The 132749-nt window shown below is 41.2% G+C and overlaps 4 protein-coding genes across 14 annotated transcripts in view; 1 reads left to right on the top strand and 3 right to left on the bottom strand.

Moving 5' to 3' along the window:
- Nucleotides 1-14772: 14772 nt before the first annotated feature.
- CASP3 (caspase 3) lies at nucleotides 14773-46003 on the bottom strand (the record flags this gene model as incomplete). Of its 3 annotated transcripts, none has more annotated exons than XM_079909415.1 (7): nucleotides 45940-46003; nucleotides 34555-34622; nucleotides 32666-32790; nucleotides 29069-29197; nucleotides 28448-28623; nucleotides 27991-28111; nucleotides 14773-15089 (listed from the first exon to the last, which is right to left on the bottom strand). In XM_079909415.1, the coding sequence occupies exons 2-7, from the start codon at nucleotides 34605-34607 to the stop codon at nucleotides 14773-14775; spliced, it is 921 nt and encodes a 306-aa protein (XP_079765541.1). In that variant the 5' UTR covers nucleotides 34608-34622; nucleotides 45940-46003. The 3 variants fall into 3 exon arrangements, with proteins under 3 accessions (XP_079765541.1, XP_079765542.1, XP_079765543.1); XM_079909416.1 differs by lacking the exon at nucleotides 14773-15089 and adding an exon at nucleotides 23688-26320; XM_079909417.1 differs by lacking the exons at nucleotides 14773-15089; nucleotides 27991-28111; nucleotides 45940-46003 and adding an exon at nucleotides 26127-26320 and having other exon boundaries at nucleotides 34555-34617.
- Nucleotides 46004-51063: 5060 nt separating this feature from the next.
- On the top strand, nucleotides 51064-108394 carry PRIMPOL (primase and DNA directed polymerase). Of its 5 annotated transcripts, XM_079908995.1 has the most exons (14): nucleotides 51064-52089; nucleotides 54000-54097; nucleotides 54988-55117; nucleotides 61187-61334; nucleotides 65644-65931; nucleotides 74182-74344; nucleotides 76121-76206; nucleotides 77596-77670; nucleotides 78206-78295; nucleotides 78371-78479; nucleotides 82585-82667; nucleotides 82747-82793; nucleotides 85305-85386; nucleotides 108247-108394. In XM_079908995.1, the coding sequence occupies exons 1-14, from the start codon at nucleotides 51910-51912 to the stop codon at nucleotides 108387-108389; spliced, it is 1722 nt and encodes a 573-aa protein (XP_079765121.1). In that variant the 5' UTR covers nucleotides 51064-51909; the 3' UTR covers nucleotides 108390-108394. The 5 variants fall into 5 exon arrangements, with proteins under 5 accessions (XP_079765121.1, XP_079765120.1, XP_079765119.1 ...); XM_079908994.1 differs by lacking the exon at nucleotides 108247-108394 and having other exon boundaries at nucleotides 78209-78295; nucleotides 85305-85578; XM_079908993.1 differs by lacking the exon at nucleotides 108247-108394 and having other exon boundaries at nucleotides 85305-85578.
- On the bottom strand, nucleotides 86155-116501 carry CENPU (centromere protein U). Of its 2 annotated transcripts, none has more exons than XM_079908998.1 (13): nucleotides 115748-116501; nucleotides 112872-112920; nucleotides 110927-111044; nucleotides 106454-106559; nucleotides 102398-102458; nucleotides 101708-101941; nucleotides 98179-98245; nucleotides 96921-97029; nucleotides 94529-94607; nucleotides 94256-94303; nucleotides 93171-93232; nucleotides 90981-91137; nucleotides 86155-86296 (listed from the first exon to the last, which is right to left on the bottom strand). In XM_079908998.1, exons 1-13 carry the CDS (start codon nucleotides 115777-115779, stop codon nucleotides 86183-86185), a joined length of 1236 nt encoding a protein of 411 aa, XP_079765124.1. In that variant the 5' UTR covers nucleotides 115780-116501; the 3' UTR covers nucleotides 86155-86182. The 2 variants fall into 2 exon arrangements, with proteins under 2 accessions (XP_079765124.1, XP_079765125.1); XM_079908999.1 differs by having other exon boundaries at nucleotides 101771-101941.
- Nucleotides 116502-128651: 12150 nt separating this feature from the next.
- ACSL1 (acyl-CoA synthetase long chain family member 1) overlaps nucleotides 128652-132749 on the bottom strand; it is a 277457-nt gene continuing 273359 nt past the window's right edge. For all 4 annotated transcript variants that reach the window (XM_079909245.1, XM_079909247.1, XM_079909246.1 and 1 more), the window contains 4 exons: nucleotides 132181-132324; nucleotides 131001-131102; nucleotides 130821-130892; nucleotides 128652-130444 (listed from right to left, as the gene is read on the bottom strand). In XM_079909245.1, coding sequence (XP_079765371.1) covers nucleotides 130304-130444; nucleotides 130821-130892; nucleotides 131001-131102; nucleotides 132181-132324 — 459 coding nt within the window. In that variant the 3' untranslated portion in view covers nucleotides 128652-130303. The remainder of the gene's footprint in view (nucleotides 130445-130820; nucleotides 130893-131000; nucleotides 131103-132180; nucleotides 132325-132749) is intronic.

The raw sequence follows: 132749 nt of genomic DNA, 5'->3' as shown, positions 1-132749 counted from the left end.
CAGGAAACAGACATTTACAGACATGAGAATAGACAATTACCCATCATTAGAAACAATGCCACAATAACCTAGGTTTTGTCCTCCTCTTCAGAAATTAGAATAGCATCCACATGATTATGAATAAACACCTTTTATGTACAAGCACTGGAAAATCACATTTTAACCTTCAACACAAGACCATGGAAAGATGTTTTAAATATTCCAAGTATTATTCAGCAAACATTTATTGAAATGAGCCATGAGCCTGGCACTGTTCTAGGCTCTTGGGATAAAAAGGTGAATAATACAGAGCCTTTGACTAAAAGAACTCACAGTTCTTGCCCTGGAATGAACAATCAACAAATCATTACACAGTGTGATGTGCACGATAATAGGCAGTATAATGATATTTTTCATATTTTCCATCTAAACAATAGCAGTTCAACAAAATGAAAATGGAGGAGTACAGGGATACTCTCTTCCCTCTCCTAATATCTGAAACAAACCTTCCATATCTGCCGCTCCAGGCTCCTCTTTTAAGATGCAAACACCCAAGAAGGCTGATGTCCTTGTCAAAGCCTGAAGTAAGCCTGAGGTCACAAGATGCAACATTCAACAGATAATTTTCCCCATCTTCCATAAACTTTTAAATGTAGTCTTTGAAGACAAAACAAAACAAAAAACCACCACCAAAAAAAAAAAAACAAAAAACCCACTTGCCTACTAGTCACATTTTAAAAAACACCTATTCACTTTACCACTTTATTATTTTTCCAATATCAGTGTAGTAGCAACAAATTGTCTTTTTACAATAATATTATTAACAGCATCAAACACGAGAGATATCAGAGAAGAAAAACTAACTTGCTAGATATAGGATTGCCAGAACAAAACAATGGAAAGGGAAAACTTTTAAAACAGGCCAAATTACAAATTAAATAGAAAATAGTTGGAAGTGTGGTAATGAAGCAAACAGAAAAAACTTAGCAAGCAGTATTGGGAAAAGAAAATAGTGTCCAGAGCTCTGGGTGTCTTTGTCATCAAAATGGAAGATGGAAAAGAGGCAATATGCATTGATCCAACTGTGTTAACAAATTTCAGTAAAAAGCAAATTGAGGGACTTCCCTGGTGGCGCAGCTGTTAAGAAACCGCCAGCCAATTCAGGGGACATGGGTTCGAGCCCTGGTCTGGGAGGATCCCACATGCCCAGGAACAAATAAGCCTGTGTGCCACAACTACTGAGCCTGCGTATAGAGCCCACGTGCCTAGAGCCCAAGCTCTGCAACAGGAGAAGCGACCGCAATGAGAAGCCCGCGCACCTCAACGAAGAGTAGCCCCACTCGCCGCAACTAGAGAAAGCCCACGTGCAGCAACAAAGACCCAATGCAGACATAAATAAATAATTTTTTTAAGTAAAAAAAAAAAAGTAAATTGAAATATATTCATCCTCAGTAGGTAAACAAAAGGAATAATGCTTTAGATTTGGGCAAATTTGGTTAAAAAGATGGAAGCAATTTTGAACCATTTAAAAAGAAAGAATCAGGCCAAAATTTAGGATTAATTTAATTGGGATTTAATTAGTAATTTAGGGGGAAATGTTACCTAAACAAGTGATAACCAAGGAATGACAGACACATTCTAAAATATCAAAAGCTAACAATGTCTTCATGTCGGTGTCTCTGAGAAAGGACTAAAAATGATAGTTTTCACTTTTAAAGAAGGTTGAATGAAGTTGGATCACAGAATCTACCTCCCTCAATACCTAATGATATAAATCACCCCAAAAGAAACAGCATAATTGCCTTGGAGTAACCAACATGGAAAAGGGTATAATGCCAGGCTATAAACTTCAGAAGGAGATGTTGGTTAATGATAGAGAAAAAAATTTTTGACAAGGCTCTGCCAGGTATCAAACCTACTCTCATCAACAAAATGAGTCCAGAGCCATTGGACAGCACAGGTGCAGAGTCTAGGACCACAAAACCATAAGGACTTCCAAGAATGTTCACTGTTGTCTCAAAATGAAAAAAAAAAAAAAAAGAAATGAAAATTAATAAAAATTTCATTGCTGTATTATTAAAATCCCTTCAGATATTTTTATAGGAAAATTATATGTAATGTGAAATATGTGATCCTTTTAACATGTTTGATACAGTAAAGAACAAGAGTGTCTCTAAAATCGAAGACCTGCCATAATTTCTAAGAGGCCCTGCTACTATTTTCTGTATTGAGAAGAAGGGAACTGAGGGAATAGCTTTTTCTAGTCATGGAGTGAAAAAAAATTGTTCTAAAGGTCAGCATTGACTTCACTTTTGCTTCAGTTATTTTTTTCTGTTAAATTCAAACAAAATATGACAACTCAAAAAATTTTTTTTAAATCTTGCTGGATAGACTCCACAGGAGAGTGTAAATGACAGAAAATTAAAAACTTAAGAACAGTGACTAGAAATTACTCAACCTGAAAAACAGAGAGAAAATATTTTTGGGGAAAAAAAAAATGAACAGAGCCTCAGGGACCTGTGGAACAATAGCAAAAGTTATACTACTTGTGTCATTGGAGTCCCAGAAGGAGAGAGAAAGAATGGGGAACTGAAAAAAACATTTGAAGAAATAATGACTGAAAGATGTAAACCTGTTGATTCACAGAACTGAATGAAATCCAAATCAAAGAAATCCATGCCAAGACACATTGTAATCAAACATCTGAAAACCAAAGACAAAGAAAAAAATCTAAATGCAATCAGAGAAAAATGACACATTTCCTATAGGGGAACGGCAATTCAAATAACAGCAGATTACTCATCTGAAACCATGAACCATGGAGGTTGGCAGGAAGTGGCACAACATTTTTCAAGTAATAAAAGAAAGGAATAGGTGATGTGAATTCTGTGTCCAGAGAAACCATCCTCAGGAAGGAAAAAGAAATAGACATCCTCAGATGAAAGAAAACTAAGACAATGTGTCACCAGCAGACGTACCCTTAAAGAATGGTGAAAGGCAGTTCTCCAGATAGAAAATGATAACAGAAGAAGGCCTGGGATTTCAGAAAGAAAGAAAAGGGGCTTCCCTGGTGGTGCAGTGGTTAACAATCCGCCTGCCAATGCAGGGGACGCGGGTTCAAGCCCTGGTCCGGGAAGATCCCACATGCCACGGAGCAACTAAGCCCGTGCGCCACAACTACTGAGCCTGTGTGCCACAGCTACTGAAGCCCACACTCCTAGAGCCTGTGCTCTGCAACAAGAGAAGCCACCGCAGTCAGAAGCCGGCACACTGCAATGAAGAGTAGCCCCTGCTCACCGCAACTAAAGAAAGCCCGTGCACAGCAACAAAGACCCAACACAGCCATAAATAAATTAATTAATTAAAATTTATTTAAAAAAAAAAAGAAAGAAAAAAAACAGCAAGGGAATGGGTAAAAATATGGGTAAATATAGTAAGCTATCCTTCTCATGAGTTTCTGAAATCATATTTGATGGTTGAAGCAAAAATTAAAACAGCATCTATTTGGTGCTCAATATATGTAAAAGAAACACTTAAAAGAATTATGTTCTAAAAGTAGGGGGTTAAAAGGACCTAAATGGAAGTAAGTTTTCAATACTTCACTTGCAGTTAAACATCAAAATCAATAGATTGTGATGTCATGTATGTATCTTGTAATACCTAGAGCAACCACAAAGAAAGGTATACAAAGCAATATGCTCAAAAAAAGTGCAAATCAAACAAGATGGAATCCTGAAAAAAGAGACCAGGCACCCCACAAAAAAACAAGAAAAGAGAAATAGGAAACAAACAGAAAACAAATAATAAAGTAGCAGACTTCAGCTCCAACATTTCAATAATTGCTTTAAAGGGAAACGGTCTACACATACTAATTAAAGGGCAGAGATTAGTAGAATAGATTTTTTTAAAAATTAACTAATTTATTTATTTAGTTTTGGCTGCGCTGGGTCTTCGTCGATGCGCGAGGGCTTTCTCCAGTTGCGGTGAGCGGGGGCCGTTCCTCATCACGGTGCGCGGGCCTCTCACTGTCGCGGCCTCTCCCGTTGCGGAGCACAGGCTCCGGACGCGCAGGCTCAGTAGTTGTGGCTCACAGGCCCAGTTGCTCCACGGCATGTGGGATCCTCCCAGACCAGGGCACGAATCCGTGTCCCCCGCATTGGCAGGCAGATTCCCAACCACTGCGCCACCAGGGAAGCCCCAGAATAGATTTTTAAAAAGAAAAGAAAGTGTAATCCAACTATGTGCTGTCTACAAGAAACTCACTTCAAACACAATGACATAGGTAATTTGAAAGTAAAAGGATAAAAACAGATTTGTCAAGCTAACATGAAAAATAGTGAAAGCAAGAGTAGTGGTATATTGATAACAGAAAAAAATTAAATGGACTTCCCTGGTGGTGCAGTGGTTAAGAACCCACCTGCAGGGGACACGGGTTCGAGCCCTGGTCTGGGAAGATCCCACATGCCACGGAGCAACTAAGCCTGTGCACCACAACCACTGAGCCTGTGCTCTAGAGCCCGCAGGCCACAACTACTGAGCCCACGAGCCACAACTACTGAAGCCCGCGTGCCTAGAGCCCGTGCTCCGCAACAAGAGAAGCCACCACAATGAGAAGCCTGCGCACCGCAACGAAGACTAGCCCCCACTTGCCGCAACGAGAGAAAAGCCCGCGCACAGCAATGAGGACCCAACGCAGCCAAAAATAAATAAATAAAATAAATTTATTAAAAAAAAAATTTAAAGAGGGTTATTATATAATGATTTTTAAAAATCCACCAAGAAGACATAGAAACACTAAATGTGTATGTACCAAACAATAGAGCTTTAAAATTCAATTAAGTGTAAAACTTTTAATCAAAATTAGCATTATAGTGTTACCATTTATTCAGAATTACTTTAGTCTATCCACCCTTCCATCATCTATCTTTCAGTCTTCCTGTTTATCCGTCTATGAGCCCAGAGGGTGAACGGCATGTATTTTCCTCTATTAACGATGGTGGTTTGTAGGCTGTGGGGTTGGGAATGGCTCTTTACCATCTTCTTCATCCTTGCTATGATCGTTGATTTTTTATTAGATGAGCACTTTTTAGAAAAGTAAAGTCATAGAAATAAGCAACTAAATTAAAGTAAAATAATATATAAATTAATTTGTTCAGTGTTTAAACTTTTTATTGGCACTCTGTTAGATTCAAATTAGATTTTGGAATAGTATCTCACAGAAGGCAGATGTGCTCAACTTATGTTAACTCTGCCTTTGCCTGTGGTTTAATTTAAGCAATTTGCTTTTGTAAAGGGACACAGATCCAACCTATTTTAAATATATGTAAATGCTTATTTATTTAATTAAAATGAGATAGTGTCAAGTACTCATTTGAATAACGCAGAGCATCTTGATCTGTGTTCTGGGGGACCGTGTGTTATATGTGTGTGGAGATTACTGATGCTCTCAGCCATCAGGGAGACCTCAGTTTGGCCTGGGGCCCTGGGCATTTATCTTAGGCCACAAGCATTGTTGTCCGTTAACCCCTATCTGCTATAGAAATGTTATTTTCTGTGCGTGCTATGATTTAAAAAAAAGGAGCTGGGAGATTTATCACACCCTAATGCATAAGTCATGTTGGTCAATGAAGGTGAAGCTTCTTCTGAATTAACAAGAAACCTCACTAATATTTATGCCAATTTAAATATAATTAAACAGAGCAACTGATTATTAAGTAAAACAACTCATTTGAATTGCAGAATTGTAAGGTTGTAGGTTACATTTCACAGATCATAGCAATAATCTAAGTCTATCATTAAGACAAGAGCCAAGAACATCCAAGACATTATTAAAGAGGAAAGAGAAGAAATTTACCCTGCCCAACATCCGAACTTTTATGAAGCTACAGCAATTAAGACAGTGTGGTATTTCTACAAAGATAAACAAACTGACCAATGAAACTGGCCCATGAAGGAGAATACAGAACTCCCAAACAGTCCTCACATATTTAATCTTTGATATAAGATGTAGATGGCATGGCAGATCAGCAAGGAAAGGAGGGATTTTTCAATAAGCACAACTAGAAAAAAATAGTTACTGGTATAGGGAAAAAATGAAATTATAGTCCTAACTCCCTCCATATACAAAAATTAATTCCAGAGGATCATTCTTTTTTTTTTTTAAACATCTTCATTGGAGTATAACTGCTTACAATGTTGTGTTAGTTGCTGCTGTATAACAAAGTGAATCAGCCATATGTATACATATATTCCCATATCTCCTCCCTCTTGTGTCTCCCTCCCAATCCTACCCCTTTAGGTGGACACAAAGCACTGAGCTGACTCCCTGTGCTATGCGGCTGCTTCCCACTAGCTATCTATTTTACATTTGATAGTGTATATATGTCCATGCCACTCTTTCACTTCATCCCAGCTTGCCCTTCCCCCTCCCCGTGTCCTCAAGTCCATTCTCTACGTCTGTGTCTTTATTCCTGTCCTGCCCCTAGCTTCTTCAGAACCTTTTTTTTGTTTTTTTTTAGATTCCATATATATGTGTTAGCATACGGTATTCGTTTTTCTCTTTCTGACTTACTTCACTCTGTGTGACAGTCTCTAGGTCCATCCACAGAGGATCATTCTTAAATGTCAGAAGCAAAATGTTAAAATGTTTAGTAGAAAGTAGAAGCAAGTGAGATGCAAAAATGCACTTAACTATTAAAGGAGATTAAAATTTTGGACTATAGCAAAATTAAGAAATTCTTTCATCAAACGGTGAAAAGAGAAACTATAAAATGGAAAAAGATATTTGCAGCACATAAAACCTACAAAGCATTAACATGTCAGCACAGTTTAAGGAGCTCTTACAAATTAATGAAAAACAACAATAGAAAATTGGCAAAAGACATTAATAGGAGTTTCACAGAGAGGAAACATCCAGCCAATAAACACATAAAAAATTGCTCAATCTCAGTAATTAGGAAAATGAACAATGAGACGTTTTGCGTCTATTCTATTGGCAAATATTAAGAAGTTTGACAATACCAAATATGGAGAGATTGTGGATCAAATATGAAGAGAAAGCTATTTATTATTTGGTCAGAGTTTAAATTAGAACCACCACTTTGGAAAACAATTTGGATTATCTCATGAAGTTGAGCATTCTCATACTTTATGACAGAAAAATTCCTCTAAGTATAAGCTGTAGGAAAACTTGCCCATGTGTACTGGAAGACAAAAAAAAAACAACAAAAAAAACCCCTCACATAGTGCCATTCATAATAGCAAAAATCTGGAAATAAACCAAATGTTCATTCATAAGAGAATGGGTAAATTAACGGGAGAATGGATATAAGTTATACATTTAAAAAAGAAAAACAACCAAGCAATATGTTGCTTAAGCAATCATATATATGCGATAAAACATTTTTTTGAAAGCCCAGGAATCATAAGCATAAATTCAGGGCAGTGGTTACCCCTGGGCTGGAGGGTATGAAGCAAGGAGAAGAACAGGGGTAGAGCAGATGTTAGTAGATGTTAGGCCAGAGTTCTTGTTCTTGGGTTGTGTGGTGGGTTCACAGGTGATCACTGGTTTATTCAAATGCACTCAAATATATTTACATAGAGGCCCAGGAACAGTCAAGGATGACCTAGGAACCAAGATGTGCCATGAACCAAGGATTATGATGAATCCATTTTGTGTACTTTAAGTCATTTTAAAAACAGAGAAAAGTAAACCAACAGAAAAGGATTTTTAACAAATGGAATATTGGGCTTCTTGTCATTTTCTTATTCTACAATTCTTCATTACCTCTTTAGCAATGTTTTATTTTAAATTTGATTCCTTGTAAGATTTCTTACCTTTGGTTCTTCAGATTTCTTTTCCAACTCTATTCTTAAATATATAGTGTTCACTATTTGTTAGTATCCAGGTGAGAAAATTCAGAATATGTACTTTTATTTTTAAAATTATTTATTTATTTATTTGGCTGTGCCGGGTCTTAGTTGCAGCATGCGGGATCTTTTAGTTGCGGCATGCGGGATCTTTAACTGCAGCATGTGAACTCTAAGCTGCAGCTTGTGGGATCTAGTTCCCTGACCAGGGATCAAACCCGCTGCATTGGGAGTGCAGAGTCTTAGCCACTGGGCCACCAGGGAAGTCCCCAGAATATGTGCTTTTAAAGGTTCAGTTCCTGCAACATGTTCTAAGTATTCATGTTTCATGTAAACTATTATTTCCTTTCCAATTGTAACTGTCATCTAGAACACAGTGGCACTATACTTACTCTACAAGTGTTTGGGTGGATTTTTAAAGTAGCCTAAGGTAGGATTAAATGCTAGTTTCTAACAATACAGATTCATCAATGGCCTAGCACACCAATCTTCAGTTGCTAATTATCTCTGTTTTTTTCCACTGAGTTGAAAAGGGAAAGTACAAACTCTGTGAAGTTAGACTAGTTGTGTTACCCATAACATTTGGAGGGCTTTGTTCTTTCAGCCTTTTGCTGTTCAACTGTCACACGCAGCATCTTAGGTGAAAAGGTCCTCTTGTATGGGGATTTTCCCATAGTGCCTTGTGATGCATGAGCGCAGACCCTGCCTTTAGAAGCATTTAAGTATTTTGTATATCAGTGTGACAATTAAAGGAACAAATTATTATTGTATGTTTAGTTCCTGAAGATAAGACCACAGTGACAGTAATGAGGTCAAGACATGGTATCCAGAGAGGGTGAGACTTGGTCTTTAAGAGTGAATTCCCTTTACCTCTCTGCCATGATTCATTGACCAGAAAGTTTAGATGGAGCAATGCAGCAAATAACAAATATCCTGGTGTGTAATCACTATCGTGTGCTGCTGATACATGTGATGGTCACTAGACCTGTCTTCCTGTTGACAACAGGTAGGTTGAAGAAAATGTCTCCTTGGGGATTTTCTTGAGTCTTTAAATTGTATCAGAATGAACTTACTTAGAGTTCAGGAAGCTTGGAACACAGGTTGAATTTTAGTCTTTGGCAGGTCTAGGTTAGAGTAACGGGCCTGTCCTTTGTCCTTGTAGCCTCAGGTCACCCTTGGGAAAACACCATGATGCCACTACTGATTTTGAACTTGATGGAGAGTGGGTTGCTAACCCCTGTGTCTAGGGAGAAAAAGAGACATTAATGCCAAGAGTTATGAAATGAGTGGGACTGACATCTGCTTATTATGGGAGGTAGGGGTTTAAGATATAAGAACTTAGGATTTGACAGCCATATTCGTTCGTGGGGCTTGATAAAACCCTGTCCAGTGACCTTTAGGCAATGTGAAAACTGATTAACCCAAATGTGAAACCAGTGTTACCTCACGATCATCCAGAACAATTGGTAGAGCTCTCTTACTTGTGAATGAAATATCACACCTCAGAGGTATTGTTATAATCCAACACAGCACCATTCAGCTCACGTCTATTCTTCCAGAAGTGCCTGAAATACCCCAAATCCTACAAATTAACATTTCATATGGCGAGAGTGCCTGTCTTTTTTAAGCTATAGATTTCATATTTATAAGCGCTACAGGCAGGGCCAGTTTTGGGGGGTTTTTAAAATTTATTTACTTTTGGTTGCGTTGGGGCTTCATTGTTGCACAGGGGCTTTCTCTAGTTGCGACGAGCGGGGGCTACTCTTCGTTGCGGTGCATGGGCTACTCTTCGTTGTGGTGTGCGGGCTTCTCATTGCAGTGGCTTCTCTTGTTTCGGAGCCCGGGCTCTAGGTGCACGGGCTTCATTAGTTGTGACACGCGGGCTCAGTAGTTGTGGCTCACGGGCTCTAGAGTGCAGGCTCAGTAGTTGTGGCGCACAGGCTTAGTTGCTCCGTGGCATGTGGGATCTTCCCGGACCAGGGCTCGAACCCGTGTCCTCTGCCTTGGCAGGCAGATTCTTAACCACTGCGCCACCAGGGAAGTCCAGGGCCAGTTTTTTTGTTTTTTGGTTTTTTTTTTTGGCGGTACGCGGGCCTGTCAATGTTGTGGCCTCTCCCATTGCGGAGCCCAGGCTCCGGACGCGCAGGCTCAGCGGCCATGGGTCACGGGCCCAGCCGCTCCGTGGCATGTGGGATCTTCCCGGACCGGGGCACAAACCCATGTTCCCTGCATCGGCAGGCTGACTCTCAACCACTGCGCCACCAGGGAAGCCCCAGGGCCAGTTTTAACACAGATCATAGCAAGTTTATTTTTCAAAATGCAATTTTGATATTTTACTATTCCTGTTGGGTAGTGGAGGCATTGTTGATGTATAGGGCTTTACAAAATGTTTACACCATCCCATAAAAATCCCACTCGCTCTTAATGGACAAGGTGTTTCAAATGTTGGAATACAGTCTTTTAAAACTTGCTGAATAAGTATTTGAATGTGAGCTGCTTCTACCCATCCTGAAAAGATACTAGAGCATATATCTATAAGGATAACGTTTTATTTACTGGAGCATATATCTATAAGGATAACATTTTATTTGAATAGATCGTCTGAATAATTACAAATATCCTTCCAGGAGAAGGATGAGCTACCTTCTTTGTCTTTAAGGTTTTTCTCTTACTGTAAGCTTGAAAAATAGGGCAGTTCTGACAGTCCTGGTGAGCTCCACCGGCAAAACTGTAGAGCATGTTACTCACATCTAATTATTCACAGAACCCCTTCTTTGTTCCTGTGTGCCAAGCTGTGAGTTAAATTAGTGGGAGATGGAAGTAATTTTTTGGCAGTACCAAGTGGCCATCGAGGGAGTGCCAAAGATAATTTGGGAACAAAGTCACCCTAACAGATTCCTAAGTATTTTCCCCCACTGAATTTAGTGTTGTCAGAGGAGACTGGTCATTTTTTTAATTCCAGGGTCCAATCTGGGGACAAGGAATAGCAATGACTTGTGTTAGCGACCTAGCAATTTAATCGTCACAGAGGTGGTCATAGAAGGGCCATTTGGACATCTCACCTCCTGCGCAAGTGAGACACCCTTATGGTTTTATAACCATCATTACCTCAAAGCATAGCCAGTGCCATTGAAAATGTTAACACGTTTTTTTTTTTAAGAGGAAACAGTACTCACTTGAGGAAGAAGAGGTTCTGCTGCCTGGGTGCCCTTGGTGTTCAGCTCAGTGTGGAGCGAGGTCGTTTCCTGTCATGTTGGCTTGAGTGGGCTGGTTATTGTCTAAAAGTTTTCTGTCTTCCTAGGCTGCCCCTTTCTTTGGAAGCTTTTTTTTTTTTTTTTTGGTTTGCACCCACTGCCCTTTCTGTGTTGCCAGCTTCTCTGTTATTCAATCTAGGATGCATGAGACAATAAGAAAACTCAGGGAACTCACTGCCACATCACTCCCTGGGTTCTGAGGTCACTTCCCCGTCTCCCTCCTCCTCTCTCCTTTCAGAGTTTTCTATATTTGCTTTATAACATCCAGGCTTTCTAGCAGAAGGAATAAGAAGAGTGAATTGACTCCATCTTGGTCTCTCCAGTATCTTTGTATCAGTTAAATAGGAATTCCATTGGAATTGAGACACACAGCATAAATTTCAGAGGTCTCTAGGGATGCACAGAGTGCGCTTCATCAGAGTTTTCTCCAGTAGAAACCCTGCACCTGGGTCATTTTTTAAAAATCAACTTTTGGGAATTCCCTGGTGGTCCAGTGGTTAGGACTCCTCGCTTTCACTGCTGAAGGAGCAGGTTTGATCCCTGGTCGGGGAACTAAGATCCCACGAGCCGCATGGCGCAGCCAAAAAAAAAAAAAATCAACTTTTGGTTGGTTTAATATTTAATATTTAATAATGAATATTTTATATACAATTGAATGCACTTAAGACTGCACTTTGATGTGTTTTGACAAATATATACACCCATGTAGGCATCACCACCATCAAGATATCGAATATTCTCGTTACCTCCTAAAATCTTCCTTCTGCCCCTTTGCAGTTTCTAGAGTCCTAATCTCTTCCCCAGGCAAGTAGTAATATGATTTTTCTCACTGAGAGCTTGGTTTTTTGCCTGTTCTCATCCCTTATTTAAGTGGAATCTTATAGTATGTACTCTTGTCTGGCTTCTTTCACTCAGCAAGATGCCTCTAAGATTCAACCATGTTGTGTATATTGGTAGTTTGTTACTTTTTACTGGTGATGACTATTCCATGGTACAACTATACCTCAGTTTGTGTATCCATTCACCTCTTGATGGACATTTGTGTTGTTTCCATTTTGGGCCCTTATGAATAAAGGTGCTATGAACATTCACGTACCAGTCTTTTGGTGGACATGCATCTCTCTTTCTCTTGAATAAACAGCTAGAAGTGGAACGAGCGGCTCATATAATAAGTGGATATTTAACTTCTAAGAAAGTGCCAAGCTGATTTCACAAGTGGCTGTCCAAGTTTGCATTACCAGCGGCGGGGTATGAGAATCTCATTACTTCACATCACATCCTTGCTCTGGCCGGGGTCCCTGCCTCCAACACCGATGAGGATCCCTCCAGGCCAGTATGGTTTCGGTGCAACGCTCAGCCGACGGCACTTCTTGGTAAAGCTAGTCCGTGCCCACTCCCCACGGCCCCCCATCTTAGCTCTTTAAATTCTCTGCACTGGAGTGCTGGGTTAGGACAGACTCTGGGATCTTCTCTTGTACAGACCCAGAACCACTCTTCCCATTTGACTTTTGACCCCGACAGGTCTTCCTCAGATCTAACCCCACATTTTTTTCAGCACAGGGGAATGCTTTCTTTTTTTTTTTTAAACATCATCTTTATTGGAGTAGAATTGCTTTACAGTGGTGTGTTAGTTTCTGCTTTATAACAAAGTGAATCAGCTATACGTATACATATGTCCCCATTATCTCCTCCCTCTTGCGTCTCCTTCCTACCCTCCCTATCCCACCCGGGGAATCCTTCTTTAGGGGAAAACTAATACTGCCAGGTGTTGTTAAGAAGCTCAGCCTGAAAGAGATGTAAAAATCTTTTGGAGGGGTACTAGAGACTGGTAAACCAATCAGGTTTCAGTGATCTGGATAGGAGGTAATGAACAAGATAACTTTGTAGCTGTTTTAATCCCAATAGACCTGGAGCCTATTAATATTAATACAAAATTTCTTTCATTGAAAATGAGGGAAAAAAGACTTTATGCAAAAGAAATATTCCTCAATTAATTCCAATAATTCAGTTTCAATTAATTTTAAAAGAACTTTTACCATCTCTTTCTCTTTATAGTGGTAGTCATCAGGACATTAAATTTTATTTGGAAAATCCCTCAACCCACCCCACACTGGCTAGTATTTTTTCCATTTTCTGGTGGTCACCTTCTCATTAGACCACCTACTAGGAATCCTACTCAATGATACGTCCCTCCTTAAACAGCAGGGACATTTTGGTCATGACATCACTGCAAGAGGCCCAGAGAAGGGGGCCAGGTGAATTTAGTCCTGTATGGGCCTTAGTTTCCCCATATTTAGATTGAGAGTATTTTAAAAAGTAGATCTCAGGCCACGTGACCTGAATTCTTGTGAATGTACATTACAGCCTCAAGAAGTCTGCAGAACAGGATGGAAGGTGTCTGAGATGGTAAGAGATGCTTCCTCCAGGGCAAAACATTTCCTAAAAGGACAATTTTCTTTCAGGGTGTGGTATCCGGACTTTTTTTGCTGTAATTCTGTAGAATACGTTAATCTAGCAAGAAGAAAAACCACCTGGTGAACTTCCAGCTGAATCAAAGCTGATTCATAAAGTGTCTACCAAGTGTTACCTCCGTGCTCAGCCCTCAGCCCTCACTTGGAGCTGGGCATGACCAGGCAGGCACAGTGGGTGGAATTCTCAGATGCCCCCCCAATTCCTGCCTGCTGGTGTCCATGCCCTGTATGATTCTCACCCCTTGAGTGCAGGCAAGACCTGGGAATATGGTAGGATTTCACTCCTGTCATAGGTTAGGTTACGTGGCAGAAGTGAAGGGATTTTGCAGATGTAACTGTCTCCAACTGGTTGCCTGTGAGTAATCAAAAGGGAGATGATCCTGGCTGAGCCTGACCTGAGCAAGTGAACACCTCAAAAGGGAGCCTGGGCCTTCTCTGGAGGGAGGAGATATTTGAAGTGAGAAATCCTCCTGCTGGCCTAAAATCAAACAGCATGTCATGAACCGCCTGTAAAGGGGCCCTCGAGGCGAGGACCCGAGGGTGGCTCGTAGTTGCTGTGGGTGATGTCCGGCTGACAGTCAGCCAGAAAACAGCCATAAGGAACTGAGTTCTACCAATAACTTTAATGAGTCTGGAAATGGTTTCTTCCTGAGTCAAACCTCCAGATGAGAACACAGCCCACGGGCACCTTGATTTCAGCTTGGTTGGCCCCTGACCTGAGGACCTAGCTCCACTGTGCCTGGACTCCAGACCACAAAACCTGTGCGAGAATAAACGTGTTGTTTTAAGATGCTGAGTGTGTGGTAAATGGTTTTGCATCGGTAGAAGATGAAAGCAGCAGGGACCAATCCGTATTCACATTCTTGCAGCTTTCTGCAGAAGCTGCTTGCACCTTGAATTCACAGCACTAGCACAGCCGCCTTGCACGTACATACGTGCAGTGAATCCAACCTATTATGAGCTCTAGGAATCTGAGGGAAGCCATGGATGATCCCTTAGGAAATACATGAGCCTTGATGTAGGAGAGAACTGATTGCTTGTGAAGTCCTAAGCTGTGTGCTATATATGCATCCTCTCTAACCTTCCCAACCACACTGCAAGGATGATGTTATGGTTATAATTATTTTATGAATAAGAAAACTGAGGTTCACGGGGGTGAACGAAAATGCCCAAGGTCATGTAGTAAACGAGCAGAGACATCAGGCTTTGTGACTGGACCTTGCTGATCCCAAAGCCAGGGAACTTTCAATTTCACAATGGCTCCTTCCTGTTTCTGACCTCCACTTTGTTTTTGAGTTCCTAAAAGCCACATCATCATTCGGCTTCCCAGTTGCCCAACTCTGTGGCATGCTCACGCAGTCACTCCTTGCTTGGAGCGATGCCTGGAGCCCAGACTCTCCTTGTTGGTCTTCTTGCTCATGTATGTTTGCTGCTACCCACACACAACACCATGGACAGGTGCTCCCGACTTCATTCCGCCAGCTATAGGAGCTGCTGCTGCTTTGCTTTCTGGATCCTAAGGTGACAGATGGGTGAAAGAAGAATGGAGTTGGATAGAAAATCGAAAAGGAAAGCAAAAAAGAAAATTATGGTGTGTTAAATGCATTGCCAAGAGACTTTGAAATTTTTTAGTTAAGAAAACCAGTGTATACATCACAGGATAGGGGTCTGCCCATTTTCAACCAAATTTGACTCCAACTCTGTAGTGTGCCAGCTCTATCCTGAAGCTTGTTTACCCTCCTTTAAGGTGGCTTCTTTAAGTGATGCACTGAAGTATAGTTGTGGGTCATCTTGAGGGCAGGTTCTGGAAAAGTGAGTCTCTGCCATTTGTTCACATTGTTCATAACGATCTGAGATCTTGCATTCTTCTGCTCTCTCCTCCAGCTACTCCCCCCGACCCCCACCAAGAAAAGATCCTTTCTGATCGTCTATCACTTTGACCAACTCTCCATACACATGCTGATGCAGTATCTCACAAGGACAAAGCTCTGAGGATCAGGTGTAAGGTGTTTTCCCAATCTGTTTTACAGACACACGCTCCCTTCTAGATTCCAGGTGCATGCTTTGGCTTGTGTTTTCATTCGGTGTCCTTTAAAGAAGTGAGTAATCGGGAGATTGTAGAAAGAGCAACGACTTGGGAAGCAGAAATGCCTGGATTCATGTTCAGGCACTACCAACCACAGGCTGTGTGACCTTAGGCCAGTTGTTTAACCTCTGAGCTTTCAATTACAAAATTTCAACTTCAGTTAGCAAATTGAGATGATAATGCTACTTCCTAAGATTATTGTGAGAATTAAGGGAGATACTGTTTGTGAAGAGCTTGGCATAGAGAAATTGCATAAGGGTAGCTACTGTCATAAGCACATGTGGCAAAATCTGCATCCTCACTTCCTTTCACCCTGTCACAACTTCCTGTTCCCGCACTGTCGATTTGGCTGTGAGACGCAAGGCCTTCATGGCCCCAAGGAGACTTGTCGCATTAAGTTCTTGTGTTTTGATGTTTACCAGCTGAAGGCCAGGTGTGACAGACAGAGAAGGCTGATCTGCCTCTTCCCTCTCCGTCCTCCCCGCCACCAGGTGAAACTCCTCCGAGCTGGGGAAGGGAGGAGACCTGGTGAGGAGAGAGCCGGGGTGAGTCCATGCTGAGGGCCTCACAGAAGGAGCCCTGCTGTGCAGCCCCTTAGATTTGGGGTTCTGCAACTTAGAACAGACTGGCACCCCATTTCCTGCTTGGATCCCTGAAGGAGAAGCTCCCGCCGCGCCCGCCCCATCATGGTAGGTGTAGAATAAGGCATAAGCGGTAGAAAGGGCTTAAGTAGGTGGGCTGGGGGCAGCCTCCCAGACACCCTGCTTGTCCCACCAGGGCTCAGGAAACAGCTCAATAACCTTCCTCTGTGCTCTGAGATGCAGCTGACTTTGATGGGTGAAGGGCAGCAGAAGAATATGCCGCCCTGAAAATACCTCTTTGGCATAGGATTCGTTTGAGAAACTACAGACACAGGAGAAGCTCTGAAAACAAAGGAGAAGTTACTCTTTTGCAAGAGAAATGTGCATTTACAAAGGAAATTTCCACTTGTAGGGTTCTCTCCCTCTCCATACCAGGAAGGGAAGGAAAACCCTTAATCACAAGGGACCTATCAACGGAGGAGGTACAGACTGAAATCTGTGTGACAAACCTTACCCTTGTTTACCTTGCTCTTCCTGGCAACCGTCCCCATAACTGAGCTCCCCTCTCTTTTCTTTCTTTTGTCTTTAGTGAAGAGGTTATTCAAGCCAGTGGTTTAGGTCATGTTGGGGAGTTACTCGGTTTTGCTGGGTGTCTCCCATGTACACACAGGTTCATAAACTTCTGTTCGTTTATTGTCTTGTGAATCTGTCTTTTATTACAGGGACCACAGCCAAGAACTCAGAAGGGTAGAGGGAAAATTATTTTTCCTCCCCAACAAGGGCCTTGTGACTGGGGATGAGAGGACGCAGAGTGGCCGCGGAGTACATCGTGAGAGCAGAAACCCCACGGGAATGCAGGTGTCCTGATGGATGCCAGAGAGGTGGGGAGGGGGAGAGGACAGTCAAACAGAATGACGTTAATCTCAGCAGGACCCACGGGGCACCTGTGACACTGGAAAACCAGATACCTCCAACCTCCTCCTCCCTGCGTGTCATGATGCTTCACAAACTCCCAGGCAGGGAGTGAGCCCCAAGTTGGATGGTTTAACTCTGAGTGGATTGGGTTTGCCCTAAACCGATGAGTTCTCCACTACCAAGCAGAACTGAGGTTCAAGTAACTTGACATATTAACAGAGTGATAAAGACAGTTCGCGTATCCAGTGACCCCACCCATGTCACAGATCTAAGCCTAAATCAGCCTGATTTTACCAGAAACTCCTGCCAAGGAAGCCTGACATACACCACTCACAATCCTCCAACTCAGCTTTAGCTAGTTTACTTTACCCTAGAAAACAGGACCTGCTAGTTTTGTAAGGAAATCCCCACCCTCCTACCCAGTCGTGCTGTTTCCACGTGGCCTCTTCTCTCTGTAAACCTCCTTCTTGCCCAAAATCCCTCCTGAAGTGGGTTCCACTGCTTGTGAGACGCTGTGCTCCCCAAATCCTTGAATAAGGGACTTCAAACTCATTACTAACTCGTTTTCGTTTTGTCATTAAATGAGAAAGTTGTGAGGGGAAACAGAATATGCCACCCCAAAGTAGCCACTTGGACATGTGGATGTTTTGGCCTGAAGGCAATGAAGACCCAGCAGTCTCTGGAAAAGCTTTTTGCCTCTCCCTTAACTGCCTAAAGGAACTTAGATAAAGGAATTTAGATAAAGGGCTTGTTGCCCTTTATCTAAGGGCAAAAGAGCTATTACTAGAGAGAACTTTTATATCAGAAAGACTTATCTGCAAGGCAAGGCAAACATTTGTTTACCAGACATTTTTTTCTTCTCCTCTTCCTGTGATTTGTCTTCCTGCCCTTTGAAGCCCAGACCCCTACCCCCTTCTTCTTGGCTCAAGAAGGATGGTATGTAAGCCTCACTTAGAATAGAAGGGGCACAAAGTTGAGAGCTCTAAGTACAGATAAGTCAAGAAAGTAGTTTCCCTAGTTCTACTGGCATTTCCAACAACAGCAAACTGATGGATACGTAGAATAACCTGCCATGGTTCTCTAGAGCTTTAATCTGTCAAGACAACTTTTCCATCGTTATCTTTTTAAAAATTCTCACGTCACTACTACTGGAAGGAAGATATTATTGCCCCCATTTTAGAGAAAGAGAAACTGGAGTTCAGACTGGGGAAGAGGCAGCTAGCGAGCGGATTCCAGAGCTGGTACTACCCAAACTACACGAAACCAACCCAGTGGAGGAAGTGGGCACGTGGGAGGTGAAGCAGGGCGGGGGGGAATTCTGAGCTGAAATGAACTGTGACTGTATTTAGTGAAAAACATTTCTTAGTCATAGTTTACCTATAAGCTTCACATGCTGAAAAAAATGGGTTGCCCAACAAACATAAGACCTTCAAAGACAGTGCAGGTGTCAACTAGGAATTTCCCAGAATTTACTTGATGTGATTCAAAATTATGCTCCCGTCCAACAAAGCAAGTTGCTATCAGTGCAGTGGTTTGAAGGGACTTTTACATCAGGGCTTGAACACAGAGCAGATGCCCTTAAGGCTCATAGATAAACTTTCCCAATAAGCTTCCATCGGTGACTTGATGGCTTTCAAGAAGAAAACTGGAAAGAGAATCCCTAACACTTTTAGTGGTTAACTTTAAGGATGTGAATGTATTATAGTGGCTCTGAGTCTAGCCTATCTTTTTTATGTTTTCCTTGGGTAAACCAAACCACTGTTTTGGTTCAACTATTTCAACATATTAATTCTGCTCTATGCTTGAGGGCATGTGAGGAGATGAGAGAACCCAGGGGGTAAATCAGGTTCTAATTTTGTCCCATTTTGTACTTACATGAGAAATTCAAATGAAATATAAAGGATATTTGATTGCTTTGAATATCAGAGAGATATACCCAAAAAGTTCATATTAAATTTCTCACAGTAAAGGTTTTTTGAAAAAAATTTGTTTAGAAGGTACCAAGGGTACCTTCAACAGGGATTAACTGAAACGAAAATAGGCAAATGGAATCTGTCCTTAATGGACAGACTTTTAATATTTAGATCATTTAATTTTGTATCAGCCTGGGTTGGGTCAAGGGTGTGATGATAAATCAGACCAGAGCTGATACACACAAGACAAATCTGATTTGTTTGCAGTGCAAGGTCCCAAGCTCACAGCTGGGGACAGAGCCACGAGGAGGGCGAGCAGGAGATGGGGAGAGCAGGGTGAGGCGTGGGTGCAGAACAAGATTTTGGTACCCAGACTGCCCCCATCACTTACCCCCGCAGGAGTTCAACCCGTTCTCACAGATTTACAAATAATTGAAACTCTCAACAGACACCACTTGCACATTTTATTGCTCAGTCTCTTACGTCAGAATTTGCATCAGCAACAGTAGCTCTGGAAGCAAATGTTCAAAACAGAGACCCAGCAGCATTGGCTGGAAACAGGCAACTACGATTTCTACCTGGTGCTTTTGTCTATTTTATGTTCCAGTTACAAACTGGAAACAAAAATATATATATTTTAAAGTTTTGAGCAGAATTATTGGTTATGTTTTCTAAGCTTTAAAAATGAGCAGGGACCTTGGAAAATGTGAGATTATGTCCCTCCTTATTTTGGGAGTGAGGAGGAAATGAAGGAGGTGGGAGTTAAAATGCCCTTTCTTTTATGAATGGTGATAACAGGTGGTAGTTTTAAACAGTGTTAATTGGCAGAAACAGAAGGTGGATTTTTAAAAGTCCCCTAAAAGCAAAGGTTTATAAACAAAACTACATTTTATCACATTATCTTATACTATACTCCTGCACATGGAAGCTCATTTCAGCAAATCAGTGCCCATAGGGAGGAGGACACATCCAGCATTCTCACCCCTTAGTTCCATGACCTCAGTTCCAAAATGGTCTTTCATACTACTTCACTCTTCAACTTAATCAGTCACATCTTTTTCATGATTGAATTTGCCCCACCTCCCATCCATTCTCTGACTACAATCTGCAATCCTTTTAGTCTTATTGTTCCACTGCTTGTACGATGAGGGTTCTTCAAATTCATCAGGACCATCAGGCCACAGACCACTCTTCTTATTCCCTAAAATTACCCGCTTCTGTGTTCAGTGCCCCGTCTCTCCAGCTTAGCTCCATGGTCCATCAGTTGAGTAGTAACTCATTTTGCAGTCTCCTGAAGTCCGTGGCTCCTCTTTTTTTTTAATAAATGTGGGAAAATACCCAAAGTTGGATGAAGCCAACACATACCAAGCAGCTGAATTATCCTAGATAAAACCCCACAACAGGGCAGGCTGGTACCACTGTGATTCACCATCGCTGGTTTCAACTGGGTCCTAAACGCTGCCCAGCGATCTCACTAAACTTCTCCCGTCAACTCACTCTCCAGCTCTTGACAATGGTTTCAAAGCTTCCTTATTCTTCTAACCCTTTGAACAGTTAACTTTGAGCACAGTCATTGTCTTCTACTTCTTAAAAAATAGAGTGTTATAACCTCCTGCTACAAAACTTACAAGCCTAGCTTTATTCACATCCAGCTTCTCATATTTCCTCCCGTTAAAAACAAACCAAAAAAAAACCCCCACCTCCTCTCTGCATCCCCACAATTAGCTCAGATTTAACCCTCTCTCATTGCTTAGGAACCCTACACTGTCAGTTACTTTTCCCTCCAGTATTTTCAGTCTTTTTCCGGACTGGATTCTCGCCATCAGCATTTAAACATGCTCAAATCTCTCACACAACACAACATTTCAACTCATTTCCCCCTCTAGCTACTTCTTCCCGCCAACCCCGCCCTTCCTTCGAAGGCAATTTCTCAAGTTTTCTGTACTTTTAATTTCCGTTTCCTCACTTGGCACTCATATAGCAGTCCTCTCTAAGCTGGCTTCTGCCTCAATATTTGCACAGAATCCCCTTTGTCAAGATCACCTATAACCTCCTGTCACAAATCCAATGCATATTTCAAATGTTCATTTTCTCTGAATTTTCAGTAGTTTGCCCCAGCAGGCCACATCCTTGGGAAGCAGTTTCTTCCCTTGGCTTTCTCACCCTATACTCTCGTTTCCCCACCTTCAGCCCTGGCCATCCTTTTCGGTCTCCTTTCCTGGGTCCCTAGATGTTGGAGCCTCTTCCCGCTGCACTAGTACTCTGGCCCTAGGTGGGATCTGTAGGTATAGCATCCTCAAGGCCCCACTCTGCAGCATCTCCCTGTTAGCCTCACCTGCTCTCCTTCTGCTGACTCCCCTCCACCCACAGTGGCCTCCTCAATGCTCCTTAAACCTGCCAGGCAGAAATGAGTCTTTGGAAATATTTCAGTAAAATCAGTGAATTAGCTTTCAATACATTGGCCAAACATGCTTCCCTCTTGGGAAACTGTATATGAGGCTGCTAGGTCCCTGAGCTGACATTTAAGTCACCTAAAACCAAAGCATAAGGTGTAGATCAGACCTTGGCCTCTTAGCTCAAACATGCTACTTAATAGCTTTTGCACCAACTTTAAATCTGGAAAAACATTTTCTTGAAAGGGAGATGCTTGCTTTTTCTGAACATCCCTAAGCATTTCAGTTCCTCAGTTCTTTCAGTTATCAACGTAGCAGACGGTAGAGATTCTGTGCACAAAAATTCTTTGATGGATATTTCCTGGTCTGCCTCATCATGTGATAATTTATTACAATCATATTGCAAAGGATAAGGATGGAACAACTAGAGAGTGAATTAAGAAACGAATAGTCTAGTTTGCTCCTTGAGCTATAAAAAGCTGATGCTGAGTATTACTTTAGGCTCAAGTTCTAATATCAAGCGTGTTACGATTTCTCAGCTAATACCTACAGAGGTTGAAGCAAAGAAGAAAATAAACAAGCTAAACAAAATCCTGCAACATGGCTATGGACAGCCATGGCATCCCTCCCAGCCCTACCCCCGTATGGAACCATGTTCTCATTCCTGAAAGTTTTGTGCCATCCCCATCCCCCCTTGATTTGATTCCATTTTTGAAGCCAGGTAATAATACATTGACACGGTTCCAAAAAGTCAAAACGATATAGAAAAGTCAACACAAAAGAAATTTCACTTCCATCCCTGTTCCCATCCACCATTTACATTTGTATTAGTGCCCTTTATCCTCCTGGTGTTGCTTTACGCATATTCTTATGCTCTCCCCGCCCCCTAGACCTTTTTTACACAAATTACAGCATACTGTCTATGGCGTTCTGTGTTTCGTCCTTTCCCACCTGATCATACATGCTGGAGACCTTTATCAGTTCAAGAGGGTCCTCCTCGTTCTGTTTTACAGCAAGTCGTGTTCCACTGTGTGGATGCATCAGTGTATCTAACCTATCGTTTTTACAGCTGGGTTGCTGTATTAAAACAATGCTGAGGTGAATCATTGCGTATATACTTTTGTACATGTACGGGTGTATGGGCAGTTTGAGCTCCAAGACCTGAGATTGCTACTTCAAGAGTAACTAATTGGATAGGTATTGCCGGATTCTCCTCCACACGCGGTTGTGCGGTCCCACCAACGGGGGATACATTTCCCTACAGCTCAGCCAACAGAATGTTGTCAAATGAGGTCTTTTGTCCGTCTGCTAGATGACAGATGATACCTTAGTTTAATCTGAATTTCTCTTGTGATGATTAAGATTTTCATCTGAGGTGTAAGGGACATTTGGTGTTTTTCTATGACCTGTCTGTTCAGGGCCCTTAGTCCATTTTTCTATTGGGTTCTTGGCCTTTGTATTTTTCTTTTTAATATTGAGACTTCTTTATTTAGCAGAGATTAGAATGGGCTCTACTATCAACGTACTACAGAACTATAGCTTTAAAAGAGTCTTAAGGGAGTTATTCATGTCACCCTCTACTCCTTGGAAACAGGAATCCCCTAGTCCCAATTAGAGAATTTTATTAGTTTTCTGACTTAAAAGTAATGTACATTCACTATAGAAATACTGGAAGAAATGTAAACCACTCATGTTTGCACTTTCTCATATTTCTTTTCTAGGTACATAAAACACAAAGGGGACTTCTTCCCCTGTCACAGCTCCTCTCCCAGAGCTGACCATCTGGGGACATCACAGGTTTTTTTCCAACCCTCCCCCGCCCCCAGTTCTTCCCCCCACCCTCTATTCACCCTACTAAAAATTTATGGGTTGAAGTGATTCATTTCAGCAATATCCTTTATACTCTGCTACTCCCCATTCCTCCAAGCAAGGAAACAAACAAAAATATGGTCATATTTAGGGGCTGTGATCTCTGCAAACTTCGTATCCTTCCTGGCATCATGGTAACTTTAGAAATGGTCTTCTGAGAGGGACCTGGGAGAAAAGGAAGGCTGCTTATCCTATTCGGTAATTTGCCACCATCTCAAAGTATTTGATTAAAGGGTCCTGTTGCATCTTCTCTGGCCCTTCCAAATCAAGCACTTGGTTAAAAATATTTTAATTTCAGTGAGTAGCACCTCAGAAACAACAACAAACACTTGAATGTGATGGTAATTTTAAGTTAAAATTTATATTTGGAAATAAAAATTCATAATAACAAATTTTTAATAAAATTGTCACATAGGGGTTTCCCTGGTGGCGCAGTGGTTGAGAGTCTGCCTGCCGATGCAGGGGACGCAGGTTCGTGCCCCGGTCCGGGAGGATCCCACATGCCGCGGAGCGGCTGGGCCCGTGAGCCATGGCTGCTGAGCCTGCGTGTCCGGAGCCTGTGCCCCGCAACGGGAGAGGCCACAACACTGAGAGGCCCGCGTACCGCCAAAAAAAAAAAAAAAAAAAAAAAAAAATTGTCACACAGGAACACACTTTAAGATACTTCATTGACTTCGAAAAAATTACAGATATAGCCAAAACAAATAGCTTTCATTTATAAACGTGAGTTCCTTTCTTTCAGCAAAAGAAGGCTCACAGGAAATGTCAGACGGAAAAGCAGCGGGATACAGCGATGCAGGGACGGCTCAACATCTCCTGAGCTAGGAGGCTCCTAGCCTGCTGTCCCCGGCTCGGGCCGTGCTGCTTCTCCTCTCTGGCCTTCAGTTTCCCTGGGCACCAAAGGAGGGAAGACTGAATGACTGCTAACGTCCTGCATGCCATGGTCCTTTCATTTCAGAGAACCGTATATGATCACAACAGTATCATTCTCCTTTGATTATAAATGTCAACAAAATACAACTTAACATGCTCAAAAATTTTACTACAAAGAGTGCTATGATTTTTCCCATCCTTGGCAAAGGATGGTTGAGGGCCCATATTATTGGGCCACACTCACCGCTTATATTGGAAAATGAGGAAATGCTAATGAAATTGCTTTTATGGGCTGACATTCATGGATGGCAGAAAGGGACATTCCAGAAGGAGTCCAGGATTTGCTCTTCGGGAGTACTTCAGCTCCCAAAGCTTGGTGGCCAAGTGCACAAGTGGCCACACCCAAGTCTGCGTGCCGTCTGTCATGGTCACTGAGCACTTGTTATCGTTGAAGGGGAATGAGAGACCTCAGGATTTTCTCCCAACAACACTCCGAGCGTCTTGTAAATCATATTCATATTCATACACTTAAGCATTAATTTACATACTTAATTTCTGACAGGCTGACAACTGCAGCCCTTCTCCCCCTCGGTGTAAAGTGAGAAGTGAATTGTTATTCAGTGTATCCAGTACAGTGGTAATGGTGCTAGCTGTATTTTATATAATGTGCTATCTGCAGAAAGGCAGATAAGAATTTAACATCCAATTAAAAGCTGTCATTGAAAAAATTGAAAAAAAAAGTGCTACAACTTTTATTATGACTCTCACCATCTTTTGAAAATTTCCATTTCAGAAGTTTGATTTGGTTCACTTTCTTAGAGCTTCTTGCCTTGGGAGCATCCTCCACGTACACCTCCATGTACATGAAGAAACTAGCCAGCATTCCTTTTCCTGAAGCCGTAGTCTATGGCTCTGCCTTCATGACATAGGCTGCGCTGTGTCCCTGTTCAGGCTGAAGCCATCTTCTAATTAAAAGTGCCCAGCTGATTGATTTACTGTTTCTTCCTCACTGTGTATTCTGTAAGTTGTATTTTAGTATGTTCCTATAGAATTTCTTCAATTCATGCTGCTATCAGTGTGATCAAAGTTTGAGGTTTTGCATAAGAGCCCTTCAGATACTCTGTGGGAATGCAAGGCCCAGCAGCTGGTGGGAAGAGTTGCATTTCAGCACCTTATAGTCCTAACTCTGTCTCCCTCTATTAATGTTGCATTTAACCTGAGAGAGTCAACTTAGTTTTCCTGCATATTCTCAAGTAAAACATTTAGTTCCTTTTTCAATACTAAACATGATTTTTTCTTTTTTTTTTAAACAACAAGGACATGCTCGGGACAGACATCACAACACCATATGCTCAGATGGGTGATGTAAAAATACTATTGTCTTGTCTCCAAATACTAATTCTAAGATCAAGGTCTTCAAGCATTTGACCATGCACATAGACCACCAAGTTCGAGGATACATTATTCCACATCATCATGTCTATAGTTTGACAAAAACCAGAACATGTTCTCTGAAACAAGAGCATTGTCAATATCACTGAAACACATTACAGCAATGTTTAAATTCTTCCATAATTCCTTGAAAATTTGTAGCATAGCATAATCACTAAAACTTGCTAATTATGAGAGCTGTTAATTTACAATCATTTCCTCTCATAATGACTGTACCATTATCCATTTTTATTTATTCTTAATTAAATTCAATTTCAACTACCTGATTGTGTTTGAGGTAGCTTCATAGTAGTTTTATTGCTATGAAAGTGACACATTTCCATGTATCACCTGGGGGATTAGATTAGATTTAAATGAGAGAGGAAAATATAGTTTATCAGTCACACCGTTTCCTCACTTGGCATACAGATTAAAAAAAAAAATCATCCATTTCTTCAGTGATTAAAAATACAGTTCTTTCGTGAGCATAGACACAATACAAGGAATCTGTTTCTTTGCATGAAAAGTAGAATCATTGGAAAAGGACTCGAATTCTATTGCTACCTTTCGGTTAACCCGAGTGAGAATATGCATAAGCTCAAGCTTGTGAGCGTACTGTTTCAGCATTGCACAAAGTGACTGGATGAACCAGGATCCGTCCTTTGAATTTCGCCAGGAATAGTAACCTACAAGGCAAAATGTAACCAAAATATCATGGATATCCAATGTTAGCTGATTTAATAAATTACAACATAATCATGAAGGTAAAAACAAGCATAAACATCCATAGGTATTATTAGCCATAAAAATAAATAAATAAATGAATGAATGACACCTTTGATTCCAGGGGAAAACAAAACAAAAACCAAATGGGTGCTTTATGTATACCTCTGCTTCGACAAGGAAAAGAGTTGTGGACTAACTTCACCACTGAGTTACTGAGAATTTTACTTCCTGGGCTTCCCTTCCAATAGGGAAGAAAAGGGTAACGTGCAGAAGATGCAAAAGCAAAGAAATGAAAAGTATCATTATAAGTAGCATCGTGTTGCAATCAGATTATTGGCTTATCCAAGAAATAACCTGCTTACATATGCACACATATTTGAGTGTCCTAAATTTGTCTACAGGGCATCTGAATAGAGTATAATAAACACATTATAGTATATTCAAAAGTCCAAAAAGGGGAAATAGTGTATTTATTGTTCTTTTCCCAGATTAACTATTGGATCCATTCCTTTTTTTCAGCTGTGCCGCACGGCTTGTGGGACCTTAGTTCCCCGACCAGGGATCGAACCCAGGCCCGTGGCAGTGAAAGCAATGAGTCCTAACCACTGGACTGCTGGGGAATTCCCTGGAGCCATTGCTTTTAATTTGAAAGTACTTTATCTGGAAAGATGCCTGGAGGTTAAAAGAAGTCACATTGACTATATTTAAAAATGTAATACTGTTTAAAAATACATTTGCCCTATATTTCCAAACTTTGTGACACCCTTAGTTGTATAAGTAAACAGTTGTATGATCAATAAATATTTATTTATATGATGACACGTATAATACAACCACAAAAAAGTGGAGGTTGATAACCTATTCATAAATCATTTTTAACTCTATTTTCCCTCATTCCATTTCTACCTGCGCATATGCTATTCAGGCTTATCCTTTCAATTTCCTATCTTCCAAAGAATTCCTGGAAAACACAGTTCTCTCCTATTCCAGGAAGTGGGCAAAGCTCTGACTTGTCCTATGTTTTAATACAGTTTCCATGTGGTATCAAGTTCATGAATGACACTATGTAAGTATGCTTTCCTATAGATGCATATTTTCTAGCACAACTTTGCTAAAGACAACTTTTTGAGACTTGTCTGTGGTTAAGGTACCCTAAAATACAGACAAGTTGGCTTTTTAAAAAAAAATTTATTTATTTACTTATTTTGGCTGAGTTGGGTCTTCGTTGCTACCTGCAGGCTTTCTCTAGTTGCAGCGAGCGGGGGCCACTCTTCGCCGCGGTGCGCAGGCTTCTCACTGCGGTGGCCTCTCCTGCTGCGGAGCATGGGCTCTAGGCGTGCGGGCTTCAATAGTTGTGGCACATGGGCTCAGTAGTTATGGCTCACGGGCTCTAGAGCGCAGGCTCAGCAGTTGCCGCGCACGGGCCTAGCTGCTCCGCGGCATGTGGGATCTTCCCGGACCAGGGCTCGAACCCGTGTCCCCTGCATTGGCAGGCGGACTCCCAACCACTGCACCACCAGGGGAGCCCCAAGTTGGCTTTTTATGGATATCAAAATCATGACAGCCTTTGGAACACACTCTTCATTGTTTAAAATCTACATATAACATTCAGTATTAGTAAGTTTCTTACCAGGTGCTGTAGAATATGCATACAAGAAGTCTGCCTCAACTGGTATTTTCTGACAGGCCATGTCATCCTCAACACCACTGTCTGTCTCAATACCACAGTCCAGTTCTGTGCCTCGGCAAGCCTAGAGGTTAGAAAATAAACATTTATTTAAAAAGTTTAAAAAAAGAAAAGGAAACTAAACATTTATTTTAAAAAATATGTGTGTACATGTACAACTGTTATTTCTAAGAAATGCAAAGGCTCTGTAAAAACTGATGTTAATTATGCAGAATCCTTTTGCTAGAAGTCTAAAATTAAAATTTATTCTCTATCTCCTAAGTGGTAGTTTAAATAAACAAAAAACTAACAATAGTTCAGTAGCTTCAAGGAAAAAAATAAATTTTTTTGATAATCCACAATTGAGTAAATTAATCCCTAATGAATCCTCAATAACCAGGTTGCTCAGTTATATATTTACCTGAATAACGAAAAGTTTAGGTTTGCCAGTTAGGCTTATACAACAATCCCCTCTGAAGAAACCTGCTAATTTTTTCAGATCGACAGGTCCATTTGTTCCAAAAATTTTTCCTTCCTCGCCATGGCTTAGAAGCACGCAAATAAAACTGCTCCTTTTGCTGTGATCTTCTTTAGAAACTGGGAAAACGTTCACAAACAAGAAAAACCATCAGAAAACCAATGCAATTTTATTCAACCATTTCATATGCACTGTATGGGAATAAGATGAAGAAACCTGAGAACAGAACTGAGAGATCATGTAAACCCAACTTAGGGCAGAGCAACACACCTCAAACCACTCTAGTGAGTTGGTATGAATAACTTGTTTTACTTACATAAAATATATAGAGTAAAAAAAAAATATATATATATATATAGAGAGAGAGAGAGAGAGGGGGGGGAGAGAGAGAGAGAGAGAGAGAGAGAGAGAGAGAGAGGGAGAGAGAGAGAGAGAGAGAGAGAGAGTAGGATTGTGTACAGTTTAGTTCCACAGTTCTCATGCTTTACTTTTATATGTGTATAATTACAGCTAGATTGTAACATAAATTGGACAATGAAGATCATTCTTTTCATTATTTCTTACCACTGTACATTAATTCCAAAATTTCTTCACATGTAAGATCATTTTTATTCCTAACTTCATATTTCAAGTTCGTGAAGGTTTCCCAGAGGTTTGCTGCATCTACGTCTGTACCAGACCGACATGCCATCCCTTGAACAGAAAAAGTTACTTTTAGTTGCATTAAAAAAAAAAAATTTGACTTAACCTGGTGGCGCAGTGGTTAAGAATCCGCCTGCCAATGCAGGGGATACGGGTTTGAGCCCTGGTCTGGGAAGATCCCACATGTCACGGAGCAACTAAGTCTATGCACCACAACTACTGAGCCTGCGCTCTAGAGCACGCGAGCCGCAACTACTGAGCCCACATGCTGCAACTACTGAAGCCCACACGCCTAGAGCCCGTGCTCTTCAACATGAGAAGCCACAGCAATGAGAAGCCCGCGCACCACAACTAGAGTAAGCTCGTGTGCAGCAACGAAGATCCAGCGCAGCCAAAAGTAAAAAATATATAAAAATAAATTTAAAAAAGACCCATAAACTGCTTTGAAATGAACTATTCAGTGATTCACACAATCTACAGTAAACTCTTCCTTGCAAATGCTAAGAAAATTCAATATTCTGATCGTGGTGACACAAAGTCTCTTTCATTTCTTAGCATATAAGACACTTCATAACATAAACTGTTATAGTGTTACAGTCACAAAGACGTCTTTCACAGCTGCTTAGATAGTGAAAAACAAACTTAAATGCCTAACAAGAGAGGTTTGGTTAAATAAATTAAAAGTCATTTATATAATGGGAGACTATATTGCCACTGAAATTTTGTAGACAAAATTTTGCCATGGGAAAATGGTCATTTAAAAAAAAAAGCATAGGATCCTACTTTAAAGAAAAAATTATAAGTATATATATATATATATATATATATATACACACACACACACACACACATACATATTGTACATACACAAACACACATATACCACCACACACACATATGTATCAATACACACCTCACAAACTCAGAGGAACTATTTCTTTGATTTCAAGTTCCCAACAATTCTAAGATACATTAGTACTTTCATAACACCTTTTCAGGAAAAACCCCACAAACCACTAGCCACTTTAGCACTGTTCATCAGCCATTCTGCTCTGCGTGGTCTCCATTAAGCCTTCTAACCACCATGAGACCGTTATCATGACTGGCTTCATTTGCACAGATGTGGGAGCACAGAGGAGTCCAGGAACTTGAACAAAGTACTGAAGCTGGTGAGCGGACTGTACCCAGGAGTCCTGGGCTTTCCTCATGCCTTTACAGCGCCGTCCACATACACGTACGGATTGACTGAACAGTGAATTCAGATTTTAAAACCCTAAAGTGCTGCAGGGGGAGGGCACACATTGAGTAAACTTAACACATATGCATAGAAAAAAGCCTAGATGTTTCTAGCTCCAAATTATTGTTGATTATCTGAGTAGTGTGATTAGGAGTGATTTCAATTTTTCTTTTGCTAATCTGTAATTTCTGAAATGTATATTATGGCCATATATTGTTTTTATAAAATTAAAGTAAGCTCATCAAGGTTTTGACATTGGAAAGGCTGAGGACACCATGCAGCTGTGTGACAAGGTGACTGAATTCTGGTCCTGGTTTGTGAGCCACTTAGTAGTTGAACAAAAAATACCAGGCTGTCAGAGGTGGCTGTGAGAACCTGATCTTCAAATTTCAAAGCAGAAAAGGGGCTCACTCTAAGGCTAAAGCCAGACTACAGGCCTAAGTATTTTTGGGGGGAGAGTAGAACAATTTTCCCCCTCCCCCTTTAAAGATAAGTAAGTACTCGGGATGTACTAGAGATACAACATACAATGTGATAAACATAATTAACACTGTTGTATGTTATATATGAAAGTTGTTAAGAGAGGAAATCCTAAGAGTTCTCATCACAGGAAAAAAGCTTTTTTCTAGTCCTTTAATGTTGTATCTATTGGAGTTGATGGACGTTCACTAAACTTATTGTGATAATCATTTCATGATCTATGGAAATCGAATCATTATGCTGTACACCTTAAACTTATAAGTGCTGTGTGTAAATTATATCTCAATAAAACTGGACGGAAAAAAAAACTCCAATAAGTTCAACAATGTAAAATTCTATGGGACGAGGGCATTATAACTAGCAACGTGAGGCAGAATACCTAACGGTTGAAGGTTGTATCTCAACTTGGAGCCGAAAGCAATACAAATGGTGCCATTCAGGTTTAGACACTCATTTTCAACTACTTTTTCCTCACTCCTTATAATGAATCTAACATCAAATCCAGCTTATCTTTCCAGTGTAATCTGGCTTCTTTCCCTTTTCACCAGCACTCTGGTAGACAGCCTCCTAAACTGAATCAGCAGATTCTAGTTTCCTTAAGTAAAATTAATTCTAATACAATTAATATGCAAATTCAAAGAATTATCACAGCACCAATTTAAAAATGAAAAATGAAGAAACAGCCAAAGTGTTCATTCATATGGTAAATTATGCAAGTCAAGTGAACATTATATTTAGGGAATGGGATATTATATAATCATTAAAATAACAGATATGAAAATTATACAGCAACACAAAAAATGCTTATATTACATTAAATGGAACAAGCAAAATACAATATTGCTTACTATTATGGATAAAATTAAGCTTTGAAAGAAACTGTCAAGGAAAAAATATCAAGTAATACAGTAAGATGTTAAATAGCTTTTTAGGATCGTGAGGGATTTTATTTTTTACATTCTCTTAAAAAAAACCTCTGAAAGTATTATTAGATTCAAGCTATACATAGTATAGAGATTGAGAACGGGATCTGGTGATCAGGCTATGGTGAACCTAACAGCAACTTCTACAGAGCGGTTGAGGTAGAAACAGAGAAAACAGAATCAAAGGGATGGAAAGAAGTGAAGATGGCAAGTTTAAAGTACGTGTTTTTAAGATTTAGGGAAGGAGACAAAAATCAGATCAAAGCTTAAGAGGCAGCAGGGTAAAAGAAAGGTCTCTTTAAGGTTGGGGAGTCTGTCTTCTTTTCGGGGGAAGAAGAGAAAGTCAACAGAATGAATGAAGGCACAGGTGAAGTGGCATAGAAAGTGGATTCAGAGCACCAACGCTGAGTCCCAGTTCTGCTACTAAATCATCTGTGGGACTCTGTGCAAGGATTTTTAACCTTTTGGCATCTAATGGTGGTTAGTTTTCAGAGGTGCTCTAAGAATTAAACAAGACAATTTCTGTGAGGTGCCTTGCACAGTTCCTGGAATGGAAAAATACTTCTACTTACTATTTGTTGAGATCCTTCCATTAACATGAAAGAGGGAGCAGGAAGATAAAGAAGCAAGGGTTACACAGAAGTCAGGGCAGAAGAGATAAACATACAGATAGAAGAGGGAGAGATTTTGATGATGGGTAGAAGATTAAGAGTTCATGTTGAATTGTAGGACCCATGGGGTCCTGCTCTATCTCTACTTCATGGCTATTCTGTGTCATTAGTTTACTAAATAATAACATCAATTCTGTTTTTTACACTACACCAAATATAAATGGTACAAATACTTGTAAAGGATTAAAAACTATCTTATGATACATACCAGTACTTTCATGAAAGTTCTTATTATTAATTATTATACATAAACCCATTTCAGGATAATCCATTTTGTAACTATAGTCCAAGGATATTCCAGAGTCCATTGATTTGCTTCCATGTAAGATCTTTCTGTTTGGAAATCAAACAACAGTTTACAAAGAGAGAAATGACCAACGCTGCTGTTCACATTGACCAACTTCTCTAACACACAGGAACAGTTAACATTTGTTGAATATAATATGCCAAGTTGTGTGCAACAGGCTTTCCCTCACTAAAATTTCACAAAAACCCATTTCACAGATGAGGAAGTGACCACTATGAGGCTGATGGTTATGAAGATACAGTGTCAGACCCAAGGCTGAAAGCATCTGTTGAACTTCAGAGTTCAGACTTTTAATCTCTATATTTTGCTTTCCTCTAAATTTTATTAAAATTTCATCAAATTCATTTTATACTTAAATTTCTTTTAACTTTCTAAAATATTTTATCCTTCAAGGTAAGAGTGAAATCATAAAAATTACCCTGAAATGATAGGGAAATAAACAAAAGGCAACTATGACCCAAAACACAATATTTATCACAATTCCTAAATTGTTCCTTAAACCCTGTGCACTGAACAAACTAATAATTTATTGCTACATAGAATCACTGTTGTAAATAATTGAAAATACTTGTCTAAAGGTCACTTATCCAAAAACCTCTGTTATCTAGACCAGGGTCAATAAACTTTTTCTCAAAGCGCCAAATATTAAGTATTTTAGGCTGGCTGGCTGCCTGTACAGACTCTGTTGCAGCCCACTCCATCCAGCTGGTGGAAGTCGCCCAGGACAATATGTAAACGAATGGGTGTGGCTATGCTTCAATAAAACTTGACCAAAATAGTCTGCAAACCTGATCCTTGACCTGGACCAGGAATCAGGAAACAACAGCAAAAAACTGATACCTAACGTCCATGTACCCACACACTCAACCTGGGAGTATTTCACATTATATGCAATTCTAAAAATACTGTTGGAAAAGGATAGTAAATTACTACCTTTTAAAATAGTAAATTATGTTCTGTATGATAGGAAAAGGTAGGAAAATGTGTAAATCAGTTTAAAAGGGTTTAAAAAAAGGCAAGAAACCTCTAAAATGAGACTGCCTTTCAAAAGGTTAATTTCTAGGCAAATTCCTTTGCTAAACAAATATTGCAAAAATCTTTATTGGTAACCTGTTAATAGCTCTGCTGTAACAGTATTGTTTAGTACTAAAATTAGTTTATAATTCCCTGGATGGTCCAGAATAATAATACTGGACCCCAGAAATAAACTTTTAGAGTTAAATGTACCACAAGAGATCCCAAATGGATAATAACAGACATGAATTAAGAGTGTTTGAGTTCTATCTTTTCCCTTTCTCCACCTGCTGGTTATTGGAAGCATTAATGAGCAGAATATTCCAAAAAGGAAGACTGAGACAAAGGGTAAAAGACAATCTATAACCAGGCAATTCTTCCCCAGACTGAGAACTGGCATTTTATTTTAGCCTTAAAACTCACAAATAAACAGGAGGCCAAAAAATCTCCCCCAAACACAAACCTCTCATCCTGCACAGAGATTCGGAGGGTGCCTCTGCCTCTCCTGGGTCATCCTTCTGCTACTAAGGCAGGGTTTCTGACTACACGTCAGGCACCCTCCCACCTCCCCGCAGTTCCGTGAAAGTTTTATTTTAAGGAGGAGATTCAGAGAGGATAATTTAACATGTGTATAGCCATGCAGCTGTCACAGGAGGTAGGAAGTCATCTGGGCCTCTCTGGCTTGAAAGCCCATATTCTTTCTGCTTCCTCAAAGTTTGCTGTACTACATACACCCATCTTTCTCTGCTTGTATGAGATTCCATTTAAATACTCACGTCTCTGAAGTTTTAATGGATTTTGAATCCACTGAATTTTCATTGTTCTCCATGGATACTTTTATTAACTAGAATATAAAGAAAATAGATGTTAATCAAAATCAGCCATTATAAGATCACTGCATTAATTATTCCAATGATTATTTCTCTAAATAAACACACTATACGAATATTTTCATATTAGCAGTACCATCACTCTCCCAGCTTCACCTCTACTGTTCAAGGCTTCTGTGAGTCAAACCTGAGAACAATCCTTTGTAAAGGTATGCATAAGGTCGCCCATTTCTCTCTTTCGTTTTTAATTGAGCTATGAAGTACACATAGTGCACAGATAGGAAGTGTGCAGCCTGATACATTTTTTTTTTTTTTTTTGCGGTACGCGGGCCTCTCACTGCCGTGGCTTCTCCCGTTGCGGAGCACAGGCTCCGGATGCGCAGGCTCACGGGCGCAGCCGCTCCGCGGCATGTGGGATCTTCCCAGAACGGGGCACGAACCCGTGTCCCCTGCATTGGCAGGCGGACTCTCAACCACTGCGCCACCAGGGAAGCCCCTGCGCCACCAGGGAAGCCCCTGATACATTTTTACATTTGGATACCCCACCAGATCAAGATACACACTGCAACTTGTTTCTATTACAACAGATCTGGTCATTGGTAAGAACTCTGCCTTCCAACTCAATGCAGTTAAAACAAAAACCAAGAACGGTGTACCTCACATAACACTATTCTACGATGCTTAGATTCCCAAGAGATTCAGCACCAGGAAGTTCCAAACCTCCACATAATCTTTACTCTTAAACTAGACATGAAAATCCCACTTTCTCATTTAAGGTGGTGGACCGGCTTTAGGAAACCTGTAAGTAAAAACTAAAGTTCCTGCTTTCATTCTTCTGTCAGACAATTCTGTTTACCTCCCACAGTGAGTGAGTCCTTCTAATCAAGGCAGCTCTCACTTACGGAGCATTTATTATACAGCAGGTACTGTGCTAGGCATCTTATCTTTTATTTTCCCAACAATCTGAAAAGTCAGGAAACCTAACTCCTAGTGATTAAGTGGCTTTGTCCACAGACGCAAAGCTTAGTGATGGAGGCCCCCTTCTTCCCACTCTTCCCTACTGCCTCTGAAGAAGCCAGTTCCTTACTACCTGTCTGGAGTTCTACCATGTCTTCTCTAGCTTCCCCAAAGCAAAGGTACTTCTATGGCAATCTGCCTCCCTAAATAAAGAATACAGAAAAACAATGACAAAAATTTTTTCTCCAGCCTCTAGAAGTCCTGCCTATCTCAAAAATTCCAATCAAAATAGAACTTTTAACCTAATTCCCACACTAAAATCAGAAATCTTAAAAGAATACACATCCCGTCAAAAGGACTCACTCAACCACAAAAGCCTTTACAGAAAGTCCTAGGCTCCCTCCCCTTTTAAATTTAAAATTTTAAAACTGTGATAAAATATACATAAGATCTATCATTTTAACCATTTTTAAGTGTACAGTTCAGTGACATTAAGGACAGTCACAGTGTTGTATAAACATCACCACCATCCATTTCCAGAACTTTTTTATCTTCCCACACCTCCCCGTTACCAAAGTCCCCCCTTTCAAGGTCTCTTAAAAATTGAGACATCTCTTCTCTTCTCCAAAGCTCAGTTCCTTCCTCCTCTGTCCCTAAGTACTGTGTGCACCTATCGTGGGGGAAGATGGAGAAAAAAATATGGAGAGGAAGTGTCACCATTTTGGAACCACCGAAGAGGGTAGCGTTTCACCTTCTCTCAAAGTCAGTCTTTGCTGTGCATTTCTACAAAAGCTCTTTGCTTTTCTATCATCTTACTTCCTGCAGTTTTTCTAGAAAACTAAGGGAGGATGCTGTGTACAACTGGGATGAATCATCTTGTAGTCAATAAGCAAATACTTCGTGAGCATGTGCTTTGTGCCAGGTGCCATTCTAGGCTCTAGGACAGAGTGGAAGACAAAACAAAATTCCTTCCTTCAAGAAACTTTCATTCTAGAAAGGAAGAATAATTACAGATAATAAGATTTCAGATACTGATAGGGGCTATGAAGAAAACAAAATAGGGTAGAGTAATAGAGAGACTGGTAGTGTGAGCTACTTTAGCTGAGGAGGCTGGGAAAGCCATCTCTGAGGTGACATTGACAGAAAGAGCTAAATGACATAGAGGCCACCTCGAGAGGCTGCCTTGCTGGGGAAACGTCTGGCAAGTACAAAGGCCCTGAAAGAGTTTCGTGTATTCAAGGTGCAGAAAAGAAAACCAGTTCGACTAGTGCATGGAAAAGGAAGGGAAAGAGTGAAGGGAATTGAAGTGGGAAAGGCAAGATCATATAGGACCTCAGGAGCCAAGAGGAGCTTTGATTCTATCCTTGTTGCAAGAAGGAGAAACCATTGGAGTGCTTGAAGCAGAGGAGGGACAGCATGCTTTAAAAAGATCACTCTGGGGCTTCCCTGGTGGCGCAGTGGTTGAGAGTCCGCCTGCCAATGCAGGGGACACGGGTTCGTGCCCCGGTCCGGGAGGATCCCACATGCCGCGGAGCGGCTGGGCCCGTGAGCCATGGCCGCTGAGCCATGGCCACTGAGCCTGCGCGTCCGGAGCCTGTGCTCCGCAATGGGAGAGGCCACAACAGTGAGAGGCCCGCATACCGCAAAAAAAAAAAAAAACAAAAACCAACAACAACAACAAAAAAGTTAAAAACGATTCAGCTTTATTAGCCTTAATACAAGTAATAGTAATTAATAATTTCCAATATTAGACATCAAATAGACAATTTTGTTTCAGTAAGGTAGCTGATGGCTGAAAGAAAAAAAATCTGAATTTTTTAAGACTAGTATTTAAAACAGTTTCTATCTGATAAGGACTTCTCAGGAACAAATACTATGACGTATTTTGTTCCCTTTTTTTTTAATTTTTTTAACCAATGATGACGACTTTATGAAGTCATGTGGCAGGGTCAACAAACAAACTCACACTTTTACATAAAGAAATAAACCCCTTCCTTTAAAGTCTTTCACAGAATCGTACCTGATCCACCATGCCAGAATTAATCTCTTCCACCTATATATTTACTTAGCATGTAATTAGAACCCTTCTTGTATTTTCATTTTATTCTGTTTTGGATTTTTTTAAAATTAATTAATTAATTAATTTTTGGCTGCACTGGGTATTTGTTGCTGTGCATGGGCTTTCTCTAGTTGCAGTGAGCAGGGGCTACTCTTCATTGCAGTGCATGGGCTTCTCATTGCGGTGGCTTCTCTTCTTGCAGAGCACGGGCTCTAGGCCCTTGGACTTCAGTAGTTGTGGTGCATGGGCCTAGTTGCTCCGTGACATGTGGGATCTTCTCGGACCAGGGCTCGAACCCGTGTCCCTTGCACTGGCAGACGGATTCTTAACTACTGTGCCACCAGGGAAGTCCTGGATTGCTTTTTATGTGTGTGTATTTGTTACTCTCATAACACCATGACATAGTGATGGTTTTTCCTCTCTCAATTCCACCAATAAGCAAGTAGCATGTTATATTCTGGTCCCACTGGATTCTTTAAACGGCTTAAAAATAATTTTCTCTCAGGGTCTTCACACTTGCTATTCCCACTACCTGGAATACTAGTCTCACCGATATATTATGTTATATAATATTATATAAGATAATATGATTTATTTCACTCGGGTCTCTATTGAAAGGTCACCTCTCCCAGATGTCTTCCCTCATCCTATTTCACTTTCTTTACTCTGCTGATATGCAATCAACAAGGATCCTGGAGCAGAAATCTTGAGGAATTGCTGAGACAGAAAGTAGGAAATATCAGGGAAAGATTCCTGAGGTGACGGGAATGATTTTGGGAAATTGAGCTGAGAGAACATTAGAAGTGGAATAGAAGTGGGTAGAAGTGGAAGGAAGGAGGATTTTAGGGTCATCTCTTGGTGAGCTGCATTTGGAGCAGTTGAGGGATTGTCCCTTTCTTTTCTTATGGTTGGCTGAATAGTGAGTAGTCAGAGTATTTCCCCGCAGGTTTTAAGGAATAAAAGTGTACATTAAAACCTGGTAAACAGAGTACCCACATTAGCAAATAACACAAACTGGAGTTTGGCATCCAACTTGTTTGCCAAACCCAACTGATTTGGCACCTAAACTCCGAAGATAAGTCCAGCCATCCCAGTGTCCCATCACAAGCAACACAGGCAGACAGAAAAAGGGAATAACCAAGAAATCACTGACTGTTCAAGCAAAACTGACACCATGAAAGAGACACCAAACTCAACAAAAATATTAAAACAAACAGAAAAAGAAGTAATTATGAGTTTTTCTGAGCCTACTGTGTGTAATTTATAAACCAGAAACACTGGAAATCAGCGAGAAGGCAGATAATGACTAGAACAAAAAAGTCATTGCTCAGTTTTGGGTTTCAAAAGAGAGATTTAAATTCCAAACTGAGACAATGGTTTGAAAGCCAAACACATTTGACTTTAGTTGAAAGAAAAGGTTGTCTGCTGCCAGTGTCCCTGTCCTCATGGTGAGACACAGCCAGCCCCCCCACCCCCCACCGCCTCTGCAGGAGACCCTCCACCACTAGCAGGTAGGTCTGGCTCAGTCTCCTATGGGGTCACTGCTCCTTCCCCTGGGTCCCGATGCGCACACTACTTTGTGTGTGCCCTTCAAGAGCGGAGTCTCTGTTTCACCCAGTCCTGTCAGTTGACCTTCATATACTACGGAAAATTTATATAATGATAAATAAAATCCTCACTGCATCAGACTTGCGCACATTTGCTTTCTGCTCATCACCATCTGCTTTTCCCACGTGAAAGCACCAAATCCACACGCTTGGGAGCAGAGCTTTGGTTCCTGCAGAACTTACTTCAGAGTGACACTCAGCATTACCTCACCTCCATTAGCTAATGCCTGGCTGAATGTAAGTTATTCTGGACATGGTGATCTCATCTCAGAAGGATAAAAAAAATCGTCCCCCAAGGGGAAAAAATGCCCTATATGATGACGAGAGTTTAAGTTCTTAGAACACTTTCATTTGACAAAACACAAATAGGAAAATATACAATAGGGCTTAAAAAATATATTGTGTGTGTGTGTGTGTGTGTGTGTGTGTGTGTATATATATGATGAATTACTACTCAGCCAGAAAAAAGAATGAAATTTTGAATAAATCCATAGAAACAGAAAGTAAATTAGTGGTTGCCTAAGTTTAGGGGTTTGGATAGAAATTGGGGATGACTGCTGATGGTTATGAGGTTCCTTTTGAGGTGATAAAAATGTTCTAAAATTGATTGTGGTGATGGATACATTACTCTGTGAATATACTAAAAACCACTGAATTCTATAGTTTAAATTGATAAACTGTATAGTATGTGAACTACGTCTTAATAAAGCTATTTAAAAAGTAAAAAAAAATAAAATAAAAATAACAAATATATTGTAGCACCGCAATGGACTTAACGCTAATTGTTTCTTACTGTATGAGTATGTAATTCTTTCCATCAGTTCAGGATGCTGATGATAATAAATTTCTAGACATATATTGGGTCCCAGAGAAGTTCTAAGTAGATCAATTGACATTAGATGGCAACCTGGAACCTGGGTCTTAGAATCAGGTCTCTGAGTTCCTAGATCCCTTTAATACTTGCCACTGAAGCTACAGCAGTCAGATTTCTCAAAAGTTAAAAAATGTTGTCAGTAGAAATTTACTGTCACTCTAAAGTACATAAGCATTTCAGGCTGTGTTTTCCTAAAGTGAAAAGTTGCAATGATTTCCCAATTTTTTATTGTGGTTAGCCAACTAAAGGGACCGTTGCATAATGCCACAATGAAGTTAAACAGAATAAATTATCTACAGAGTTCAAAGAGAGGAATAAAAATTAATTTCTAAAATTGAAATTTCTATATGAAGTTACAAAGTATCAACATTTTAGGAAAAATAACCAACAACAACCTGTTATTAAAAATGGCTTGAGGGACGGAGGGAGACACAAGAGGGAAGAGATATGGGAACATATGTATACGTATAGCTGATTCACTTTGTTATAAAGCAGGAACTAACACACCATTGTAAAGCAATTATACTCCAATAAAGATGTTAAAAAAAAAAAAAAAAAGGCTTGAGGACTTCCCTGGTGGTGCGGTGGTTAAGAATCTGCCTGCCAGTGCAGGGGACAGAGAGAGGTTCGAGCCCTGGTCTGGGAAGATCCCACGTGCCGAGGAGCAACTAAGCCCACGAGCCTCTACTGAAGCCCACACACCTAGAGCCTGTGCTCTGCAACAAGAGAAGCCACTGCAATGAGAAGCCCGCGCACCGCAACGAAGAGTAGCCCCACTCGCCGCAACTAGGGAAAGCCTGCGCGCAGCAACAAAGACCCAACGCAGCCACAAATAATGCATAAATTTATTTTTTTAAAAAAATGGCTTGAAAGTTGTGCCTATGGTAGAATTTCAAAATGAGATATTAAATTAGGATAACCAGTTTAAGTTATTCCTACTTAGTTAACCTGTCACCCATCAGTGGGTTGTTCTTGGTGCCTGTCCTATAAGGAAACTGAGGTAAGGTCTAAAACCTGGTCTTTGCCCTACCAAACGGGTTTTAAATCTCAAAATGAGACATAAGAACCAACATCACTCACTTCTGAATCATCTCCACAAATACGAGTATCTTCAAAAAAATTATAAGTAAAAATTTACCAAAACAGGTAGCCAAAGAAAAGCCCAAAGAATCATAACACAATATGTGATTTGAGCGTTGTGTAATAACAGGTCCTCTTACTGTTGGCTAATAGGGGCTAGACTCTGAGCTAAAAGGTACATTTATCTATGCATGTATTCATTATTTACGTGTTTCTAGTTAGTCCTTCCAACGATGTTTCGAGGCATAATGAGATTTCCATTTTATAGTTCAGTTGACTGAGGCTGAAAGCAGTTAAGTAACTTTTAAATGGCAGAGCCTGGATTCAAACTCAGATCTGTCAGCTTCCCACACTTCTACATGGCTTAGTTCTACATAGGAGGGGCAATGCTATCAATAATTTCAAGAAAGGAAACAAAAATCCACAACCTAGAAACACTAAGATGAGAGAGGAAGCATACATAAACATGATAGAAACTGACTGCAAGGACAGTGAAATTGTATAAAGTGCACTCATTCCAACTCACGAAGAAACCAGGAATGATGTTTATGGTGTTTTGGGTGCCACTGGGTAATTTACTTCTAAAAGTAAAATTACTCACAAAATATGAATAACTTTCATACTAAGCATTTAGGATGTCATTCAGACACTTTTTTCCTATGTCTCTATTTGCCTCTAAAGGAGAGGTGAAGCCTTTTCACTATGACTTGTGGGGAGATTATTCAGTCCTCCCTCAGTATCCATGGAAGATTGGTTCTAGGACACCCCCCTTCCTCCTCCTTCCAGGGATACCAAAATCTGCAGACGCTCAAGTCCTTTATGTACAACGGTGTAGGAGAATTGGCCCTCCATATCTGGTCAAGAACCTACAGACAAGGAGGGTGGCCCATACTTTGGCCAAAGAACTTGAAAAACATCGGGATTATATTTATTACCAATTAGAGAGGACAAAGTCTCAAAAGCAGTCATGTTTCCAGATTTGGTAAGTGAAACAGAAAGAAGAAAATACTTTTTTCACAACAGTTTGGACAAGAGGAGATTTCTGCTGTGACGTACTAGAGGTTTTATTGAAATCATTTCCCATCTGGTCCCTGCAATTGCTTTGGGAAGAGTCACCAAACTGGATATTGTCATTGGGCCTGGTAAAAGTCAGACTTTTAATATTTATTTTGTAATAAAGGAGGAATCTCACACATGGCAAGTAAAATTAAATACAGAAGAAACTTAAGTAAGTTCAGTTGTGCCACACAAACAAAACCATTCCTTCTTTTTCTCTGGCAAGGACCACACCACCAGGAAGACACAGACAGGAGGGCTTCCCCACTACTCAAAAGCCACAAGCCAGAAAGGACACAATGCTTACTAAGTGCAAGGGGTCTGTTTCCCTCATCTACCTTAAGTCTTGTCCTAAGATGGTATCTCTGGAGGGGCAGAAGGAAAAATGCAAAAGTCCTTGCAGACCTAAATATTGTGTTATGAAATAAATGTAGAATGAAGGATCTTGGATGCCTTTTATAAAAATTATAGATAACCTGTAAGGCCTCCTCCTTCCCACTGAGAATCACTCCTCTAGAAGTGATTCAGTTTTACAACCACCTGCCAGAGAAGGTCTGAAACTGCGAAAAGCCAGGGTCAGTGGTATTTATTTATTTGTCATTTGTACCATAACAATTGACTGAACACCAACTGTGTGCAGAGTCGTAAACCCTGAGTGTTTGAAGTAGTGGAGACCAAGATCCTACCCCTATGTGTGACTCGCACCAGCGCTCACTGTATTCAAAAGTGGCTCAACAAGACAGATGGCCAGTGTTCAGTACAAAATAGATAACTTTATTTTACTCTACCCTAATGCAGAAACTCTATAAGCAACTTGAAGATCAAAATAGGCAGAGAATTAACAACATTACTTAAGAGATTTACAAGGCACTGTCACAGACATTATCTCATTTTATCCCTATAATAACCCTGCGAGGTATGTATATTACTCCTGCCTAATTTATGGATGAAATAGGAAGTGTTGCCCTTGGGATGTGGCCTTGGGTCCTATGACAGCAGAGTACCTATCCCCCTCCATTACATTTGTATTTGTTAAATGTGTACACCAGTATCTAACAGTCTAAGAATTCCACATCTTTTTTTAGATCCAACACCAGTGCTTCCCATCTTTGAGGCAGAGCCTAAAGAACTATCTGATACTGGGCACCAGAACTGACCTAATGCCATTCATGAAACTAAAGACTGCTTTCCAGCATCAGAAGGGGGATGAACCAATAGGAGATTGTGTTAAATTGGATTTGAAAGCAAAACAGAAAAGAAGCATTATAATTGCCTCTATCAGATGTCAGTCTCTTAAAATCGCAGGAGGGGGCTTCCCCGGTGGCGCAGTGGTTGGGAGTCCGTCTGCCGATGCAGGGGACACGGGTTCGTGCCCCGGTCCGGGAAGATCCCACATGCCTCGGAGCGGCTGGGCCCGTGAGCCATGGCCACTTAGCCTGCGCGTCGGAGCCCGTGCTCCGCAACGGGAGAGGCCACAACAGTGAGAGGCCCGCATACCGCAAAAAAAATAAATAAATAAAAAATAAAAATAAAAGAAATAATAATAAAAAAAAATCGCAGGAGGTAAGACTTCTTTTTCAGGATAGCAAATCAAATCTGATGTAATTGGATACAATGTTTCACTTCTTTCTTACTGGGAACAGGTTTTATTGCTACACTCCAATAAACTGTTCATTCCTTCATTCATTAAAACACATTCTAACTTTCAAAAGCCTTCATTGCAAAAGAGCAAAGCAAAACCATCAGGTTGGGATAGGGATGATTTAAGCTTTGTATTTCCTTCTTAGACATCACGTAACTACAATACATTCAAAGTGGCTGAGCGCATTTTGCCACAGGCTGGTCTATGCAGCTTGCTTAGCACCTAATACGATCCTGCATAAACACATTGTTGCAGCAACTCTGCATTTCAACTCTACCATTCCTTTCTAGTCCGCATCATTTAATTATAATTTGCTAAGCAACCTTAAAATAGGATTTTTTTTTCTACATAGGGCATAATTATTAAAAAGCATAATACTGTAGTATTGGCATTCATTTGTGCCAGGCCCCAAATATGGGGAAAGACAATACGGAACAAGATAACGAGAAAAACACAGTTCCTTGTGGAATTTGCTTAGGAGCTAATAGGGGAGAGTGTAAAAATAAGCAACTGCAAAGGATATGACACTTTTCTCTTAGGATGAGACGGATGCCAAAGGAATACATAATAGCTAGATTTAACATTGAAATGTTTAATGAGAACAGAAACATAAATAGGAGTTCCTCAAGCAAGTGTGTGGTGATGGGAAGAGAGAGGGAATGCAAGAGTGTTCCAGGCAGAGAACAGTTAGTGTTAAGGTCAGCAATGGCTCTGCAGAAAGTGAAACGGTGCCATAATGAAAGATTAGGCAGGGGAAGGGGACCAAGGAGCCAACCTATGCTTGGCTTTGTTAACCGTGTTAAGGGACTGGGTTATCCTATGACCAAAGGAACAGCTTTCTGGATTTTTATTCTGTAAAGATCCCTCAGCCTGTGCTATAAAGAATGGACTGGAGAGGGGCCAGAGGGGCCTCCTGTAGCCAGTTGAGAGCTTAGGGTGGCTTAAATCTGAGATGGAGAGAAGGCGGCCAGATCCAGTGGATATTTAGGAGGGCCAGGAGGCTTGGCGGCTAACTGGAGGGGCCGGGAGAGGAAGCTGATAAGGTTGGTTCCCAGTTTCTTGGCTTGGGAGCCCCTTATTGAGAACTGGGAAAGAGACAGCTGCCTTGGGAAGTAAGGCTTGAGAGCACACCCACTGAAAACAAGAGTGACTAAGGCACTCTTATTCAACATGGGCTGAGGGGATTTTAAAGCCTAAGGGATTTGGGCCATGGATACATAGTCACCCACAGGAGCTAGAAGGATGCATGGAGGCCTTCAGGTCTGAAAGTGAAAAGGAGTTTAAAACTTGAAACTACCTCTTTGGAAAGCGGAGTCACCCGTCAACCTGATAATATCTAGACAAAGAAGGCAGCAGAGACCAAATCCTCACCAGCAATGGGAGGATAAGCCCTGAGGGCCAGAGCCCTTAGGAAAGCACCAGCCCGCCTCCTGACCTCAGGTCATCTTTTCTCCGCGCCCAGCCTCCTCACCACCTTCCCGATTAAAATTTCAGCCTTCGATCCCCGCTGCCTCCCGCTCCCGGGTCCGACCTCCTACCCCCCGGCCTCAGCGCCTCCGCCTGGGCCTCCCGCGCCTCTCCTCCCCCGGCTCAGAGACCCGTGTCAAGCCTCCTGCTACCAGGCTTCAGCGACCCGACCCGGGTCTCCCGACACCCCCCATTCTCGGCCCGGCCACCTGTCCCCCGGGCTCGGCGTCTCCGGCTGGGTCTCCGCTCCCCAGCCTCCCGCTGTCCGCCCTCCACATCCCACGCGGGTCTCCCACCACCCCCGGCCCAGCCTCTCGATCCTTGGTCCGGCCTCCCGTCCCCCAGGCTCGGCGTCTCCAGCCGGATCTCTGCTCCGCGTCCCGGCCTCCCGTCCCTGGGCCGGGTCTCTCGATCTGCGGACTTCAGGGCTCGTCCCCGCCCCCGGTGTCGCGCCAAAACAAAGGATCCGCCGCCCTGACCAGGTCAGTCTCCTCCGTCTCCCCGGGGCAGGCGCTGAGCTTGGGAGAGTGGAGGGAACCAGCCCAGGACCTATGGCGCCAAAGCGAGAAGCGTCGAGGGCATATCTCACCTCTCAGCCCCCACGGCGCTGCCACCGACTCGCTCTGCTGGGATCGGTTCCTGCTCTGCTTCCGCCGCAGCCGCGCTCAGAGGTAGGCGCCCGAGCAGGCCCCGCCCCCTCTGGCCCCACCCCGGCCCCTCCCCTCAGCTCTGCGAGCTCCGCGCCGCGCCGATGCGTCAGTCAGGCCCCGGCTCCCACTGCCCGAGAACACCGCCCCCTCACAGGCCCCGTCCCGCCCGAGAACACCGCCCCGCCCGAGAACACCGCCCCTTCACGGGTCCCGCCGCGCCTGAGAACGCCGCTCAGCCCGAGAGCACCGCCCCTTCACGGGTCCCGCCGAGCCTGAGAACGCCGCTCAGCCCGAGAGCACCGCCCAGTCACGGGTCCTGGGGGCTCCTGGCTTCCAGGCACGCTTCCGGGCCATTCTAGGCCTTTCCCGGCCTCCGCTCCCTTTCAGTCCCCGTCCTACCCCAGAACGCTGTCGTCTCACTGGCCCGCGCTCTCCCCACTTCCCGCCCCGGCCCCGCCTCCGCGCCAGGTTTGAAAACTCGGTCCCGCCACAGTGGGCGGGTTGCGTGTCCTGCCAGCCGCAGAGGACCCACGGCTTCCCGCCCACGGCGAACGTCTCTGGAGGTAAATGGAGGGAAACCCGAAGGCCTCGCCGGGCCCCGGGGGCAGGGAGAAGGGAGTCATGGGCAGGCCCTGCGGGAGGACGGAGAGCGGGTCGCGGCTTGCCGGTAGTCCCCGCTTCCCCTCGGGCGACCGGAGGCCTTCCCCTAGGTCACCCCGAATTCCCTGTCCCGAAACCAAAAGCTTTAACCGCCCAGCTGGGCCTCCGCCTGTCTTGGGTCACGAACTCTTTTCAGACTCTGAGGCATTTTCGCAGAAGAATGTACCAACCCAATTGAGCACGAAATTCTCCATCAAATTTCAAGAGGTTCAGGACATTCTGACAAGTCAGGGGCCCCAGGTGAAGAACTCGCCCACTTCCAGCACTTTTGTTTACTTGGGTATAAATGAGGGCGCCGTTTTGTTCACAGATATACGTGGTTCTGAGTATGGCTACCGTTCCTTGGGTGCTTATCTGTGTTCTCACATTGTGGCAATGCATTTTCTTTTTCTTTCAGCAGCCCCTGCAGGTAGGAATTCCAGTTTCCACCTGGGCGTAATTAAAAAGGCTAAGTAGTTTGCTCTTGTTAAGGGCTACACGAGTTAAACTCAGATCCTAGGAATAAAACCTAGGCCTTTATCCCTGCCAGGTTGAGAGAGGACCAGTGTTTGGCAGTCCTTTTTCTGCTGCAGTAAAACTGAAGAATAGGACCCACTCCCAACCTGCACGGTGGTCGGCATGCAGTTATTTGTAAGGCAGGCGCTAGTGTACTAGTTTTTTTAACCAGTCCTATTACCCCGTAGTGATGCACAGACCCCTTCCTGTGCTAAACTTTCTTACCAAAATTATGCTGTAGTTAAAGCAGCGGCAGCAGCAGTGGTTTTCTGGTTTTTTGTGTAAATGACCCTTATTAGTTTGGAGAAACTTTAATTATAGTAAAATAGCTGGCTAGAAGCAATGTCGGAAGTTTCTTTCTACAGAGGTGTCTCAGGTGGCAGAACCTGATCTGGGCCTGGGAGGGGAAGACTTCAGGAAGGATGAGTGGGGCATTCCAGGGGAGGGAAACATGCAGGAGGGCTCCTGGAGTGGGCCAGGTGCAGGCAGTGGTCATCATCATTCATTTGGTGAGAAGGCTGAACAAGAAGAAGTCGAATGGGTAAGTGGTTGAGGGCCAGGTTCTGGAGAGTTTGGACTTCTTGAGGTAAACTTTAGCGTGCATTAAGCGATGCTCTGTAATGAGTGTCCCTAGGAAAAGCTATGAAAATGGTCTTTTTGAAAATTTATTGGCGTATAATTGATTTACAATGCTAATGAGTTCGTTTCAGGTGTAGAGCAGAGTGATTCAGTTACGCATATATTCATCCTTTTTCAGATTCTCATATAGGTTATCAGAGTATTGAGTAGAGGTCCCTGTGCTGTGCAGTAGACCCTTGTTTGTTATCCGTCTCATAGATAGTAGTGTGTGTGTGTTCATCCCAAGCTCCTGATTTACAGGCCCCCCCCGCCCCCCCCCCCCGTTTCCTCTTTGGTAACCATCAGTTTGTTTTCAATATCTGGAAGTCTGTTTTTGTTTTGTAAATAAGTTCATTTGTATCATTTTTTTAAAAAATTAGATTCCATATATGAATAATATCATATGATATGTTTTTCTCTGTCTGACTTCACGTAGTATGATAATCTCTAGGTCCATCCATGTTGCTGCAAATGGCATTATTTTGTTCTTTTTTATGGCTGAGTAATATGCCATTGTATATGTGTACCACATGTCTTCATCCGTTCCTCTGTCGATGGACATTTAGGTTGCTTCCATGTCTTGGCTGTTGAAAATGGTCTTAAGGGTGATTAGTCTGGCAGAATTAGGCTCTTTGGATGGGAGATCCTGTGGGGATGGTAGAAAGGTGGAACTGGAAAAAACAGCGTTCCACTGGATGTTTTCTTCCTTATAGGAGACTTTTGGGAAATTTAAATATGAGTTACTCTGTTCAAGCATAGACAGGCAAGGTGACTGAAGTAGGAAAAGAAGAAAAGAAAAAGTCAGTTAGTATATTTAATAATTTTGTAAGGTGTTATTCATCTGGGAAGTAAACTATTATTACTGTAAATGAAGTTTAATCACATACTTTATTATGAATACTTTAGCAGTGGGAGAAATAGTATAAATGTATTACAAGAGGCCATAAAGGGAATTATATTAAGAAAACATTGCCAAATACCAGAACATTACTAAATATTAGAACTGGAACATATATGCAGAAAACACAAGATATTGTTGAATCTATTCTCAGGGCAGAGGGAGAAGTTCGAGTTGGGGAATAGGAATTGACTTGTGATTAGACAAGAAAAGAAACTAGGAGAACTGGGCTAGAGAGAGCCATGCGAGGCAGGCTTCATCTGACCCTAGAAGCCAGTACTCGTGAACCATGGGCCGCATGGTCCAGCTGCTCCTGGGGACCAGGCCGTCAAGTGTCACCGATGAACAAGTGTAGGCATAAACCTCTGGAAACCAGGACTGCTTAGGTCGGCTGAGTCATCTCTTCACCCTCACTCTCACTGTCCCTTCTCCCACTATAGTTACTCTAAAAAGACTAAGCCAACCTTTTTTCTAGCCTGACCACCTTTAGTTTTGAAACTGGTGTCAAAAATGGTTAAACAATCATTCCCGTGCGATGCTAAGAAATAAATAATAGAGCTCTTAAGCCTGCTATTTTAAAATACAACAAATATTTTTCTTTAGGTCTTGGAAACTGTTACAAAAGTAGTTATGGTCCCTGTGTGAAAAGGGGTTTTCATGTGTAATTATATGTATATAAAAAAAGACAGCACTGTTTCCCCACCAGCATTTCTGAAATGGTGATATGTTCTCCCGGGGGGTAGGCATGAGGAATATGATAGTCCAAAACGAGAATGCCAGATGCCTTCCTGTTCTCCATTTCCTTTGCTTTTAATATTCAACCCTGCTGCTTGAAGAGTCTAAGCCCCAGTTGTCTTTCAGCCCAGCTGTTAAAATTTTAAAACTGTGTAAATAACAAGGGGGCATAACATATTTTGAGCTTCTCTCTTTTTTTCTGTTGACATGCGTGGTTTCCTCAGTCCAGTAAGTGTTAAACTGGTTTTCCATTGTGACTGACTTTCATATATGATATACTCCCATGGTCATACCAATATTTTTACAAAACCAGAAAAAATTTTCCCGATGTCATTGTAACTAAGTGTGAACATCCACATGGTTACTTCTAGTCAGTTATTTGCTAGATACTAGAGTCATAATTCACCTGTGATCGCATTATGTGTTTATTTTCTTCGTTAAGTAATTGGTGGGCTTTATTAAAAGTCAGTTTCTTAGAAGAAAGTTTCTCAGTTAGGTTGTCTAAATGGAGGGGATTTTTATCTGTGTGCGAAGCAGATTAAATAAACTAATACTCAGAATCTATTTAGCAATAAGGAGCCCTGTCACATATATTGAAAAATTAACACAGTTGTATTAAAAATTGCCCCATCTCTTCAATCCAAAGAAATTGTATTCCTTTTCTAGGCAAATCTGTTATGAAATTTATGTTGATAGCTTTAGAATTTTATTTCTGTTTCTTGGCTTATAATTTATAATATCCATGTGGACTAAATGTAATTCTGAGAGTATAATCTTAAGTCTGTTATGGTTGAAGTCAGATTTGAAATCTGTGGATAATATGCCTTTTTTTCTAACAATGCATTAGGATATTCCTACCCTCTCTTAATCTTTTTGGGTGATTCTATTTTTCTTTCCAGGGAATATTTCATTTGCCAGTGAGTTTATGTTGCAAAGTTTTCTGCTAAAATTCAAGAGCATATTTATCAGTGCAAGTACTAGATAGGAATTGACAAAGGTAAATAGGGATTTTACCTTCAAATGCTTTAGTGTATGATATTATGTCAGTTAAAACCTAATATATCTGTTTTCTACATACATAAATTACAACATAGATGATTTTAGTGAAGAAGGAAACTATTAGTTATTTCTATTTCTGTGTAAAACCCAGGCCAAAACTTGCTGGCTTTAAAAACAACAAATTAATTTTTTCTTAGAGTTCTGTGGGTTGCCTGGGCAGTTTGCTGGATCTCTCACCTGAACTCACTCAGGCTTACTCAAGCATTGAATTCAGATGATGGCTGGATGATCCAAAGTGGCTTAACTCACGTATCTGGTAATTGGTGATTGCTATCAGCTGGGGTACCTTGGTTCTTCTCCAGATGACCTTTTATCCTCTGTGAGGCTAGAGTTATAGCATGATGATCTCAGAGCAGGACTCCATGATAGCCAAATCTAATGCAAAAGCACTTATTAAACCTCTGCTTGCTTCACATTTGTCGATATGACATTGGCAAGTCACATGGCCAAGAGTCTGTATGGGAGTGGGCTTAGATGGCATCTCTTGATGGCAGGAATGCCAGAGAATTTGTCCCCATTTTTTCTCTATACTGGAAGCTTTTCCCCCCTCTTCTAAAAACCTATCCTTTTTCCTTTGTAAGTAAACCGTAATCCCAAATTGGAAAGGTATTGCCTGGTCCCCTTACTTTGGCATGGCTAACATGGAAGCATTGTTTGCAAACAAAAACATGTATCATTAGGAAACAAGGGTTAAAATGTAAACATTTCAATTGACTAATCACAAAAGTAGTCATTAAGTTAACAGATTAACATTTATTCTTTTTTTTTTAAGTCATGCTTATGATTACCATACATCCCAAACCAAAACTAGCCAATATTGTAATTCCCACTCATACACTGGTTATCCTCCCAACTAATAGTTGTTTGAGTAGAAAAGAAGAGCAGTGGGCAGGAAAAAGAGGAAAAGGGAGCTAAGAACTAGACAGTGGTGCCTAGAAATGAATTCTACACTAAGAAATAATAGCACTGGAATGATGCCCACCATCTGGGTGAGGTACATGGCACTTGATGCAACAAAATGATATAATAAAAACCATAGTGATGCAAAAAACTCTTATATTTACATGAGGCATTGGAATTTGCAAAACATTTTCATGTCTTATGACATGTATCCTCAAGATAACTACATTAAAATGTTGATTCCCATTTTGCAGCTGATTACAATTTAGGGAGCTTCATTAACCTGTTCAAAACTGTAGCACTATTAGATGGAAGAGCCAGGATCTAAAGATTTCTGATAACCAGCCCTGTCCTTGTTTCACAACAAAACTTCATGCAAAACATAAACTATAAAGCAAAGCAATAAGCAGAAATGAGCTTTGAAGTTTTACCAAACAAAGTATATTTTAAACAAAGAAACTGGCATCCATGTTTGTTTGTTTTAGTAGTAATTCACAGAGATCCTACCTGGGATAGGATTTAGTCTCCCCATACTTCTGAACCAATGAAGAGAAAATGGGAAGCAAGGCTGAAGCAAATTGAAGAACGAGCATCCCATTATGAGAGGGAACCATTGTCCTTGGTATACAGACCAAGATTGTCTAAGCCAGAAGAACCACCATCCATTTGGAAACTATTTCATCGGCAAACTGAAGCTTTCAATTTTGTTAAAAGTTGTAAAGAGGTAATTTTTCTCATCTTTTTTTTAGGGCTACTATACCTTAAGATTTCCAAAACAAATCTGTTGTTTGTCTTCATTTCAGTCCACGTATTTTACCAGAAGAATTTAATTGTGATCTTTTTGTACTGTTTAGGAAAGATATCCATGAATCATTAACCATTTACTTTATATTAATAATGAAAAAAATGACATATCTAGTGCCAAATAGTTTAAAAAATTTGTAATGACATAGAAATGAAGCTATGCTTAGAGGAGAAGTGACTGTATTCATGGACTGAAAAATAATAGAATGAGTGTAAAAGTTAAACTAAAATAATACCCACAGAAATATCAGGAAATGAGTAAGTAGAGTGTGAGATTTTTTTTTTTGGTCTGCGTTGGGTCTTTGTTGCTGCGCGCGGGCTTTCTCTAGTTGTGGTGAGCGGGGGCTCCTCTTCATTGTGGAGCACAGGCTCTAGGCGTGCGGGCTTCAGTAGTTGTGGCTTTCGGGCTCTAGAGCACAGGCTCAGTAGTTGTGGTGCACGGGCTTAGTTGCTCCGCGGCATGTGGGATCTTCCCGGACCAGGGCTTGAACCAGTGTCCCCTGCGTTGGCAGGCAGATTCCTAACCACTGCGCCACCAGGGAAGCCCGGAGTGTGAGATTTTAAGGATGAAATTAGGGATTGGAAATTTGAATTTAAACAATCGCAAATGAAAATGTCTCAAATGTCATTTGAGTTAATAAGCCCTAAAACTTAAATCATAGTACCAAAGCACACATGTTTTTATCTTTCTACTGTCCCTTTTGTGCTTTGGAGTAGTAGAGTGGATTTATCATAATTTCCAACACATTAGGAAAGTGGGAGGAAGAAGTGCTTGCTACATGCTAGCCTCACAAAGGGAATGGTTCTCAAAAATAAACAAGCAGGTGTGTATTGCACATCTTTTTTTGTTGGGCACTGTGGGGAATATAGAGAAATATAACGAAAAGATGCATCTATCCAACATAAATCCAGCATAAATATATTGTGATTCTGAAAATTGATTATATATAAAAACTCAAAATGCTATAAGTTTTTAGGGAGGAGGACCTTCTTTCCCTGGTAAACAGAAGCTCACTCATATCTCATCAGAATAGTTTAGGAAATAGAAGAAAAGCCTTTTGTGTGCATTTTGTGTAACCCTAATTCAGGTATCAGAAATGAAAATACAGATTCGCTTAATCTTGACTTTAAAAAAATATAGCTGTATGATTGCTGGATTTACCAATCATCAGTTTATAAAATTTATCTTGAGAAGATTTTTAATAGGATCGGATAACTTAGTCTTTTTATGATTTCTCTCATGAAAATGGAAGTTTAGTTCCTTTATAGGTTCAACAGCTACCTTTAGCTAAGTGGAAACAAAAGAACTTGTGTATTCCTTTTCTATGAGAAACAATAATTTATAGTTATTTGTTCTGCATTTTAAAACTTTCCTTAAGCTTTTAATATTTATATACAAATATATTTTTAAAAATGGTTCTCATGTATTTTTATATACTCTAGGAAATTTATTAACTTTAGTCCAAATTATTTACAATAATGTTCAGGTAGTTTTAAAAAAATAAGTTCTTTTTCATAAACTGGCAGATAAAACTATAATAGGAAGTAAAACGAGTGACTGAAAAATGATTTTTCTTTCTTTGTTTTAGTCTGGATGTTCTAATTGTTTCTGCCTTGAACATTTATTACCTGAGTGACTAAATATAAATAAATACAAATAACTAGATTTTGATTGGCATAGATTTAGTGATTAATTTTCTTGTTTTCAATAATACAAATGTTCCAGTTTTTGAAAATTTGAATAAAATCTTTATGAACATTTAATAGCTACAGTTGATTTTAAATTTGCATTTTACTAATTTTTTGAATATTATTTTTGGTTTTGTAAAGGACGTTCATGTATTTGCTTTGGAATACAAAGTGGGCGATGGACAACGTATTTACCTCGTAACAACGTATGCTCAACTTTGGTTTTACTATAAATCCCGGTAAGTAGCTTTTAAAGCACAACACATTAAATTACATTTCCTTCATCTGGAAATGCTTGTGAAATTAAATCAGGCTGCCTTGGCTTTCATAGTTCTCAGTCACGCAGTTAGTTACTACTTTACTATTAGAATTGAATTCTGGAGTTTCCTTGTGATAGAAACACTGAATTATCTCACCAGGTGCTAGGAGAGAGAAATTGTGTGTGTTTTGAATTCCTGTACCACGTGATGACACAATTCCCACCATCACTTTTCCTTGTTCAAATTACTGTAAACCTTTTATTTGTATATGATGGCACTAAGCAGTTTATCATTTACTAATCAAGTCAGCATTTCTTCTTAATAACCCATCTTAAAGTCATACCTCTTGATACCAGTGAGAATGAAACTGCACATGTGAGCACTGAAAGCTCATTGAAGTCAGGTGATTCAGAGTGTATGTAACCAGTTTTTAAAACATTCCTAATGAAAATATGGAACTTAAAAATTCTCATTAAAAAATTCATGGAATCCCAAGAATATGTGATTGTGGGATCACAGTTTGAGAAAGTTCTTAAACAAAATTTGCTTCATGGTGATACCAGAAACAAATGTAGAAGTGTTACCTGATATCAAAATTATCTGTGAATAAATAGCAGTATGAAGTTGGCTATATTTTCCAGTTAAATAATGTTACAGAAAATGATTGTTAGATCTTGTTTGATGGAAACTCTTGATACTGTGTTCTGTAAACCTGTGGTAAGCAGTTGTTCACTTTATCTTGTCTTCATTATGTCATAGTTATCTGTCATTACATCACAGTTAATATACTGTCTTGAGATACAAGAGCAACTTCTGTGATTTAAAAGGTATGAGATATAAACCTAACAATCTTGAATTATTCAATTCAGAAGAAATCTCTTACACTGCTATGAAGTCATTCCTGAAAATGCTGTGTGCAAGCTTTATTTTGATTTGGAATTTAACAGACTTGCCAATCCAGGAGCTGATGGGAAAAAGATGGTTGCATTACTCATTGAGGTAAATTACAGACTCAGGTTTTTCTCCTTATATCTACCTGTATGTCTTTTCATTCACTCATTCAGTCATTAAATGAATCCAACCTATGTAATATATAGGTTCTGTGTTTCTCCTCATTTTTCTTGTTACTCTTCCTTTTGACTTCGTTTCTTAATGCCACTTCTCTGAGTAAACTTCTGGAAAGGAGGAAGGTTCAGTTTATGTCCATATATTTTGTAATATTGCTGTATCAAAAAAAACTGGGAGGACTTCCTGGTGGCGAAGTGGTTAAGAATCCGCCTGCTAATGCAGGGGACATGGGTTCAATCCCTGGTCCGGGAAGATCCCACATGCCGTGGAGCAACTAAGCCTGTGCGCCACAGCTACTGAGCCTGCGCATTAGAGCCCATGCGCTGCAAATACTGAAGCCCGTGTGCCTAGAGCCCGTGCTCCGCAAAGAGAAGCCACTGCAATGAGAAGCCCGTGCACCGCAACAAAGAATAGCCCTGCTCGCCACAACTAGAGAAAGCCAGCGCACAGCAACGTAGACCCAATGCAGCCAAAAATAAATACATTAAAAAAACCCCAAAAAACTGAGAAAGGTGGCAGTTTGGGAATTTTCTGTTTCTTAATTATATATTCTTTTGCATTACTAATAGTGGACTCTGGTGAAGATTAGGTGAAGTAATTTTTACTGAAAAATTGAGTACTAAGATAAACTTCAAGAAAATTTTGATAAAAATAGTTTCAGAAGTTTCGAGCTGGCAGAAATTTTGGAAACTCTTCTGTCTTACATTATCATAAATGAGGAGCTAAAGCCTAGAGAGACTTAATTCCAACTCCAGGTCCAACAACTAGTTACTGGCAAAACCTGGTCTAGAACTACAATTATCATTTCTCTTTGTTTTTCACAAAGAGAAAAAGTGTAGTTCTAGTATATATTTTTGATTTAGCAGTGTCAACCCATATTCCTTTTATTATTTAGTAATAAAAGGAATATGGGCTTGTGCAACTAAGCTCTATTAGGTTCGTTTATAAAATCTTTTAAGATTGTATTAGGGTGTACTAAAATTATATTGACTATTATTTGGACTCAAAGTAGGTATTAACATTAACTATTTTTTGTTTTAGATGTTAGCTGTAGATGACTCATTTTATAGTGTTAAAAATACATCCAAATTAGAATGTTTTTGATTAAAAATATCTGCTGATTTTGTCGGATCTCTACATGTTTTATTTTAAATTTATTTGAAAAATGTATGCAAATACTGGTTTTTAAAAAAATCATAATGTCAGCTTTCTCCTGACTTTGAAGCAAAAGAAATATACATAAGTTCCCCCCAGCCCTCCCAAAAAACAACAGAAAAGTTATGTTTTTCTTAAGATAGCCATTGGACCCTTAAAAATAAATTTAAATGTTTTATTTCATTATAGTTGGTAAGTTGTATTTAATTTTTAACCTTAATTACGTTTTTAATAATCCATAGATATTGACTCTTTTCTAGTGTATGATACACTTCTACAGTCTAAGGTAGGATTTGTTAAGTGGGATCTGTGTGGCCACCAAGGAATTAAGGTTCAGAGATTTTCACTGGCACTTTAATATGGTGATACTGTTAAAAAAAGAAGTATTAGTACTTCATTGTATTAGAAACTAGAAACTTATCCCTAATGGAATCAACACTAGTGCAAATCCCATTTGTAACAAGAATAAACACTGGTACAGCAAAGATCATGTAGCTGTTTAAATTTTTTTCCTCCTAATTCTTTATACAATCTTATCCAAATTAGTCTTGAACAACTCATCTTTAACATCAACAAAAGTTGGAAAAAGTTGTAGAAATCTGAGTTTAAAATTACACAGCATTTTAATTTAACACACTCATGTTGGTAGAAAAGTTATTAGGATTATTTTACTTAATATAACCTTTACAAATGATTATATTGAAATTAATTTCGTTTACTGGTTACTGTGTATGTAACAAGTGTATAATACAAAGAGTACTTTTCCTTTAGCGTCTCTGTGTGAGGAGGCATAGGTTAGCTGTTATCATAACAGATGGTTAATAAATAACTGGCTAATAATAACTAGTGATAATATGTAATGCCCTTTGATACTGACACTTTTTAACTGACAATTCCAGTAAGCCACTTCTGCCAGATGGAATGACTTCTGGTGCTAAAGCATTTTATAAAACTATGTTGACAGGTAACATTGCTCAAATAATCATATGTTTTTAACTTCTGGATTTTACAACTTAAATATTTAAATAAATTAAAAACTTTTAAAAGTTGAGGTATAATTGATTTACGATAATATATTAGTTTCAGGTGTACAATAGTGATTCAAAATTTTTACAGACTATACTCCATTTATAGTTATTATAAAATATTGGCTATATTCCCTGTAACTTAAAATTTTATTTAAAATTTAACTTGGAAAAAAGAACTTAATGGGACTACAATTACTTTTATTATCTACAGTTATTACATTTATTCTGTATAGCTCCAAAGTACATAACTAGACTTTATTCATTTATCAAAATTTTTTCAGCCTCTTAGTGTCAGTGTGCCTAGGCATTAACAATACAATGGCTAGCCCAAAAAGACATGATTTCTGCCTTCACAGAATTTATCATGTAATGGAGGATAATAAGTTAGGATAGATTTAGCTGCCATAATAAAGACCTAAAATTAAAGGGGCATAAACAAGATAGAAAGTTATTTCTCTCATGAAACACCTGGATGTGACTCCATTGTATTAGGGGACTAGGCCTATTGCTTTGCTCTTCCTAAGATGCCATTATTTACATTGTCCAAGATGGCTCAGCATTGCTGTGTCTACATTTTAGACAGTAGAAAATGGGGAAGGGGTGAGCATGCCCCTTTCCTTTAAGATTATAATGTAGAAGTGGAATATTTTCCTTCTGCTCACATCCTGTTGGCCAGAACTTAATCACATGGCCACACCTTACTGCAAGGGAGTCTGGGGAACATGGTCTTTATTCTCGATGACCTCATATCTAGCTAATAATCAGGGTTCTATTTACAGAAGCAGGAGAGAACAGATCCTGAGGGATATTCTCTATGATATAGAGGAAACCTATCAAAATAATCACAAAAATTGCAGCTGTGTAAGTACTACAAGTAGAGGTAGAATATATATGGGGCAATTTGATGTAGATAAGGAAATTGAGGAAGACTTCTCTGAGAAAGAATTTACTGAAGAAGAGTAGGATCAGAGAGCATGATGGGAGGTGGTATGCTATAATACCAAAATAACATTAATAAACACAATTTACTGCATAACTATTCGGTATCTAAGTGTTTGGCAGTGTACAGACATTTTTGCTAATTCCAAGATAACCCTGTGTGGTGTTTCTTTTTTTTTTTTTAAACATCTTTATTGGAGTATAATTGCTTTACAATGGTGTGTTAGTTTCTGCCTTATAACAGAGTGAATCAGTTATACATACACATATGTCCCCATGTTTCCCCTCTTGCATCTCCCTCCCTCCCACCCTCCCTATCCCACCCCTCTAGGTGGTCACAAAGCACCGAGCTGATCTCCCGGTGCTATGCGGCTGCTTCCCACTAGTTATCTGTTTTACATTTGGTAGTGTATATATGTCCATGCCACTCTCTCACTTCGTGCCAGCTTACCTGTCCCCCTCCCTGTATCCTCAAGTCCATTCTCTAGTACGTCTGCATCTTTATTCCCGTCTTGCCCCTAGGTTCTTCATGACCTTTTTTTTTTTTAATATTCCATATATATGTGTTAGCATACTGTATTTGTTTTTCTCTTTCTGACTTACTTCACTCTGTATGACAGACTCTAGGTCCATCTACCTCACTACAAATAATTTCATTTGTTTTTATGGCTGAGTAATATTTCATTGTATATATGTGCCACATCTTCTTTATCCATTCATCTGTCGATGGACACTTAGGTTGCTTCCATGTCCTGGCTATTGTAAATAGAGCTGCAGTGAACATTTTGGTACATGTGTCTTTGAATTATGGTTTTCTCAGGGTATATGCCCAGTAGTGGGATTGCTGGGTCGTATGGTAGTTCTATTTGTAGTTTTTTAAGGAACCTCCATACTGTTCTCCATAGTGGCTGTATCAATTTACATTCCCACCAACAGTGTAAGAGGGTTTCCTTTTCTCCACACCCTCTCCAGCATTTATTGTTTGTAGATTTTTTGATGATGGCCATTCTGACTCGTGTGAGATGATATCTCATTGTAGATTTGATTTGCATTTCTCTAATGATTAGTGATGTTGAGCATCCTTTCATGTGTTTGTTGGCCATCTGTATATCTTCTTTGCAGAAATGTCTATTTAGGTCTTCTGCCCGCTTTTGGATTGGGTTGTTTGTTTTTTTGATATTGAGCTGCTTGTAAATTTTGGAGATTAATCCTTTGTCAGTTGCTTCATTTGCAAATATTTTCTCCCATTCTGAGGGTTGTTTTTTCATCTTGTTTATGGTTTCCTTTGCTGTGCAAAAGCTTTTAAGTTTCATTAGGTCCCATTTGTTTATTTTTGTTTTTATCTCCATTTCTCTAGGAGGTGGGTCAAAAGGGATCTTGCTGTGATTTATGTCATAGAGTGTTCTGCCTATGTTTTCTTCTAAGAGTTCAATAGTGGCTGGCCTTACATTTAGGTCTTGAATCCATTTTGAGTTTATTTTTGTGTATGGTGTTAGGGAGTGTTCTAGTTTCATTCTTTTACATGTACCTGTGCAGTTTTCCCAGCACCACTTACTGAAGAGGCTGTCTTTTCTCCACTGTATATTCTTGCCTCCTTTATCAAAGATAAGGTGACCATATGTGTGTGGGTTTATCTCTGGGCTTTCTGTCCTGTTCCATTGATCTATATTTCTGTTTTTGTGCCAGTGCCATACCTGTGTGGTGTTTCTTAGTACCTTCGTTTTGCAAAAGAGAAGACTGAGGCTTCAGAAGTGACTTGTTCTGTGGCTGCACAGCTGATGCTTTTAAGCAGTTACGTGTGCCAGCATTGGGCCAACTCTTTACTCCCATTTTCTCTTTGCTCCCTACAACAACCTGAAATGTTAGGTTCTATTATTATCCCATTTTGCAGTTGAGGAATGTTAGGTTTGGACTTGACTAAAGCGACAGAGCTGGTAAGTGGCAAAGCCAGAACTCAAACCTTTCTGACTCCTAATCGTGTGCTCCTAACCCTGTGCTCGCTACCTTCCTATGATGCGTAACTGCTTTCATTAGTAGCATCACCTAGCCCTGGAGGCCACATTCTCGGACGTAGATTTGGGCTTAGTGTGCATGAGCAACTTTCTGAAAACTAAAACTAGAAACAATGGAATTGTGACTTTTTAACTCATAGATAATATTTAAAGAGATGCTTAGGACTTCCCTGGTGGCACAGTGGATAAAGACTCTGTTGCTCCCAATGCAGGGGGCCTGGATTCGATCCCTGGTCAGGGAACTAGATGCCACATGCATGCCGCAGCTAAGGAGCCCACCTGCCGCAACTAAGACCTGGTGCAACCAAACAACAAATAAATAAATACATAAATAAAATTTATAAAAAGAGGTGCTTAAAAAGAAATATTTTTATTTTGATTTTAGAGATTAATGTATAAGATAAATTGAATTCTGAGAGGCCTTTAACCCTGAGAGCCTATGCATTTTTTTTTTTTTTTTTTTTTTTTGGCGGTACGCGGGCCTGTCAATGTTGTGGCCTCTCCCATTGCGGAGCACAGGCTCCGGACGTGCAGGCTCAGCGGCCATGGCTTACGGACCCAGCCGCTCCTTGGCATGTGGGATCTTCCCGGACCGGGGCACGAACCTGTGTCCCCTGCATCGGCAGGTGGACTCTCAACCACTGCGCCACCAGGGAAGCCCGAGCCTATGCATTTTTAACATAAACATGTATAATAATTTAAATATGTATATTTCAGTACATAAGTAATTCAGTAAAATTGTTATGTAATAATCTGATACCAAAATAAAAAACAGATTAGACTTGTACCAAGATATTTGAATTTTCCTCATGGAAAAATTTTGAAACAAAAAACACTAATTATTGATGTTTTACTTGTGTTTTCAGCATGTTTGTAGAGCACTTCAACAGTTTTACAGGGTTAGTTGTTCAGCTGAAGATGTTCTCAACTTGGATTCTAGCACCAATGAAAAATTTAGCCGCCATTTAATATTTCAACTCCATGATGTGGCATTTAAAGATAATATTCATGTTGGTAAGTGTACTGTTTTTTTTAAAAAGTCACAGTTATATTAAAAACGTAAGCTTCCCTTTGCTCTTAAAGTTTTTTATTTGTCAGGTTTTATGGTCATTAACCTGTCCTAAAAAAATGAATCATGATTTTTCATGTTTTCAGGATTGGCCTTTAGTTCTAGATCTATCTTCCTATTCTAGATACATTTTAGACACATTAATGTACTCAGGATATCCTTGGCATTAGTGCCTCTTGCTGTAGATACTGGGATGGCCATGTATGCCCTGGTCCTGGTTTCTGTTCCAACAGGAGTCCTTTCAGAAGTTTTCTGGGTAATGCAGGAGAGGCCTAATTCAAGTCTTATCTGTGATGCTGACTCAGATCTGGATTTCTGACCTTCGCTTTAGCCTTGCCTTAGCTTTTAGTACATGAGAACTGGGCTTGGGTTCCAGGCCACACTAACGAAGCCTTATTTATTGTTCCAGGCCAAATCTTAGGGTTGGAGAAAAGTGTAGATGTGTAAGCCTGAAAGTGTAACCAGAGGATTAATTCCAGGACTGGACATTTAGAGATATAGGCCCAGGTATAAAATGAAGTCAGTCCAAAGGAGAACAGATAGGCAGAAAGGGAACACTGAAAACCAAGGTCTGAATAAAAGCAAAAATCCTGAGTGTGTATCAGAGCAGGGGTAGGGCAAGCAGATGATTGACTGAAGTTCAGGTAACAGGTAATCCATTTCAGAACAAGTGTCTGACAGTTTCCAGAGTACCAAAGGCAAAAGGCATGAACATAGTCACTAAAAGACTGGCATAAAAGTCAACGTCTAATTGCTAGATTAGGGTAACACTAGGTCACAGTGGCCTAGTGTGCTGTATACCTAGGACTCCTTATTATCTCCCCATTTTCTGTTAGCTTAGTTGGACATTTCTTCTCTGTCTCTTTCTTTCATCCCTTGGATATTAGTAATTGTTGAATCTGTCCTTGTCCCTTTGTTCACTCCATCTGTAACCTTAATGATCATCCACCGTCATGGCTTCAGTTCCCATCTGTGTGTTGATGACTCAAGTCTTTATGTGCAGCCAAGACAGTTCTCCCATTAAACATCCCCACACAGACACTTGAAACTCAGTGTGTCCTAGACCAGTCTCCTCATCTTTTCTCCCAAACTTGCTCCTTCTCCTGTGAGGTGTATATCCGAGTCGTACGACCATTCACCCAGTTACCCAAGTGGAAATGCTGTGTCTTGCTTACTCCTTTAGTCAGCTAGCTAGAGTGATCTGATCATACTACTGTGTGCCTCAAACCCTTCCAGGATTATTCCTTGCCTTCAGGGAAAAGTCCAGGTGTCTTAGTTTGCATGATGAGGCCCGTTGTGCACTGGCCTCATCTCTCACCACTTGGCACTTCTAACTGTCCTTCACTTAGCTCCCACGGGGGCCACATTTTCTCTAGTCCTTAGGCCTCTGCACTTTTTGACGCTGCTGTCTGACCAGTTCACCTGGTCTGTTAAGACTCAGTGTAGGTATTGTCATCTGAGAAGCCTTTTCTGTCACATCCCAAAACCCTAAGACTTAGGTTCATGTTCCCTCTGGGCTGCAGAGCGTGCCCAGTGCCTATCATGCCAAAGGGTTCACCATTCCTGGGGTAATTTCTTGTTTTGTCTTCTCTAGTCTACTTAATGTTTCTTTAGGGCATGGATTGTTTCTTATTCACTATTGTATTTCCAGAGCTTATCAGACAGTAATGTCTTTATCAGTAATAATAATATAACAGTAGCAGCAGCAGCAGCAGCTACCATAAATACAAGAAGTCATTTAATATTTGCTGAATGAATGACTGAATGTTAGGTGGCTCTGCTGTCTGGTGCGGGGGTAGAGTCCTAAGCAGGTATTTCTTTGATTCCTATTTACTCCTTGTGGTCTGCTCTGGCTCCTAGCCACGAGGCTAAGCACGGAGATTTGCTGCTAGGCGGAAGAGGAGAGTGGAAATTTGACCAGTAATGAGCAGTGTCTCCTACTGATGTTGAAGCTGGGCTTTAAATCAGATTCCATCAGGCAAAGATAAGAAAGGCTTTACTGTCAGAACAGCGTAAGCAAAAGTGTAGAGGTAAGAGTTCGTGACTAATTTGGGGAGCAGCTAGTGTGGCTGGAGTGGGAGACATGGTCAGACCTGGTAAACGGGATGCCATCTGCGGCTTCGGTCCTCCAGAATTACGAACTGTCAGAACCAGAGATGCAGAGGTTATGAAATAGTCCAGATTCACCACTTTGGTTCCCCTCCCTCAATGTATCTCTTGGTGACATTTCCACTTCCTTTTGTCAACCTTTCAGAAAGAGGAATTAGGAACTGTAAGAGCATAGAATGTTAGCAAGATGTACAAATTTGATCTCCTTGAAATACTTTCCTACCAGCCTGCCATAGAACCTGAAATTTCTGTGATCGATACGTTCTTTTGAGTTATTCCCAGCCAATAAAATTGTCCCTGTATTAATGATGAGGTGAGGGTGATACTATTGGGAAGGGCAGCAGAAAGAGTAGTTCGCTGGAGCCGGTGTTAGTATTAAGGTGGTTACACCATCCATTGTCCTAGCCCGGCCTCCTAAGCACAGTCTTGGCAACTGGTTCTGCAGCCACGCCTTCTTGGTGTCAAGTAGGTGTAATTTTACATTTCCAGGAAAATTTACTTTATCAATTTATGTTTGGACTGCTTTATTGTCCTTTGATGTATCATGATTTCTTTTTACTCAGTGTTTACCTTATTTCCCTCATTCCAGAGATAATCATGTCTGTGTATGATTGCAAGGATCAAATTCTTTTGCTTTCATTTTGATTTTTAGTTTTAGAAGATAGTGGATTTGTTTCTTTGAGGAGGGAAGTAATTAAGTCTAATTTGGAGAAAGAATTTTGAACTTAGAGCATGTGTATCTTATGATTTAAGGGTTCAATCTGTCTGGTAAATAAAGTGACAAGCCCAGACTATACCAATTTTAAAGACTAAAGTTAAGTTTTTCTTACGGTAGTGTATTTCTCCAGTATTGTTATGCGTGAAGCAACTTAACCAGATGGTTATTTGATTTTATGATACAAATTATGAGAGTTGAAAGAAGCTCTGGAGTGTCATACCATCTTTTCTATGTAAAGATAGCGCCACTCATATTTAGAGCTCTTAGAATAAATGTTGAAATACAATAGATGTATTTACTTGCTTTAGTTCTGGACTTTAGTTATTGGGCCACAACTTGCTCATGACCAGTTATCGGGAGAGGCAGGAGGAGCAAGAACCTTAAACTGATGGCTGTGAATGTCCAGGTTCTTGGGGTGCGTCATGCGAGTGAAGGAGAGAAGATATAAGTCCTGAGAAATTTGCTGACGTCCTGACATGGGGAGAGTGTGGCAGCACTGTTTACTTGTGTAAACCTTGCATTCTTTTTTTTTTTTTTTTTTAACATTAAACACACTGAAGCTTTAATAGAAGACGTTATTCAGTAATAAAGAAAATATTCAGCTGGTATCCAATTCAAAATCCTTTTAAATCCTAATCAAAGTTTTTTTTTTTTTTAACATCTTTATTGGGGTATAATTGCTTTACAATGGTGTGTTAGTTTCTGCTTTATAACAAAGTGAATCAGTTATACATATACATATGTTCCCATATCTCTTCCCTCTTGCGTCTCCCTCCCTCCCACCCTCCCTATCCCACCCCTCCAGTCGGAACCTTGCATTCTTTAATCATTGATTGTGATTGTAAATTCTACTCAATTTGTATTCATTAAAATGGTGCTTTTTTGGTGACAGAGCATTTGGCCCAGGCCCATACTAGCAACATTGACAAATTGTCTCACATTAACCTTCCCTTCTAAGATGATTTGTTTACAAGTTACACCAAACTCCCCTGTCAAAGGGAATTTAAAAAGTAAATGATTACACAAGAGGAAGGAAGTATAGGAGAGGTGCGTTACAGTTTATAATAACAACTCAGTTGTTTTTTTTTGTTTGTTTGTTTTTGCGTTACGCGGGCCTCTCACTGTTGTGGCCTCTCCTGTTGCGGAGCACAGGCTCCAGACCCGCAGGCTCAGGGGCCATGGCTCCCGGGCCCAGCCGCTCCGCAGCATGTGGGATCTTCCTGGATCGGGGCACGAACCTGTGTCCCCTGCATCGGCAGGTGGACTCTCAACCACTGCGCCACCATGGAAGACCAACAACTCAGTTTTAAAACCAGAAATTGAAAGTAGAAGCCTTACTGTGTAAAATTGTCCTGTGTAGATTTGTGCCTAGATCTTGTTATAGTTTGCAGAAAAGAATTAGATTAACCTTTTTATTTTTCCTTTAGGTAATTTTGTGAGAAAAATGTTAGAGCCTGCTTTTCACTTAATTGCTAGTGAAGATGATGATATGACTCCAGAGACAATGGGCCATGAATTTTCCCATTTTTCTGAAACACCAGTTAAACAAGGAATTTCCTTTAGCAAAAAGTCCACAGATAAGGATATGGGAGAGAGCTGGACAACGAATTCAAAGAAACTGGAGAGGCTGGGGTCAGCTAAGCAAAGCAGTCCTGATCTTTCATTTTTAATTGTGAAGAACAACGTAGGAGAAAAGCATCTTTTTGTAGATCTAGGTAAGTAGAATTGACAGCTGTCTGTTGGACTTGTGTACTTCTGTGAGAGACCAGTCAGTGTCCACCTGTCACTTTGCTTAGGATTCTTACTACCACCACTGCTCCACAACGACTGGGGTCACTAGCAGAATGTGATCAGTGAGCTCAGGTGCAGGAAATCTAGTAGGTTTCTGTTAGGAGATCTTAAAGGGGTGCTGTGGGACCTAAGCAGCAGGCTGGCCTGAGCTCCAGAAGAGAATGGTTGTGGCTGGCTCCTGCTCTGAAATGTTCACAGGATTCATGACAGGGGACAGTTGGATAGCAGTCTCCAGTGCTGCTGACAGGTTTAATTAGATGAAATAAATTGTAAAAATAGGTACAATGTAAAAATGGAGCTATTAGGTGGCAAAGTAAGCCTGGCGTTTTCTGCACTGAAGAGCTTTGCAGGGTTATTTCATCAACTTCCTCCTATGATAAAACTGGTGGCTTCTTCAGCTGTGCTCTCTTCTGCCCTGCTTGCTTCTGGTCTCTGAATCTGAGGATGTATGAAGCACTGGCACAGGACCTCAGCCTGTTTAGGTAACACACAGGCCAATCAGGACCCCTAATTCAGCTGAGCTCCAATTTGGTGAACTAAACCTCATTTTTATGTTGAGTTCTAGCTTGTGATTTGAAAAACCATAAGAGCAGCATTTTTGCCATTGATGGTTAGAGCAACTCAGAGAGCTTCAGTGTCTACAAGTTGAAGAAAAGGAGGTTTAAGCTATAAGCAAGATTACCAGGCCAATCAGGCTGAGAATAGGAAGTGTTCCTGCTGTATTGCATATCTTTCTAGCACCCCTGACAACCAAGTATAAGAATTTGGAAATAAAACAGGCATTCCTTGTTTTATGACACTTCACAGATATTGTGTTTTTTACAAATTAAAGGTTTGTGACAGCCCTGAGTCAACCACTGATATCGCAATTTTTCCAACAGCACTTACTCACTTTGTGTCTCTGTTTCACATTTGGTAATTCTTGCAATATTTTATACTTTTTCATTATTATTTGTTTTGATGATCTATGATTAGTGATCTTTGATGTTACTATGATGACTCGCTGAAGCCTCAGATGGTGGTTAGCACTTTTTTAGTTACAAAGTATTTCTTAAGGTATGTGTATTTTTAAAGACTGCTATTATACCCTTAATAGACTATAATGTAATATAAACATAACTTTTATAAGCACTGGGAAGCGAAAAAATTCGTGTGACTTTATTCTGATATTTGCTTTTATTGTGGCGTTCTGGAACTTAACCCACAGTAGGTCTGAAGTATGCCTGTAGCTTTCAGTGTGCAGGTCTTTCACCTCTTTGGTTAAATTTATTCCTAGATACTTTATTCTTTTTGATGCAATTGTAAGTGGGATTGTTTTCTTATTTTCTCTTTCGATAGTTTGTTATTAGTGTATAGAAACACCACAGATTTCTGTATATTGATTTTGTATCCTGCAGCTTTACTGACTTCATTTATTCAAACATTTTTTTGGTAGAGTCTTTAGGGTTTTCTACATATAGATGATCCCTGACTTAATGATGGTTTGACCTACCACTTTTTTTTCCCCACTTAAAATTTTTTGACTTTACAGTGGTGTAAAAGTAATGTATTCAGTGGAAACCGTACTTCGAATTTTCAGTTTTGATGTCTTCCTGGTCTAGTGATATGTGGTATAATACCCTCTTGTGATGCTGGGCAGTGACAGTTAGCTGCAGCTCACGGTCAGCCATGCAGTCAGGTGATAAGATCAGTCACAATCATTTTGTATCCAGACAACCATTCTGTTCTTTTTACTTTCAATATACTATTCAATAAATTACATGAGGTATTCAGTGCTCTATTACAGAATAGGCTTTGTGTTAGATGATTTTGCCCAACTGTAGGCTAATGTAAGTGTTCTGAGCACATCTAATGTAGGCTAGGCTAAGCTATGATATTCAGTAGGTTAGGTGTATTAAATGTGTTTTCAACTTATTTGTTGGGATGTAACCAGTTGTTAGTTGAGGCAGACCTGTATAATATCCAGTATACAATATATCTGCAAACAATGATGGTTTTACCTCTTCCTTTACAATTTGGATGCCTTTTTTCTTTCTTTTCTTGCCCAAGTGCTGTGGCTAGGACTTCCAATACTACATTGAATAAAAATGGCGAGAGTGTGCGTCCTTGTCTTGTTCCTGATCTTAGAGGAAAAGCTTTCAGTTTTTCACTGCTGAGTATTTCTAATTGTGGACTTGTCATATGTGGCCTTTATGTTGAGGTATGTTTCCTCTGTATCCGCTTTATTGAAAGTTTTTATCATAAGCGGATGTCGAATTTTGTCAAATGCTTTTTCTGCATCTGTTGAGATGATCATATGATTTTTATCCTTCATTTGTTAATGTGTTGTTACATCACATTGATTGATTTGTGGATGTTGGACTGTCCTTGCATCCCTGGAATAAATCCCACTTGATCATGGTGTATGATCCTTTTAATGTAGTGTTCAAGTTGGTTTGCTAATATGTTGTTGAGGATTTTTTGATCTATGTTCATCAGTGATATTGGCCTGTAGTTTTCTTTTCTTATGGTATCCTTGTCTAGTTTTGTTTTCGGGGAATTTTGCTCTTGTAAAGTAAGTTTGGACATGTTCCCTCTTCTGTTTTTTTGTAAGAGTTTGAGAAGGATTGGTATTCTTTGAATCTTTGATAGAATTCACATTTGAAGCCATCTGATCCTAGACTTTGCTTTGTTGGGAGGTTTTTGTTTACTGATTCAGTGTCCTTACTAGTACTTGGTCCATTCAGATTTTCGATTTCTTCATGATTCAGTCTTGGCAGGTTGTATGCTTCTAGGAATTTATTCATTTACTCTAGGTTGTCCTATTTGTTGGCATATAATTATTCATGGTAGTCTCTTATGATCCTTTGTGTCAGTTGTAACGTCTCCTCTTTCATTTCTGATTTTATTTATATTAGTCCTCTCGTTTTCTTGATGAATCTACCTAAGGTTTATCAATTTTGTTTATCTTTTCAAAGAACCAGCTCTTGGTTTCATCTTTTTGTTTTTTTTTTTTAGTCTCTATTTGTTTCTGCTCTGATCTTTTATTTCTTTCTGTCTACTAACTTTGGGCTTCATTTGGTTTTATTTTTCTAGTTCCTTGATGTATAATTTTAGATTGTTTATTTGAGATTTTTCTTGTTTCTTGAGGTAGGCCTATATCACTGTTAACTTCCCTCTTAGAACTGCTTTTGTTGCATCCTGTACATTTTGGTATGTTGTGTTTCCATTTTCTTTTATCTCAAGGTATTTTTTTATTTCTCCTTTAATTTTTGTTGACCCATTGTTTACTCATTAGCATGTTATTTAATCTCCACATACAAGTGAATTTTCCAGTTTTCTTCTTGTAATTAATTTTTAGTTTCACACCACTGTGGTCAGAAAAGATGCTTGATGTGATTTCAGTCTTCTTAAATTTGTTAAGACTTGCTGTGGCCTAACATATGATCTGTCCTGGAGACGGTTCCATGTGCATTTCAGAAGAATGTATATTCTGTTGCTTTTGAATGGAATGTTCTGTAAAGTCCATCTGATCTAATGTGTCCTTTAAGGCTAATATTTCCTTACTGATTTTCTTTCTGGATGCTCTATCCATTGAAGTAAGTGGGGTATTAAATTTTTCTACTATTATTGTATTGCTGTCTATTTCTCCCTTTAGGTTTGTTAATATTTGCTTTATATATTTAGATGCTCCTATGTTGGGTGTATATAAGTATTTACAAATGTCCTTTTCTTGTATTGATCCCTTAATCAGTTATCATTATGTAATGCTCTTCTTTGTCTCTTATTACAGTCTTTGTTTTAAGTCTGTTTTGTCTGATACAAGTATAGCTATTCCAGCTTTCTTTTTGCTTCTCTTTGTTTGGAATATCTTTTTTTACCCCTTCACTTTCAGCCTGTGTGTATCCTTATGTCTGAAGTGCATCTCTTGTAGGCAGCATATAGATAGGTCTTGTTTTGCTTTTTTGTTTGTTTTTGTTTTTTAAAGGGAAGCCAACGTTGCGCGAAGATGTGGAATCTTTTTCTTTAAAATTTATTTTTATTTTTGGTTGTGTTGGGTCTTCGTTTCTGTGCGAGGGCTTTCTCTAGTTGCGGCAGGCGGGGGCCACTCTTCATCACGGTGCACGGGCCTCTCACTATCATGGCCTCTCGTTGCGGAGCACAGGCTCCAGATGCACAGGCTCAGTAGTTATGGCTCATGGGCTTGGTTGCTCCGCGGCATGTGGGATCTTCCCAGACCAGGGCTCGAACCCGTGTTGCCTGCATTGGCAGGCAGATTCTCAACCACTGTGCCACCAGGGAAGCCCGGTCTTGTTTTTTTATTCATTTAGCCACTCTGTATCTTTTGATTGGAGAATTTAGTCCATTTACACTTAATTATTGATAGGTATGTACTTATTGCCATATTGTTAATAGTTTTCTGCTGTTTTGTAGTTCCTCTGTTCCCTTCTACTTTTCTTGCTCTCTCCCTTTGTGGTTTGATGACTTTTCTAGTGGTATACTTAGTTTCCTTTTGTCATTTTTTGTATTATCTACTATAGGTTTTTACTTTTTGGTTACCATGAGGCTTGCATATAACTTATAACAGTCTATTTTAAGTTGATAACAATCATTTAATTTTTTTGGCTGCATTGGGTCTTCGTTGCTGCGCGCGGGCTTCCTCTGGTTGCGGTGAGTGGGGGCTACTCTTTGTTGTGGTGCATGGGCTTCTCATTGCGGTGGCTTCTCTTGTTGTGGAGCATGGGCTCTAGGCATGTGGGCTTCAGTAGCTGTGGCATGTGGGCTCAGTAGTTGTGGCTGATAGGCTCTAGAGTGCAGGCTCAGTAGTTGTGACGCATGGGCTTAGTTGCTCTGTGGCATGTGGGATCTTCCCAGACCAGGGCTTGAACCCATGTCCCTGCATTGGCAGGGGGATTCTTAACCACTGTGCCACCAGGGAAGTCCCTAGTTTTATAAGTCTTAATCCACTACCTTTACTATATATTTACCTTTACCAGTGAGATTTATACTTTCCTTCTTAAAAAAAAAAAGGACTTATTTATTTATTTATTTTTGGCATGTCAGGTCTTAGTTATGGCATGCAGGATCTTTGTTGAGGCATGTGGGATCTTTGATTGTGGTGTGCGGGCTTCTCTCTAGTTGTGGTGTGTGGGTTTTCTCTCTCTAGTTGTGGCGTGCAGGCTCCAGGGCACGTGGGCTCTGTAGTTCTGGCGCTCGGGTTCCAGAGCGTGTAGGCTCTATAGTTTGCAGTACGCAGGCTCTCTGTTTGAGGTGCGTGAGCTCAGAAGTTGTGGCGCACGTGGGCTTAGTTGCCCTGCGGCATGTGGGTCTTAGTTCCCTGACCAGAGAACCTGCATCCCTGGCATTGGAAGGTGAATTCTTTACCACTGGACTACCAGGGAAGTCCCCATATGTTTTCTTGTTACTAATTAACACCCCTTTTATTTTTTCAGTTTAAGGAAGTCCCTTTAATATTTTTACAAGGCTGGTTTAGTGGTGTGGTGGTGAACTCCTTTAGCCTTTATTTATCTGGGAAACTTTCTCTCTCCTTCAATTATAAATGATAACTTCAGGTAGAGTATTCTTGGTTGGAAATTTTTTTTTATGTCAGCCAGATTGAATATATCATACCACTCCCTTCTGGAGTAATAGTCTTATGGGGGTTCCCTTGTATGTAACAAGTTTTTTCTCTTGCTACTTTAAGATTCTCTCCCTTTAACTTTTGGCATTTTAATTATAATGTGTCTTGGTATGGGTCTCTTTGGATTGATCTTATTTGGAACTCTCTGGGCTTCCTGTATCTGTATGTCCATTTCCTTCCCCAGGTTAGGGGTGTTTTCAGCCATTATTTCTTCAAATAAGTCTTCTGTTCCTTTCTGTCTCTGTCTCTTTTTTTTCCTCTAGGACTCCTTTAATGTGAATGTTAGTCTGCTTGATGTTGTCCCATAAATCCCTTAAGCAGTCTTCACTTTTTTTTCCATTCTTTTCTTTTTTTGCTGCTCTGATTGGATGAGTTCCTCTGCCCTGTGTTCGAGTTCACTGATCCTCTCTTTTCCTTCATCTAGTCTGCCATAGAACCCCTCTAGTGTATTTTTCAGTTCACTTACGGTATTCTTCAGTTCTTTGATTTATGTTTGGTACTTTCTTATATTTTCTCTTTGTTGACGTTCTCATCGTGTTCCTCCATTCTTTCCTGAGTTCAGCAAGCATCTTTATGACCATTATTTTGAACTCTTTATCAGGTGAGTTACTTTTCTCTGTTTCATTAAGATTTTTTCCCCTGAGGTTTTATCTTGTTCTTTCATTTGGAATATATTCCTCTGTTTCTTCATTTTGCTTGACTCTCTGTGTTGGTTTCTACCCATTAGATGCAACAGCCACTTCTCCCAGTCTTGAAGGGTTGGCCTTGTGTAGAAGATGAACTTTATTATTCAGTCGTGTCTTAGCTCATGTTGTCACAAACCTCTGTGCTTGTCCAAGCAGCCTATTTTTATATATATATATATATATATATATATATATATATATATATATATATATACACACTTTTTTTTTTTTTTGTGGTATGCGGACCTCTCACTGTTGTGGCCTCTCCCATTGTGAAGCACAGGCTCCAGACGCACAGGCCCAGTGGCCATGGCTCATGGGCCTAGCCGCTCCACGGCATGTGGGATCTTCCCGGACTGGGGCATGAACCCATGTCCCCTGCATCGGCAGGTGGACTGTCAACCACTGCGCCACCAGGGAAGCCCCCTATTATATTTTTAATAGCTCCTAGTAACTGAGTGTGTGCCAAGAGCAGTCAGTGCCCCAAAGGGGAGGATCTCAGTCAGCACCTAGATTCAAGCTGATTGGAAGCCAGACCTTCAGGCAGCAGCTTTTAAAAAAATGCAAATATATACACTCCTGTGGGACCACAAGCCTAAGCCCTGCTAGTCACCAGAGCCAGGCAGTCTGGCTGGGCAGGAGTCACAAAATTTGGGGCTCCAGATGAGTGTATAAGCTCCTTTCTGAGAGATACTGGTGAGCTGTAGTGAGGTGGAGGGAGAGTGCCAAGATGGTGTCCACTGGCCTCCATTCCCTAAGAGCCCCTAAGCTCCAGGACAAGCAAATAGGCCTCTTTGTTAGAAAGACTGGGGGTGTGTTTAAGTCTGCTGTCTGTGCAGTACGCTGGGAGTGATAGTCTACCAAGAGCTGTCTCTCTGATTGTTACAGCTCCATGGGACCCAGGATCACAAGCTTCCCTAACCTCTAGAGCCAGGAGATCAAGGGGTGTCTGGATGGTAGCCACAGAAAGTGTGTCACCAGCTGTGAAAACCAGGGCAGCAGATGTGTGTAGAAGCTCCCCTCTGGGAGCTACTGGCACTCTGGATCATGGCAGAGGGAGAGCACAAAGATGGTACCCACTGCTGGAGCAAGGCAGAGGGGTGGTATGAAGACGGCACCTGCTGATAAAGTAAAAAAGAAAGATGGCTCCCTCCAGCTTTAGCAAGGCAGAAGGAGAGCAGGAAGGAGGTACCCAGCAGCCTCTATCCTTAGAGAATATCCCAACAGGACTTGCCCTCAGACCAGTGCTTTAAAATTAGTAAATGAGTCTCTTTCACATAACGAATGGGCGCTTTTCAATGGGCTGCTTCTGCACTTGACCCTGGGGCAGGTGAGTCTGCACGTGAGCCCTTTAAGAGCCGTTTTCAGTTTTCATGGCCCTGTGGGTCTCGTGGGTGTGAGCCAAGTTGGTCTTCAAATCCAGGTGTTTGGAGGGCTCATCTCTCAGGTGCTGGTCTTAAAAGTTGGGGTGCCTGATGTGGGGTATGAACCCTGTACGCCTTGGGGAGAAGTTCCGGGTTTGCGTTCCCTTCTGACTGTGTGCTGCCGTGCCTGGGGTGGGGTTTATGGTGAGAGTGCCTCTCAGCCTTTCCTATCTGCTTCCGTCTGAGTTCTCTGTCGTTTGTCTGATGTGAAGGGGCCATTCCGGTTTTCAGATTTTTTTCCACAGGAAATTGTTCTGTGTATAGCTGTAGATTCAGTGTGTCCCTGGGAGAAGGTGAGTTCAGGATCTTCCTACGTCACTATCTTGAACCACAACCAGGTGTTTTTTCTAATAATACTATACAGAATTAACTTAATATTTGCTGACTATAAAAACAAATCACTGAAAACATGCATTCATATTGTTTTATTAATTTTTGATATAGGAGTTTATACAAGAAATAGAAACTTTCGACTGTATAAATCATCAGAAATAGGAAAGTATGTGCCTTTGGAGGTTGCTGAAGATAACAAATTTTATCCTGTACAATCGGAGAATATTTCCAAAGAAAATCAATATTTCCTCTCTGCTTTGGTCAGCAATGTCAGGTATACAGGACCAGAATTAAATCATTGTGTGTTCATGAATATTTATTAAGCAGTGAATGGCACTGTATATTACTAAAATGTGAATTGTATAAATTTTTTATATCTTGAGTAAAAGAAAGTCATTTCTTAAAATTCTACGTTAACTGTTCTTTTTTGTCCAGTAAATAATAATAGTAAAAGTTATTTTTTAACCATTTTTCTCTTTATATCCTTTTATGATTATATTTGATATATTTTCCAGTTTTTAAAAGTGATTCTATAAAAATGAAAAATGACTTGTATTGCATTTGGAAATGTAATTACTGTTAACATTTAATTTTCTTTTTCTATATGCACATACAGAAATATAATTTACATAGCTCCTTCATTTAAAACATATTTCTTATGATCATTATTTATATTGTTTTGTCACCTGTTTTATCCACTCAACATTATGTCAATATTTGTCAAGTTAATAATTACCAACAGTAAATTGTAAATAAAATTGTTGATGTGTATATAATTTTCCATTATACTGATATACCCTATTGTCAGTTCTGTTACTGAACATTTAAATTCCCATGTTTTGGTCATTTTTAAAAAGTGTGAAAGACATCTTTCAACAGAAATATATGCCTTTATTCCCCTTCACTCTGGGCTGGCAATTTTTGTTAGTGTAGGACATGTGGTTAAAGATCAGGCTGAATTGCCTCGCTGAATTAACTTGTTCTGATTCTTCTCCTTTTTGCCTTTCCTACATATAAGTTTAAAGAGAAATTCCATAGAGATAAATCTTAATAAAAATACTTAAAATACACTGCCATAAGGCAAGTTGTGTCCAAATGTTGATTTGATAGCAGTTACTCAGGAGGGTGGGAAGACACATTGTTTTTCTCTATATATTTATGGACTATTTGAGTTTTCATAACAAATCTTAGAAGTAACATCAAAGTCTTAGTTTCCTTACCTTTAAAATGGAAATAATATTAACATCTATTTCATGGAGTTGTGAGGATTAAATAAGAGCTGTATGTATGTGCTTACAACAGTGCCTGGCACATGGTCTCTGCTCAATAAATGTTAATTATTTGTCATATCTGAGATTCTAGAGGTAGCATCGTCCTAAAAATTACATGATTCTTGCTCCCCACTGTTGCTGGCACCAGAATAAGGTCACATTCTGTCATGTATGGGAAAAGCAACACAGTTGGTCTCTAGTAACAGCCTGAAGTACAGGTAATCTCCTGATTACCAAATCTCATTTCTTTTGTAGTTTCAATGTTAATTTTACAGAAGTGGAGAGTTCTTCTGAGTAGAGTTATCTTAATTGTCATTTGTGTATCCAACTAAATATCAGGTATTTTTCTTCCTGAAATAAAGGCTAAATTCTTTATGGTTATGAATGTATTTTCGCTTTCAGTTAATTTTAATCTATTTTCCCTTTGATTTCATCCCTCTCTTTTTCTTCCTATTATCCAGACTTTGTTAACATAAATTTCAAAGGCTCTGTATGTTTGGGGAATAGTTCATTCTGCAGCTTCAGCAGTCCTAGTGTCTTCTGATTTACTCTGTAGTAGAGGAAAGCATCAGTTTCAAATGATCACCAAACTACTCTTTTTTTGTAAGGGTTGGATTGGTGCTTTTGTAGGCAAATGTGGCATAAATATCCTAGAACAGTTATCTGTTGAACAAAGGATTTTATTATGAAATTATTTGAAATTGTGTCCTTTCAGTAGTCACGTCTCTTTAATTCTAATATATATTGTTACTTTTTGTTGTACCTATTTTCTTCTTCAGATTCTCAGATACTTTACGAATTCTGACATATGACATGTCTCAAAATAAACAACGAGTTGAGAATTTTAACCATACCAGTACTTCAGGTAATTTTAAGAAAACAATTTCCTATGAAAATTTAAGGATGCAAAATTTATTTTGCTTATAAATCTTAAATCTTAAGTATTCATATGTACTGATCCTTCAGAACAACTGGGTTTCTGTCCAAAATGGAAAAAGTATAAAAATTGATGTATTTTAAGCTGCTTTACTAATTTTCATTTTATGGTATTTTGGGGGAAAATATGAAAATGTAGATTGTTTATATAAAAAACACATATTAAAATGAAAAAACAAAGTTCTCTTCACCCCTCTGTCCACAATCAAAGATGGGTAACCACTGTTAATAACTGCCTGTTTAACCCAGCAGAGCTTTTCCTATATTTCCTGTAAACGGAGAGCTTCTGCATTCTTTTTTTCTTTTTTCTGCGGTATGCGGGCCTCTCACTGTTGTGGCCTCTCCCATTGCGGAGCACAGGCCCCCGACGCGCAGGCTCAGCGGCCATGGCTCACGGGCCCAGCCGCTCCGTGGCATGTGGGATCTTCCCGGACCAGGGCACGAACCCGTGTCCCCTGCATCGGCAGGCGGACTCTCAACCACTGCGCCACCAGGGAAGCCCTGCATTCTTTTAATGGCCATATAATTTTTCACAAAATCTATGTGTTCTTCATTCCTATACTGAAGAAAATATAGATCTTTTTCTAAGATATATATAAACTCTCCAGTAAATATTTTTATATACATATTTTGGGCTATCATTTATAGTAGTGGAACTGAAAATTTAAATGTACAACAAACTGGTTACATACTGTAAAATTGGTTACATACTGTAAAATACTCTGTAGCCATTTGATTTAAATTTATAAAGCCTATATAATACGAAAAATGCCCATTTATGACGTTAAGACTCAAAATTATATGTGAGGTATGATCACAGGTTTATTTTAAAAATATGGATAACATTTTCTTATGTTTATTTTCCTCTGGTTGTTTAACAGTTATTTCTAGACATTCCTCTCATTTCTGCTGTAATATATTTTCCAAAATTTCTTAAATTATGTGTACTATTTTTGTAAGTGAAATCGGGCTTTATTTTAAGAAGAGTATTCTGTCTTTAAATTTAAGTAAGATTTTAAATAAATTATTTTTAATTATTCCATTAGAGTCTTAGAAAATATAATGAATGTCAGTGCTCTACAGCTAAAGAGCACTGGAGAACACACCTGTGGTAAGCTGAGTTTGTTACTGGTCACCACGGTGGAGAATGCACACCATAGGAAACTGAGGGCATCTCAGTAAAAGGGTGTTAGAAAGGACTTATAGGATTCAGGCTTGAGTTAGATGCTTTTGAAGTCTCCAAGGAAGTGTGTTTGTTTTGAATTGGGTGCTGTCAGTGACAATTTTATGATTAAATATCTTGATAAATCTTATCTAGAAGGAAGGCCAACTACAGAGAGACTAAAGCTACAATTGGCAAAGAAGGAGCAGCTACTTACATTAGACAAGATAGGTGGGCACTTGGTCATTTTTGTGGTTTGGAAAATGTTCATATTTTGTCTGTGTTCATACATGAGTACAGAGTGGTGTTCATTTATGTCTTGAATCATCATGGCCACAGAGTGACCTTATCTGATGTTGAAGTTCTGTGAAATAGTTTATGATTAATAGGAGAACACCAGGGCTGAGCTGTGAGTCCCCAGCCAGCTTGTAGCAACACCAAGGCCTCAATGATAATACTAGGATAGCTCCTGGATGCAAGGGACTGCTTTTCTCTTTATCAGAATGAAGCAAGCAACTGAAGTGATACTAAATGCTTTTTATGCAAATTAGCTAAAATTTGATTTAATTGAGAGGTCTGAATTTTACCTGCTTCCTTGTAAGAATCCATGACTGACTAAAAGACAAATTGCAGAGAAGGCCAAAAAAAACCAAAACGAACTGGCAGGGGCAGGTTGCAAAACCCCTGGTTGTACTAAACAACTTAAAATGTAACTCCTCATGTTTTAGCCGTTATGATTTATAATTAATTTTTCTTTTTGTTGCAGTAGAAACCATTGAAGGTTTTCAGTGTTCACCTTACCCTGAAATTGATCAATTTGTTCTCTTGTTGGTGAATAAAAATGGCATTAAAGGAGGTAAACAGTCTTATTCTTAATTAACTGTTATATGATACAATAATAATATCTTTAGAAACATTATTTGTGGTTCAGGAATTCAGCGCTGGAACTACTTTTTCCCAGAAGAATTATTGGTTTATGATATTTGTAAATACCGCTGGTGTGAAAACATTGGAAGAGCCCACAAGAGTAATAATATCATGTAAGTAATATTGTTTGAGTTCTGTGTGTTTAACCAGTATTATATTTTAAATGTTTATAATTTTTAAAGATGAGAATATAAAAGTGATTTTGTTATAATAGATTTAGTTGTAATTCAATTTATATTTTATTTGGTTTGTATTTATTTTTTTTTAGGAGTTTATTAATTTACTTTTGGCTGTGTTGGGTCTTCGTTTCTGTGCGAGGGCTTTCTCTAGTTGTGGCAAGCAGGGGCCACTCTTCATCGCGGTGCGCGGGCCTCTCACTATCGTGGCCGCTCTTGCTGCGGAGCACAGGCTCCAGACGCGCAGGCTCAATAGTTGTGGCTCATGGGCCTAGTTGCTCTGCGGCATATGGGATCCTCCCAGACCATGGCTCGAACCCGTGTCCCCTGCATTAGCAGGCAGATTCCCAACCACTGCGCCACCAGGGAAGCCCTGGTTTGTGTTTTTTAATATTTGAGTTTCTTATTACCTTGCCTCTAGCACATATCTTTATCTGTACTTTATTTGGTAAAATAATCCCTTAAATAGTAAAATTTTGAGGAAACTAAAGTAGAATTAAGTGGGGCTAGAAAGAAATGAGAGGTAGTAGCCATTGGCCCTTGACACCTATGGAGTCTAAATCAAAAGTGAGCAAATTTGGACCAGAAGGAAACTACTCCGTCAGTGTTTAAGAATTGGAGTTAAGGTTATGTTAACATGTTCAAGACAAAGAATGGTATAGAAGGGAACCAGTATTTATTGGGTGCTTGCTGTATATGCCACGCCCTGTTTTTAGAGTTTTCTTTTAAATGCCCCTGGCAAAAGGAGAGGAAGTAAAGGAAGAAGTAAAACCATAAGAATTTTAAATCATATGAGGAAATATTTAGAATAGGGATAAAATAGAAACCCAGTAGTTATCATTTATGATGTGAGAAATTTTGCTATGTTTTAATACATAATGTCGAAGCTCAGACTTTGATATATCAAGCTTTTATAGCACATGGGCCAGATATGAGAAAATGATCATGAAGCTTTTGTTAGAAAGCCGGAAAACATCTTCGATATTATTATTCAGTGCTATATTATATATGTAGATTAATTCAGTAAAGAAAAAAAAACTTTAAAAACTATATGCTCAGTGCAGAAAGCTGTAACAGAAAAACACAAAAGACAAGACCACCCATAGTCCCAGAACCAGTAATATCTATGGTTAAGATTTTGGTGTATCTTTCTAGTCTTTTTTCTATGCATGAAAGTTTTCCAGAAAATCATTATCATACAATGATCATCTTTTAACTTCTTGAGATACTTAGGTTGCTGTATGTTTCTTTCTGAAGAATTACCAGGTTGTATTATGTATCCACAGTATATTCTTTCTCTTAACTGTGAGATACATCATATATGTAAAAGTGTGTATATAATGTATTGATATATGTACATTTTAAGAACTAATACTAAAATGATAACTTGCCATATCTGTCACTCACCATAAGAAAGTTTGTTTAGAGATTATAGCTATTATCCTGGATTTTGTGTTAATCTTTCCCTTGCTGCTCTTTATGGTTTTTCCATATATATTTGTATCTCCAAACAGTGTATTATTTCATTTTACATTTTTTTGAATCTTAGGTAAATTGCATCCTTTGACTTGCTTTTTTGGTCAACATTGTATTTGTGAAGTTCATCCATACTATACTGCAGCATGTAGCTGTTGCTTATTCTTGTTTTCATCATTGTATATGATGTCATTATACAAATATAAATATACCAGGTCATCTATTGTCCTACTATTTGGCTTGCTGCTATAAACAGTGAAGCTACAAATAGTCTTGTATATATCACTTAGTGCACATATGCAAGTTTTTCAAAATATTTCTAAAACTAGAACTGCTGTGTCATAGATATGCACATATTTAATTTTATTAGATAATAAATTATTAAATTTATTATTATTAAATTATTATTTAATTTTATTAGATAATAAATTATTTTTCCACATGGTCACACTACTTTACACTCCCACCAGCAGTGTTTTCAGATTTTGTACTGATCCATATTCTTACCAAAACCTTATTATTGTTAGATTTAAAAAATTTGTTTTGCTAATCTGGTGAGTTTAAAATGATATTGTAGTTTTCATCTGAATTTCCCTGATTACTAACAAATTTGAGGATTGGATTGTCAAACCTCACTCATACGAATCAGAGATCTTACCCAATGATAAGCTTTACTAGTAGCTTTAAAGATATAAGGAAGCAAAGGCACAGGTGAAGCAGAGTGAGGCCTGGGACATCTGGCACGGTGACCCAGCTCCTTCCTGCACTGGATGCTTTTCTCTAACTCAGGTTGAAAGCTGAGGCAGAAGTGAGCAGTCACAGTACACAGCAGGCAGCTTTGAAGTTATGAAACATCTGTGTTTTATATTCATAGTTACATAGCATGTGTGACATGTCCAGGGAGCCATGCCTTATAAATCCAGACTCTAGGTTTGTTTACCATATGCAGAAACATCCTGTGAAGAACATTCTACGTAGATAAGGACTCTCAACTTAGCAAATTGCCATTGGTCCCCAGACTTTCTCAGTTATGTTGCCCTTAGTATTGTAATAATTTTTTCACATTGCTCCAAGGACAAAAGAAATACCTAACAGTTTGTTTATTAATCAGTTTCAAGCAACTTAGTATTTGTCCTAATAATTTAGTAGCTCTTTGAAAAAAAATGTTTATCAATTGAAAGAAAATATTTGTATTTCATTTTTTTAAATTGAGGTATAATTGACATTAGCTTCAGGTGTACAACATGATTGCAAAATGATCTCCACAATAAGTCTAGTTAAATAGTTAACATCCATCACCATGGATAGATGCAGTTACAATTTTGTTTTTTTTGTGATGAGAACTTTAAGATTTACTCTTAACAATTTCCAAATATGTAATACAGTAGTATTAACTATAGTCACCATGTGTACATTATATCCCAATGACTGACTGATTTATACCTGGAAGTTGGACCTTTTGAACCTCCTTAAATGTAATTATTAATCGGATGTGTGTCCTTTTAAGCACTGCATAAACTCTTAAACCTTGGAATTAGGCTGGACACTGCCAGCTGCACTGTCACGTCTCATTCCACATTTATGGTACTTTTCATCACAGCCACCACCAAAAAACCCAGCTCTACAAAGATAGGACATCACTGAAAGGAATGAAGAAAGGTGATATATTGAAGCTATGAATTACAAGCAAGTAGTTTGCGGGGTGCTTGACAGATGTGGTATCACCGTTTCCCTAGAAAGATAAATATCCTACGTCACTCTGGGGCACTTTGGTGTACAGTTTGGGAACTGTAGCATTAGTCTGTTTATTAGGAAGTCTATTGGAATGTTTATGGGGCCATTAGACTGGGTTGCCAGCATTTTTCTCTCCTTGGTAAATGTCCCAATACCACACAGACTGTTAACAATTGTTTCCTTACTAGTTAAATTAAAAAAAAAATTCTTAGTGGTTATAGGATTGTTCGCGTTTTCTTTAAGTTTGCTTGCTTTGGTTTATTCTTATCTAGTACTTTGTCTCTTCTACCAAAATTTTCAGCATTACTGGAAAAAGTTCACAATAGTACATTTTTAGTATATTTTGCATTTGTAGTTATATCTCAGTTTCTAATAATATTTATGTCTTTACCTCTTTTTGTTTAATCTTGAAAGAATTTTATTCTTTAGTCTTCACATTTTGTCCTTGATTTTTCTAAATTTTTGCTCTTTATTACTTCCTGACTTTTAATTTATTAAGGTTTATTCTGTTACTTCTGTAAGTTGTGTTTAGCCATTTTTTTTGTAAATAAGCTTTTAGGATTCTAAATTTCTTTCTAAAGATCACTTTGGCTCTGTTTCACATATTTTATTTATTTTGGGGGGGGGTGCCCACCACGCGTCTTGTTCATTTTGTGTGATACTTTTGGCAACCATGGTTTGCCAAGTTAATGTCTATTTTCATCCTTTTACTTTTTAACTTTTCTCCATCTCTAAGTCTTAGGCATATCTCTTGTAAATGGCATGTAGCTGAATTTTGTTTTCTATCAAGTCTAGATAGTAAATAATTTTTTCTTCTTTTTTTAATGTAAAGGATTTTGGTTGACCTGAAAAATGAAGTTTGGTATCAAAAATGTCATGACCCTGTATGTAAAGCAGAAAACTTCAAATCTGACTGTGAGTTACTAATTTTTACATTTACCACAAAGTAAAAATTAGATATTTATATAATAGTTCTACTGTTTTTCTGATTCAGGTTTCCCATTACCTGCTGAAGTGCGTCTCCTGTTTCTTCTCAAAGAGGTAAGTGCAGTTTTTAGTTTCCTTCTCATTACTAACTAGTTCTTGGTATAATGGCAAATGAGTTAATGGTGTCCAGGTGTGTCCAGATACTGTTTAAACACCCTGTTCTGTACCTTGTTTTCACTTAGGAATATGTTGTAGTGATTGTCTCATCTCAGCACGAATCTCATAATATGAACCTCATTTTTTCCCACTGCTACATAAGAAATTAATGGAGCTAGCTAGCTATTTAACCAGTTTCAGACATTTAATAAATCTCATTTTTTGCTTTACAAAGTATAACAAAATATATTGTTTCTTTAAACTATAAGAATTTCTAGAAGTAGAACTGTGTCAAAGGGTATAGATTGCCAAACCAATATTTTTCTTTTTAAAACTTTTATTTACCCAAGTAATTCACATTCATTGTACACAAACATTAGAAAATACATAAAGCACAAAAGGAAAAAAGCATCGTCACTTATAATTTGACCATGCAGATAACTGATGTAAATGTTGTGGTCTGTATCTTCCAGAATTTGTTACCTGTGTACCCTCATGTTTTTTAGTCATAGTATACATACTATATTGTAGGCTTTTTTTCCTACTTAAACTATCACAGATATTTTCCATACATATCACCAATTGCTCTCCAAAAACGACAGGAAATTAGATTTCGGTTTATGGGAGTACCTATTACCCTACACTTGCCAACATTGCTTGTTTTTGCCTTTTGATCTTTACCAACCTGGTAGGCATAAAGTGGTATTTCAGGTGTTTTAATTTACACTTATTAATGCAGATTAACTTTCATCAGATTTACTATGTTTCTATTATGGATTGCCTGTAACTGCCCTCTACTTTTATATGGGGTCTTATTAATATTTTACAAGAACTTTTCATTAAGTATTCTTTTGTCATGTTATTTTCTAGACTTTTTTAGTGTTTTTTTCCCCACATCAATCAGCCTTTTTGTTTATAGTGTTACGGTTAGAATGAAAGTTACCTGCTACAAGCTGAATTAGTGCTTGAGTTTACAGTCTAGATAATTGACTGGTACCTATTAAATTTGATTTTAAAAAGTCTCCTGAAAAAATTCATACTGAAATGGTAGAAATCTCATTCTTGATCTGTAGGAGCTGGATATAAAATAGCTGATAGCCAGATTCTCTGGTGAACTAAAGAGATAACCAAAAAAAGATTTTTAAAATTGTGCCTCTAAGGATTTTTATCCTTGTTCATTTTGAGTGTTATTTTGATGCATGTTTGTGGTTTCTGATTTTTTTTCCTGCCTATCCAGTAATACCTCAGAAATGCCAAGTTGAAAGTATTTTTGGTGTACAGTATTACCACTGCTTGGATTTATCTTTTTATTTAAAATAAGAAACCTATCACTTAGTTTTAACAGTTAATATTTTGTCATTTCTGCTTGTCATTTCTTGCTTCATCTGGTTTTAAAAGAAGTTCCAACCTACAAAAATGTTGCAGCAGAACAAGGAACCCTCCTGTATGCCCTTCCTCTAGACTTGTTAAACATTTGGCCACACTTGTTTTCTCCCTCTACTGTACACATTACACATCATCATTTTTGATGAATTTTGTCTAGGCATTTCAGGCTGCGATAACAGAGTACCTTAGACTGAGTGACTTAGAAACAACAAATTTCTCAGTCAGTCCCAGATCAAGGTGCTGGCGGACTCAAGTCAGCTTCCTGGGTCATTGAGAGCTGTCTTCTCACTGTGTCCCTCCCTGGTAGAAGGGATCACAGAGCACTCTGTGGTCTTTTATAAGGGGGCACTAATCCCATTCATGAGGGTTCTGCCCTCATGATCTAATTACCTGCCAAAGACCTCACCCTCCTAATACCATCACATTGAGGATTAGGATTTCAACCTCATGAGGATGGGGGTACATAAACATTCAGTTCATAACAAATCTCTTCAGAATAAGTTACAGACATCAAAATCCTTCTTATTCTCCAGCTACATACTTAAGAGATAAAGAACATTCTTATATACTTATAGTGAAATTATTAAATTCTGGAAATTTCATGTTGATACAATATTATTTAATATACAAATCCACACTCGTACTTTGACAGTTGTCTCAAAACTGTTCTTCATAACTTTTTTCAATCCATGTTAATTTTTAAAATACTTTAAAGATAGAGAAATATGTTAAGATAGCAGATACATTTTAAAAACCAGTTTGCCTTCAGACTATCCACTTTTTAAAAAAATCAGTCTTACCTTTGCTGTAGCCCCATCTGTGTACACTGAAAAGAATGTACCACAGGAACTGCAGGCATTTCTAAATTTGGAGTTTCAAGAGTGTGCCACAAAGGCAGCAACAGTGAGCCCATCCCCATGGTGACTGTATTGGAGACAATATCATCCAGTGTTTTCAATTTAATATCTGTTGAACTGAATACTTTAATTCAGTAGAGATCGACTGTATGGTGAAATCATACATTCTGTCTGAATAAGCAGTATTTTCTTCCTACTCTACTCTCCCTCCCCTTTGGAACTAAAGGAAGAGGAGTTTACAACAGATGAAACAAGGGACAGTGAAACCAAGAATCCTCATGAACCGTCATCTATTGCATCGTCAAAAGGTACATTTTCTGATGCTGACTGGGATAATGGCATTGATGATGCTTATATTTTGGAGGCTACAGAAGATGCTGAATTGGCAGAAGCTGCAGAGAACAGTCTTCTCGGTTATAATGGAATTGATGAAATTCCTGATGAACTAATTATAGAAGTATTACAAGAGTAGCTAATTATGGACACTTACATAACTAGGCTGTAATCTGCTTGAAAACATTTAATAACAAACTAGTAACTTATAAAGCCTGTTGTATCAGCTAAGTTTTATTACTTTGCTTCCAAATCTTATTTATTGAAGTAAACCAGTTTTATTGAAAATTAGCTCCAGTGTGCTTAAATTCAGTATAAGTCTCCTTATTTGATTAACCAAAGTTATTAGTCTTTGTTCATATCAGCTTAATTTTGCATGTTTATTTTTACAGTAAAACTTTTGTATGTCTAGGGCTAGGTGTCAACATTTTAAAACATTTTGAAACTCATCACTTGACATTAACCAGAAAAATTAACTATGGCCTCTAAAACTACTATATCTAGCCATTTAATTTTAATGACAAAGTAATATTAAATTCTGGTGACAAGACCATACAACCAGCCTGAACAATTAGACAAGTTTACTTTTTTAAAATGTACCTGGGAATGTTGCTATAACATAACAAAAGAAATATTCAATTCAAATTAATAGTAATAAAGTTTGGGGTTTTTTTCCCCCATCTCCTTTATGGAAAAATACATACAGTTTCAGAAGGTAACAGGCAGTAGCATGAGACAATCTTTATATGTGCACACTTTAGTAGACTGGTCTCATTTCTGGTCAAGGAGCTTCTCTAATTGATAGTTGATATTTTGCAGATGGTTTTCAGCTCCCAAAAGGGGTCTTGCTTTGAATAGCAGAGCTGGAAGGCTGGATGAATCATACTGTTGAGGGAAAAATATTCAGAATAACAAATATCAAAAACTTTTAGAACCCTATCCATTTTACATAGCTCAATGTTATGACCAAATGCCAATTTTTTTTTTTTTTTTTTTTTTTTTTTTTGCGGTACGCGGGCCTCTCACTGCTGCGGCCTCTTCCGTTGCGGAGCACAGGCTCCGGACGCGCAGGCTCAGCGGCCATGGCTCACGGGCCCAGCCACTCCGCGGCATGTGGGATCTTCCCGGACCAGGGCACGAACCCGTGTCCCCTGCATCAGCAGGCAGACTCTCAACCACTGCGCCACCAGGGAAGCCCCCAAATACCAATATTAATAGAGGTTTCTCTGATCACTTTTCCTCTCATTTTTTTGATAAAATTGGTTTTAATTCATTGCCTTAGGACAATTTGATAAGTAAGGTTGCAAGGGAACTGCTCTGCAAAGCTTGAGCTAATCATCCCGGGAGATAAATTGGCTCAAAGAACTGTGGCATCTGAATTATTTAAAACAGAATCATCCCTGGGACAGGGTATGACCTGGTTTGGGCAAGTCAGCTAGAGCTCTGTGGGGTCGGCTTGATCTCATGCTATTATTTTAAACACAGGAAACCATATGGAAGATTTACTTTTACTATAAGAACTGATGGAACGAGAACAGCAGGTCCCTAAAATTCATCATCTGGAAAAATTACTTACTGGGAAGATCAGTAAAGTGTCTTAAAAGTTGCCAATCCAAACTGTCCTTAATGATTAAAGACAAAATTAAATACAAACCCAATGTAAAATAGAAAACAAAGCTCAACTCATGATTTTGAAATAATTAACAAAGCCAAATATCACGGTGCAATTTGTATCTAAGGGTGAGTGACTAAAGTCACCCGACAGCTGTATCATACTTATGATAGTTTGTTGCTTATCTTTTCAAGGTGATTTTCTTGGAAGTGAAATTAAGCAGAAAAGCTGTCAGACTGACTACCACCCAATAATAATGGAATTTTTTCTAGAATATCACTTACCTTATTACTAGGCAATTCAGTTTTAACAAGTATTTGAGAGCCTAATGTGTTCAAGCTACCATGGGGCACCTCCTCTCAGGGAGGGTGGGCAAGGGGAAGAACTAACATTTGGTGCTAGATTCTTAGTTTAGGAGAAGAGGTAAGACAATATACCCCAGTATCTACACTCTGAAAGCATAACGCACAGCTGCTACAACAGAAGTCCAGAACGCCTGAAGGCTTGCACAGAACAAGATGTTAGTAAGATGTATTCCAAACAAGGCAGTCACTAAGTCTCAGTTCTCATCCAAGTTATGATGTTCAAATTCAACCAATGTCATTGTTAATTTCTTCTACTAACCAAAATCCCCAACTCCAAATAAGCTTTAGACCAGTTGGGTACTGTCAAAAAAAATTAAAAACATTCTATTTCCAGATCTCTAATATCCTGAATATAAACAAATCTTTATTCTCCTGAACCTAACTTTTAGATGAGTATCAAAACTTTGAAGTTGAATTTGGAAGTGAAGAATAAGATGTATGTATACGTTATATTTGTATATCATAATTTTATATAAAATATACAAATTTTTCCTATAATTTAAATATTTCTATTAATCTGAGTTGGTTATCATAACAGTAGCAAAGTCTGCAGCAAAAATCAGAACCAACTACAAAGTTTACTAAAACTGAACCAAGCAAGAAACAGGAACAGACCAATTACTAGTTACCGAAATTGAATCAGTAATTTAAAATCCCCCAACAACCAAAAGTCCAGGACCAGATGGCTTCACAGGTGAATTTTACCAAACATTTAGAGATGAGTTAAACTATTTACAGAGGAAGGAATACTTCCGAACTCATCATTCTGTGAGGCCACCATCACCCTGATACCAAAACCAAAGATATCTCAAAAAAGTACACGCCAGTATCACTGATGAACACAGATGCAAAAATCCTCAATAAAATCTAGCAAACCAAATCCAACAATACATTATTCAAAGAATCACACACCATGATCAAGTGGGACTCATTTCACAGATACAAGGATTTTTCAATATCTACAAATTAATGTGATATACCTCACTAACAAACTGAAGAATAAAAATAATATCACCTCAGTAGATGCAAAAGAGCTTTTGATAAAATTCAACATCCATTTATGATAAAAACTCCAGAAAGTGGACATAGAGGGAACTTCCCTCAACATAATAGAGGCCATATATATGACAAACCCAAATCTAATGCCATACTCAATGGTGAAAAGCTGAAAGCATTCCCTCTAAGATGAAGAACAAGACAAGGATGCCCACTCTTGCCACTTCTATTCAGAAGTCCTAGTTACAGCAATCAGAGAAGAAAAAAGAAAAGGAATCCAAACTGGAACAGAAGTAAAACTGTCACTGTTTGCAAATGACATACTATACATAGAAAATCCTAAAGATGCTACCAGGAAACTACTAGAGCTCATCAATGAATTTGGTAAAGTTGCAGGATACAAAATTAATATACAGAAATCTGTTGCATTTCTATACACTATGAAATATAAAGAGAAATTAAGGAAAAAATCCCATTTATCATCACATCAAGAAGAATAAAATACCTAGGAATAAACTTACCTAAGGAGACAAAAGACCTGTACTCTGAAAATTAAGATGCTGATAAAAGAAACTGAAGAGGACACAGATGGAAAGATATACCCGGTTCTATACCGGATACTATAAAACTCTTTATTAGTGTAGTATTTATAGAGGAAAATGTAGGCAGAACACTCTTTGACATAAATTGCAGTGACATCTTTTTGAATCCACCTCCTAGAGTAATGAAAATTTTAAAAATAAATGGGATGTAATTAAACTGAAAAGGTTTTGCACAACAAAGGAAATCATGAACAAAACGAAAAGACAACCCACAGAATGGGAGAAAATATTTGCAAACAAAGCAACCAACAAGGTATTAATTTCCAAAATATACAAACAGCTCATGCAGCTCAATATCAAAAAAAAAACCCAATCAAAAAATGGGCAGAAGATCTAAATAGACATTTCTCCAAAGAAGACATACAGATATGGTCAAAAAGCACATGCAAAGATACTCAACATTGCTAATTATAGAAATGCAAATTAAAACTACAATGAGGTGTCCCCTCACACCGGTCAGAATGCATCATCAAATAGTCTACAAACAACAAATGCTGCAGAGAGTGTGGACAAAAGGGAACCTTCCTACATGTTTGGTGGGAATGTAAATTGGTACAGCCACTATGGAGAACAGTACGGAGGTTCCTTCAAAAACTAAAAATAGAACTACCAAGTTATCCAGCAATTTCACTCCTGGGCATGTATCTGAAGAAAACCATAGGGCTTCCCTGGTGGCACAGTGGTTAAGAATCGCCTGCCAATGCAGGGGACACAGGTTCAAGCCCTGATCTGGGAAGATCCCACACGCTGCAGAGCAACTAAGCCCGTGTGCCACAACTACTGAGCCTGCGTGCCACAACTACTGAAGCCCGCACGCCTAGAGCCCGTGCTCCGCAACAAGAGAAGCCACAGCAATGAGAAGCCCGCTCACTGCAACTAGAGAAAGCCCGCATGCAGCAGTGAAGACCCAGTGCAGCCAAAAATTAATTAATTTTTAAAAAACACCATAATTTGAAAAGATACCCCAGTCTTCACTGCAGCACTATTTACAATAGCCAAGACATGGAAGCAACCTAAATGTCCATCCACAGAGGAATGGATAAAGATGTGGTATATATATACACAAAGGAATATTACTCAGCCATAAAAAAGAATGAAATAATGCCATTTGCAGCAACGTGGATGGACCCAGAGATTATCATACTAAGCGAAGTAAGTCAGACAGAGAAAGACAAATGTCATATAAATATATCACTTACATGTGGAATCTAGAAAAGTTATACAAATGAACTTATTAACAAAACAGATTCAAACTTACGGTACGAAAGGGGAAAGATGCGGTGGGAAGGGATAAATTAGGAGTTTGGGATTAACATATACATACTACTATATATAAAATAAACAACAAGGACCTACTATATAGCACAGGGAACTATATTCAATATTTTGTAATAACACATAATAGAAAAGAATATGAAAAAGATTCTTATATACATATATGTATATAACTGAATCACTTTGCTGTACACCTGAATCATTGTAAATCAACTATACTTCAATAAAAAAAATTTACATTTTTCCCTACTACATGCCTTTTTAATATTTCTCAACTTCTAAAATTACACCTACCATTTATAATGGGATAATGGCTAGTTTTTCAGATACAAAAGATACTGAAGTATGGGGTGAACAAGGAACAAGAGATTGGTCTTTATAACATGTATGAGTGGTCTTACGTTGACGACAATTACAGTAATAAAGCATAGCTGTTCACTTGAGATTTGTACGCAGAGGATACACTTCCCTTAAAGAAATTCAGTTCTCTGAAGCTTAAGTATAACATCTTAGTAAAATTAATGTTTCTGGATTTTTCTTTACTCCTCTGGCCTTAATTAATTAGCTAAAGAAGTGGTGATAACAAATTTTCACCAATTTATAGTGATGCTTTTTGGGTAGACACCAACACCCACGCTGCCTCTCCATAGCTCTTGTACTGTAGCATGCAAATGCCCCGTATCTTCTGAAGCATAGTGAAAAGTGAAAACTGAAGTTACCGTTTCCTTTACATTTGGTTCTTCCTCTTGAATATCTGAATAATCTTGATGAAGCTGTTTTAAATTAGACAAGAAACATGCTGCATTCCTAAGGGAAGCTTTTCTCTCCTTAAGTTCATCATACTTTATTTGTAGTTGTTTCAGCTCTGGTTCTAACCTAAAACAAACAAAAAATTTTCCCGAAAATAAATGACATAAAGTGTAACAACAGCCTAATAAGGTAGATGAGATGGAGTATGTCAGGGTGCTGAGTGAAGCTTTTTAAGCAGGGAAGGTGGCCTAGGTGGTCCGAGGTATCTTTGGCTCTGAAATTACAAACGTGAACAACTCTGGACTCAACACACAGAAAAGACTCTGAGTGCTCAGCATTGAAGCCCACAGACGAGTATGCCTGTTATGTCCTAAAATTCATCGAGTCATTTTTAAAGTCTTGGGAACTACTGAATTAAAACATACACTTGGGTAAAGATTTTAGCGCCCCAGGCGGAAGTAGACAGGCATTGCAGTTTAACAGTAAAAGTATGGACAAAAAGCCTTCCCTCTGCCCCTTCCTCTTGCTGAAATTTTGTCCATTTCCAAGGTCTAATAAAACCAGTGGAAAAACTCTCAGTGCCTGGATGAAATGTGTGACCTTGGGCAACCTGCTTTCTCTCTCTCAGTAGATTATTAGTTTCTTAACCTATAAAATAAAAAGGTATAACTTGGATTTCGTGGACCAATTTATAAAAGGATGGGGAGAGGCTACCGTCTTTTATTCTCACAAATGAAGATATAAAAAAAATATGCTCTGATATCATTTTACAAAAGAAAAGTCCTCGTAACAGTTCCGTACACTGAACAAGTGCTGCATTCTGGAAAACTCACTGTGCCATCTGGGTTGTGGGCAGGACTGCTCGATTTGGAGCCAGTCAGCAGACACCAGACCGTGGCTCCCTCACTTCCTAGGCGGGTGGCTGAGGGTCAGTTACTGCTTTGTGCCTTAGGTCTTTCACATGTACAGTTACAATAATGACATACATTTTTCTCTTTCTGCGCCTTTTCAAAATACTATACTTCTCAACTTTTAAAATTCTATCTAGAAAAGGAACAGTAGATCTCAAAGACAGATGAGTCTTCTGTAGTTGTCTTATATGGCCAAATAACCTACCTCACAGGGTTACAGCGATGAGTTAGTATGTAAAGCATTTAAAGGACAGTGCCCAACACACACAGCTAACACCTTAAAAAGCTTCCTCTCATTATCTTTCTTATTTTGGCCTGGGCCAATGAAAGCTTTAGCATGGGCCAGCAGCACCTGTCCATACACTAGATTTGGAAACCAAAGGCCTAGACAACCAATTTTTCCCACTTCTAAACTTCTGTGGCCATCTCATCTTTAAAACTTAGTACTTAATTATAGGTTGTCTTTTCTGATAAGACCACTTTTTCAAGCTATTTTAAACTCCTTAAGAGCAGAGAGCATATCTGATATGCTTATTCTTCTACTGCTTTACTACCAACCCTTCAGCTCACACAGCAGTCCTGTCTGTATGGAAGACCACCAAAAAATACTAGTTGGTTGACCAGCTGATGGATTGTGCTCCAGTCTTCCTAACCAGACCATGGAGACAGCCCTGGTGGAAACTGTCCTGGCCCAACACTTGGGAATGGACTCACACGAGTGCCATGCCAAGCTATACCTTTCAACAAGATTGACAAAAACTGTTAACACTTAATACAAAACTTACTGTATCCCAGTCTCCGTGAGGCACTTTCTGTATATTTATTCGTTTAAACCTCACAACACCCTGTGAGGTATAGTTATCATTGTGCTCATCTACAAATGAGGGAACTGAGGCGTTGAGAGGTTAAGTAACCTGCCCAAGGTTGCACAGCCAGTAAGTGGCAGAGCCTAGATTCAAAGCCAGGCAGTCTGGTTCTAGATAGAGTCTGTGCATGCACTAACTCTCTAATTCGGCTGCCTCGGGCCAGAACTGAGAGCTCTCATGGGGGGATGGGCCACTGCTGAACCCCCCTCTGCTCACAGCTTCTCCACTTGGCAGCAAAGCCTGCCTTCACTGGCTTCCAAGCTCAGAGAAGCCTGGGGTTTAAAGGCAGCACAGCAGCAAGTTTTACAACAAAGCCTCGCATGGCATATCGTGATTAAATCCTTCTTGTAGGTTCTCAAAGAGGATTTTGATATTATCTTACCGAAGCAGTTCATCCTGGACTTCAATCAAACGTTGCCTTTTCTTTTCGATATCTGAGATCATCTAAGTAACACAACAGTTAAATTAATTTTGTAAATATTGAGCACTGTCTTGTACACTGTATTGGAAATATAGTGGGAAACAAGACAAACCCCATTCTCACCATCATGGAACTTTGGTCTAATAGGGAAGCGAGATATTACAACTTGTGATACATGCTGTGAAGGGAAAGAACAGGGGTATCCACTTGAGGACAACTTTAAAGAGGAACTGGGGTCAGATCTTTACCACCCTGTGAGCTATAAAGGAAGGAGTCTCCATTTTATCTAGGACACTAGAAAAATATTGAAGCAGGGGAGTGTCATGACAGTTTGTATTTTAAAAAGGACATTTCAATATAATACGCTGTATTATCTCAACTATCACTTTTAGTGACTACCTCATATTCCACTGCTGGACATTCAGACTACTCCTGCTTGCTTATAAGAAATGCAGAATTGACCAACAGGAGACTAAAACTGAAAAACAACAAAGGCTTATAATCACCAGAAGGAAAACGTATACATTTCAAATCCACTTCTGTTATAAGTGTAGAGGGGGAGCTGTGCTTCTACACGTAGGTTCATGCAAGTTAGGAGCTAGAACATCGGATGTCAAGTGGTCCAACTACAAACAGATGGGCAAGGAGGGCCTCGTGTTTCCTTGCAAACCTAGTGGCTCACAGTGCATTGAAGGGGCAGAACCAGGACAAGAAAGGAGGTCTCCTGACCCTTAACCCAGGATTCTTCCCAGGCTGCCCTTTTACCTGACACATAAGACAATTCTTTAGTCTAAAAGGTTTTTGACATACACAGCAGTGATAAATATACATTACGTAATACTTATCCACATAAGTGGCCATTTTGGGCTTGAGAGCCATTCAGCTTGCAGGATACTTATCTGATCAATCGAAGAAAAGCCTGACTAAAAAGATAAAAGATCTTATACAAACTCTCAAGGTCGTAAAACCCAGAGTCAGGTGTTTACTTAACTCTACATATGTGCACGTTCTACAGGACTGTGTTTCTAATCACATAAGTGAGTTACCTTAGTGTTCTTCCTTTTCAGAGTTTTCAACATCTGGACTTCTTTAAGCTACACAAAACAAAAAATAAATATTCGCCTGCATTTTCCACAGTTAACTGTTTATCAGTTTACAATATAACCACATCTAGTTTAAAAACAGCATGTGAAATGTGTATAGTTCTAATGAGTTCTTTACCACATTGCCAGCAAATGCAAGCTTTTCTAAGATAACAGTATGCTGCTCAGGATTAGTAAAAAATATCTAGACCAACAAATTTATGTCAATGAACTTACCATTTTGATGAGTTCTTCTTTCAAATTAGAATGAAATTTGTTGATGGCTTCCTTACAAATTCTAGAGTCCGTTTTCTGTCTATAGCAGAATAAAGAAAGTTAAACTTAGGTTTACATAAAGGATTTTGAAAGGGGTGTTGCATTTGTTTAGCACACCCATAGATACACACACAGTTTTGTATGTGCCCTTTTGAATATCTAAGATGGCATGGTCAGCTTGCAGCCCTTTGTCAGATTTAAAAAAATACTGGAAACATCTCAACAAACAAAAGAAAAAGAACAGGAAATATTTCCCCCGAACCCTCATGTATGTAGTCAGCACTCCCTGACACCGGCCACATCCACAGGTGACACTAAGCCATGTAGAAAGCAATGTTTACAGCCAATCCCTCTCTTTTTCTGCTGCCTGATCCAGTGACCAGCAGACTTTAGCCCCTTCCTTCCTCCCTTCCTGCTATAACTGGAGAAATAATTGTATAACACATCTGGACTAACCAATGAGTAAGTAGCCAGAAGCCAGCCATTCAGTTCTGCAAAAACTATAAAGCTGACCCAAAACTGGCTCAAGTCCCTGTCATCAGGGACAAAAGAGCCCAGTCTCCCGTCTGGCTCACTCTGGCTGGACACAGACCCACAGTGACTGTGCAGGAGCAGTGCACACACTGCCAGGGCGGCAGCCAGCCCTACTCGGCCTCGGCACAGTGTGCCACTATGAACTGTACTGTGCTTTTAATCAAAAATAAATCTCGTGTGACAGTTTATCTTACAGTTATTTTTTTCTTGGGGCAAATCTATGAGGAAATGTCACCCAGCATAAGGGGACTAAACCCATGGCCTAATTCTTCAGAAGCGAAGCATAACATTAGAGAAGGCCTACATATCTGAATACAGATTTTTGAAGTTTTCATAAAAAAAAAAATGGAGTATTTCTAGTGATATCAGAAGACGGTGGAATAGGAAACCCCACAGGGAAACCAACTTAACAACTACCTACAGCCCGAAAAGCCTTTATGAAAACTCCAGAAACCAGTTGAGAAGTTGCAGTACCCTGGCAAGTTCAAAGTCAAGAACCCACGTTGAAACAGGTAAGAGAAGCCATTTCACATCAACTGTGATAGCCCTTCTCCCAGAATTAAAGTCTCTAAGTATTATAAACGTGATGGGTTTTGGGGTGGGGTAAGGGTGAGAAGACTAAGACATGAGAGCTTGCCAAAATTCTAACCTTATTGGTGGGGAGTTGTAAATTCTATTTTTTTAAAAAAAAAGTTATACAGGATTTTAAAACATCAAAAAGTAAAAAAAAATTTTTTTAAGTAAAAACAGTGGATCAGTACATTCTTCTAAATATATGGATAATTAAAATAAATGTAAATGGGCTAAAGTCAACAGGTGGAATTCAAAAATGGACACTTTGGATTTTAAAAAGATTTTATAAGAAATAAAGTTTAAGGTGAGACAAAGGTTGGAAATAAAAGAATATAAAATCTGGCAAATATTAGCAAAAGAAATCTAGTGACATATTAGTATCAGATAAAATAGATTTTAAGACAAAAAGCATTTTTAGGAATGGAAGGGGTCACTACATAAGGATAAAATGTTCAATCTAAAAGAGCATTTTTAAGGCTTCCCTGGTGGCGCAGTGGTTAAGAATCCGCCTGCCAATGCAGGGGACACGGGTTTGAGCCCTGGTCCAGGAAGATCCCACATGCCACGGAGCAACTAAGCCCGTGCACCACAACTACTGAGCCTGCGCTCTATAGCCCACGAGCCACAACTACTGAGCCCACGTGCCACAACTACTGAAGCCCGCGTGCCTAGAGCCCACGCACCACAACGAAGAGTAGCCCCCACCTGCTGCAACCAGAGGAAGCCCACATGCAGCAACAAAGACCCAATACAGCCAAAAATAAAGTAATAAATAAAAGAGCAATTTTAAACATGATGTCTTAATAAAATAATCTCTCTATATAAATAGCATAAATTGATAGAAGTACCAGGAAAAACTGAGTAATACTGATTCTACATAGATAAAATAATTAGAGATTCTACATAGAACCACTAATTACAGCTTTCCCACAGATTATGTGCCAGGCCATAAAGGAAGCCTCAATATTTCAAAAATAAGTATCACCAGAGTCCATGAAATTTGACTGTAACTATTTAAGATGGAAGGTTAATACAAAAATATAAATTAAAAAGTCACATATTTGGACATACAAAAACGTACTACTTAATAATTCACAGGCTTAAAGAAAAAAATCATAATGGAAGTTTAAAAATATGCAAAACAGTGATAATGAAAATTCTACATACCAGAAGCTGTGGAGTGAGTATAAGTGCTATTTCCAGGGAAATTTATTAGGTACATATATCACAATATCAAAAGACTTACTTATACTCTAGGAGGATGTTCTCAAATGCAGACAAAACGACATCTAACTCCATGATATCACTGGTTTTCTTTTCTTTTAAACACCAAATAGGTACACAGTCGGAAGTATCTACAACATTAGGATAAGTCAATTTAATATACTAATTATCAACAGTTTAGCTCTAGGTCCAGGGTTCTAAAAGCCTACAATGAAATTAGTTCCACCAAATTGCTAAAAATAGCGAGAACTTTTGAAGAAGCACATGGGAGGAGACATGCTCACTTCTTCCTCTCCCGGTTAGTCTCACAAACCCCCGTCTGTACCTCACCCTCTAACTGCCGTCTGCTTGGTTCTCCCATTTCTGCTGAAGCAGCCTAAAGCACTGCTGCCTTTTAATTACCTTGCTGCGTCTTTACTTAACAGTCTGCTCTTATCTAACACTACTGGTGATTGAGATCTTTGTTAACTGTATTTTCATAGTTTTAATCTACCCGATAGGCCACTTCTAGGGCACATAAAGGTTACTGAGTGTATTGATTCAGATAGCTGTAGGAATATAATAAGAGATTAACTAAACTATGGTACATTTGTGAACAAAATATTATACATTCATTAAAATGGTATTGTAGACTATTTAATGACAAGGACTTGAGCCCACTTAGTGTGAGAAAAGCTCAGTAAAAGAATTGAAGAGTAAAGACCAAAAACACATGGTAGTTATTTTGTGGTGATGGAATTATAGGCGATTTTATCTTCCTTTCCATACCTTTGAGATTTTCTAAAATATTTTTATAATAAGAAAAATATAAAACTTATCTTTTAAAAGAACTGAAGAGAGAAAATGCTTTATTTTCCTCCCATTTTTCAATAAACTGTGTCAATAAAAAATGATGTAAAATAACATGGATGAATCTCAAAGTTATGCTGAGTGAGAGAAGCCTTCTATAAAGAGTACATACTATGTTGTATGAAAAGAGTATATACTATGTTATGAAAAATTAAAATAGATTAATGAATAGGCGCTAAAGCAAGTATAATAAATTTTGACAGTAAAATCTAGGTAGTGGGTTTATGAATATATATTGTAAAATTCTTTGTCCTTTGTTGTATGTTGAAAGTTTTCATGATGTTGGGAAAATCAGTTACTCCAAAGTCACATATTTTTAACTTTTTAAAGTAACAATTTTATATACTTAAATTTACTACTTTATCAAATTAAGAAATATATTTTTAAAAAATTCTTGAATGACTGACTATGTATAAAACACTATTGTATACCCAGGTCTGTGGCTTCACTTCTTGGTTTCTTCCTTTTGCCACGAAACATCTTCTTTTTCTGAGTTTTCTTAAAAAAACAAAAAAAACCACAGCAAAGATTTTTATTTAAGAGGAGTTTCTCTTAAAACCAGAATTAAGACAGTATTATCAGACATTGTCAGTATTTTAGCTACAATTCTCATTTTGTTCTAAGTTAATAATTATATAAATTATCTAAATTAATATAAGGAAATGCTGAAAAAAATTAAACCACCTCAAGATAAAAAGTAATTAAAACTTTCAGTGGGTGCCTTGGAGGAAACTGAACTTTTATTATTTAAGATAATGTGTGGAATCAGCTCAATTTCTACTCCAAGCTAAGAGGAAGTAACAGCTTCTGAACTAGCCCTCTTGCCATAAACAGCCATAAAGTGGGGAGAGGGGTGGCACCTTCATTCAGGCATTGGACAACAGGCAAAACAAGCCTGAGAGACTCAGAAGGTGGACTCTGGCTGCCGGCCTTCCCGCACGCCTGGGGACAGCTGAGACAGCAGCACAGCAGGCCCAGTCCCAGCAGAGAGTGGTAACCCTCGTCCGCAGGAGGCAGAGACCTGCAGTAAGCTGCTCAGGGAGAAGGGCACAGGTCTGGGTGCGGGTCCCGGACAGCCCCTGACCGCCTACTCCACATGCGCGTGAGGCTACAGAGAGTATACTGGAACGTGGCTATCGTGGGATTAAGAACATAACAGGTAGTAACAAACAAGAAATTCTGGGGGAGATCAGATGGAGAAAATGCAGAGACCTCATTAACAACTAGTTAACAACTAGTTAACAGCTGTCTATCCAGCTGAGCTTGGGGAGAGACCACAACTTAGGGGTAAGAACGGTACCCTAGATCATGCAATATCAAACAGGGTGAAACTGTTCCCAAGGGGGCAGGCCAGAAACTCTCAGATAGTACAATGGTTTGTGACCCTCCGAAGTACCTAGTATATACACAGATACACAGTATATTTATGATATTAAAATTTAACTGTGGGGGATGGTTAGGAAAAATGTCTAAAAAGGCTTCTTAGGGAGGACAACAATGGAAGAGCGTTGAGAAGCACTGCTCTAGAGTAAGGCCTACCCTAGACTCACCCTAACAAAGCCTAAAACCAATCTCTGGCCAGGTTCACCAGGGAGACAGACGGGAGGTGTGGTAAGCAAGATCCCCAATGACTTGGACACGTCCCTCCCCTTGAGTGTGGGTGGCTCCTGTGAATATGATGGGATGGTCACTCCCTCGATTAGGTTACGTTTCATAAAAGGCCACTGCAGCAGACTGGAAAGATTCTCTGGCTAGCTCGGAAGATGTCAGCTGCCATGTTGTGAGAGGGCCACGTGACCAGGACCTAAGGGCAGAGAGTGACCCTGCTTTAACCAGAGAGAAAACAAGAACCTCAGGCCTACAACGGCAAGGATCAGAATTCTACCAATAGCTGCATGATCTTAGATGGGGACCCTGGGCCTCAGGTGAGATTTCAGTCCTGGCTGGCACCTTGACTCCAGCCTCTGAGACCCCGAGCAGGGAATCCAGCTAAGGTGAGCCTGGACTTCTGACCTATAGAAACTGTGAGGTATAAATGTATGTTGTTTGAAGTCACAAAATTTGTGGTATTTTGTTATGCAGCTACTGAGAACTATTACAGAGGTTGAGTCCCACTGAGTTAGAGAGGCTTGGAAGACACCTTAGACTTTCCACAGATTGGCCCTAACGAAGGATAAACCACACTACAGCAGTTCAAGATGATCAGCCAATAATTAAGATACCTATTAGAATGAAAGTCAGCATTCAGAAGAAGACACAGCTCAAAACCTCAACAACCTACCAACAATGTGCAATACACAGAGTGTCAGATTAAAAATGTTACACAAAAGATGTAACCTATAGTCCAGACAGAAAAAGTACTCAAAAGAAGCTGACCCTGAGACAGCCCAGATACAGTCATCCCTCAATATCCAAGGAAGATGGCTCCCGGATCCCCCATGGGGATCCGCTGATGTTCAAAGTCTCTTTTCTAAAATGGTGTAGTATTTGCATGTAACCTATAGACATCCTCCTATAAACTTTACATCATCTCTAGATCACTTAGAATACCTAATATGATGGAAATACTATGAAAAGAGTTGCTGGTGCCTGGCGAATCCAACTTTTGCTTTTCTGGAACTTTATGGAATTTTTTGTCAAATATTTCCAATCAGCGGTTGGTTGAATCTATGGATGTGGAACCTGCAGATACAGAGGACTGACTCTACCTGACTTAGAAAACAAAGACCTTAAAGCAGCTGTTATAAATATGTCCAAAGAAGGAAATGATGGTCTTAATGATTATGCAGATAGGGAATCTCAGCCAAGAAGTAGAAACTATGGGGAAAAAAAAAAGGAAATTCTGGAAATTCTAGAACCCAAAAGCATGCTACTGAAAAGGGAAAGTCACTGGGTGATGTTTTATTTCCTGTGGCTGCTATAATAAACGACCACAGCTTCGTGGCTTAAAACAACAGAAATTTCTTCTCCCACAGTTCTGGAGTTCAGAAGCCTGAAATCCATTTCAATGGGCCAAAATGAAGGTGCCAGCATATTATGACATATTAAAAGCTTGATTAAAAGATATTATATATTGATATGTCACGAATCTTAAAATAGGGGCTTCCCTGGTGGCGCAGCGGTTGAGGGTCTGCCTGCCAGTGCAGGGGACACAGATTCGAGCCCTGGTCTGGGAGGGTCCCACGTGCCGCGGAGCAGCTGAGCCCGTGCACCACGACTGCTGGGCCTGCGCTCTGGAGCCCATGAGCCACAACTGCTGGGCCTGCGCTCCATAACTATTGAGGCCCGCGTGCCTGGAGCCTGTGCTCTGCAACGGGAGAGGCCGCCACAGTGAGAAGCCCGAGTACTGCAATGAAGAGTAGCCCCCGCTCACCACAACTGGAGAAAGCCCGCGTGCAGCAACGAAGACCCAATGCAGCCAGTAAATAAATAAATAAAATTTAAAAAAAAAGAATCTTAAAGTAGAATACATATGACCCAGAAATCTTATCATAGCAATTTCTTCTAAGGAAATGATCAAGGATGTGCATGAAGATTTAGCTAGAAAAGAAAATCATCAAAGCACTTACATTTTAAAAATTACAATTGCTCATTAGTAAGAGATTAAACTATGGCACGTTCATGAATGAAATGTCATGCATTTATTAAAATGGTATGTAGAATACTTAATGACAAGGATATGGTTCCACTTAGGGTGAGAAAAGCTCAATAAAGAATTGAAGAGTATAGACCAAAAAATGTGGTGGTTATTTTATTTTTGGGGTGATGGAATTATAGGTGATTTTATCTGCCCGTCCATACCTTCCAAATTTTCTAAAATAAACTTATTTTTATAATAAGAAAAGTGTAAAACTTATCTTTTAAAAGAAGTGAAGGAAAAAGAGAAAATGCTTTGTTTTCCTCCTAGACATTTTCTATCAACTTTTTTTCTTTCCAAGGGGATAGCAGACACTCTCCTACCAGTTGACTTTCTGTTTCCAGGGTCTCTTTTTCAACAGAGGGCTTGGCACCAAGGGGTCCCACCTTTTTAAGCGTGACCGATTCAGCTGGTTTCTCTGAAGGTTCTGAAGATGCTGTAGCTGAAACAGCTTCACGTTGTGTACTTAAGTTCTCTGCTGGTTTAACTTTTCTTCTTACATCACTTTCTTCAGTGCTTTCAGATTCATCACTAATGGGCTTGAGTTTTCTTCTTGGCTATGTCAAGAAAACAGCATTACTGTTTTGAAAGTACAGATGCTTATCATTCCTATTGTATTAGATAACCATAAAGTCCACATTTCTTATCTCTAAACTTCAAGACTGAATGCAATAGGAAGATGGCAACATGATGAGCGGATAGGACAAGAAACCTTGACTAAAGGGCTCCAAGCAGACGCTCCCAACAAATCACTCTGCCTTTGTAAACCACCATCTAAACACATTACACGAACACTATGAAAACTGACAAGGTACAAGGTACACAGGGATTTGAGATCTCTGTAATGAAAAACACTTCAGATATAAAAATATTTCATTTTTATTAAAAAATCTTCTAAAACATTATATACTCTTTATGAAAAATGTTGCTACAGAACATTTTCTCTATTTGCATCCAACTTAACTGGATATGAAATATCTTACAATTTAAGATAGGAGAACACGCCTACATACCTTTTTTGCACTAATTTTTACAGACTCATTTTCACTTGCTTCAACGTCAGAAGTGTCCGAACTGTACCAAAGAACAAACCATCAATATCTTGCACACATTTCATTTTTATTGACGTATGTCTTCTAAATGCTGCTCCTCCAACACAAAAACAAGCTCGATTTATAAGGAGATTTCCCACCTGTCACGGGTGGGCCTGCCACCTTCCCAGATTTACTGGTCATCTCCCACACCTTCCCACACCCAGGCCACATCAGTTTAGTGCTGGCAGGCAAGTAAGTGTCCCGTAACTGCAGTACCTCATGGTCCTGTCTGAGAACCGCTCTTTTCTCCCCATCACCACTCCTAGGTGTACAGGCCATCATCTGTACTAATCCACAGACACTAGGCCCATGCTCAGGGGATAGAAAAGGGAATACCTTCTTTCATCCTTTGAAAAGGAAAAAATAACCCTAAACTTCTGGTGAGAGTTCATTTTTTTCATTCAATTCAACAAACATTTATTTAACACCAACCTCAAAATGCAAGTACAAGGAATAAAATTACTTGAAAAATGAGGAGCCTTCCTTTAATGGGTTCACTGACTAGTAGGAAGGCCAAAGACAGTGAGTGCAGAGGAGATGTGGAGAAATGGCTGGGGAATCAGGAAACACATCACGGTTATGAGACTTGAGATGACTTTTGAGAACACTTTTCCAGGCCAAGAAACAAAGGGAAGGGGATTTAAGGAAGAAGGAAAAGTAAACATAAAAGCACAGGGGTGTAAAACAGCCCGGCCCGTTTGACGTACGGGAAGCAGAGTACAGAGCGAGTGTCTTGCTAAAGAGAAGCTAACACTATGGAAGAAGCCCAAGGCCAGGGCTGGGGAGGCTCCGAGGCGGCCAGAAGCGTCCTGCTCAGACTTGCCTGTGCTCGGCTGCCGCACCAGGGCGACCCTCGCGTGGCAGCCACTGCTGCCCGGCCTTCCCTTCAGAGCTGCCCACCACCTGGGGTCGGCCAGAGCTGTGAGAGCTGTGCTGCAGTCTGGGGCCATCTCTGCTCAATCCGGATTCTTCCACCTGTAACTTTCCCTGATGTTGCTAATAAATCTCTTCAATTCTCACTCTGCCTCAGGGTCTACTTACCCGAGGAGCCAGACAGACACAGGGGGCCCCCATACCACGCCTACAAGTTGGGGGTGAGGGAGCTAAGGCCCCCATGCTAGACACACGCACTGGAAGCGGGGGCGGGGGGTGGTGGTGGTGGTCGCACAGACGAAGGGACCAGCAGCAGGTGCCTGAGCCGTGGCCACAGGGAGGCGGAGGGTGTACGGAGAGAAGAAAAGCAGATTCTCAGGGAGTCACAGGCCAGAACAAAGGAGGCCGGTCAGAGAACAGAAGGTACCGGGAACGGTTCCCAGACAGCTCTGTGGGGTGACTGGGTGACAGCAGGGCCATCAAGCTAGAGAACACCAAAGGAGCTTGTTGACACCAGACGAAGGAGGAACGATGGAGCTTGGTTTCGGCTTTGTTGAGCCCGAGGTGCCTATAGGCATCTAGGGAAACGTGGCCAAGGTGCAGGACAGCTGGGGCCTCGGGAGAGTCTGGGCAAGAGGGAGACTTGGGGTCAGCAGCTTTTGGGTCGTTAAAGCCACGAGAGGAAGACGGGGAGGGTGGAGAGGAGAGGGTGAGAGCAGACTCGCGGACACAGAAAGAGGAGAGGAGATCTGGGAACAAAGAACCCAACAGCCCTGGACAGGCCCGGGGGCCTGGCTGCTGATGCCGCCTGAGTCCTGGGGAACGCTGCCGTGCGCTCCCTCTCTCCCCACCCGCGCCCCTCCCCGTGCATCCCTTCTGCCCGGACTTCCTTCTGTATCCATATATAAGCCCGGTCTAACCTACCCAAATAAAGTTTTTTGTCTGGACGTATCACACCACCAAAACCAAGATTACCAAGGACATCCACACTGTTAAACCGACCCATGTGTTCAGACCTTCCCCGACTGGCGTTTGGTCCTCCTGAGGACACACACTTACTCACCACCCACCCCGCCTCTCCCGAGCACAAACCCTCTCCTGGCTTCCTCCTCCCCCCTCTGGCCACTGGTCCTCTCTCTGCTTTGCAAGCTCCTTCTCCACCTGGACAGGTGCCAGGCTTTCTTGCAGGGTGGTCCCAGGTCCCCGCCTCCTCTCGGCCCACCGTCTCTCCCTGGGAGCGCTCACCCGTGCCTACACCTCCTGTACCAAACCACTTCAGTCTGAACTCCAGCTCAGCCCCTCCTGGGAACACCAGACCCAAGTACACAGCAGTCTCTCTAACATCTCCACACCAAGTTCATGACCGCCTCACGATGACAGGAGTACTCAATCTCCTAGGTAGCCCTGTCCTACTCAATGGCACAATCTCAATCCACTTACACAACAGAAAGCCAGGAGTTGTCCATGACAAATAGGATTAATTTCACCCATGTTCAGATGAAGTCACAGAAGTCAAGAAGAAAATGACCAACACTAGGAAAATGGAAAAAGGATATAAAGAGGGTGAAGAAATTCAAGGACCTGTGAAACATATAAGAGATGCTATTTAACTCAGTCATGAGAAAAACACAAACTAGAACTAGACTGAGACAGCATATCACACTGGCAAAACTCCAAGTCTGATACCACGCTGGTGGGAACGTGGCAGTAACTATGAAAACTGCTAACATATTTCATTTGACTGAGGATTTCCCTTATGAACACATTCCACAGAAATATAGGCACATATGTGAAAAATACAGGCACGTGTGTGAAACGGCATATGTGCCAGGTTACTGACTACAGCACTGCTGGTGACAGCAGAAGACTGGAAACAACCCAACTGCCTGTCGATCCAGGACTGGGGAAACAAACTATGCAAGATCCAAACTGTGGAAAACCTGCGACTGTGAACAGAAGAACGAGGAAACTCCATATGCACTGACATGGAAAGATCTCCAAGATACAGAGAGCGGAAAAAGCCAGGTAGCAAGGTATCTTGCCTTTTCGAAAAAGGTTAAAACTCTGTATTCTTACTTTGATGTGCACAAAGAAACTGTGAAAAGACATATAAGAAATTAATAGTGGGGGAGAAGGAAGAAGTGGATGCAGGAGCTGGGTGATGGTGGAGAGGACGTAAAGACTATTATTAACCTTTTAATATTTTTAAACCATGTGAACGTGTCACCTATTCAAAAATTCTTCTTGAAAAATTACATTCACCACCATTTAAAATGAACTGTGCGGTTTTCCAAATATTTGGCTTTTGTTACCAATTTCCAATAACAGCTCATAGAAAAACTGGAGTCTCCGAAATAACCAAGTACCATAAGGTTTCCCCAGTGCAGAGAACCTCAGAAAGATGTCCTCATCTAGATTTCTGCCCAAGTGGGATATTTGTTTTAAAAATACAGTTTTGTTACTTTCAAAATATAGTAACTAGAACTGACCTATTACCTAACAGAGGTCCTTAAGTCAAGGATTTGCTCTAGCTAATAATTTTTAGTTAGTACTGCAGCTACTGAAGACTTCTTCATTGTATGTGCTCTCGAGTTGCCTCTGGTGTCATTTTTAAAGATTTTCCTGACTCAGGCCTCCACATAAATCTGAAAACTCAAATCAATGCAGCTTAGGGACCATGCAGCTGAAATTTACAACAGACTGCGTTTCCTTTGGGATTATCAGCTTCTCTTCCCTATTCCCACCCTGAACTAGAAAACATATCTTTTGTGACAATTAAGCATATTTGTAAATTAAAGGGACCTCTCAAAATCATCTAAAATTCTATGCTCCTGAAACCTTTCCCCTCCTTCTTTGTTTTACCTCAAAGCTAAACCACCTTCACTGGTATGTTTTCTAGGATAATCAGGTGTCAGTTACAGTTATTATAAGTAATGTCAATTACTGAAAAACTGCCTTTTCACATCCCAGTCTTCTTGAGGGAAAACATAAGTTGGCTCAAAAGATCTTTAAAGAGTTTTGGTTTTATAAGCTTGTATCTTAAAGAACGCCTCAGAAATCCCATTAACCATGAGTAAACAGTTGCTTGAGATCCACCCGTACCTTCTTTTTGCTTCTTTTCCTTGAGGAGTTGAGGGGAGAGATGATCCGCAGTGCTTGGAGAATTCTTCCTCATCAGCATATATAGCAGTGCTGTGTAAAGGAGGGTCTACAAAAGATTTTTTTAAAAAGGGCATTCAGAAGTCTGGCTGTCTGAGCAGTATTCAAGTTTGTTCCTTCACACTGGAGTATAAAGCAACCTGTGTTTAAATGGCTAACAAAATCAAAACCAATTACATATGCTGCTTATGATCTCACACCTCAACAAGAAAAAATGTAAACCACTTCACCAATAAATACATGGATAGTTAAGCTATAACCTTACTGTCCTTATATATTATATGGAAACTCTTAAATGAGCTAAAAGATAAACAGGAGGTCTGACATTCTTTCCTCACCTGATGGAGCATCACACATCTACCTGGGAGACACAGCATGAACAATAAACTCAGGTCTGGAGTGCTTGCCCCACTCCTGCAACTCCATTACCCCACCGAGTGCCTGGCGCAGGGTGGGCACTCGACATCTGTGGACGACTAGCCCTTTGGGGAGGGACACCAGTCCTTCCGCACTTCCCCTCCTCTCTCCTTTACTCTAGAGCCTTGAGCTAAGCGTAAAAAGTTAACTGGAATGGGGACTTGCCTGGTGGCACAGTGGTTAAGAATCCGCCTGCTGATGCAGGGGACACGGGTTCGAGCCCTGGTCCTGGAAGATCCCACATGCCGTGGAGCAACTAAGCCCGTGCGCCACAACCACTGAGCCTGCACTCCAGAGCCCACGAGCCACAACTACTGAGCCCGCGAGCCACAACTACTGAAGCCCGCGCACCTAGAGCCCGTGTTCTGCAACAAGAGAAGCCACCGCAGTGAGAAGCCCATGCACCGCAACGAGAAGCCCGTGCACCGCAACAAAGAGTAGCCCCAACTAGAGAAAGTCTGTGCAGCAACGAAGACCCAACACAGCCAAAACTAAAAAAAAAAAAAAAATAATAAGTTAACTGGAATGAAGATAAAGGAGATAATGGAGAAACGGAGATAAAGGAGAGGAGACCACATGGCCTTGGTGGGAGGATGCTCCTACCTGCTGAGGAAGAGGGGGATCACAGGAGAGGCCTCGGCAGCCTGGCCTGGGCTTGTGGCGGGGGAAGGAGGAGGCCACCAGAGTGGAGTGAATGGCTGCAGGGGCGCCTGGTAACGGCCAAGCACCCATCTCTTCACTCTCAGGCTGTAGCGTGCTGCACACATTTAAACGTTCTCAGATTTAAACGTTTCAGCTGCTTATATAATGAACATAGCAACTGCACAGTTTTAAAGTTAGTAATATACTTTGTATTGGCCTCAACTAGGCAAAGGGCTTTATTTACTTTACTACTGGGAATAACAAGGGAAAAAAAGAAAACCAGACCAATTTTTAATCTCCATATGTAACCAGTCACACAAGCTGTACTCCTACTACTCAACAATAAAAAGTTAAATAACCTGATTTCAACCCAAGTAAAGGATGTGAACAGACACTTCTTCGAAGAAGATACAGGCGTACCTCGTTTTATTGCACTTTGCTTTATTGCACTTTGCAGACACTGTGTTTTTTACAAATTGAAGGCTTGTGGCAACCCTGCATTGTCAGATGATGATTAGCAATAAAGTACTTTTTAATTAAGGAATGTATATTGTTTTTTTACACATAATGCTATTGCACACTTAATAGATTACAGTGTAGTGTAAACATAACTTTTATACGCACTGGAAACCAAAGAATTCGTGACTCACTGTATTGCAATATTTGCTTTATTGCAGTGGTCTGGAACCGAACCCGCAGTATCTCCCAAGGTATGCCTGCATACAAATGGCCAATAAGCGCACTGAAAAGATGCTCAACGTTAGTCATTAGGGGAATCCAACTCAAGACCACACTGAGATACTACCGCACATCCATGTGAATAGGTGTTATTGAAAACAACAGAGAGGGCTTCCCTGGTGGCGCAGTGGTTGAGAGTCCGCCTGCCGATGCAGGGCACACGGGTTCGTGGCCCAGTCCGGGAAAATCCCACATGCCGCAGAGCGGCTGGGCCCATGAGCCATGGCCGCTAAGCCTGCGCGTCTGGAGCCTGTGCTCCGCAGCGGGAGAGGCCACAACAGTGAGAGGCCCGCGTACCGCAAAAAAAAAAAAAAAAAAAAAAAGGAACTTCTGACACATGCTACAACATGGATGAACTTTAAAGACATAATGCTACATGAGAAAAAGGATACAAAAGTACAAATATTGTATGATTCCTCTCACACGAGTGGTCAAATTCACAGAAACAGAAAGCTAGAAGAGGGAGAGGGGAGCGAGGTGCCGTCGGCTATTGGGCAGAGAGTTTCATTCAGGGGAAGGAAAGGACAAAGTCCTGAGGACGGATGGGGTGATGGCTGCACGACGACATACACACTTAACGCCACAGAACCAGACACCAAAATGATTAAAATGGTTAATTTTGTTATGTATATTTTACCACACAAACACAGTGAGGTACCATTTCATACCCATTAGGATGGCTAGAATCAAAAAGTCAGATAATAACAAGATTTGATGAAGATGTGGAGAAACTGGAACCCTCATACATAGCTGGTGGGAATGCAAAGTGGTACAGCTGCCGTGTAAACACTTCCTCAAAACGCTGAAGCAGAATCACCACATGACTGAGGTGTACAGTTGGCCCTCCATATCCATGGGTTCTGCATCCACAGATTCAACCAACCAGGGATTGAAAATATTTGGGGAAAAAAAAATTCCAGAGAGTTCCAAAAAGCAAAACTCGAATTTGCTGCACACAGGCAACTACTTACATAGCATTTCTATCGTATTAGGTATTATAAGTAACCCAGAGATGATTGATAGTGAACAGGAGGATGTGCATAGGTCATATGCAAACACTATGCCATCTTCTGTTTGTTTGTTTCTTTTCCTGGCCACACCACGCACCATGTGGGATCTTAGTTCCCTGACCAGGGATTAAACCCGCACCTCCTGCATCGGCAGTGTGGAGTCTTAACCACTGGACCACCAGGCAAGTCCCCACTATGCCATTTTATATAAGGAACTTTAGCATCCTCGGACTATGGTATCCACGGGGGGTCCTGGAACCAATCTCACATGGATACTGAGGGACGACTACATTCTCAAGAGACATAGAAACACATGTCCATACAAAAAACTGGAACATGAATGTTCACAGCAGGATAACTCATAATGGCCACAAAGTGGAAACAGTGCAAATGTACATCAACTGATGAATGGATAAAAAAAATGAGGTCTATCCACACAATGGATTATTGAACTATAAAAATTTTTAAGAATGAAGTACTGATACTACCACATAGATGAACCTTGCAAATACTACACTAAATGAAAGCAGCAAGTCACATATGACCACATACATAGTGTATGATTCTATTTAAATGAAATGTCCAGGATAGGCAGATCCATACAGACAGGAAGTAGATTTACGGTTGCCAAGGTCTGAGAAGAAGAATAGGGAGTGACTACTCCTGGGCATGGAGTTTCTTTCTGGGGTGATTAAAACGTTCTGGAATAGAAAATGGTGATGGCTGTACAATTTTGTGACTATACTAAAAGTGAACTGTACACCTTAAAAGGGTGAATTTTATGGCAAGTGAATTACATCTCAATTTTTTTTAATTATTTCTTTTAGATGAGTAGTTAAAACATTTTTATCAAGTCATAATAAAAGGGGTATTCTGGTAATGATTACTTTTCACCCTACAAAATGTACAATATTTTCTTTTATTAACAAAAATTAGACTAGAAATATTAGATGCCAAGTTAAAAATACGTGACAAGTTGTATGTTTTCAAAATTCCCTTAAAACTTATTCTGGCAAAAAATGTCTGACTACTGCTGTTCTAGATGTGGGCGCACATGGCACATTCTGTATCATTTCTGGCCTCTAGAGTGGCCAGTGACACACTGACAGAAGCTGTCCCGTCTGGACAACTCACCCCTGGTCAGCAGGTACCAGTCCTGTCTTCCTAACACTCCAAGGAACACAGGTGAAGCTCTCCTGAAGCATCCTCTGCCTCAGTGTGTTTAAGAAAAGGAAAAATTATCCCTCTGCTCCTTCCTAAATTAAAGCCCCTTACCGAATGACTGCTGGAGGTATGAAGTGAGAAATATATTTTATATTCCTCTTGTTATAAAGGTCTACAACAGGTGTCCTAATGTGGCTGGCTTGTTGACAAATGCTACTAGGAGAGCTCCACTTTGACAACACTTAACAGAGTTCTTAGTTCCAACGTACCTAGAAGTGAGAAAAATTAATTCAAATTACCAAATACTCCCCAGAACATTGTATTCATGTGCAGACAACCTCGCTTTTGTATTTGAAGGCATTTGTATATGTTTATTAGTAACTAGCCTAAACGCTGTTGCCTGAACCACTTTAAAGATTTTAGGATAAAGATTTAAAATACTAACCAAAGGTTTCATAGGGTTCTTCATCTTTCTCATTTTCACCCAGCCTGCCAATGCTTGAGATCCCAGAATTATCAGGAAAATCAAATACATCGGTAGGCTTGTGCTTTTGGCCAGCTTCCTAAAAGTGAATAAAGTTCAAAGTCATTGAATTGGCCCTCCCAAAATGAACATTACAAAGCTGATTTACGTGGCAAGGATCCTCCCGCTATCACCGCTGCCTAAGAAGTGAGCCTTCACACTCTTGGGGGGCAGAGGCTCTTCTGATCATCTGAGGCAGGGGTTGGGAAGCTTTTCTATGAAGGAACAGGGGGTAAACTCAGCTGACCACTGAACAACGCAGGGCTCAGCGGCGCCCACCCTCTGCGCAGCCGAAAACCCCCGTGTGACTTTGCAGTCGGCCCTCCCGATCCGGGGTTCCACATCTGCGGTTTCAACTGCAGATAGTGTAGAACCTACTACTGAAAATAATCCGGGTAGAAGTGGACCCTCCCAGTTCAAGGGTCACCTGTATATTAGACTTTGCGGGCCTTGGGGACTGGTGCCACTACACAGCGCAGCCGTCGCAGTGTGAAAGCAGACAGTGGCAACGCAGAAAGAAGCGGCACGGCTGGGCTGCAATCCAGCTTTGTGTGGATACTGAAATTTGACTTTCATATTTTCACATGGCATGAGACACTCTTGACTTTGCTTCAGTCATTTAAAAATATAAAAACCACCCTTAGCTCGCAGGGCTTTACAAAACCAGCAGGCAGGCTAGATCCGGCCCACAGGCCACAGCCTGCCAACTCCTGAGCCCGTGTGGGCCTCGCCCCAGACACATGCCCATGAAAGTTCCTAAACACAGAGGTTAAAAACTCCTGATTGCAGGAGAGAGACGAGGGCTTACAGGGCAATATACCAATAAGCCCCAGAAAGACTGCCCCTCAAATCCCAATGGAAGATAACATACAGAAAATGGAGAAACATCCACAGTAGCTCAGGAAAAGGTGGAGGGCTGCGATTAACAGACAGGTAAATATGAGAAATCCTGGAAGATATGCAGGAGATGGAATAAAACTGAGAGACAAAACAGACACTCACAGAAATCCTGGAAGATATACAGGAGATGGAATAAAACTGAGAGACAAAACAGACACTACCACTCACAGACCCTCAGGGAAAAATGTTTCACGGAGTGTGTGTGGGTAGAACGAAGGCCAAAGAGGAGCTGACACCCTCCATCCTCCCCAAGCAGATGGGCCCGTGTAAGGCAGCTGCCTTCCCGAGGAGGGAAGAGGACCGGAAAGCTGAAGAAACCCTTCCAGAGAGGAAAAGGGCCCCCTCCAAACGGGGAGGGGGTTAGGGGAGCAGAGGGGAGAGACCGTGCAAAAGAGAAAACCAGGGGAAGGGCACAGAGCAGGGAGAGCTCCCGACGCCCGGGCACCCCCAAGCAGGCACTATCAGAGGTCGTTCATGTGAATTTCCAAGGCCAGTTGGACAAGCCGCTGGAAAATACTCTGAAGTGAGCTAGCCAGAGGGTTAAACAAATGCACCTGCCTTCCACAGACATTTACTCTAAGACTCCACCCTGAAGTAAAAATACCATGCGAATGTGAAACTAAATGGAATATTATGAAATCAAACTGTGGAAAACTGTAACAACATGGAGAAATGGCTACAAGTGACAAAAGCAAAACACAGAACATTGTACAATTGTTCAAGTATGTCGAAATGTCGAAATTATCCAAATGAAAATGAAACCAGCCTAGGCCCAGAAAAAGATTCAAAACGTTAGCAATGGCCATTTTCTCCATTATACTGGAAAGAGTAGGAGGAAAAGGAATATGCTTTTTCACAAGAAAACACTGAGCTTACCAAGTCTACGAAACTGAGTCTCCTATAAAACGTTATTTTGTATTGTCAATTAGGAGAAAAATTATATTAAAATATAAAAAAGATAACTTACATCTTTCGTGGAATGTGTTCTTCCTACAGTGTTCTTTGAATATCTCGTACTAGGAAACAGCAAAAACACACACAAGAGTTAGGAAATACTTAAAAATAACTTGGGGAAACACCAGAATTACACCTCATCCAAGCATTTTCTTTCCAAACTACATTCCTTGTTAGCTGCACTAACAATGTGCACATGATGAATTCAGGTAATGGCAAAATCCTTTTAGAAAGTAGAACCCGTATCTCACACACTGAGTTAAATTTTTTATAGGGCAACTCATAACACCTACGTATAAATAGCATAGCTCTGCCCTCAGGGACACAGAAAACTAACGCTGTCGTCATCCTTGTCCCTCAAGTCGCAATCAACAGCAATGGCTGGCGTTCTGCAGCAACGAGCAAGAGAGCTATCTCTCTTTCTCAGGCACTGGACCCCCGTTCCATCCGTGCCTGGCTCTCTTACACACATTTTCTCATTTAGCTCTGAAACAGTCCTCAAGGTAGAAGTGAATCCCACGTTCCAGATGTGTATCTGCCCAAAGCCACACGCGGCCAGGAAGGAGGGAAGCCTGCGTTAGCATCTGCATCAGTTCAAACCCAGAGCTGCCCTCTTTCCGCCCTTCAGGCTCCCTCCAGTGGGCATTAGGATAAAAGGATAAAGTTGCGTACCTTCAACGGAGCTTAAAGTAAACAAGATATGACAATAGTGACCAGAAGAAAAAGTGGAAATATGTAAGGCAGGAAATAATCCCGCCAGGAACTATGCTTTGAGTATCCTCTGTGGTCCAGGCATGGTGCCAGGGCTGGGGGGATGCCCTACACCACCACGCACAGGCCCTGACTTTCAAAAGTGCCCTGCAGGCACCCGTTAGCGGAGAGCAAAGTCCGTTTAGTGTCTGAACAAGTATTTCTTTGTGGAACAAGTATTTATTTGATATAATTCCAAACTTAGAGAAAAACTTAGAATACTCTAAGAAACTTCTGTATACCCTTTACCTGCTTCACCAACTGTTTACATTTTGTCTCACCTGCTTCCTGTGTGTCTGTGTATGGTAAACTGGGGACACTGCAGTGTGTCTTTCCTAAGAGGGTGTTACCTTGTGTAGTCACAGTACAACTTCCGAATCAGGAAATTTAACACTGACATCATTATCTAATCTACAGTCCATATCCAAGTTTCATCAACTGCCCCATCATGTCCTTTAAGGTTTTCCCCCAGCATTTAAAAAAAATAAATACAAGAGAATATAAAACATAAGATTTCTTAAACCTTCGGTTTTATTACGTGTGTGCGTACATGCACGTTTGTGTACCCATTGTGATGTAAAACATCATTACTGTGAATTACAGTAAAAAAAAAAAAAAAAAAAGTTGGAAAACTGTTAGAGCAGTGGTTCTCAATCCTCAGGTATAGAATCACCTGGAGGGCTGGTAAAAACAAGACTGCTTGGCCCCAACTCCAGAGCTGCTGATTCAGGAAACCTGGGGTGGCCACTGGGAGTCTGCATGTCCAACAAGTTCCCGGTGGAACCACATTTGAAAACCACTGCTCTATTTGATTCTCAGACCCAAAAAAGAAGGTAGAGCAGATACTAGTTTTACGGCCTTTACGATTCTGGGGTTCAGAAAAGTTAAGTGACATCAGTGGTCACACAGCCAAGTGATAGGACGAGAAACCAGATCATACAACTTCTTAACCCACTCTTTCCACCCTTCCTTGTCTTGTCTGTGCTCAAAAAAGTGGTCAAGTTCCCTCCTCACCTTAGGCTAGGAGCAAGGTGAGGCTCCCAAAAGATGGAAACCTCGGTGATAACATACGTAAAATATTTTGATGTATGCGCATTAGTGCGTTTTAGGGGGAGGGATAAACAGATTTCAGGAGTCTCAAAGGCAAAAATGTTAATATGTACGTGTATACGTGTGTGGGGGGCGGAGGGAGGGAGGGAGAGAGAAAGAGAAAAAACCCCACTGGCCTATCAGATAAAGTTTCACTCTTGTCTGCTGAGTTTCAGGCCCCTTATTCTTTCCCAACCCTCCTCCCCACTGGCCACGGGAGCCTAGTCTCGTTTACTTAACTGCCCTGCTTCGTCCTGCTCCAGCCTGGCCCCTACGCTGTTTGGCTGCCTGCACCCTCACCCGCACCTACAAATGCACCTTCTCCAGACCGCCTTCCCACGGCCCAGGTGGAACTCCTAAGGCCTTGAGTACCAGCCGGAGCGCGAGGCACGCCGAGGCCCCTCCAGCCAGGACAACACAGGGCCTTGGATGCACTCCAGACGCCGCCAGCGAGACACGTGCCCATGAGTCCATGAAGAATAACATTTTAGACAGCAGTTTTGTAACCTATTTAAAAATGCAAGCCCTTTTTGATTAAAAAAAAAAATGCTTGACTCATCCCGGCTGGAGGCCCTCTTTAAGAAAAACAAGCGGCAGCTGGGGCCCCCGCGGCGGGAGATTTAGTTCAGCTTTACAGTCTGTGGTTTGTGTTACAAAAACAAGCAGGGTCTTGAAAATAAGAATACTGACTACCAGCCAGAGTGTAAGCGTCACTAGAACGTAATGTCTGGCAAGTAGTAGGCACTCACCATTTGTTAGTTTCAAAATATCTGGAGTCTACTTTAGGCTACACTCACCCACACAAAGTAATGCTGACACCAGCCAACGTTCTCTCCTCCCCGCCGGCCACGGTTTTAACCTGACTCCTTTAAACCTCACCGTAATCCTTCCAAGGTGGGAATATTATTATTCCCATTTTACCGACGGGGAAACCAAGGCCCTGAGAGGTTAGTCACTAGGACAAGTTGCACAGTGGCAGAGCCAGGGAGCACGAACAGCTCCGAGAGGCCTAACCCCCAGCCCGGCGCCCCGAGACGCCACAGCACTTACCCCGATAGCCGCACTTGCCGCGGCGGGGCCATCTCAGCCTACCGCTCACTGCGCCGGCGCAGCTCCGAAGTTCCCGCCAAACCCCGCGCTGCTTCTAGCGGCCAATCCGGGCCGAGCACGCGGGCACGCCCCCTCCCGAGCTTGCGTCCTACAGGGCCAGGGCTCCTCCCCGTCCTAGAGCGCGAGAGAAAACTCGGCCTGGCACAGCGCGAAAGCGGAGCTGGAGTTTACGCCTTACAAGGAGTTCCTGACGGGTCCACGAGACGCCAAAGGTTTCCCGGGTTTTCCCTCACCCCACGTCCGCCGCGCACGTTTTCCGCGCTCCTGAGCCGGCAGGGCCCGCCCCAGGGGGCGAGGAAGGGGAGGAGCGAGTGCCGGAAAGTCGGAGGGCGCTCTCCCGCGAGGGGCGGATCCAAACCCAGGGCGGGGCGCGCTGGGTGCTTAGGCGCCTGCGCAGTTGTCTGGTGTAATGCATTGGAAATAGGCTTTGACTTTTACCCTGCTGCTGCCCTGAGGCAGTGGTGTGAGCTTGGCTTATTATTTCTACCCCAGTTTCTTCATTCGTAAATGGGGAGGGCCCCTTTTAATATTCTCTGATTCTTTGCTTTGTGTTTAAAAATGTACTATCGTGCAAAAGAATGATGTTGGACCTTTATCACACCATAAATAAAAATGAACTTAAAATGGATCAAAGACCTAATTTTAAGAGCTAAAACTCTTAGAAGAAAACATAGGGCAAAAGCTTCACGACATTGGCCTTGGCAATGATTTCTTGGATGTGACAGCCAAAAGCACAGTTTGGGATGATGAAAAAGTTCTAGGTGGTTAATGGTGGATGGTTGCACAGCAGTGTGAATTACATAAGTAACTACACTAAGTTGTACAGTTAAAAATGGTTAAAATGCTGAACTTTATGTCATGTACAGTTACCACAATAAAAATTATTATATTTCATGCGTACTAAAGAATATAACATATATAACGTAAAGATAAAAAGGAACACCTATGTGCTCACCACTGGGTTAGGAAAGTAATAACGGTCATTCCTTCCACGGATAACCACTCTTCTGATTTTGTGTTTCTCATTCCCATGTTTTTCTACCTTGATATATCCCTAAATGATGTATTAATTATTGTATGTTTTGTTTTGTTTTGTTTTTTTGCGGTACATGGGCCTCTCACTGTTGTGGCCTCTCCCGTGGCAGAGCACAGGCTCCGGACGCGCAGGCTCAGCGGCCATGGCTCACAGGCCCAGGCACTCCACGGCATGTGGGATCTTCCCGGACCTGGGCACGAACCCGTGTCCCCTGCATCGGCAGGCGGACTCTCAACCACTGCGCCACCAGGGAAGCCTTATTGTATGTTTTTAAACTTTATATAAATGATATTTGGTATGTATTTTGGAAGTGCTGTTTCTTCCTCATGATTTTTAGGTTTTATCCACATTGATGCATGTAGCTGTCATTTATTCATTTTCACTGTCTTTGGAAGGCATTAAGTAAATACACCACATTTTATTAATCCATTCTCCCGTGTATGGAAACATCAGTTGTTTTCAGTCATTTTGCTGTTTGTTACCAGCAATGCCATGCTAAACATTCCTGTAAGTGTCTTGCAGGGCACATATCTAAGAGACAAGAATAGACTTAGTAGTACTGTTCCTGCCTCATGGGATAAAGACATTTTCAGCTTTATATGAGAATGCCAAGTTCTACGCACCGTTTTACAGACGGTACAATTTACAGCCCCATCAGCAGTGTATAAAAGCCCTATTGGCTCCACATACTTGTCAATACTCAGAATTTTCAAGACTTAAATATTTTTCCCTGACTAGCAAGTTGAAATGGTATCCTATTGTGTTTTTGATTTGCATTTCCCTTAAGTTGATCATCTCTTCCTTGTTTATAGGTCCTTCCTGATTCCTCTTCAGTGAAATACCTGTTCACCCCATCCAGGAATCATTTGGGCAATTGCCACGGAAGAGTAAATCACCTGTGAGGACTGGAAGGTAGTTCCCCTCTGATGCATAGAAATAGGGTTCCTGGAATCACTGAAAGTTGTCACCGGTAAGAGTGTGGAAATATAGCTCCATTTCCCAGGAAAGGGGTTACAGTCAAACGTTTTGTGCTTGTACTTCTTGTCTTTCTGTTAAGACAAGAAGAGGTTCAGCACCCTGGATGGAAGTAAAATCTCAGCCCAAGTAGGTTTAAATGATAAAGGAATTTATGAGCTCGTGTCCCTGAAAAGTCCAGTGGTAGGATGGCTGTCAATTGGATCTAGAGGCTGGAGAAGCCATCAGGGCTCTGAATCCATTTCCCTGCTCCTCTTGGGCCTCAGCTTTTTCCTCAGCCTGGGTCCTGCCATCATCATCCCCATCCCCATCATCATTGCCTGGACTTACTGAGCATTTACCATGATCCAGGCATCGTTCCAAGTGTTTAGTATAATGAAGCCATTTAACCCTCTCAATAACCCTCTGTGGTAGGCGCCAGAATCCCACTGCGCATATGGGGAAACTAAGGAGCAGCCCCACAGGAGGTAAGTGACTGTGGCTACACAAGATCTGAGGATTCTGGCCCAGAGCCTGCACCTGGCGCTCTTCCAAGTCTCCGGTCGGCATTCCACCCTTCAGAGAAAGAGAGCAGCTATGTCCCAGCACTCCTTCTCCAGAAAAAGGCCTGAGATTTACTCTAACTGGAAGCTTTCGTGACATGCCTACCTGTATTAGTCAGGGTCCCAGAGAGCTAGAACTAATAGGACGTGTCACTGGGGTTGTGAAGAAGTAGGGACAGTGCTCAGGACGGGGCGGATGGGGGCAGAAAACACAGGAGTGGAGCCAGCGGGTCTGGAGCCTCGGGGGAACCCGGAGCGGCGCGGGGAAGCTCAGAGGGACTGCAGGACCTACGAGGCGGGTCGTTAAGTTATGGAATATACTTTCATGTTTGGGAAATGAAAAAAAAAACTACTGCTTTTATAATACAAATACAGAAAATAAAGAACTACAAGACATCCTGGATCCTTGGGGTAAACTGAATGGTTAGGTATGGACGCTTCCCTGCGGAAATATATCTTCCCTGTGGAGTAGGTTGATCTATATATTAGTTCTATATTTTGGAATTATTAGCTTGATGTTTAATGAAAATATAAATGAGAATATTATTATTTATCTTATAGGATTACCATGAAGATAAGAGATAAAGAATCTGGGGCTTCCCTGGTGGCACAGTGGTTGAGAGTCCGCCTGCCGATGCAGGGGACACGGGTTCGTGCCCCGGTCCGGGAGGATCCCACATGCCGCGGAGCGGCTGGGCCCGTGAGCCATGGCCGCTGAGCCTGCGCGTCCGGAGCCTGTGCTCCGCAACGGGAGAGGCCACAACAGTGAGAGGCCCGCGTACCGCAAAAAAAAAAAAAAAAAAAAAGAGATAAAGAATCTGGAGGTTCCTAGACAGATAGAAGGGCTTATCATTTCTTTCTGTGCCTCTTTGCTTTTTTTTCTAGCGAGCTCCTTCTGTTACATGTTCTGTTCAGCGCTGTGTCCACTAGGGGGCAGAGGAAGAATGGGCTGGAGATTGGAAAACGTAACCAGAGACCAGAGCTACTTACCCATGTTCAGACATTGTCAATAATGTTTACCGTCAGTTCAAAGTGGGTTCAAGATTAATAGGACTAGACATCTTAACTGCCTTTGCTCAACTCATTTTCCCCTTCATGTGCAGAATCCTCTTCCATAATTTATCAAATCCATTCCTGTAAGTTTCCCTTAAGGCAAAGAGTGTAATTTTCTATCGTGGGAAAGAAAATCATTTATTTCTTCAATTTTCCGACTTTCTTTTGTAACTTCTTACAGCACCTGCGAATTACTGGGTACACAGTTATAACCCACTAAACTTGGCAGTTCTCATTGGGAAGAAACTAAAGTCGTTATCTGTTTCAAACAGACCAACGGCTTGACATCTACAACTACAACACTGCAAAACAAACTTGAAACATCCCAGGAGGGCGAGCCGGGGCGGGGGGGGCGGCCAGGAGGAAAGAGACCTTCCCTTGGATGCCCCCCTTTAAGAAAAAGGGGAAATAAAAAATCAGAAAGGAAGTACTATTCGGTGTCCTTTAAGTTGGAGGGCAGAAAGATTTTTCCATCGGAGCAAACTGCAATGACATTAGCTCCCTCCCCAGGTCATGTGCTTTCCAACACTGCCCTGGCTCTGATACCCGGCTACTAAACTTGTTTGCTCTGTAACTAATGTTCTACTTTTTCCAGACCTAATTGGCACTTCTCCTACCCAAGTTGAGATCACATGGCTAAGTAGGTCGGATCACTACATCCTGACGATGCTGTGTCTCATGTTTCAGATTCCGTTCCCAGCTCCCTGCAGGACTCAGAGGGTCTGGTGCAGTAACCCTGGCAGGAACATTCTAGCAAAATCCAGGATTTCACTAGCCAAAAAAACCCAACTTCCAATCTGTGAAGGGAATAACTTTATAACTTGTACAAGGATCAAAGGAGCACATAAGTGGAGAAAGAGAAAAGAAAATGGAAGAACACCTCAAAGAAAAAAATTTTCTTAAGGAAAAAAGGGACATAAAATTTCTACAGTAGAAACTTGTCTCCATGATTCACTTTCAAGCTCTGGTCAAAAAAGAACTTTCTGGAAAAAGTTTTCATCCTTGTGATGACCTTGCTCACTCGGACATGACTTTCGGGTGGCCTGAGGACACACACAGTTGTGAGGCTGACCTTGTTCAGAACGTTCCCGGCAAGCAGGGTCCTTTCCTCAGGGATCCTTTCTGCTCAGCGAGCAGGTAGGAGGGGGCAGTGGAAGAGCCAGAGACACTTCAGACAAGCTCAGGTCAGACAGGCTTCCCTCTAACCCCAGGTGACACAAAAATCTTCTTCCTAGAGCCTTCTGTAGAAGGAAACGGCTCCCCCCGCCCTCTGGCTGCCACCCTGTACCTCATGATCTAGCTCACTCACCCCGTTGACCTTGTGCCCTGGCATGAAAAGATCGTTATCACCCTACCCCTCCACCTCACACCACTGCCAGCCACAAACATGCTCGACAACTTGTTTCCTGGGCTTGGAGAATCAGAGAAGTCTTCCTAGAGGAAGTGACACCTATAATCTCACTGAAATAAAGGACAGGAGCCAGCCACGGGGGGGAGTAAGAGAGTGCTCGAGGCAGGGTACATGTGCAAAGGCCCAGGGGCGAGTGAGAGCATCATGCATTCTGGGAGCTAGAATGAGCCCCATATGGTTGAACGAGTCGGGGAGGTGGCCAGAGATGAGGCAGGGGCCCTCCAGTTCCTTGCCCCTCAAAGTGCAATGCACAGGCCAGCAGCGCTGGCTTCAGCCGGGAGCTTATTAGAAATGCAGAAGTTCAGGCCTGATTCCAGATTTACTCTCCCCCAGGGGATCTGATGAGCAATCACATTTGCCAAGCCTTCTTCTAAGTACATTCAGCAGTTCAGGCTTGAGAGCAATAGGCAACATCGACATGATTAAGCAGGTGAATCACATGATTAAGGCACATGACTTAGAGAAATCATTCTTGCTGCAAAGTGGAGGGAAAGTGGGTGAGTTAGTAGAGACCAAAATCGAAGGCAAGGAGGCGGAGTAAGAGGCCGGCGCGGTTGTCCTGGCAGGAGAGGCGGCCGCCCTGCTTGGGTGGGAGGACTAAGGGATGCAGGGAACTGGGTGGATCTGATGCACAGCTGGGGACGCAGCAGCAGGGGCAGTGGCCAAGCTGCCTGGGGCTGCCCTGGAGTTTCTCCCAAACGCAGGGCCTGGTGACAGCTCCGCCCAGGCAGGGCCGGGCAGCCGGCAGGAGCCCATGGGGTAGGGGCAGCAGTGTCGTGGGTGCGGGGAAGCAATAGACTCGAAAACAAGAGTCCCTCTGTGTCCGAGCACGTGGCCCGACGCAGCACGTGAGCCAACTGGTTCCGCACCCGTGCCAGGAGTGTCGCAGCCGAGCAGGGACTCCAGCGCCCCTGGGCAGCACTGCTGTCGCGCCCGTGATTCACCGTCCAGCTCAGCAAGCCCCGTGGAAAGCAGGAAGCCTGCTCAGGGTTCTTGGGGGAAAATCCAGCAGCCTTCGTATTTAGCAAGGACGATTTGTGTTAGAGAAATGTGACAGCCCAAACGGTCCCCTCCCTAAAAATCTCAGCAAAAGAAAGTGGCTAAGAACTTACATGCAAAATACATTTGTGGAAAAAAACCCTGCTTCCAGGCAAGAGCAGAATCTCTCTGTACCTGAAGAATGGTGCCAAGAAGCAGAATTCACCCAGCAAGACTGCCACCATTCGAGCAAATCAACAGCAAAGGAGTTAAAAGTCAAAAGGAAAATTCTAGATTTCTTTTTATGCCAAATGTATGGATAATAAGGAAGGTGGGTCAGTCTTCCAATTCCTCTTGCTGGGTGAAGGGGTGAGATCAAGATGAACACAGGTCTGAGCACCCACCGTGGGATACAGGAGTGAAAGGCGGCTGGGCAAGGGGGTGGGTGGAGGCGGGCTCGCTCTGCTCAGAGAGGACACAGAGCTCATCCTCAGTGCTGTGAGCCACAGGAGAGTCCCCTTCAGTCACACGCACAGCCGTGGCCACCGTCCAAAATAACCGCGGAGGGGGTGGAGGCTGGAGGACGGGAGGGATGCTCGGGGCCTGACTGGCTAACAGATCCATCCCTCACCTGTAACGGTGCTGCCAGAGCCTTCTGCCCTCTGTCCACCTGCTCTGCCCAGCAGTTGGGGACAGACAGGCAGCTTCTCTTCTGCTGCCATGAAAAGCAACAATCACTGGGAATATGGATGAAACACAAAAAGGAAGGTCCGGAGTCCCTGGCATTCACCCTGCCCCTCCGCATAGCCAGACTCAAAGTGCACTGGAGACTGTAACTGCACCCGAGGCGCTAATTAAGAAAACTCATCCAACATGACGACTGGGCCCCTGAGACGCTCAGGGCAGTGGGCATCACGCCATGCAGGGGGAGGGTCAGGAGGGAGGTGGCCCAGACACAGAGGCCCTGGAGTCAGAAAATCCAGTTCAGCCACTTGCTAGGACAAGTCAGCCGATCTCTCCAAGCCTCAGTTTTCTCACGCATAACAAGGAGATGATACTTCAATGAAAAAAAAAGAAGAAGAGGAAATATTCAGATAGGAGCTCCCTAATTGTTCTGCGTCAATCACCTTGGATCTACCTGTATCTACCCCCGCATTCCCTAGCCCCCTTCCTGTTGCAAGGCAAGAATCATCCTATTGAAATATCCCACCGATCTCTGCACTTGACTGTGGGCTCTAACCCCTCCCGCTCTCCGGACAGCCTTGTTCTCCCCTAGTTTCTGCATCATCATTTTCTGTGATGACAGGTCATCATCATCACATCACATCATAACGCTCTGTATCTCTCATCTTCAAAACCACCACCACCAGCAAAGAAGAGCCAACCTCTCCACCTCCCCTTCTTCTCCAGTTACCATCCATCCACTCATCTGACTTCCTTCACGGCAAAACTTCAAGACAGAGCTGTCCATCCTTCTTCCTGGCTCCTAGGAGTTCAGGCCTCAGCCCACTCCAGCACGCTGCTGGCTTCCCCACTCCGCTGGACACTCATTGCCAAGGTGGACGCCATTCCCTGCTACAGCAGCACACCACATAACTGGCTCGCCCCTCCCTCCCTTTCTGAAACACTTCTCCCTCTGGACTTCAGGGATGCCACGTGCTTGGTTCCTACCTTCCTCATGGCAGGTGACTCTCAACCCCCGTTGCTGGCTCCTTCATCAACGCCCCACTGTGGAGGTCCCCAGGGCTCCGTGTGGGGCCGCCTCGATTTCCTATCCAGGTTTCCCGGTCCCCAGGTTGCCTGATTAAAGCCCCTCAGCCTGAAATACCTTTCCTGTGCTGCGGACTTTGCAATCTGTTGTCTCCTGACTCGTCTTCTGAGGCAGTGGCCCCCAACCTTTTTGGCACCAGGGACCGGTGTCCTGGAAGCCGATTTTTCCGTGGACGGGGGAGGGGAGGGGGAAGGTTCAGGCTGTAACACGAGCGATGGGGCGTGGCAGATGGAGCTCCGCCCTCCCCCCCACCCGCCGCTCACCTCCTGCTGTGCGGCCCCGCCCCTAACAGGCTGCGGACTGGTGCCGGGGCTTGGGGACCCCTATTCCGAGGTGCAGACTCGTATCTATCTTTATGTGGTTGTCCAGCAGGAACCTCAGATGGAAATTGCCCAAACCCAACCTCTTGATTCCCTTCCCAAAACCAACGCCCCGGGGTCTTCCCGGCTCGGTAGGTAGGGCTCCACCATCCATCCAACGGTGCTCACCCCCGAACCCTCCCTTTTCCTGATTCCCCACGTGACGGGTACCACCTCCAGCTGCTTTCGACTGTCTTCTATCTCCACTGCCACCAACCTGGTTCAGGCTGCCTTACACTTAAGCCTGTCCTGACTGGGTTTCCGTGCTTCTCCTTTGATCCCTCTGCAGCCACCAGAAGGGGTTCATTCAGGGAGCGAACTCCTTGTCTCAAAACCCTTCACTGGTTTCCTCCCGAGAAAAATCCAGGTTCCATTCTGGGCTGCAAGGCCTGGTAACCCACCCTCCTTCTTCTCTAACTGCTTTCGGTTCCACTCTTCCCTGTGCTTACGATGCCGCAGCCGCACTGGCTTCCTTTCAGGGCCTGGACTAGAGTGAGCTTTTTCTCACCTCAGGGCCTTTGCACTCACTGCTTCTGCTATTTGAAACCTCTTTCTCCAAAGCTTTGCAAGGCTGGTTCCTCCTCATTCTTCAGGTTATCACCTCAAGTGTCACCTCCTCAAAGAGACCTTCTCTGACCCCAACACTTAAAATAGGCCCTTGTGGCCCCTCGCCAAGACTCTATGCGTTGTTTTCAAGGCACCCATTGCAATCTGAAGTTGTTCATTTGCTTTCCTGTTTACTGTCCATCTCTCTCGGCTAGAGAGTCAGCTGCCCCAGGGCAAGGATCTTGTCTGCTGTGCTCATTGCTGCGTCCCCATAGCACAGAACTGTGTCTGGCACTTAGCTGATGTTAGACACAGAACTATGGGTGGATCAGCCGCCTCACAGGGGTTTTGTGAGCATTAAATGAGAACGTAAGTCAGAGTCCAGAATGCTAACCATCACACCATGTAACCCCTCTGAGAATTTAAGAGCGCAGCATAGCTCACCACCCAGAGCCAGCCCACAGCCCCTTAGAGCTGTTACTACCTCCGCAGCTGATGATTCCTAGGACGGCCAAGGGACCTCATGAACATGCCACAGGTCTGTGACCCAGCTCTACACTTACTTTCCTCCTGAAATAGAGCGGCAGGTTCTACCTAACTTTTGGTCCTTGATGGATTTGGGGTTTCCAACATCACAGAGAGCAACCATATTTAATTTTTGATGACCCATGAACCAGTATAAAACTGGGAAGTGGTACTAGCCTCTGCTATGACAAAGAACAACCATTAGGTAGGAATCAAAACCGTTTGGACCAAAGCTTAGAGGCATAACTGCTGGCACCAAGAAACAATCCAATGACACGTTTTGTCAGGAGGTTACGGGTACAGGCAGACAAGAAACCTCCACGGTGTGAAGTTGAAAGCTCAGTGTCCAGAGGCAGACTGCCCAGCTCCAACTCTGTTCAGTGAATGACCCTGACCCAAGTCGTGTGCTTCAGTTTCCTCACTGTATGATGGGGACACCAGGGGCATTTGGCTCAGAGGGTTGCAAACATGAAAAGGTCACCTGTGTAAGATGCTCAGAAGAGTGCCCGGTACGTGGCAACACTCAACACATTTTAGTTCTTCTTCGTTTTCTTCTTACTCCAAGTAATCTAAAAAGCAGAAGTGAGGCAAAAATACTTTAACTACCAAATGCCAAATATACTTAAAAACAAACTGTTTTTCTGAGTCTAGACACAGAGTGAGGGTGTGTCAGAGCTGGACCTGCGGGGAGGGCAAGGTGAACTCTCAGGGCAGCAGGGTCACTGCTGCCGGATTGAGACAGAGACCCCTGGGCTTGAGGTATGGTTTTGATTTGGGGGATGGAGTGCCACTGTATATAGTGTACCATGAAAGTTAAGAATTGGAAACAGTGTTTAGGGGTTAATATCCAGAATACATAAAGAACTACTACTGCTCGATAGCAAAAACCAATTTTTAAAATGGGCAAAGGACACATCTCCAAGGAAGATACACAAGTGACCAATAAGCACACGAAAGGATGCTCGATCTCATCAGCATTAGGGAAATGCAAATCTAAACCACAATGGGATACCACTTCACACCCATTAGGATGGGCGTCATCAAAAAAAAAACAGAAAACAGAAAGTAAAGTGAGGATGTGGGGCAACAAAGATCCAATGCAGCCAAAAATAATTAATTAATTAATTAAAAAAAATGACTTCACCTTCCAATGCAGGGGGTGCGGGTTCGATCCCTGGTTGGGGAGCTAAGATCCCACATGCCTTGTGGCCAAAGCCAAAACATAAAAACAGAAGCACTATTGTAACAAATTCAATAAAGACTTTAAAAATGGTCCACATCAAAAAAAAAATCTAAAAAAAACAAAACAGGGTCTTCCCTGGTGACGCAGTGGTTAAGAATCCACCTGCCAATGCAGGGGACACAGGTTCAAGCCCTGGTCCGGGAAGATCCCACATGCCGTGGAGCAACTAAGCCCGTGCGCCACAACTACTGAGCCTGCGCTCTAGAGCCCGCGAACCACAACTACTGAAGCCCACACGCCTAGAGCCCGTGCACTGCAACAAGAGAAGCCACCGCAATGAGAAGCCCGCGCACCGCAACAAAGAGTAGCACCCGCTCGCCGCAACTAGAGAAAGACCACGCGCAGCAACAAAGACCCAACGCAGCCAAAAATAAAAAGATAAACAAATTTAAAAAACCCAAAAAACAAAACAAATGAATAAACAAAATGTGGTGTAATTTTTTTTTTTTTTTTTCGGTACGCGGGCCTCTCACTGTTGTGGCCTCTCCCGTTGAAGAGCACAGGCTCCGGACATACGGGCCCAGCCGCTCCGCGGCATGTGGGATCTTCCCGGACCCGGGCACGAACCCGTGTCCCCTGCATCGGCAGGCGGACTCTCAACCACTGCGCCACCAGGGAAGCCCAATGTGGTGTAATTGTACAAATATTATTCAGCTATAAAAAGTGAGAGACAACTCGAATAGACCTCGAGGGCATTATGCTAAGTGAAATACGCCAGACACAGAAGGACAAACACTGTATGATTCACACATATGCGGCACCTAAAGTAGTCAAATTCAGAGACAGCAGAATGGCGGTGGCCAGGGGCTGGGGCGAGGAGGGAATGGGAGTTATTACTTAAATGGGCAGAGTTTCAGTTTTGCAACATGAAAAGTTCTGGAGATGGATGGCGGTGACGGTGGCACAACAGTGTGAACGCACTTAATGCCGCTGAACTGTATGCTTAATAATGATGAAGATGATAAATCTTATGTGTATTTTACCAGAATTGTTTTTAAAAAGAAAACAAAACAGTGTTTCTATCAACCTCATTACAGAAGCTTGGTTCAAAATTTCAAATATTTGTTCAAATGAGAATAATTTAACAAACACCCACCAGTTGCTAAGTCCTGTGCTGGGAGCCCAGGGAGGAGACAGAAAGGTCACAGTTCCCGTGAGGGAATGAGAGCAAGAGGGCGCAGGGCAGAAAAAGACACGAGGAACTTGATAACCTAACTAAAAGGCAGACTGGATGAGGAGGCTTTTTTTTTTTTTTTTTAAGATTTTTTTGATGTGGACCATTTTTTTTTGAAGTCTTTATTGAATTTGTTACAATATTGCTTCCATTTTTTAAAAAATTTATTTATTTTTGGCTGTGTTGGGTCTTTGTTGCTGCATGCAGGCTTTCTCTAGTTGCGGCGAGTGGGGGCTATTCTTTGTTGCGGTGTGCGGGCTTCTCACTGCGGTGGCTTCTCTTGTTGCGGAGCACGGACTCTAGAGTGCAAGCTCAGTAGTTGTGGCAAGCGGGCTTCAGTAGTTACGGCTCAGGGGCTCTAGAGCACAGGCTCAGTAGTTGTGGCACACAGGCTTAGTTGCTCCATGGCATGTGGGATCTTCCCGGACCAGGGCTCGAACCCCTGTCCCCTGCGTTGGCAGGCGGATTCTTAACCACTGCGCCACCAGAGAAGCCCTGCTTCTGTTTTATGTTTTGGTTTTTTGGCCCTGAGGCATGTAGGATCTCAGCTCCCTGACCGGGGCTTGAACCCAAACCCCCTGCACTGGAAGGTGGACCGCCAGGGAAGTCCCGTGTATGAGGAATCTTACCAGAGAGGGGGTGCACAGGGCTCGAGCTTTAGAGGAAGAAAGCAGACATCAGCACCCCAAACCCAAGACTGCAGGGAAAGAGGACTGAAAACAGGCTACAGAAAAACTTAGGGGGTGATTAACCAAGACCTCTGGAAAAGAAAATCTTTAAAATGACAGCGTAGGGTAGTGATAGAAGAAAAGAAACAGTCGGCTGCTGTCAATGGGGCACCTTCTCCGACAGTTCCACAGGGAGAGAATGACTCCAGCGAGGCCGAATGAAATCCACCCCAGGACCACCAACTGCAGCGATGCCTCCTGCACTGTCGCTTTCCCCCCGAGAATTTGCACTTTCAAGAATATCCATGTTATTCACACCAAGACTTTCTTCTCTGCAACATAGCAGGGCCGTTGCTGGGAGCTGGCCGGGGCCCCGGCGTCAGCAACTGGAAATGTCGGGATGACTGCGTCCTAGGAAGCAGACCTGGGAGGGAGGAAAGAACTGGGAGGCTGAAGTCATTCTTGCTCTTCGCTTGTGCACATCAGAGGCGACGCCGAACGCGACACCTGATGCAAAAAGGGAGGCTTCACTCACTTGAAATGCAGAAATATTTATTTTGGTTTCCTTCATTGTTTTTGGAAATTCTGTTTTGGTTTATAAAACATAGAAATAGCCAACACTTAAAGCAAACATTCAAAACCCCATTGTGACAAATTATTGACTTCTTGTGCAATTAAGAATGCACGTATGAAGCTAGGCTACCAAATAGCGTTATTACAACGACAACTCTTTAGGGCAAACCCTGTTGTGCTTGTATAATACAGGTAGTCACATATCCACAAACAACTGCTTTCAACATATAAATGACAACTAAATTCAGTCACATGTGGCAAAGACTTGCAGTAAAGTGAAATGCTGTTAATTACCCAAATTAACTTAAAAAAAAAAATCCCTTGAGAAGTTAATCCCAGGAAATGAGTTTTCCAGATTCCTATGTCTTAGAATTTTGGCTTGTCAAATACATTTCATAGAAATCAGGTAGCATTATGATAGAAGAGCATTTATTAATTACCATCCATTTCAATAAGTACCCAAGTGTATCTACTCCCTTAATTTTTTTTTTTTTTTTTTTTTTTTGCGGTACGCGGGCCTCTCACTGCTGTGGCTTCTCCCGTTGCAGAACACAGGTTCCGGATGCACAGGCTCAGTGGCCATGGCTCACGGGCCCAGCCGCTCCGCGGCATGTGGGATCCTCCCGGACCGGGGTACGAACCCGTGTCCCCTGCATCGGCAAGCGGACTCTCAACCACTGCGCCACCAGGGAAGCCCCCTTAATATTTTTAAAGACATGCCTTGCCTGAGAGTTTATTCTGGGGGAAAAAAGCCACTTAATCACAACATACTCTTCTGATATGAAAACCACATTAAAAACCATCACAGACAGAGCGACGGGTTCAGTGAAGATAAAGTGGACAGTTCTTCAGGCGTCACAGTTGAACATGGCTGATCCAGGTCATTGTTTCCTTGTTGAAATGCTTGTCTTCACTGCAGAGTCTAAGGCAGATTTTTTTTATAACCCCTGGGAAGGGATGGAGGGAGGGAATCGGGTCTCGAGAAGAGGGTCGGTGAATATTCTGCTCTGTGGACGCCAGAATCCACCCGGTCTGGTGAGCGGCCATCCATCCATACCTGCGTTGTTCTGAGTTAGGTCCATCCTCTGCTCCAACAGGAGTGACAGGGGTTAATCAGAAGGGTCACATGAGATGGGGAGGGGACGGTGGCAGGGATTAAAAAAAAACCTCTGGTCCACTTGCAACTTCCTGCAGCTGGGACAGTTCTTGTTTATAAGGGACGGTTCCCTCCAGTGCACGGTACTCTTCAGAGCAGCAGACACCTGCAGAATTTGCAGCAAGTAGCAGACATCTCAGAAATAGCAAAGTCCTAACCACTTGGTTAGCAAAAAAGGGAGACAAGTTTTCACCCTCTTTTTAAACTGAGGAAGTCGTAAATAACTTAGCACATTTATAGTTTCCCCTTTACAATTTTTTTAAGGCTCATTTTGGAAATTATGTATCACCGTGAACATGGTCTGCAATGCGACGTGACCATAAGGCAGTGTTCCATTCCCTCTAAGCTTCCTGTGATGAGAATCTGAACGCACGAGGCAGACAAGACGCTCCTTCCCTACTTGCTCTTGTCAAAACTACCCACTGAGGCCACGGGCGGGAGAAGACCGCGGAGGCATGCGGCCTCTTCCCAACTTCCTTCCTCGCATTAGATTTTGATGGTGGAATAAAGTTCATCGATCTGTGACCTGAAATACTTCCGAAGCTCTGGCCTTTTAGCCTTCATCGTTGGGGTCAGAAGGCCGTTGTCGACAGAGAATAATTCAGGGTGGAGACTAATACCTTTGACCTGCAAAGAAACCAGGCAGTCAAAGGAGGAAAGGGGCACGGAGGCCACCTGAGTCTAAAAAGCACTTAAGCTTCCCAAGGGATAAAGACCCTTCTGGGCGACTCAAGCCAGCCTCTCAGGCCAGGTCCCGCTGCACTGTCTCAACAAAGGGCAGTGGCCTGTTGTCAGTACAGAATCAGGACTGTAGCCTGACCTCCAGGAAGAGAATTCACACCCTTGGTTACAAAAATCCCCTCCCCTACCAAACCACTCCACTATCCCTTCCGCACAGATGTCTTTACGTCACCTCATCCTCTTCTATAATATATTCACAAAAAGCATCCTCCAGTCAAAACCCCGTTTTGCAGGAATTCATACACTTGGATGCAAGTCTTACCTGTTCAAATGGTTTTAGGCCAGCATCCTTCCCAAGTCCCACCATGTCTTCCAGAACAGCTTTTTGGACACCCTAATAAGGCAAGAAAAGTAAGATCCTTACTCCCGTGGCGGGAGTCCCTGAACTTTGCACTTAATGCAAAGGGCGGGTCAGAAGTAGGCTGCACACTTCAGAACCTACCTTGCTTCTGCACAGCTCTTCAAAGGAGCCTTCAAAGCCTCGCTTCCGGGCCCAGGGACCTAGCGTCTCAATATCTGGTACCACAATTGCTATGAGAAATGCCTTTAACAGAGACAAGTAAGTTATTAACGGGCTTGATCCAGATGCTCTAAAATTGTGGTTCTTTATTATCTGCAGCCTGGGCCCCTGGGAGAATCTGATGGGAGTTACAGATCCTCTTTTCAGAGCATGTTACCAGCCCCAGAGTCTGTGGGGCCCAGGTTAACTCCTGCCTCTGAAATATAGACAGCATTGGGGATTTTGCAATAAATGTTTTAAAACAACCACTGGAAATCAAAACCTAATAAAACCCTAATTTTTACTTACTCATATATATTTTAAAAAATAAAACAGGGTCAAATAAGCAAACAAGGGGATAGATATCAGATAACTGCTTTATAAAAAGAGAAAATGTATGCAGATTCATTTAGAAAAAACTCTAATCCCTCATTCTTTACAATTTAGAGACAATGAAACTGAATAAAAATTAGAGGCATGGGTATGATTCCAGGTCGAAGAAACATAGGTTCACTTTCTTGTAAGAAAATATTCTTCCAAAATTATTTGAAAATTTCAAGATTTGTAGAAATATTAACCCTCAGGAAACCAGACACCCTTCTCTTCCTTCCCACCATCTGTCCAAAATTTTAGCAAATGATGTCTCATTGCAATACTGATGTTGGTTTTCGACTTTAAGATATGTTGGCTCACAACCACCATTTGCTCAAAAATGACGTAGGAGACATATCATAACAAGTTGGGTTTAATATGTTTGAAAATTCTAAACTTTCCTATAACCTGTGTATCAATATTTCCCCTCATAATTAAATTAGAAGCTTATTTTACCCACTCCCTTGGTATCCTTATCCAACTTCCCTTGGTAATATGAAATTAAAGAGAAAAAAACTTTTCTGGATAAGAATTGCCAAGAATAAGAGGTACAAATTTCCAGTTACAAAATAGATGAGAAAAGAAAGAAACGCCAAGCAGTAAAAACCAGTAACGTGTTGATAACATTCCAGCACATCAGACATGAAAGTCAACTCATACCCATCGCAAACTTCCCATCACACTGAAAGGCCCTGGACTTCTAGGCCCGGGCCACGCCGGCCACAGAATTCACGGCTGGGGCAGTGCGTACCTGCAAGCTCTCTCCGTGGACAAACACCTGAGCGACAGGTTCACTTCGCTGGTAGATGTTTTCAATCTTCTCCGGAGCTATGTACTCTCCTTGTGCCAGTTTAAAGATGTGCTTTTTCCTGTCGATGATCTTCAAGGTGCCATTCTGTTTGGAGGGCGGGGAGCGGCCTGTGAGCAGGTCCGGCAGCTGCTTCCCCCCCAGCAGCAGGCATTTCCTGTACACTATCATTTAACCCTAATAACCTCTGGCAGGGGTCAGCTGTTAACCCATTTTGCAGAGAGGCAAACTGAGGCTTAGAGAGATTATGTAACCTCCCCCAGGCCACTGAGCAGAGTAGAGAGACAGAGAAGGGACTTGGGAGCCCCCCTCACTCCCAGCCAACCAGAGCACCCCACTTGCTCCCTTCAGCTCAGCAAGTTTCACTTTGTCTCATATCTGAATCGGCCGCTCGATGGGGTAAAGGTCCTCGAGAGCTGAGACGCGCTCATCCTCCCACAGGGCTCTGCGCAGAGCAGGGGCTGCAGAGGCAGCAGCTCACTTCCCTCTGTCCCTGTTCCAGGGCGGGGGCA

Source organism: Stenella coeruleoalba, assembly GCF_951394435.1.
Source record: "Stenella coeruleoalba genome assembly, chromosome: 21".
Classification (NCBI taxonomy): domain Eukaryota; kingdom Metazoa; phylum Chordata; class Mammalia; order Artiodactyla; family Delphinidae; genus Stenella; species Stenella coeruleoalba.
The sequence above is the reverse complement of the archived record's forward strand: the minus strand, read 5'-3'. Positions and strand labels throughout refer to the sequence as shown.

What these genes read in the sequence shown, in the direction of transcription:
- PRIMPOL (XM_079908993.1), top strand. Translation starts at nt 51,910, where the DNA reads ATGAAGAGAAAATGGGAAGCAAGGCTGAAGCAAATTGAAGAACGAGCA. An exon ending in ACTTACATTAGACAAGATAG is followed by an intron (nt 77,671 to 78,205) that starts GTGGGCACTTGG and finishes TTTTTGTTGCAG; the next exon opens with TAGAAACCATTGAAGGTTTT. An exon ending in TAAAAATGGCATTAAAGGAG is followed by an intron (nt 78,296 to 78,370) that starts GTAAACAGTCTT and finishes TTTGTGGTTCAG; the next exon opens with GAATTCAGCGCTGGAACTAC.
- CENPU (XM_079908998.1), bottom strand. Translation starts at nt 115,779, where the DNA reads ATGGCCCCGCCGCGGCAAGTGCGGCTATCGGG. An exon ending in CGGCAAGTGCGGCTATCGGG is followed by an intron (nt 112,921 to 115,747) that starts GTAAGTGCTGTG and finishes GCTGTTTCCTAG; the next exon opens with TACGAGATATTCAAAGAACA. An exon ending in AAGTGAAGCCACAGACCTGG is followed by an intron (nt 97,030 to 98,178) that starts GTATACAATAGT and finishes CTAATGTTGTAG; the next exon opens with ATACTTCCGACTGTGTACCT.